General features: G+C 41.4%; 5 protein-coding genes across 6 annotated transcripts; 3 read left to right on the top strand and 2 right to left on the bottom strand.

Annotated features, from left to right (window-relative positions):
- The first annotated feature begins 14,029 nt into the window (after positions 1-14,029).
- LOC124117119 (ATP synthase subunit beta, mitochondrial) lies at positions 14,030-21,036 on the top strand. Its single transcript, XM_046478851.2, has 10 exons — positions 14,030-14,184; positions 15,619-15,804; positions 16,010-16,184; positions 17,013-17,134; positions 17,564-17,748; positions 17,949-18,107; positions 18,574-18,696; positions 19,338-19,550; positions 19,968-20,169; positions 20,733-21,036. The coding sequence occupies exons 1-10, from the start codon at positions 14,070-14,072 to the stop codon at positions 20,828-20,830; spliced, it is 1,578 nt and encodes a 525-aa protein (XP_046334807.1). The 5' UTR covers positions 14,030-14,069; the 3' UTR covers positions 20,831-21,036.
- A 1,499-nt stretch (positions 21,037-22,535) lies between these two features.
- On the bottom strand, positions 22,536-43,991 carry LOC124117118 (coiled-coil domain-containing protein 89-like). Its single transcript, XM_046478850.2, has 7 exons — positions 43,818-43,991; positions 42,484-42,956; positions 37,181-37,311; positions 36,424-36,560; positions 32,529-32,611; positions 31,654-31,747; positions 22,536-24,274 (listed from the first exon to the last, which is right to left on the bottom strand). Exons 1-7 carry the CDS (start codon positions 43,878-43,880, stop codon positions 24,188-24,190), a joined length of 1,068 nt encoding a protein of 355 aa, XP_046334806.2. The 5' UTR covers positions 43,881-43,991; the 3' UTR covers positions 22,536-24,187.
- A 28-nt stretch (positions 43,992-44,019) lies between these two features.
- LOC124117117 (GATOR complex protein MIOS-like) lies at positions 44,020-85,311 on the top strand. The gene is made up of 28 exons (XM_046478849.2): positions 44,020-44,123; positions 44,395-44,526; positions 44,757-44,824; positions 45,684-45,763; positions 46,011-46,051; positions 47,450-47,514; positions 48,635-48,794; positions 50,414-50,521; positions 51,495-51,589; positions 52,792-52,833; positions 54,394-54,449; positions 55,780-55,853; positions 57,761-57,805; positions 59,240-59,358; positions 60,687-60,830; positions 61,807-61,882; positions 63,836-64,019; positions 65,795-65,869; positions 66,457-66,563; positions 67,152-67,321; positions 69,649-69,711; positions 73,512-73,584; positions 74,665-74,803; positions 76,136-76,177; positions 77,700-77,871; positions 79,079-79,187; positions 81,544-81,637; positions 82,653-85,311. Exons 2-28 carry the CDS (start codon positions 44,406-44,408, stop codon positions 82,765-82,767), a joined length of 2,637 nt encoding a protein of 878 aa, XP_046334805.1. The 5' UTR covers positions 44,020-44,123; positions 44,395-44,405; the 3' UTR covers positions 82,768-85,311.
- A 1,069-nt stretch (positions 85,312-86,380) lies between these two features.
- On the bottom strand, positions 86,381-90,681 carry LOC124117116 (replication protein A 14 kDa subunit-like). The gene is made up of 4 exons (XM_046478848.2): positions 90,490-90,681; positions 89,476-89,550; positions 88,900-89,014; positions 86,381-87,100 (listed from the first exon to the last, which is right to left on the bottom strand). The coding sequence occupies exons 1-4, from the start codon at positions 90,580-90,582 to the stop codon at positions 87,024-87,026; spliced, it is 360 nt and encodes a 119-aa protein (XP_046334804.1). The 5' UTR covers positions 90,583-90,681; the 3' UTR covers positions 86,381-87,023.
- Positions 89,493-93,774, top strand: LOC124117115. Of its 2 annotated transcripts, none has more exons than XM_046478846.2 (3): positions 89,493-89,583; positions 92,033-92,276; positions 92,864-93,774. In XM_046478846.2, coding segments are annotated over exons 1-3 (519 nt in total). In that variant the 5' UTR covers positions 89,493-89,581; the 3' UTR covers positions 93,137-93,774. The 2 variants fall into 2 exon arrangements, with proteins under 2 accessions (XP_046334802.2, XP_048244700.1); XM_048388743.1 differs by lacking the exon at positions 89,493-89,583 and adding an exon at positions 90,903-91,094.
- Positions 93,775-102,644: the final 8,870 nt, after the last annotated feature.

The following is a 102,644-nucleotide window of genomic DNA, read 5'->3' as shown; positions in this document are numbered from 1 at the left end:
GAACAAATAATAGTTTGGCTTTATATTCTATATCATGTTTAATCTGATGTCAATTTGAAATAACTTAATATATTGAACAAAATTACTCAGATGAGAATTTTTAAGATTTTATCCACAAACTTTGTGCATGGCTTAAAAAATAGCAAATAAACAACTTGCTATTTTACGTTTTTATATTTGCTTGATAGCCTTGCTAAGAAAACATTGGACTCTAAATGATTAAATGTTTAAGAATATGAGGTCATACCTTATCATACTGGTCTGTTTACAAAGGGAGGTCACCCATGACATTTAAAGGGAAGTCACCCATGACATTCTGTTTCCTGTTGCCGGAATTATCTCCCTTCTCTTTCAACAGCAGCAAGCTCCTCACAGCGATAGTACGTTCCCGGAGCTCTCTATACTATCGCTGCCACCAGTCAAAACTCCCCACTGTGAATAGGTGGCCACAACCATGCTTGGAGTTGAACTCGCAACCGAATGACCGTTTTGTTTACAAACAAGTGACGACTGTCGTGACGCCGAATACACTTATAGCTGCTAAATTACTTTCTTCGTTTGTCAATTTGAATTTCTGTTTCATTACAACTTTCGTGTTATTGATATAGTAAGAATGTAAGGGAGAAGTTGGTTGATTTTCCGTTAGTCTGCAATCTCGAACCAATCTGATTATCAAAACAACAAAGTAAATTCATCTGGAAAACATGGTCAGTCGCAAACCTTTTCAAATTGAAATATGATGGCATTCCCAAAGACATAAACAAAAGTATAAACGTTACTACATTTGGGGTTAGAGGGCAAATTTCAAGATTCTTGTAATGGCTGCGCCCACACTGGTGGCAGCGATGTTACCGAGAGTGTAACGAAGGTGTCACGCGCTGGGAAGGAGCTTGTCAACAGCAGCATGTGACATACAGTTGTCCTGACAACTAAACACAGAAGTGTACATACATGTGGGGCGTTGTTGTCATCATTGCAGTTGTATGATGTAGAGCTACATGAACAAGTTGTGTTTGGATGTTTTATATTGTTGAAAGTTATCATGTTATATATATTGTATTATATACATAATGTCTTTGTGTATGTTGGTTTCTGGACTACTAAACAGTGTTTACTTATAAAGTAGATCAGCTTTTTTACATTAACTGAACTTTCACACAAGATCTTCACTGAAAATTTAATTCATATTTCAGTATAAATAATTCTTTACTTATTTTTTTCTTTCATAATTTTCATTTATCAAGTTTGTCATCTTAATGAGAAGAAAGCAATAATCTGTTTGTGTAATGTGTAAATAAATGTTGAAGTGGTCTTTCTGTTCTTTTGTTTTGATTTTAAATAGATACTTTTAAAATAGTCAAGAAAGAACCTTTCCGAAATTGAATTTATTCTGAAAAATATAATTCCAAGAAGAAACAAATTCTTCATTGTAAGTAATGTCATTTATTTTATTTATTATTTTTTATTCCTTCAGCAAAGTACCAGGGTGTGTGGATGTGTGTAGGGGGGGGCGACATTTCCCCTGTTGTACAAAGTGTTAATCTTTCATTGTTTAAATGATTACTTCAGACACATCATTGCCTTGTGCATGTTATCTTGCCACATATGATAAAAGGCACTTCGAGTGGGGTCTTTTGTGGATTTTATTTAGTAGCAAATAAATATTTTTAAAAAACATACAAGCTCAACCCCACCCTACCTTACCCCATCCCAACCCCACCCTACCTCATCTCAAACCCACCCTCCCCCATCTCACCCCCACCTACACCTTACCCCATCTCAAACCAAACCTGCCTTACCCCATCCCAACCCCACCCTCCCCCATCTCACCCCCGCCTCAACCCCACCCTACCTTGCCCCATCTCAACCCCACCCGACCCCATCTTAACCCCATCCTACCTTACCCCATCTCAATCCAACCCTACCCCATCTCAACCCCACCCCAGCCTATCTCAACCCCACCCCACCCTACCTTGCCCCATCACAACCCAATCTCAACCCCACCCCGACCCATCTCAACCCCACCCTACCTAACCCATCTGAACCCTACCACAACCCCATCTCACCCCCACCCCGTCTCATCCCCCACCCGTCACACCCCCACCCCACCCCCATCTCACCCCCCATCTCACCCCCACCCCCACCTCATCCCCGACCCATCTCACCCCCACCCCGTCTCACCCCACCCATCTCACCCCCACCCCATCTCACTCCCACCCTGTCTCACCCCCACCCTGTCTCAACTCTACCCTGACCCCATCTCAATGCAACTCAAACAGACACTACCTTGCGCCCTCTCAAAATAACCCAAACCCCACCCCACTCAACCGCACCACAACCCCACCTTACAATTATCACGGGTGAATCAGTGAATGTTGATATGCTTCTGATGAGTGTATCTCAGATTGATTGTGGAATGTCCCATGTGAAAATACCTTATATGGAAGAAACATAACCTTGAACTCATCCAGTGATTGGTTAATTACACTGAAAGAGCTCTGAAGCATGACATTCACTGTATGGAGCTTGGTCCATATTTCTATATGTATTACAATTACTTGCTGTTAAATACCTAATTGCTAAACTTCCTGTACCCAGTGTCCTACCAGTCAGTAAGGTTCAACAGAGACATATTAGACTTTGACTACCAAGCGAGTGAAGTATAACCCAGTTAACCTATATCTCTCACTGTTACACACATGTTATGCTTCTGCACCCCCGACTATCTCAAGTAGAGATCTCACTGCGAATGTTGTGATGTACTTAGATATTTTGTAATAAAACAGGATTCACCATATGACCTTGTCTTTCTGATTTTATGGTCGTGAATGAGCACAGGGAGAATATGCAAGCTCAAAATAAGATCACTGTCGAATTTGTGTATATGGACGGTAGTAATCTTGTCTGGACCAGCCAATCCAGTGATTGAATGTTTTGAGCAACGATCCACGCCATCAGTGTGATGACGTGTTCAACCAAGTCACCGTGTGTGTGTGTGTGTGTGTGTGTGTGTCGCTGTGCAGAGTTGCGACCCTTGGGAACGCCAGAAACTTATGATTGTGGGTTCGAATCCCGGTTCGCCTCGATTATGTTTCTAGATTTGTGAGCACCATACCCGTGCTCTGGGTTTCACCGAAGTTGTAAACATCCGAGACCTGCATCATTTCGGGCTTTCTTCCCACATTAAACTGACACCCGTGATATAACTGGAATACTGTTAAAAGCAGTGTTGGAATCGGCGTGAAACCCAACTCACTCACTCAATCAGTCACAACCACGTTATATCTGGCGTCACCTGCTGCTTGAAAACATTTTACTGGGTAGGAGATGGGGAGCTGAACAATGTTTAAACTCTCCCGGCTTAGTTATAACAGCCGTTTGGTGGTGTTAATAATAGTAAGTGCATTTATACTGCGCCAGATTCCATTCACCAAGCGCTACACTATTATTGTATTGTTGTGGGGATACGGGTATCTCGCATGAGAATCTAACAAGTGTAAGCTTCCAACAATACTAAACTAACTATCGCAGTATATGACACACCCAAATTATAGTTACTTTTAACATGTGTGACACATGCACAGAGCTAAGTTCGATCTATATTTTATGAATGCTTCACTCACTTCTGCACCGTTTTCTGCGAGCAGGCTCTTTCTAACAATATTTCAAAGAGCGTCACACTACTCATTCTCAGGTAGGGTTGCGACGGGTACTCGAGTACCCGATAACGGGTCGGGTAGCTTAGGACTCGAGTCCAATTTTCAGGACTCGAGTACCCGTAACGAAATACTGAAATAGTGCAATGTTACAAATTACAATACAAGCCTAGATCACTCAGACACATTTATTACCCATGTCACGACTCACGTGTCAGGCAGTCATGTGATCTTGCCGTTTCCAGTGCTCAATGACTGGCGCAAGTTTACTTTGATATTCCGCGTCACTTGTGGTTTTAGGTAAGCCATGCAGGCATTTAATAAAAAACATAATACCTTAGAATAGATCAATAGATGTTTGATGACCTTTTATTCGCAAAAGCATTACAAACAATTGGGACAACATTGAACTACGGGTACTCGAGTCCGGTTCGGGTATTGTCTGCCGGGTACTCGAGTTCAGTTTTCGTACCCGGTCGCAACCCTATTCTCAGGGGCCACTTGTACAAAGCGCTTTGAGTGAGTGAGTGAGTGAGTATGGTTTAACGCCGCTATTAGCAATATTCAGGAATGTCATGGCGGGGGACACCAGAAAATGGTCTTCCCACATTGTACCTATGTGTGGAATCGAACCCGGTCTCCGGCGTGACGAGCGAGAGCTTAAACCACTAGGCAACCCCAACGCCCCCTTAGCGTTTTGACGATCGTAAGTCTATGTTAAAGTATAAGAGTTACGATCGTCGTAGCGCTACGGTCGCTTTGTACAAGTGGACCCAGGAGATGTTAGATCAAGGTTAAAATAGCCAAGGCCTCGGTGAAGCTTACGGTTATCTTGTGGAGGATAATTCCAAATTTGACGCATCAGTGACAAAAAGGGTGTCCGATGCAATTCCTTATTTTGACTTGTGCCATATGTCCCCGTGTTTTTTTTCGGGTGAACAATTTACTTGCCTTTGCATGTGTTTGTGACAGATTCCACCGGTGGGGCAGGATACACTCACTTTGTCGCGAACACCTGGTATCATCACTGCTTGATGTGATCCATAAACAAATGTTCATGATTTAGTTGGAATCGTAAAATCGGCTCTACTTTTGAGATTTATCCTGAATAGTGAAAGGGTTTTGTCGCTTTTTTTCTAATCGCGTTCTCCCGTGGATGGCTTCAACATTTCTATGGAGTAAGCATCAGCGGTATTATTTCATTTTCAAGCGCCCTCAAAAGACTTAATGTGAACACCTTACATTATTCTATTTTCTTCTCACGCTTTCATCATGTCTATTTATATTAGCTGTACTTGTCAACTAAAAGTACTCAATATGGTTGAATAAATTACAGTCTGCATGTCTACACGGCGATACTCCTAAACCACTTACATTTTAAAGTGGACAAGACTTTATTTTGGGCCAAAGAGAATATGTGTGTGTGTGTGTGTGTGTCCGTGAGTGCGTGCGTGTGAGAATAAACCATGAGGGGTGGAGCCCCAAGTGGTTTGTTCTCCCTGCAGGTTTTTATTGTACGGTAAACAACTACCACTCGTTCACTCGGGCACTTATCTAAAGCAATTCCCCGGGGCTGGGTGTTGTTATTTCCCCGTACCCGGATGATATAGCAGAAATATAGACTAGTTTGCGACCTGTGCTGCGCAATTCGTAAGCGCATTTGTCACTTTTATTGATAGTATAAGGGCGTGTGCTCACATTGATCAACAAAATGAAATACAGTTTTGGAAATAATAAGGAAATGTAGGTATCTTTGTGGGTAGCATCGGAAATGGTGACGAAGTTTTGATAAGTCACTTGCTTAGTAATTGTGCGATTTTCGTTTACACTATTTTGTCTTGCAACACAAAGTAAATGTTTCACCTGAGCAATGCTTATTTTAACGTGTTTACATTTTTACGGCCAAAATGTGCAAAAGTTTCACTTAGGAAATTTATTAAACGTCTAAATATTCAGTTCTTTTAGACTGACTGAAAAATCAATCTCATAAAAATCAGATACAAAGCGATAGCCAGAACTAAGATCTGATTTTAATGAGATTGGCAGGAAGCAGAACCAGCCTGAGTGAAGAATTTTCAAAATTCGTGCCATATTCGGGAGGGAATTTCAAATTAACCAAGCTTTGTAAGAATGCCGTTCGAATAATGCGCTTCGAACTTGCCTCAAATGATTCTTGCACATTCCGTGTGTATTAGCTCTCGAATGCAGCTCACCGCCTCCGTGGTCTAGAGGTAGAGCGTCCGCCCGGAGAGCGGAAGGTCCGGGGTTTGATCCCCGACCGCGTCATACCAAAAGACGTTAAAAGATGGTACTTGTTGTTACCCTGTCTGGCGCTCGGCATTAAGGGGCTAAAACAAGGACTGGTCGGCTCGGAGTCAGTATACTGTGTCTGAGTGGGGTATTGATGTTAAACTGCGGCATGGTATCTCAGTGAGCTAGCACTATAAATCGGCATCAGTCCGGACTAGTACAAGCAGCCACACAAACACACACACGTACATACACGTCGCTATATAAGTGCAATAATCTTGGACGCGACGTTAAACCCCATTTCACCTCACCTTATTATACCTCAAAGTGAGATTGACCAATCAGAGAGCAGACCTTTATTAGTCTGTCAGTAAAATTCCAAGATGGTTGTTACTGACCTAATATGAAATATTCAGTTATTTTAGACTGACTGAAAAATCAATCTAATAAAAATCAGATCTAAGTTATCGCTGCCGCTAAACAAAGTGATAGCGAGAACTAAGATCTGATTTTAATGAGATTTGTAGGAAGCAGAACCAGCCTGAATGAAGAATTTTCAAAATTCGTGCCACATTCGGGAGGGAATTTCAAATTAACCAAGCTTTGTAAGAATGCCGTTCGAATAATGCGCTTCGAACTCGCCTCAAATGATTCTTGCACATTCCGTGTGTATTAGCTCTCGAATGCAGCTGGAATGTAGTTGCAACACAGTAGGAATATTTAGAATGCTGTTAGAATGCAGTCATAATATGTAGAATGCCATACGAGTGCGGTTCGATTGCTGCCCGAATACCGCCCGAAGTATGGTTTGAAGGTGCCTTGAATGCTGTACGAATTTACTTCGAATACAGTCAGAACGCTTCCGGAATGGGCGCCGAATATGGTTCGAACGTCCAAGTATTCAAACAGAATGCAGCTCGAATATTTAGAATGTACTTAGAATCTAGCTAACACGAATGGCCCGGGCGTATCAAGAATGCCACCAGAATGGTCCCCGATTGGGGTATAAATACTGTCGAATCTAGCAGTTTCATCAGTCTCAACCCAACCATCATGGAGTATGGAACTCCTGGACCATGTTACTTTGCTTCAGATTGCTGTCCTCCAGAAAGACCTGCTTGAAAGAGATGTGGAGGAGGCCAGGCGAGAACAGGAGGAGAAGACCCAGAAGATATCAGACCCGACCATGGCTGGCAGAGGAGAGGAGAAGGCCCAGAAGACCCATGGCTGGCAGAGGAGAGGAGAAGGCCCAGAAGACCCATGGCTGGCAGAGGAGAGGAGAAGGCCCAGAAGACCCATGGCTGGCAGAAGAGAGGAGAAGGCCCAGAAGACCCATGGCTGGCAGAAGAGAGGAGAAGGCTGTATGGCCAGACGGATGGAGGAGCTCAGAGTAGAAGCCTCTACAGCACTCCTTCAACTACCTCAGGATGGAGCCTGCCACGTTTGATGAGTTGGTGTAGAGTGTGGGGCCAAGGATAGAGAAGCAGGATATCAAGATGAAGAAGGCGCTACCTCCATCACTGTGAGGTTCCTGGCTTCGGGTGACAACTACCCCAGCCTCATGTACAGCTTCCATGTGGCAAGGAACACCATCAGCCTCATCATCCCTGAAGTCTGCCAAGCCATTGTGGAGGAATACAAGGATGGGGTCATCACCTGCCTCACCACTCCAGACGAATGGACACCTATTGGGGAGGTCTTCAGAAACAGGTGGAATGTTCCTCATGCTGTGGGAGCTCTAGATGGCAGGCATGTGGCCATCAGGAAACTTGGCAAGAGCTTCTTCTCTGTGGTCATGGCCCCTGTGGGTGGAGACTACACGTTCCTGTTGGTGGACATAAGTGCATATGGAAGTGTGTCTGATGCTCAGATTTTCTACGAGCTCAAGGAATGCCTTGAAGACGTGAGCATAGGATTTCCTGAGACATCCTCCATACCCCAAGATGACGAGCCTATGCCATACTTTATCGTGGGAGATGATTCCTTTGAAATATGGACCTTCTTGGTGAAGCCATATGGTCACATGAATATCCAGGGGCCGACGTGTGGTGGAGACTACATTTGGAATCCTGGCAAGTCCTCCTCACCATCGTGCAGCCAAGGCCTTCCACTGTGCAGGACATCGTTGGATGCTGTGTCTGCCAGCACAACTTGATGAGGATCCGTTATCCTGCTCTCCACAATGGTATGGTGGATGAGGAAGATGACAAGCACAACGTGGTGCTAGGAGCCTGGAGACAACTTGCTCAGCTTGAAGATGTGCAGCGTGTTGCAGGAGGAAACAGACACCTAGGCTGGAAAGAGGCAGCGGGAGATTCTCAAGCATTACTTCAACAACCCAGTAGGAGCCGTGCCATGGCAGATTCCGGGGTAGAATAGGTCTTCAGCAACCCATGCTTGCCGTAAAAGGCGACTATGCTTGTCGATAAAGGCGACTAACGGGATCGGGTGGTCAGGCTCGCTGACTTGGTTGAAGCATGTCATTGATCCCAATTGCGTGGATCGATGCTCATGATATCAATCACTGGATTGTCTGGTCCAGACTCGATTATTTACAGACCGCCGTCATATAGCTGGAATATTGCTGAGTGCGGCGTTAAACAACAAACCAACAAACAAACAAACCATTCGAGGCGCATTCGGGACATTCTGGCAGGATTTGAAGTGGCTTGGCTTTTCGATTCTCCATCGAATGCGATCAGAATGTTTCGAATGCTGTTGGGATGCCGTAAGAATATTTAGAATGCGGACAGAGTGCAGTTAGAATACACTTTGAATGCCGTTCGATATTTCTCCACTTCGAATGCACCTCGAATGTTTTGAGCATGAGCAAAACATTTGGAATGCACTCAGAATGCAGTCAGAAGTTTTAGAATGCACTTCGAATATCCAGGAATAAACAAAGAATTATGGTTCCGACGGCATTCCGATACTTTTTAAAAAAATTATTAAACTATAACCATCAGGGGTATTTCCAAATGACGACATCCGATGAGCTTCCGCCGTTCTTTTTGTCTGTTTGTTTAGGCTGAAGAAATTAGTTAACATGCGCCCTTTGTCGATTTTTTTTTATAGATCACGGGTAACCAATCAGTGTTCAAAAATGCGTAAAACAAATATTGCCTCCAAGTTTATTTACGCTGTCCTTACAGACGGTAGCCCAGTCTCTTGCCACGCTCAGTTGCGTTAGCGAGCATATCGACTCACGGCAGCTTGTGAGCCCCAGCGGCCAGTGTCAGACAGACGAGAAGAAGCCAGAGATTAATTCCCCTTTGAATATGCTATCGTCTTAGCGTTTAGCGCTCGCATATTAACTAGTGTACTTAATGGATGACTGATGTGTTTTATAGGCACTGTAATAAGTACCTGTGATGAGATTGTATGGATGGATGATACTTATCAGTTAATGCAATAATCACAATGATGAGACCATGCTGTGTATATGTATGTAGCGTTGATCATTATGCTATACTTGTTACCTATTATGTAATTATGTGTTTCAGGTGCCTTTGAATTCAATGATTACAGCATCCGCACAAAAGATCTCACACCCGTAGCTTTGTTGGCTGTGAAAGACATTCCCTATACATATGCATTACCATCAGGCAAGTGATAAACTGCCGCCTTTTGATGTTCAGGTGGTTTTTTTTAAATTATTAGATTTTGTACTTCTAAGGTTGACGTTTTTAGAAACACGACCACAGATGTGCGGAACACTCACCATCAGCGGTTCTCTCATAATTATTCAATATACAGTAAACTACGGTTAGAACGAACACAAAGGGGCCCGCTCTCCTACCCAGAGTTCCATGCGGCCGGCAGCCAGCTAGCATAGTACCTCTGCCACAGGCCAGCGCCATGTGACGATTCGTCACATCTTTCACAGTCCATTCAAGATATTGTATATACTTTTCATCCGTTTCATGTTTGACAAGTCTACACATTTTCATAAACAAATGTCAAAGAATGGTTAACTTTCATTGAGAAAGTATGCAAATACGTAAAAAATCTACTTGTTTTTGCGTAGTTATCCTATGTTTACATTGGTTGTACGGCTCCACGTGCTGTCATCGAAGCCCAACGGAGAGCTAGCGACACGGTCACTTTGATGCATAAATATATATTGTCATGCAACTCACTGTTGCAGTTGTAGTAGCATATCTATATAGTTATGCAAAACAATATGTAAAGCGCCCCCAAATACTTGCATTAGTCCGTTCTATACTGATTTCTGAAAAAGCGCGTTTGTTTACAAACAAGAGAAAAGTCCGGTCACGTGATATGCAAATTAGCCTGTGGCAGTGGTTTTATGCTGAGTCACCACTGCGACAGAGTGTGAAAGGGGCCACTAATTTTAGTTTGTTATCACCAAAGTCCGTTATCAGTACATAAAAAAACATTTATCATCCAAAACTGGCTCCCACAGGAGATATCGCTTGGATGAGATCAAGCGATATCTACAACGAACACGTCCCATTTTAATTCTGGAAACCCAAAAGTCCAGAAACTCTACGCTCTTTGCCCAGTCTCGGTTAAAGGTATTTACAAAATTAAACATGCCGTTTTCATGGGAACATACCAAGGAAGAAAAAATGAAAAAAAAAATGTTTAAAAACTCAATATTTAGACTATGTCGCCCATGGGCCTGCCCATGGGCGAAGTCTGGCCCATGGGTAGGCCCATGGGCAGGCCCATGGGCGAGAATATGTTCCTTTACTTAAAACTCATGTTTTTGTTTCGCAAATACATTTAATGTATTCATTCAAGTATCATGACACAAAATTTAACTCATTTTAACTTAATTCAACTATTTTATAGCGATATTGAAATATTTCGCCCATGGGCGAGAAAAAGGTTTGGCCCATGGGCGAGAATATGTTCCTTTACTTAAAACTCATGATTTTGTTTCGCAAATACATTAAATGTATTTATTGAAGTATCATGACACAAAATTTAACTCATTTTAACTTAATTCAACGATTTTATAGCGATATTGAAATATTTCGCCCATGGGCGAGAAAAAGGTTTGGCCCATGGGCGAGAATATGTTCCTTTACTTAAAACTCATGATTTTGTTTCGCAAATACATTAAATGTATTTATTGAAGTATCATGACACAAAATTTAACTCATTTTAACTTAATTCAACTATTTTATAGCGATATTGAAATATTTCGCCCATGGGCGAGAAAAAGGTTTGGCCCATGGGTAGGCCCATGGGCAGGCCCATGGGCGAGAATATGTTCCTTTACTTAAAACTCATGTTTCTGTTTCGCAAATAGATTTAATGTATTTATTGAAGTATTACGACACAAAATTTAACTCATTTTAACTGAATTCAACGATTTTATAGCGATATTGAAATATTTCGCCCATGGGCGAGAAAAAGGTTTGGCCCATGGGCGAGAATATGTTCCTTTACTTAAAACTCATGATTTTGTTTCGCAAATACATTAAATGTATTTATTGAAGTATCATGACACAAAATTTAACTCATTTTAACTTAATTCAACTATTTTATAGCGATATTGAAATATTTCGCCCATGGGCGAGAAAAAGGTTTGGCCCATTGAAACATAATTGTACTGGTCAGTTCGACACTGCTTGTAATTAAATAATTATTTCGAGATTTCGTTAGAATGTAAGATATTTAGCCAAAGGTTATGCAATAAAAGACGAATAGTTTTTTTTCATTAAAATACGCGCACGCGTACCTGTATATTGCATACCTAGTGTCACGTAATTGCCCAGTGTGATGTATCAACGGGACAAAAAAAACGGGAAATGAAATAGAAACTAACTAAAATTAAATGTTGTGGAAAATAACTCCAATGAATTGGAGTACACGCACATGAATTCGTATGATAAACTGTCAAAACGTTTTGAGAGGTAAGGCCGGGTTCATTAAAGATCGCTACAAAAACACGAGTTTTGAGTAAAGGAACATGTTCTCGCCCATGGGCCTGCCCATGGGCCAAACCTTTTCTCGCCCATGGGCGAAATATTTCAATATCGCTATAAAATCGTTGAATTAAGTTAAAATGAGTTAAATTTTGTGTCATGGTACTTGAATGAATACATTAAATGTATTTGCGAAACAAAAACATGAGTTTTAAGTAAAGGAACATATTCTCGCCCATGGGCCTGCCCATGGGCCTACCCATGGGCCAAACCTTTTTCTCGCCCATGGGCGAAATATTTCAATATCGCTATAAAATAGTTGAATTAAGTTAAAATGAGTTAAATTTTGTGTCATGATACTTCAATAAATACATTTAATGTATTTGCGAAACAAAATCATGAGTTTTAAGTAAAGGAACATATTCTCGCCCATGGGCCAAACCTTTTTCTCGCCCATGGGCGAAATATTTCAATATCGCTATAAAATCGTTGAATTAAGTTAAAATGAGTTAAATTTTGTGTCGTAATACTTCAATAAATACATTAAATGTATTTGCGAAACAAAATCATGAGTTTTAAGTAAAGGAACATATTCTCGCCCATGGGCCTGCCCATGGGCCTACCCATGGGCCAAACCTTTTCTCGCCCATGGGCGAAATATTTCAATATCGCTATAAAATCGTTGAATTAAGTTAAAATGAGTTAAATTTTGTGTCATGATACTTCAATAAATACATTTAATGTATTTGCGAAACAAAATCATGAGTTTTAAGTAAAGGAACATATTCTCGCCCATGGGCCAAACCTTTTTCTCGCCCATTGGCGAAATATTTCAATATCGCTATAAAATCGTTGAATTAAGTCAAAATGAGTTAAATTTTGTGTCATGATACTTCAATAAATACATTAAATGTATTTGCGAAACAAAAACATGAGTTTTAAGTAAAGGAACATATTCTCGCCCATGGGCCTGCCCATGGGCCTACCCATGGGCCAGACTTCGCCCATGGGCAGGCCCATGGGCGACATAGTCTAAATATTGAGTTTTTAAACAATTTTTTTTTCATTTTTTCTTCCTTGGTATGTTCCCATGAAAACGGCATGTTTAATTTTGTAAATACCTTTAACCGAGACTGGGCAAAGAGCGTAGAGTTTCTGGACTTTTGGGTTTCCAGAATTAAAATGGGACGTGTTAACGTAGATATCGCTGCAATGAAATTACATCACAATGCTTTGCAGACCATTGTGACATCACTGGTTACCATGACGTCACAATCAAATGACATCACTAATAGCTCTGCTACTGAAGCTGTTAGCAGTACTTTTTACACTGAAGACACTGCTAATTAGTGTCTACAAATTGAAAAAGTTGGAAGAATGATGTTGGATGATAAATAAAATCTCACCCTCGTGTCTTTTGACATCAAATATATCAACACTCGTTGATAAAAGTGGCAAAAATCCACGGCAAGCCTCGGAATTTTTCCACTTTTATCAACTCGTGTTGATATATTTGATATCAAAAGACACGAGGATGAGATTCTCTATATATACAGCGAATGGACGGCACCCAAACATCCAGTTCGTTTTATCCGTCAGTCCGTTATGAGCGTGTTTGTTATAAACGTAGTTTACTGTACTGGGTACGAATATTATGTTAAACGAACAACAATATGAACTGCCCTTTTTAGAATAAATACTGATTAACCAGACACTAGACCCGGAATGTTTGTTTGTTTGTTTGTTGTTTAACGCCGCACTCAGCAATATTCCAGCTATAGGACGGCGGTCTGTAAATAATCGAGTCTGGACCAGACAATCCAGTGATTGTCATGAGCATCAATCCACGAAATTGGGATCGATGACATGCATCAACCAAGTCAGCGAGCCTGACCACCTGATCCCGTTAGTCGCCTCTTACGACAAGCATATTCGCCTTTTACGGCAAGAATGGGTTGCTGAAGACCTATTCTACCCCGGATCTTCACGGGCCAGGGGCCCGGAATGGAAGGCCTCGTTGCCTAATAATAATATTTGGCAAGTCTAGATTACTGCAGTATTAGGAAAATGAAGAAAGTCTCTGGGCTCCTTTTTATTATATTTTATAACTATAATTTAACAACTGTTTTCCATGCGGCCGTCTCATGGATCAGATGCATTTACATTCCGGTTATATGAAACCGGTTTGATATACGGATACGTCACTACGTTACCCACAACTCCTTGGTCGTCACGTGACCGGTTCCTCACAAGTGTCGCCATCATGCAAGCAGCAAGGCGAGCGTGTTCGGGGCTGTTGAGGGCCACAAAATGTGCCCTAGCATCACCGGTCGTCCCTCAAACAGCCACAAGAACGTTGCCAGCATACTTCTGCTCACGTATGTTCCAAAACGTTCTCAATATGCATGTTTGATATATAAAACGCACGTTTTTAATGAACATGTCTTTACCGGCTCGCAATCGCCGGCAAAGGACGCACAAGGACTTCTTCGTGGAAGTGTTGGCATGCATTTTGATCAGGTTGATTTGGAAGAACGGAGTATAAACATGGACTGTCGAATGTTTTCTGATGGATTGCTAATTGCATTTGATAATAATCGCCTAATTATCGAACCATAGGGACTTTAGGTCCGAGGTGTTGCAGCCTCGTTTTCAAGTTCAACATGCATGTCTGGGTGATTTGGAGGTCAACAAAAAATATGTGCAGAAAACACTGTATATCACCGAAGATAGTAACTGTGGTTTCATTTAGATTTGATCCCCTTGCCACAGTGAACCTTCTCTGTTGAAAAGTTAAGTTGTCAATAGAAAATTAATGTTCTTGAAGAAATGGCATCGTCCGATCAGGTGAAATGTCAGATTTCTTATGTTATCTATCTACCTTCACAGCTCAATATTAAAACGGTTTAAACGTGTTAAACCTATCTATAGAAAGCATACGCTCAATATTATCATTAATAATGCTTGAGTTTCCTATGGTGTGACAGACTTTGACCCACCAAGTGTTCAGATTTACCCTTGAATGAGGTGAACATGACCATGCTGGTACCACATTGTACCAGAAGTAAGGGGGTGATTCAACTGCAATGACCATTTCAGTTTGCTAAGAAACAGCTTGAAAATGAGCTGCAGTTGTCCCCTCTTCCATTGATCATTTTCATCAGCTGTTTTATTTGACATTAGACAGGGTATTTTCTAAACAAACGGATGAGGGAACTGTGGCTACAACATGACATTCATCCAAGGCGTGAAGAATTGCAATGCTTGTCACTGTAGACGCTGATTTATTCCGCTCAATGTGAAGAAGTGATTTCTTGCAGAGTTGCTCAGCTCCTGTGTACTTGTACTGCTATCAGGTTCTGGACAAAATATTTTTGGTAGGACATTGAGATGGTAGTAGGTGATTTTTGTATCCCGGTAGTTTTGTATCTCTTATGGTATTTCTTAACCAGGAATGTTGCCCTGCTGTAGTTTTAGTAGAATATGCCAAGTGGTTCACATATTAGTAACATTAAACTAGGGCAAAAATTGGAACAATTTCCAGTAATGTATTGGTGGGTACCTTTGGTGACACATTTTACCACTGAACTTGGCTCCAATCTTAATAAATTCTTGTAACTATTTGCGAAGCACAAATATATAGGATACCATATTATATAAGCAATCCTGGTAACGTAACAACCTGAGACATGTGAGAGTTACGAAACTACTGGGATGACCCACTGAGACACTGCACGTGCAGAAATTCAAGAAATGCCACTTCTGGAAAGGAGTCCTGTCTTATCTTGAGCCATATACCTATTGTTTTGCAGGTAGAGGATATGCTGGGGAAGCAGCAAAACCCGCTGCCAAAGGCAAGGTGGCAACTGGCAGAGTGGTGGCAGTCATTGGTGCCGTCGTAGATGTTCAATTCGATGATGACCTCCCACCCATTCTCAACGCCTTAGAAGTACAAAATAGATCACCAAGATTAGTTCTAGAAATTGCACAACATTTAGGTTTGTACAGTTCATTTCACTCCTTTCTCAAGTAAATTAACCTAATAATATAATATAATGCATTTCTTATTTTAACGTTGATAATACTTGCATCTTAAATCCACAATTGAAAATGTTGATAATCTGAGACAAACCTCATATGGACAGGACTAATGATCATAATTTTAATTCAAATTATGCTAACATTCTGAAATTTGTGTTCAAGGTGAAAACACGGTACGAACCATTGCCATGGATGGCACAGAAGGTCTCATCAGAGGCCAGGTGTGTTTAGACACTGGCACCCCCATCAGAATCCCAGTAGGACCAAAAACATTAGGCAGAATTATCAATGTCATCGGTGAGCCTATTGATGAACGTGGTCCTGTAGAAACTGAAAAGTGAGTGATGAAGTACAATCATATTTTTTAAGCGATGTATATGTAATGTCATTTATCAGTGTCTGCTCGTTTTCTAGTAACTTTTCTGTTGGGCTGCATGACATTTTCCTTCACCTGCCCGACTGTCTGGCAGATAATTTTTTAAGACTACTTACGTATTCAGTTCTATTATGACTCCTTGTAGATTCTCAAGTAATTGTTTGTATTATTTCAACTGAATCAAGATGCGGTTAGACAAACCGCATCTTGATTCAGTTGAAATAATGCAAACATCGTTTTTGCAATTTTGCAATATTTATAATGTCTGAATGCGGTCAGCATGGTCAGGTAAGTTGGAAGATGGGCAGCAACAATTATGGGTCACCTGCCCGACTGTCTTATTGGGTTTTATATTTTTGTCAAACACTGTTTTATGTATTTACATTTTTAAGTGTAAAATGTGTTACCTTTATGGATAAGTCCAGCTGCCTATCAAAAGGATTAAGTGAGGAGTTAACAGGAGGCAGTAGACCTAGATGTAACATAGTCTACTATAATATGTGAGCAGAATTTTGAATGAAGCATCAGTGATGTTCATATTTGAAAGATGAGTTTTTATTTGTAATTGGATATTGTTATTTTAAAATAGTGAAACAATTCATTGATGTCTCTGAAACATTTAAAATGTGTAAACATCGATATTATTAGTAAGATCTGCTTCTGTACATTGGACACTTACTTTCTTGGTTGTAATTGTTTTTAAGAAGAGTTGCATACTTCAACATTTATTCAAACCGTTAAGGTGTAAAGTATCCTTGGAGTAATGTTGCTGATCGAACAATTTTTCAGTTTTGCTGCAATCCATGCAGAAGCCCCTGAGTTTGTCGACATGAACGTACAACAGGAGATCTTGGAAACTGGCATCAAGGTTGTAGATCTTCTCGCCCCCTATGCTAAGGGTGGTAAAATTGGTGAGTGAATACAGCTCTCAGAAGGGAACCCTCAAATGGGATATTGTGTTGTTGGATAAGCTAATTATTTGGGGAGAGCTGGCAAAAAGATTCTAGAGATTGTCAATGCCTGGCAAAACATTAGTTTATTTGGAGTGGTTACTTTGCAAACTGTCAAGTAATAAATCAGCACTAGAAACTAACATTTTTGGTCCACTATTCTTTATGATGATAATATATAGCAAAACCCTACAAGCCGCTATGATACCTTAACTATTGGGCAGTTTGGCAAGGACTAGGGGACTAGTGCCAATATCTAACCCTGTAAATTCACACATTTATCTGTAGACTTGCTTATTTCTTTCATAATCCTTTCTTAAATAGCAGCCATGTATTTTGGGACATTTTTTATTTAACCTTGTTTGAATTGCACGATCACATTGGTTCCAGGTCTTTTCGGTGGAGCTGGTGTGGGTAAGACCGTACTTATCATGGAACTGATCAACAACGTGGCCAAGGCTCATGGTGGTTACTCTGTATTTGCTGGTGTTGGAGAGAGAACCCGTGAGGGCAATGACTTGTACCATGAGATGATCACATCCAAAGTCATCAGTCTCACAGATGATACCTCCAAGGTTAGTACCAAGTCCTATTTCTTGAAGAATCACACACTAGAAGCCAGCTTATAAATAAATAAATAAAATAATAAATAAAAAAATAAATAAATAAATAAATAAATAAATAAATAAATAAATAAATGAATAAATAAATGCCTGCTATTACTAATGAAATGAAGGGTATTATCATGATTATCACTGTCTTTTTCCAACTTCAGGTATCTCTAGTATACGGTCAGATGAATGAGCCCCCAGGCGCCCGTGCCCGTGTTGCCTTGACTGGTTTGACTGTTGCCGAGTATTTCCGTGACATGGAGGGACAGGATGTGCTGCTCTTTATTGACAACATCTTCAGATTCACACAGGCTGGCTCAGAGGTAAACCTGCTGATTGTGCAAGTCTTGGTGGCAGTTTTTGATACAGGGGGTGGTTGGGTAGCCTAGTGGTTAAAGTGTCACGCCGAAAACCAGAGTTCGATCCCCGACATGAATACAATGTGTAAAGCCCATTTCTAGTGTCCCTCGCAATGATATTGCTGGAATATTGCTATAAGCGACGTAAAACCATACTCACTTGCTCAAATTTGATACAGCTCTCTAAATTGCCAGTATTAATTAACATGTTTTTCAAAACCTATTTGAAATTTATTTAAAGGACTTTGGTACATGAAGGTTTTGTCGCCTAGATCTAAGCCCTCTGTGTTCTGTAAAAGTCAATTACTGATTTATTCATAAATATCCCGTTTGTTCTGATTCAATTTAATTTCTTGAATAATGCTCATCTGTGAAGTTTTGGTTGAGATTAGCTATTTGGAGAAGTGAAGTTAGTATGATTTGTTGTCAGGTATCTGCCTTGTTGGGCCGTATCCCCTCTGCTGTAGGCTACCAGCCAACCCTGGCCACAGACATGGGTACCATGCAGGAGAGAATCACAACAACCAAGAAGGGATCCATCACATCAGTACAGGTGGGTTGTGTGTGGAGGCTTGTACAGTCTTGTTAAAGTCTGATCTTCGATACGAATCCTCTGCCTGAATGTCTTAAGACGTCTCCATAGGAGGAGCAATCTTTGACTGCCCAATCGAAAAGAAGCATGCATTCCTGAGCCAATCAGATATGAGTTTTCTCGATCAGAATGTATAAACAATTCCCCAACATTGTGATAGTGCTGCTATTTTGTTTTCGCTTATGCAACTCCTAGACTATGTTCGTGTTCAAGATACAGAGAGGCGGTGGGGAAGCCTAGTGGTTAAGCGTTCACTCGTGGCGTTGAAGACCCAGGTTTGAATCCCGACATGGGTACAATGTGTGCAGCCCATTTCTGGTGTTCCCCACCGTGGTATTGCTAAAAGCGGCGTAAAACCATACTTACTCACTCACTCAATATACAGAAGTAAGATGTTTGAGTGAATACCTTGCTCACTCATACGGTCATACCGAGAATTTAGAAGCCTTGGTGCTGATTGGAAAGTTCACCTGATGCAAAACTATGGAGGTGTCAGATTTTCATGCAGAGAGGTAATTAATGAAATAATAACAATGTCAACACAAATTTTAGTGGCGGTCGTTTTGGAATGTCTTTTGAAATTGTTTGTAAATTTGTTCAAGGCCATCTATGTGCCAGCTGATGACTTGACAGATCCTGCTCCTGCCACCACTTTCGCCCATTTGGACGCCACCACTGTGTTGTCCAGAGGTATTGCTGAGCTGGGTATCTACCCCGCTGTAGATCCTCTTGATTCCACATCGCGTATCCTCGACCCCAACGTTGTAGGAGATGAGCACTATGGCATCGCTCGTGGTGTGCAGAAAATCCTCCAGGTGAGTTGGAACTTTCTTACACATTTGCATTTTTGTCGTTAACTAGAAGCTGTGAAAATCATGTACATGGCTTTCCCATACAGGCATATTGTGTGAAGCCATTTGTGTGTTCCCCTGCTGAATTTTGAGGGGACATCTTGTTAACATTGTCTATAACTGTCATTCAGCCAATAAATTGACATAATAAATCATGCTTGTACAATCTGTTGATTCTATTCTAACATTGCATTGGCTTGATGTTCAGTTGTACTAAAACTTGTAGATTCAGCATCGTCCAGAAGTCAAGTCTGTCGAAAATCTGTCATTTATGAAATCGTATGTGATGTTCTTTCTAATGCTTTGTATGTTGGTCTGTAGTGGTGTTCTGTCTCTGAATTAATTCTCTGCCTTGGTTCAAGTTGGTGAAATATGTTGTAGGACTACAAGTCCCTGCAGGACATCATCGCTATCCTGGGTATGGACGAGTTGTCTGAGGAAGATAAGATGACAGTTGCCCGTGCCAGGAAGATTCAACGTTTCCTGTCACAGCCCTTCCAGGTTGCCGAGGTTTTCACTGGCTCCGAGGGAAAATATGTTGCTCTCAAGGATACCATCAGAGGATTCCAACAGATTCTCAAGGGTAAGCTGCATTGTCTGCTTTATGATGTTTATCATCTACCTTGTCATTATGATTGTTTTGATACTTGGCTGATCATTTTCATAACCATTCAGCCTCACATTTTGTTGTTGCTTGGTGTACGGATCAGACGACTTCAAAAATAGAAACTTCACCAAAAAATAATCCGAATGACAAGGGTTTATTTTAGATTGCTTTGACATAATCCATGGCCTTTTTATATGACTGAAACACTTTTTTCCAATGATAAAGTCATTACAAATCAGATTTTAGTTTTTTAATTTTAATAAGGATCAAAACCAGAACAATATTATCATTTTTTATGACCTAGTAAGATAATTAAAAATATCCAGTACAATGCAATTTATTTTATTACCTTTTTTGACCAACTGATCAAGTTTTTCACTCTCAAAATCCATAAACCAAAAACAGTTAATCTCACATTAATCTGCAGCTGTGACTAACACATATACTTGTATAATTAATGGTAAGTCGTTTGCAAAATCTTTGAACCTGAATATTAACTGGTTGTATGCATCCTTCAATGAGTGATTGTCTTGTTCCAGGTGAGTTGGACCACCTTCCCGAAATCGCCTTCTACATGGTTGGAGGAGTCGAGGAAGTTGTCCAGAAGGCTGAGAAACTAGCAGAGGAACAGAGTTGAACTGATTCATAGTAGTTTTAGGAACAATCTCTGCAAGAAGGCATTGTAAATTATTCGCGATGTGCTACTACAGTTTGAAAGGACGTGTTGACCAGTTATTTTGTAGATATTACAATCATTACTATTGTTTGTCAAAAACTAAAAACTGTAAACAAGAAACAGTGACTGTGCTACTACTGTGGATGAATAAACCTTGTCCACAACAACTGTTGCTTGTGGTCTTTGTACAGGGTTAGCTACAGGTGGAAAGCATGGACTAGTCTTCTAGAAGAAACCTGGTTGTGTTCAAGAAACTACTGGTCCTAAATGAGCTGTGGACTAGTTGGCCATAAAACTGTCTTACGCTGTTGTCAACAAGTTCTTTCTTGATGAGCACAGGATGCTACTTTGTTTTTTGTTTCTACTTAAAAAACTAAGTCAGTAGCCACTCCTTGTTCACTACTACACTGCCCAGATCAAACATCTGGAACTGAGATGGCTTGGCGAGTTGACCATTCCTCATAAACTTTTGCATTTTTGACATCTGTGAAACTTGAGGCATCAAGGAGCTGAAACTTTGCATGAATGATCCCAGCTATCATGTCTAGAAAATTTGCTCACAGAATTCTCATCTAGTTTTAAACATGGCAACCTTTTTATGTAGGAGATATGAGAAACAAGTAACACTGGGCCTAAACTGTCCATGGATGGCAGGCCAGCATTTTTTTCCAATTTATCTACTAGTGTGTCAGTTCCCCTTGGCTGCTCTAAGCCAAAACAGCCATTGCTTCGACCATTAAGGCAAGGGCTAGGGACCTTCAAAGAGGGTTCTTTCTGTGATAGACTACTTCAATAGTAGACCGCCTCCATGGTGTAGTGGATAGGTTGGAAGGTTGTGGGTTCAGTCACAGTCCGCTTCATACCAAAAGACGTTAAAAGATGGTACTTGTTGTTACCCTGCTTGGCACTCGGCATTAACTGGATAAACAGGGACTGGACGGCTCAGTCAGTATGTGTCTGAGTGGGGTATTCATGTTAAACTGTGGCATGGTATCCAAGTGAGCTAGCACTATAAAGTCTCTCTCCGTTGTATTTTTAAATTTTGAAAGTGTAAGCCTGCATGACTGACCTGAGGATAGCTTTTGCAGTTAAAAGTGCGAACTTGTCTCTCAGCATCATTCTAAGTCAATATTAATGTTATTGGCTGGTTTGGTCTCACTTTGATGTGGAATGTTGCTGGCTATTACAGGCTGCTGTGATGTAGCTGGAATATTGCTGACTGCGGCATAAAGCAACATTATATATATGTTGCACTCAGCAATATTCCAGCTATATGACAGAGGTCTGTAAATAATCAAATCTGCACCAGACATCTTGAGCATCCATCACAATGTGGGAGGATCCACTTTCAAAGCATGAAAGTCCAGGTCCTTGTTATATCCCTAATGATAAGTTAGTCTGAGGGCCCCCAGATCCACACACTACAGTAGCCAATCTCAGGAAGCCCTTTAATTGAAACACTGGATCAGACTACTATTGATATTGCAGGCAGTCATAGGATGACGAAAATGTTGACTAGCATATAATTCTGTATACTTTCACTGCAGTGTCGCACCAAACATTCATTTCCCACATTAATTGTGAATGTCATGCTGCATAAGCCTAGAATACATATGTTGTAAAGGTTTTCAAACCTCATGTTCTGAACAGCAATAATAAGGAAGAATTGTGTAATACAAAGCTTTAATTCATCATTTGGAATGGAGACGAATAGGCTTGGATGTTGACTCCAGCATAACCTCGATAAATAAAGCTATTCTAAATGTAACACTGCCTTAAATGGTTCTCTCCACACAACTTGTAGACACAAAACACTTCAATTCAAGGCCATACATACATTTCTTAATAGTAGAAACATGTTTTGGCAAGAACGAACAGTAAGACAAGCTTGGTACAAATTGATGTTCAATGAGCAGAGTTATAATACTAATCAGCAGTACTGATAAGGAGGAGTACAAATCGTGCCTGTTTGTATTTTCTGAAATGTCAGACCTACATGACAATGACAGACAACAGCTTTGGCATCAGTTGGGAAGACTACACCATGGACGGATTGGTTCAAATACGGTAATTCCTCTTGTAAACTGATAAAATTGGTAAAATACAAGCATAAGATAAAACAATTGATCACAGTAAGGACATCTGCCAAGAGAGCAGGCACTGGTACATAACTGGAATATATTAAAAACAACTTGGTACTCGTAAGACTTCAGTGGAATTCTTGTCACTTTGGAAGCAACTGGGCTTCATATCATCTTGATTAAAAAATAATGAAAATCTATCATTTCGACTTCTAAACGATGGACGGACTCAATGGAACTTCTATCAAATAGATGTCCTAACATGTTGAAGTCCATGCATATGGAATTACAATGTATTGAATTATTCCTTCACAATAACCAGATCACCTCTTGGAGTGAGTGAGTGAGTGAGTTGGGTTTAATGCCGCTTTTAACAGTATTCCAGTTATATCGCGGCGTGTCAGCTTAATGTGGGAGGAAAGCCCGAAGTGATACAGTTGTCAGATGTTTACCACTTTGGTGAAACCCACGAGCACGGGTATGGTGCTGACAAACCTAGAAACATTATAGGGGTGAACCGGGATTCGAACCCACAATCATAGGTTTCTGGCACGCCCAAGGGACACAACTCTGCACAGCGAATCACGGCACCTCAGACTGGGCCACCCGTGCCCCCTAGATCACCTTTGGGTCATATTAACTAAAACAACATGAGTGATACTGTATATGGAGTAACTGAATACAAATAATATCTTTAAATAGAGTCTAGCCTTTAGTCTTGGGCCCCACGACACAAAGCGATCTTTGCGCGTAGAGGTTCAAGACTCCCAATTTAACATACTTATGGCGGGTATGCAATAGGATCGCATTGTGGAACGAGGCAGAGGTCAAAATGTTTTACCTCCTGCCCTCTGTGAAACGGAGATCTTGTCTTAATGTAATCAGGTTAATTATTAACTGTATTATATAATTTGAGTTGACAGAAAAGTGGCATTTGAACAACTTGCAAACAAAACGAAGGATTTTGCCAATGCCTAGTTTCCCTCTAAAATGGATTTTCAAGTTGCAAATGCCAAGGAATGACACTCTTTATCAATAAGTCTGCTGTAAAAAGAGCAGAGTTTCTCCGAATAAATACTGATGGTATTATATTGGGGACAAATACTGAGGATAGCATTTGTTTGACCTGACATCCTGTGTGCTCTTGCTATATTGACCTTGACCTCGGAGGATTCAGCGAATTAGATGCAATGTTTTCAGCCTGTTTCTGAAGTGGCCAATCACTGACTGTGTAACATCAGCCAACCAGATGTCTCAGCCTTTCATTGAGTTCCCGTTCTTTCTGCAGCAGATTGTTGGAGTGTTTCTTGAAGGCATCAAATTCCTGCACAGAAAAGAAGCAATTCCAACATCAAAATATTTTGAGTTGGTTACCACATTGGATGTGCTCGATTCCAATTTAATTTTATTTGCACTTAAACCAAGAATGAAATATTGGGGACCTTTTCTGTCCCGAGAGAAACTACTCACATGGGATATTAAGAATAGTTATTATATTTGTTTGTTTAATGCCACACTCAGCAATATTCCAGCTATATGACGGCGGTCTGTAAATAATCGAGTCTGGACCAGACAATCCAGTAACTGACATCATGAGCATCGATCCACGCAATTGGAATACTATGACATGCATCAACCAAGTCAGCGAGCCCAACCACCAGATACCGTTAGTCGCCTCTTACAACAAGCATAGTCGCCTTTTAATTATTTAATTAGGAGTATTTTTTTCTTTCCTTTTCTTCAGCAATATTCAAGCTATGTGACATCCGACTGTAATTCAATCGGGACCAGACAAAGCAGTGATTGATATTATGAGCAACAACTGGGTAACGACATGCAATCAACCAAGGCACAGATGTGACAATACAATCTATAGTTTTCTCTTCCAACAATCGTAGGTTGCTAACCCAGAATCCCCCAGGGGAATCATATGTGTATATTATTATTTGTGATAACATAATATATATGACCAACCATGAGATAAGGGACCTTATGGGAGGAAAATCACATTTTAACTTATTATAATTTACAACCACAGATACTTAGGACCACAAAAATACAATTCATTTATATTACAGAGATACATTGGATCTAACATCTGGACTCATTTTCTGCAAAGTCCCATGTTCAGACTTATACCGTATTCGACGTAATAAGCGCCCCGCTCTAATAAGCGCCCACGGCGATATTTGCTATTATATTGGCTAGGGAACAATCCCAATCAGCACCCCTTCCGATTGATCAATGTACACAAGACTTATTTATTCGTGTATAATACGCACTCGTGTGTTATATCACCCTTTATTATGGGCAATTAAATTCTTGGAAAATATATCTGTCGTATGTAAGCATTTCAGGCTGTTAGCATAAACCACGAAATTTACGATCTTTCAACTCAAAATGATATTCTAATAAGCGCCCCCTATTTCTAATTTTGAGAGCGCCCTGGGCGCTTATTACATTGAATACGGTAACTGTTTATGTAATGATTGCAGTTTTTAGATATAATGTCTGATTAACTGAAAGTAGATATATATGCTAAAATGTTTTGAAACAATGTTTTTTATTATATTACGAACTAAAGAAAGATTTTTTTCACGGAAGTAAGATGACGTCAAACGTCTTTATGTCATCATAGCACAATTGTATCCTAGCACACATAAGGTCCCTTTTCTCCTGGTAGGTCATATACTGGTATATGAATGCAGTCAACTTTTTGGACTCAACCATTTTGAGATAAATTGTGAATTCTACTCTGTTCTGTACATGAAGTTTGAGTACACCATGTACTAGGGCTGGGACGAGTCCAAATGTACAACCTGGGTACTCGACCCCCTATTACACAGCCCTACCCAGGTACCCACTGTAGGTCTCAAGAGTTTGGAACAAAATGTCTGTTTGGTAATTGTTTTACCCCAGCCCCGGCCATAACTATTTAGATTCATGTATCAGATCATGTGTCCACTGAAATTGACTGAATACACTGAATACGCCTACAGATGAGTACACATTGTACACCCTGACTGGAATGTCATCCTGCACATGGGCGCAAGATGGAGCCAGGAGTTAACAATGCCTGTGATTGGTTGATTGCCTCACTCAACCAGGGCCATTAGTCACATGGAGAAAGATCTGCCATGATGACACTGGTTTGTCTCATTGCATCAAGTCACCAGTGTTGTAGATAGTATGAGGAATGGATTGAACTAGGGCTCGGATGAGTCCAATGTACTACCTGGGTACCCAACCCCTAATACCCGACTCTACCCGGGTACCCACTGTAGGTCTCAAGAGTTGGGAACAAAATGTCTGATTGGAAACTGTTTTACCGAATCCCTGGCAAAAACTATTTAGATACATATATTTAACGATCAGATCATGCGTACACTGAAGTTGACTGAAGCTGAATCTTTACTCAAAACATATACGAGTCAAAAGGAATGTGTGCATCGTCAGAAAGAAATGCGAACATTAGCAACTTGTCGTGTAACCCACTGAGCTATAGTGAGTTTTTTTCATTAAACAATATATCGCATGACTTACCATAGGTCCGGGTAGTCCTGTGGGTACCCGGGTCCTACTCAGGACCCACCCAACCCGAGTTACCCGTCCAAGCGCTACCATGTATTGTTTACATTTTACATCACAACAGATTACACCTAATTAACTAGAAAATTAATAACCTCACAGACATGCACCTTGATCATGTTCATCAGTGTTTCAAAGCAAGGCTGCTAATGTGAGAGGAATGCCTAAAGTGACTCAGGTCAAAGTTTTGCAAAAATGTGAATGGGTATGGTGCGGACCATCTTCCCGAGGCAAGACTATAAAAGTCCAGTTTCCACCTTTGCCGAACTAGGCTGGTATTATGGAGTTACATTTTGGCTGTACTAACGAGTCTATGCATAGTCCAATCACAATCGTGCAACGAAATCAAAATCCGGTTCATAAACTGTAATGCAGATTTTGGTCGATTTCAGGATTTGCAAAGGATGTGAACCGCCAACTTGTTGTCAACAGATATTTTCAAAATCTTTTTATGTTTGTAATCAAGGTGCTCACGTGATTTGATGCTCTTTGCGATGTAAGACCTGTTTTATCACAATATAGATCTTGATTATCGGTCAGATCGTCTTGAATGGGCACCGCCATTTTGTTTGAAGCAAATGGAAGTGATATGAGAGGTGAAATCAGATTGGTCCACAAGAGATGCTAAGAAGGGACATAACTGGTAATAACCACTGGTGGCACTACGATCGAGCCCAGGAAATCCAGCCTAGTTCAGCAAGGGTGGAAACTGGACTTTAAAAGTCAGTTAACTCTCTTGCCTCAAGAAGATGGGTGCTGACAGATTAAGGATAAAAATTTGTGACTAATCTGAGATTTTGATCCCAGAAACAACTGCACAGCAAGATCAGGCACCAAAGTCCCATGACCCTCACCAGTTAGGATGTAATACAACTGCACATATCAATACGGTACAATACAGAGAGACATCTTGGATTGATTTCGGGACTTCAAATTTGTACACAATTTGACAGACATGGAACCCAAATACATACAATGTGAAAGTGAACGATGAATCATTCATAGAGACACGGTGCCATGCATTGTGAATGTAGATTGAGTGAATATGGTTTTATGCCACTTCCAGCACTATTGGCACAATACCAAGAATGGGTTAGACATCATTCCTTTATGGTGAGTGAGTGAGTGTTTTAGGCCGTTTTAAGCAATATCACGACGGGGAACACTAGAAATGAGCTCACACATTGTACCCATGTCGGGAATCAAACCTGGGTCTTTGGAATCACGAGCGAATGCTTTAACCACAGGACTACCCCTTCTCCCAATGTGTGAGTGGTGACGTGAACTACATGAAATGCTGTGACACCAATTTCTACTGGTCATACCTCAATCTGATCCCGCAGGAAGAACAGAGAATGTCATACATGAAGGGAAACAAAATTAATTCATCGTCAAAACATATTCAGTTGAAGATTTGTATACAGGTGTGAGGCAAGTAGTATCTGTATACAGGTGTTACACAAGTGGTATCTGTATACAGGTGTGAGGCAAGTAGTATCTGTATACAGGTGTGACACAAGTAGCATCGTGATACAGGTGTGAGGCAAGTAGTATCTGTATACAGGTGTGAGACAAATAGCATCTGTATACAGGTGTGAGGCAAGTAGTATCTGTATACAGGTGTGACACAAGTAGTATACGTATACAGGTGTGAGGCAAGTGGTATCTGTATACAGGTGTGAGGCAAGTAGTATCTGTATACAGGTGTGAGGCAAGTGGTATATGTATACAGGTGTAAGGCAAGTGGTATATGTATACAGGTTTGAGGCAAGTAGTATCTGTATACAGGTGTGAGGCAAGTAGTATCTGGATACAGGTGTGAGGCAAGTAGTATCTGTGTACAGGTGTGAGGCAAGTGATATCTGTATACAGGTGTGAGGCAAGTAGTATCTTGATACAGGTGTGAGGCAAGTAGTATCTGTATACAGGCATGAGGCAAGTAGCATCTGTATAAAGGTGTGAGGCAAGTGGTATCTGTATACAGGTGTGAGGCAAGTAGTATCTTGATACAGCTGTGAGGCAAGTAGTATCTGTATACAGGTGTGAGGCAAGTAGTATCTGTATACAGGTGTTACACATGTGGTATCTGTATACAGGTGTGAGGCAAGAAGTATCTGTATACAGGTGTGAGACAAATAGCATCTGTATACAGGTGTGAGGCAAGTAGTATCTGTATACAGGTGTGACACAAGTAGTATACGTATACAGGTGTGAGGCAAGTGGTATCTGTATACAGGTGTGAGGCAAGTAGTATCTGTATACAGGTGTGAGGCAAGTGGTATATGTATACAGGTGTAAGGCAAGTGGTATATGTATACAGGTTTGAGGCAAGTAGTATCTGTATACAGGTGTGAGGCAAGTAGTATCTGGATACAGGTGTGAGGCAAGTAGTATCTGTGTACAGGTGTGAGGCAAGTGATATCTGTATACAGGTGTGAGGCAAGTAGTATCTTGATACAGGTGTGAGGCAAGTAGTATCTGTATACAGGCGTGAGGCAAGTAGCATCTGTATAAAGGTGTGAGGCAAGTGGTATCTGTATACAGGTGTGAGGCAAGTAGTATCTTGATACAGGTGTGAGGCAAGTAGTATCTGTATACAGGTGTGAGGCAAGTAGTATCTGTATACAGGTGTTACACAAGTGGTATCTGTATACAGGTGTGAGGCAAGAAGTATCTGTATACAGGTGTGACACAAGTAGTATATGTATACAGGTGTGAGGCAAGTGGTATCTGTATACAGGTGTGAGGCAAGTAGTATCTGTATACAGGTGTGAGGCAAGTGGTATATGTATACAGGTGTAAGGCAAGTGGTATATGTATACAGGTTTGAGGCAAGTAGTATATTTATACAGGTGTGAGGCAAGTAGTATCTGGATACAGGTGTGAGGCAAGTAGTATCTGTGTACAGGTGTGAGGCAAGTGATATCTGTATACAGGTGTGAGGCAAGTAGTATCTTGATACAGGTGTGAGGCAAGTAGTATCTGTATACAGGTGTGAAGCAAGTAGTATCTGTATACAGGTGTGAGGCAAGTAGTATCTGGATACAGGTGTGAGGCAAGTAGTATATGTATACAGGTGTGAGGCAAGTAGTATATGTATACAGGTGTGAGGCAAGTGGTATCTGTATACAGGTGTGAGGCAAGTAGTATCTGGGTACAGGTGAGGCAAGTAGTATCTGTATACAGGTGTGAGGCAAGTAGTATATGTATACAGGTGTGAGGCAAGTAGTATCTTTATACAGGTGTGAGGCAAGTAGTTTCTGTATACAGGTGTGAAGCAAGTAGTATCTGTATACAGGTGTGAGGCAAGTAGTATATGTATACAGGTGTGAAGCAAGTAGTATATGTATACAGGTGTGAGGCAAGTAGTTTATGTTTACAGGTGAGGCAAGTAGTATCTGTATACAGGTGTGAGGCAAGTAGTATCTGGATACAGGTGTGAGGCAAGTAGTATCTGTAAACAGGTGTGAGGCAAGTAGTATCTGGGTACAGGTGTGAGGCAAGTAGTGTGTATACAGGTGTGAGGCAAGTAGTATCTGTATACAGGTGTGAGGCAAGTAGTATCTGTATACAGGTGTGAGGCAAGTAGTATATGTATACAGGTGTGAGGCAAGTAGTATCTGTATACAGGTGTGAGGCAAGTAGTATCTGTATATAGGTGTGAGGCAAATAGTATCTGTATACAGGTGTGACACAAGTAGTATATGTATACAGGTGTGAGGCAAGTAGTATCTGGGTACAGGTGTGAGGCAAGTAGTGTCTATACAGGTGTGAGGCAAGTAGTATCTGTATACAGGTGTGAGGCAAGTAGTATCTGTATACAGGTGTGAGGCAAGTAGTATCTGTATATAGGTGTGAGGCAAGTAGTATCTGTATACAGGTGTGAGGCAAGTAGTATCTGTATACAGGTGTGACATAAGTAGTATCTGTATACAGGTGTGAGGCAAGTAGTATCTGTATACAGGTGTGAGGCAAGTAGTATATGTATACAGGTGTGAAGCAAGTAGTATCTGTATACAGGTGTGAGGCAAGTAGTATCTGTATACAGGTGTGACATAAGTAGTATCTGTATACAGGTGTGAGGCAAGTAGTATCTGTATACAGGTGTGAGGCAAGTAGTATATGTATACAGGTGTGAAGCAAGTAGTATCTGTATACAGGAGTGAGGCAAGTAGTATCTGTATACAGGTGTGAGGCAAGTAGTATCAATACATGGGCGGATACAGCTTTTTTTAAAAGGGGGGGTGCACAATTAAGATCTATTTATTGTCTTTGGTGGTAATTTATCCAGAAATAAAGATTTTTTTCGAAATAAAAAGGGGGGGTGCGCACCCCCACATCCCCCCTCTGTATCCGCCCATGCAATATACAGGTGTGCGGCAAGTAGTATCTGTATACAGGTGTGACACAAGTAGTATCTGTATACAGTTGTGAGGCTAGTAGTATCTGTATACGTTTGTCACATTTGTAATATCTGTATACAGGTGTGAGGCAAGTAGTATCTGTATACAGGTGTGAGGCAAGTAGTATCTGTATACAGGTGTGACATAAGTAGTATCTGTATACAGGTGTGAGGCAAGTAGTATCTGTATACAGGTGTGAGGCAAGTAGTATATGTATACAGGTGTGAAGCAAGTAGTATCTGTATACAGGAGTGAGGCAAGTAGTATCTGTATACAGGTGTGAGGCAAGTAGTATCAATACATGGGCGGATACAGCTTTTTTTAAAAGGGGGGGTGCACAATTAAGATCTATTTATTGTCTTTGGTGGTAATTTATCCAGAAATAAAGATTTTTTTCGAAATAAAAAGGGGGGGTGCGCACCCCCACATCCCCCCTCTGTATCCGCCCATGCAATATACAGGTGTGCGGCAAGTAGTATCTGTATACAGGTGTGACACAAGTAGTATCTGTATACAGTTGTGAGGCTAGTAGTATCTGTATACGTTTGTCACATTTGTAATATCTGTATACAGGTGTGAGGCAAGTAGTATCTGTATACAGGTGTGACACATGTAGTATCTGTATACAGGTGTGAGGCAAGTAGTATCTGTATACAGGTGTGACACATGTAGTATCCGTATACAGGTGTGAGGCAAGTAGTATCTGTGTCACCTTGAGAACTTCTTTTTGTCTTATGTTGGCTTCCGATAAGTCTTCACGTAACTTCCGCACTTGGATGTTGGCATTGACCGATGATGCCTCAGATCTGAAAATGGAGCACAATGATTTATTATAAAAACGACATATCAACAGTTAGCAAAGCGAACTCATATGTACACAAGCTGACTGTAAACATCCTTACTCCTTACACGCTGGTCATTGTATTCACTTATTTGCAATACTGCTGAAGACTTGGAGTGAGAGTGATTTGGGGTGAATGGTCACATTTTCAGCCTAGGTGAAGACATTTATCCCATCCATCCATCTCACCTTGTCACCTTTACAGGGGTAGAAACTAACATTTTTAACCCACTAGTCCTTATAATGATAACATATAGCAAAACCCTTAAAAATGGCAAATTTCTTATGATACCTTAACCATTGGGCAGTTTGGCATGGACTATAGGACTAGTGCCAATTTCTAACACTGCTTTATGATTCAACCCAGGGCTCCTGCAGCCCACTGAGTTGTTGGTTTCATAAAATGTTAAAAGTTAGTTTGTAAATATATAATGCGATCTTGCTAGAGCGAGACTCCCTTCAAGATGGCGCCACCCAGCGAGTGATTGTGTTCAATGTCGTCCGGGTAACTTGTTACTGGTAAGTAATGTTCTATGTGATGGTTGACGTGACGTAAGTGAGGCAGGTCGGTGAGGAATGGCAATAAGACGTTAGTCTGGTTCAGAGTGCTGCTGCGTGCACACATACATGTCTGTTCTTGAATATAACCGAATAAACAGCATTGACTCAAGACATTGTTGTGTCATCACTGCATCATTCCGATATAACAGTTCGTTTGTAGACCCTGACTATTTTTTTAAACCTACTGAAATTTCTCCTCCATCTTCCGGACAGACTTCTCCATCTCCTCCACTTTCCTCTGCAGAATCTTGTTGTCTGTCTGTTCCTTCTACAACAGAAACCCCAGATTCCTGGTTAGAATGGTTTCCAGATTCCATCAATGTTTATACAGTAAATTGATTGATGGACACAGAGTGCTGACTCTGTGTCCATTAGACAATTCACTGGCTTCCAATCATCCCAATCAGCTTCCGTGGTTGCTTACCCTGTCCCATTGTAAACCACTGGCTTCCTATTATCTTAATCAGCTCTCTGTGTCCATCAATCAATTTACTGTATAAACATTGATGTTAATAAGTATATATATACCTATGTTGTTTAGCACTATCAAACTACCTAAATGAACACCAAATTAAAAATCTTAAACAAAACTGCAAACAATCAAATATCTTCACCCCTAAACTTAAAATACCCAAAATAGACACAACACTAGCTAGCGAAATAAATAAACAAACCGACCCAAACATAGCTAAAACTACCACACTAGCATACATACACGAAAATTGGCCAAATTGGTGTCACATTCACACGGACGGATCCTCAGATCCGACCTCCAAACACACAGGTTTCTGAGTCAATACCACACAACCAACTAAAACCACACAATCCTTCCGACTCCCAAACAACCAATCAATATTCACGGCAGAACTAATGGGCATGGCCTCAGCCCTCCATAATCAAGAATAAAAAAAAAATAAAAAAAATCCTAATACTTACCGACTCCCTAAGTGGACTGCAAGCCCTCCAAAACAAAAATACCAAAAACCGACCTAAATTAATAAATTAAATACTTAAAAGCTCCAACGACCTAACTAAGGCAGGCAAACAAATAACCTTCTTGTGGATACCCGCCCACATAGGAATATACGGTAATGAAAACACCGATAGAGCAGCTAAACTATCCCTCAAAATCCCAGAAATAAGCTTAAACTTACCCATCTCAAAATCAGAAATTAAAAGTGTAAACAAGCAAAAAATCACAAAAAAATGGCATAACCTATATCTAAACTCAAATAGCCAAATCAAAATAGTGCTCAGCAAACCACTAACCAAACCAAAATTTCTCCATCCATCCCAAAAAATCGACAGAGTAATCACTAAACTCCAAACAGGACACACCAACCTAAATAACCACCTAAAATTTTTTAAAAAACACACTACAGGTAACTGCCCACACTGCAAACAACCAGAAACCCTAGAACACGCACTCATCCACTGCACACACTACCTAACACATCGAACCGCATAACAAACCACCCTCAATCTAAACAAGGCTCTAACTCTAGAAGCAATACTAAACCCACAAAATAAACTAGAAAACTTCAAGGCCTTAGGCGTATTCTTAATAAAAACGGAACTAATAAAACGCATCTAAAAACACAATAACCTACCAAATCAAAATCACATAAACAAACAAACATCCACCATACCCAGCTCCCTTAGTTCTCCTCCCCAATCCCATCGGCATCTATTCCAAATCTCAAAATTCCCAAATTCTATATAAGCAACCCCTAAAACCCCCCTCTTGGGTTGCACAGACCACTTTCGCCCCTTTCGGAAACACATTAAATGGCCTGGCCGGGCCCGTGTGCGAAATACGCATCAGTCGGAAAGCGCACGTTAAATCTCCAAAGTAAGTAAGTAAGTAAATAAGTAAGCACTATCAGGTTTCGGAGTCCACATCGCACAACCAACCAAAAACACCCAATCTTACCGACTCCCAAACAACCAATCCATATTCACGGCCGAACTCATGGGCATGGCCTCAGCACAATCAGCAATCTAAAAAACACCAAAAAATCCTCATCCTAACCGACTCCCTCAGTGGACTACAAGCCCTCAAAAATAAAAACACGAAAAACCGCCCCAAACTTATAAATCAAATACTCAAAAGCTCAAACAACTTAACTTAGACAGGTAAACATATAGAGTTCATTTGGATCCCCGCCCACATAGGAATCTTTGGAAATGTAAATGCATATTAAGCAGCAAAATTATCCCTTAAACTCCCAGAAATAAGCTTAAACTTACCAAGCTCAAAATCAGAAATAAAAGTGTCACTAAACAAAAAATCAACAAAAAATGGCAAAATATATACCAAAACTCAAATAGCCAAATCAGGAAAGTACTAAAAAAAAACCTAACTAAACCAAAAATACTACACCCATCCAAAATAATCGACAGAATAATTACTTGACTACAAACAGGCCACACCAAACTAAATAATCACCGTTAAATAGCTAATCTACACACAAGAAGAAAAACCAGAACACGTACTCATTCACTGCACACACTACCAAACACAGCGAACAACACTACAGACCACCCTAAATCTTAAAACCGCACTTACACTAGAATCAATCCTAAATCCACAAAATAAATTAGAAAAATTCAAAGCCTTAGGCATATACCTAATTAAAACAGGACTAATTAGTCGCATTTAAACCCCAAATAAAATATTAAAACCAAAACTACCTAATCTAACAACCACCCAACACACACAGCTCCCTTAGTTCGTCCTTCAGGCACTCTTGGCATTCATTCCAAATCTCAAAATTTCAAAATTACTATATAAGCAACCCCTAAAGCCCCCCTCCTGGGTTGCACAAACTCACTTTTCCCCTTTTTGGAAACACATTAAATGGCCTGGCCGGGCCTGTGTGCGACATACGCTTGCAGTCGGAAAGCGCACGTTAAATCTCCAATATAATTAAGTAAGTAAGCACTATCCATCACTTGCTTGATAAAGGTGTTAGGATCTACACCGAAACGTCGCACAAATTGTAATAAAGAAGTTGTTCATCCACAGAACTTGTCTTAATACTGTCTGTATGTTGTTATATTGACCTGTCTGTATATTGCTATATTGACCTTCTGTCTGTATATTGCTATATTGACCTACTGTCTGTATGTTGCTATATTGACCTTCTGTCTGTATATTGCTATATTGACCTACTGTCTGTATGTTGCTATATTGACCTACTGTCTGTATGTTGCTATATTGACCTACTGTCTGTATATTGCTATATTGACCTACTGTCTGTATATTGCTATATTGACCTACTGTCTGTATATTGCTATATTGACCTACTGTCTGTATGTTGCTATATTGACCTACTGTCTGTATGTTGCTATATTGACCTACTGTCTGTATATTGCTATATCGACCTACTGTCTGTATGTTGCTTTATTGACCTACTGTCTGAATGTTGCTATATTGACCTGTCTGTATATTGCTATATTGACCTTCTGTCTGTATATTGCTACATTGACCTACTGTCTGTATGTTGCTTTATTGACCTACTGTCTGTATATTGCTATATTGACCTACTGTCTGTATATTGCTATATCGACCTACTGTCTGTACATTGCTATATTGACCTACTGTCTGTATATTGCTATATTGACTTACTGTCTGTATATTGCTATATTGACCTACTGTCTGTATGTTGCTATACTGACCTACTGTCTGTATGTTGCTATATTGACCTACTGTCTGTATGTTGCTTTATTGACCTACTGTCTGTATATTGCTATATTGACCTACTGTCTGTATGTTGCTATATTGACCTGTCTGTATATTGCTATATCGACCTACCGTCTGTATATTGCTATATTGACCTACTGTCTGTATGTTGCTATACTGACCTACTGTCTGTATGTTGCTATATTGACCTACTGTCTGTATGTTGCTATATTGACCTACTGTCTGTATGTTGCTATATTGACCTACTGTCTGTATGTTGCTATACTGACCTACTGTCTGTATGTTGCTTTATTGACCTACTGTCTGTATGTTGCTATATTGACCTACTGTCTGTATATTGCTATGTTGAACTACTGTAGTATGTTGGTATTTACCGTGATGAGCTTCCCCCTCTGCATGGCAAGGTCAAGGAGCTCGTCCTTCTCCCGGGACAGCTGGGCGATCTTACAGCTGGCCTCGGAACTGGCGGACTGCTTGCTGTCAATCTGCAGCTGGAGCTTGTGTGTGGCTCCTGAACCAAAAACACTTGTTAGAAGTTAGGATGGGAGAATGTGTACAGTTCTATCTCGCCCATGAGATTGAAATTAACAACCAATCAAAATCATGCCTCATCTGAACGAGAGTTCGGCATAGATCTACATAGAAATTCACAGCCAGATCTGAGTGAACCCTTAATGTAATTAAACGAATCACAAATTTATTATAAATGATATTTTAGCTGTTTAAGATGTTTCACAGAATTCTAAGACAGCTGAGGGAAGTCCTTACGCTACAAGACGTTCCAATAATAACGATAACGATACTGCCATAACACTGCCAGAGAATGCTGAATACATCTGTCACCGTAGGTGTTGAACTTATAGGGAGGTACTAAAAGGAAGAACTTGTCAGCTGAACGAAGACTTCTCAAAGATTGATACACAGTAGTGAGAGTTTGAAGATATGGAAGGGGTTCTATTACTACTGCTGCTGCTGCTGCTGCTGCTGCTACTACTACTACTACTACTACTACTACTACTACTACTACTACTACTACTACTACTACTACTACTACTACTACTATACAACAATAATAATAAGACACTTGCTGACATGCAAGAGATATTCCCCAAACACATGCCTGGCTCGTACCTTTCAACCTCTCCTCCGTATCCTGTAGTTTGTGTTTTAGTGCGGACATCTCGCTGCGGTGTGTATCATGCATATTCTGATTCTCAGACTTGTACATTTCTTCTTTCTGCTTAAATTCGGACTGCATTTGCCTGAAATGTTATTATGCCAATCAGGAAGTGACAGAGCAAAACTGGCATTGATTTTTACTCATATGACATTAAACATGTTCAAGGTAATAAAACTGATTTGAATTTGTTCACTGACAGAGAGGGAAATATTTGTTCACACTAAATGTATCTTCAACGTTAGGTGAAAAAGGTAACCTAACTTCAATAATTAACAGACCTGTGAAGATCCGGGGTAGAATAGTTCTTCAGCAACCCATGCTTAACATAAAAGGTGACTATGCTTGTCGTAAGAGGCGACAAACGGGATTGGGTGATCAGACTCGATGACGCGGTTGATGCATGTAATCGTATCCCAATTGCTTAGATCGATGCTCATGAGGTCAATCACTGGACTGTCCGGTCCAGACTCGATTATTTACAGACATAAAGCTGGAGTATTGCTGACTGTGGGATTAAACAACAAACAAACAATAATTAACAAAACTAGACACCACTGGTCAGGGTAAGAAACTAACAGTTTTTGTCCAGCTTGGTAAGGACTACAGGACTAGTGCCAATTTCTAATGCTGCTGGTTTGTACTAACACATCTTGGCCGTGTTAAAGTGCAACGCTGCATCAAAGCCCTTCATGTGTCCACTGTTCCTGCCTCCCATTTATGTTGTGTACAGACAGATTCTATGTGCGATCTTTTTCAATTAATCTCAATTGGGGATTGCCTAGAGCTAATCACGCAATGTCTTCACAACTGGGCTGGATTTTACTTTCTCCATGCCAAACACTAAATAGAAGCTGAATTTAAATAGAAGTTGAAAATTTACAATAAATTGTATACAGTGGTCCCTCGCTACAACGCTACCAATGGGGTCCAAATAATTGGTGGGCGTTATAGACGATGAGCCGTTTAACCGAGGCGGAGGCGGGGGAGCGCGCTCGGCCAATCTCACAATCTTCGCCTTGTCTCGCACATTGCAATGATACAAGTTGTTTACCGTTCATAGTGTAAAAATATATATCCATTATGTTTTCGACGTTTGTTATTATTTACAAGCCCTAACTGTCACATTAATAGAGGTTATCACGCGAGTGTGTTTGGGGATGGTAAATATCCTGCATTAGGAATAAACATTGTATTTAGCGAGCCTTGGCGAGCTAAATACATAGTGTTTATTCCTAATACAGGATATTTACCATCCCCAAACACACAAGCGTGATAACCTCTTTATCATATAATGTCATGCTTTAATTCTGTGCTTTAAAATCGCTATCCCTCTCTCACAAACATTACCGAAACATTGCAAGTTTTCCTGGAATGCGCACATTAATATTTATCACGTCAACGGGGTAAGTGATGTGTCAGTCGGACAGTGACAGTAGCCAATATAGTTCCAACTGAAATCTCTTTCTTATACAGTGGCGAAGCAACATATACGCAAAACAACAGTTGTTTTTAATTGTCTTTCGCGGCAATCCATCGGTCTGTCCGCTAGAGTAACTGCCCTTTGTCAAAGGGAAGCTACTCTAACCCTAGTCTATGAGACGTCACGGGCACGGTCAGACGTTGTTGACAGTCGGTCTGTCCTGTCATAACAGTCAGATGTACACACAGCGACAAAACCAAATAAGGTAACAATTCAAACATATTTCGGCCAAATCCAACTATTTTAATTTGTGGAGAAGGTTTCAAGTCGCAGAGGTCTACAAGCACAGATATTGCTACTGATCCCGCTTGGCTAGGCCTCGCGCCCTCGCAAAACTGTTTCGAAATTATACCTCCAAAGTAGCCAAAACTTATAAAATGCCTTAGCTACGTCACAGTTAGACACTGATTTTCAGTATATTAGACTGTTCTTTTGATAATGATAGCAATTATCCCTGTTGTTTATCCAGATTCCCGATGGTTAATTTTGACTCGATCGCCGAATGACGAGGACGACGCCATGTTTGTTTATAAACAGTGAAAGTAGTCCTACTTGACCTTTGATATTTGCATCTCTATCCGCATATGACCCCAACGGATATCGTTTTTATCCGTTGGCTTTATCCTGCCGAGAAACCTACCCATTATATGATAAAATGTGATCCCTCACATTATATTTATATACTTATCCTATCTCACACTATGCATTTGTCCCTCTTTCGATCCCAGTGTGGAAACGCCCAAGAACAAAGTTTCCAGCTGCAAAGAAACATTTCACCCAAACACATCCCAGCATCACCATGGTCACAACCTTAACAAATGAGTCACACACTGTAATCCTGTGCATAGCGAACTTTGACGACCTGATCACCTGCCATAACCTGCCACATCATTCTCTTTCTTACAGGACAGGCTTGTGTAACTGTGATGCGGGGATGGCCGGATGGGCATATGGCATGTGAAATAGGATAAGTATATTAATATAAAATTTGTTGTAAAATTTTAAAACTTATCCTATCTCACACTATGCATTTTATCCCACGGATACCCTGTATTAGACTACAACCGTGAGATGTACCCGAGGAAGCTGGTGCTGAACAATGCTTCAACCACATGACCGTTTCACAGTTCAGTGTTCAACGACAAGACTTCGTGAATGGGTAAACACTAGAAATACCCTCAAAATTAGTAGGACTTATAAACCTACTGGCTGTTTGTGTAACTCGATATGGAGTTTTTAAAATTGTGGTAACACCTCGCAGGAGGTATTACAACAATTGTAACACCTCGCAGGAGGGCTTACAATCATTGTAAACCCTTGATATAACAAAAACTATGAACAGCCTACGAGACGCACATGCAGATTTCGTGCCATTGCGAGACGCACGTGCAGATTTCGCACCCTTGCGACACCCACATGCTGAGGTCACCGGTTCCATTGAACCGAGTTCACGACTGCAGGCGATATTTCATCTCCAATACAGCTTATACATTTGAGAGTTTTTATTACAGTTATTTAATTAAAAACTTGTCTATGCGATGAGTCGGTTTATAAGTTGGACAAACCATGTCTCCTCGAGATTACAAACCCTCATGTGAGGGTTTACAATCTCTAATAATCCCTCGGAGACATGGTTTCTCCTACACATAAACCTCATGACATCAGGCAGTACATGTGTTATGTGTCTTCATGTAGCACATCGTTTCAAGAACGACTGCATAGCTTTGAAGTAGGAAGCCTATTCAGCTACGACTTGTAACCAATTTGGATGGGGTCTCCAATCAATTAGTTCTACAAGACGGACCACACATGCTATCTCCTACGGACAATAGGGTGAGCCAGCTTGGCATCTCTTTTGACGCTTTGTCAAAGCTGTCAATCATGCCCGCAGGATTGAAGCAAGCCATAGGTGAAGTGAGGTGAAATGGGGTTTAATGTCTCGTCCAAGATTATTACACTTACATAGCGATGTGATTCATGTGTGTGTGTATGGCTGATTGTACCAGTTCAGACTGATGCCGATTCATAGTTCTAGCCCACTGAGATACCGTGCGCAGTTTAACATGAATACCCCATTCAGACACAGTTTACTGACTCTGAGCCAACCAGTCCTTGCTTTAGCCCCTTAATGCCGAGCGTCAGACAGGGTAACAACAAGTACCATCTTTTAACATCTTAAGGTATAACACAGACCTTCCATTCCCAGGGTGGACACTCTTAACACTAGACCACGGAGGCGGTCTCTCTCAAACCAGAGTCTGGTGAGTCAATAGCATGGATTTCACTAACTGTGGACGCGAAGAGGAAAACCTCCTTCAGGGGGCCATCCTCAAAATCCTTCTCTTCTAGGGGTTCATAGATTTCCAAAGTTAGATGTGGTAAAATGACATTATGGTCCTAAGAAGGTGGACGAAAATGGGACGATTGGTCTGCAAGTTTGTGAGGGGCCTGCAGCTCCGAAACCATAGATCCCCGAGTCTGTAGTACAGTAGCACACGGATATAACGAACACGGATATAGCGAACAAATGGATACAACGAACTGTTAAAAAATCCCCGATTTATCTCCTATATAATATCCTATAAAATTTACGTATATAACAAACTCTCAGTTTAGACACGAAAATTGAGAATTATTAATGCTGTTGATGCTGGCATAAAAACCAAGAAAGACATTGCAATGAATTTAATGTTATTAAATGAATGTTATGAATTGTTATCAATTGAATGATCACTGCAATCACAGAAGTGATTCAAGTTAAGTACTGAGTGTAGCGATATACTACATTTGCTTACATGTCGATGTCAGGCATGCCTAGCTTGGTGTAGACAGCATCGGAGGTTCAGAAGACAAGACTGGGTTTACAGATGAGTCCCGGTTTCATCTGGACAGCTGTGATGGTCATGCAAGGGTCTACACATTTAAGTAACGCTTGCTTTACTCACATCGTCAATTTTGGGGTTGAAGTGTAGTGGTATGGGCTGGCATCACAACTCATGAGAGAACACAACTCATCACTATTAATGGCAATTTAAGTGGCATACGCTCCCGGGACGATATCTTCCAAGATTGTGTTCTATATATGTGCTAATGCAGGGATATAACGTCATGTTGTAGCAGGATAATGCCTGCTCACACGTTGCAGACTTTTTAAGGCAACATAACATTACTGTACTTCCATTTGCCAGCTGTTTTTCGAGACCTCTCCCACAGGACATGCCTGGAATGAGATGGAACGACACCTACGACAGGACCAGAACCAGCCGGTAATGCTAACTCGGTTGGGCTAATGTTTGAAACTTCTAGAATCTGGAACAACATCCAGGCTGTTTTCAATCATCTGGTGTCTTCAATGTGCCGTCACTGGATCGCCTGTATCAACGAAAATGGTGGTCACACCCGATACTGACATTGTTTGTTGTTTATGCCGCACTCCGCAATATTCAAGCTATATGATGGTGGTTTGACAATAATCAAGTGTGGACCCAACAATCCTGTGATTGACATCATGAGCATCGATCAACGCAATTGGGATACGATGATATCAACCAAGTCAGCGAGCCTTACCACCCAATCCCGTTAGTCGCCTCTTACGACAAGCATAGTCGCCTTTTACGTGTGTCTGAGTCGGAGTGCGTAACTGTCGGGTTAACAGGTCTAAATAGCACCGATTTAATCGGTTCAGATCATTAGTGTCGGATAAAGCCGATCATCAGATTAACGAGACTTGACTGTACATGATGCATGTAGGTGTTATGTATGATGGAGACTTACCTGCATCTCTGTTCTATAACAGTGTATTGTGACTTTATCTCTGAACATTTCTTATCAAGCTCTTCTATCTGTTGATCTCTCTCTGCAATAGCTTGTGAGAACAGTTTAGCATTGTCTTCTCTCAATTTGGCATTCTCAGCTCTCAGCCCTTGATTGACTCTCTTGTACTCATCTTTGTACTTGATCATTTCCTCATGATTTGATGCCAAGTCATTAAACCTGGAATCTAAAATATTGAATTTACGTATCTCATGCTGCAACTGCTCATTGGCATTGTCTCGAAATTCCATCAATTCTTTATTTATAGCATCAAGAGTTTGAGTCCGAATCACAGCCTCGTCAGCTCGCTGTTTGAGGATCATAATAAGCTGGGACTGTTCATCAATGCGAGATCTCAGCATCCCAGCTTCTGTTTTATCATCTTCTGACAGTGCACGGAGCTTGGATAGAGTCTGCTCCATATCAGTCATGTCCTGAAATTACAAAACTCTCAACATCATCATGATTAGGCTTTATGTTTTGGCTTACTGTTTTATGTGTGAAAAGTCCTCGTCAGAAGGTGGGAAACAATAAAACAAAAAACATATTTCAGATTTATTATTGTTTGTTTTTCAAAAATTACCTACTGAAAAGGACTATGTTGATCAATGTAACTTCAGCTCGTTTGTCATCAGTTTAACCCATTATGTATGTTCATTTTCTTGTGGAGAACAAGCAGCTTTAGATTTGGCAATAACAAATATAGTGTTTCTCAGGTTTTATTAGTTTCCACTCTTTGTTGAATTAGGATCAGCAGAATCAGTAAAACCAATTAAACACAATAAGACAAAATCATGAATATCCCCTGCCACAACGTATCTAGTTCTGATTACAAACGTGATGTCAGAAATCCCAAACAGAGAATGAACTGACAGACCGCTAATCTGATGATTGGTGCAGGCAAATACATGAATTCAACAAGGAAAGTTTGGGACATGCAAAAGTGAATGTCCTTCGCCGCCTCTTCCGACAAGCATGGGTTGCTGAAGACCAATTTTAACCAGTATCCTCATGAGGCCACTGAGGGAGGTATGTTATTTCTGTTGAAAATGTATTTACACAAATAACACACAATTCATCAAAATCAAAAGATGATTTTTGCTCTTACACTAATTTAGACAAAAATAAATTAATAAATATAAATTCTTTTTGAAAATATTATATTATATTTAAATTGCTACTTCAAAATCTTCAGTAGAAGATTTAAATAATTCCTGGACTTATTGATATTTCCGTAACACGATTGTAATCACTGATGATAAATTGACATGATCAGCTGATGAACATGCCACTACCTTCTTGCTATCCCTGACAACTTGATGCACATTCCTTGACGATTGTTGATTGACGGACGACATCTTTAACCGTCTATCGGCTTCACCCTATCTTGAAGTGGTATGGTTCAAAGATAAGTATTAGTGAAGTTAAAACTTTCTCAAACGCTCTGTTGCGAACCAAAACAATTTAGCCGGAAGCGGAAGCAAAACAAATCGGAACAAGAGTGACCTCCCCTTTGTAGGAGAAGCAAGTTTTTGATGTTGTTCATAACACGATGTTTGTGGCGTTTATATCAATGCTCTCAACCGGAAAGTAATTGACAGGTACGTTTCTTTCGAAATGAACAAGTAGAAATGCTTGAAAACTTTGCTGATAGCTCATGTGGCTGAAAAACCTACAGTGGTGGTCTGTCAGTTGAATATGTTTCATACTTGTGGAATAGTGTTTACAAACAGAAATAATCTACAAACGTTTTTAGACCTGAGACCTTATATTACCATTTTCTTTCATTATTGTCCGTTGTGCCCACTGCCTATTTACTGCTATTATTACGTTTTGTAATTTTCTCATGTTTAGATATGTTTTCTGCTTCAGCCACAGCAGACATGAGCAGCACCAAGTTTGACGTATTGTGGTCTCCGAGTGCGGCTGACCAGTTTATAAAGTACGGAACCTCTCTCGATCTCTACCAGGTGGAGAAGCGGCGCCCTGGACACACCTACAGAGGTGGGGAACCTTACACCTCAGTCAGTATACTGTGTCTGACTGGGGTATATCTGTTAAGCTGGTACCTCGGTATCTCAACATGCAAACTTGGATTTCCAAAAATCATATTTATTCCACTTAAGTGAGGGTCTGGTCTGTGGATCCATTAACTGAATGGTAAATTAAAAAATTAAAATGCCTATGTGTCTTATGTGTATGTTTTGTGTGTCAATCATTGTTGGTGCATACAGGTACAGCAATCTCTGATGACTTCTGTGCCGTCCATGTGGCAACCAACTCAGAAATCAACCTCATTAAGGTAAGATATGTGTACTGTAGCGTTATTGCTGATCAGGGCAAAAACCCAGTCTAGGCTAGTTAGAGTTAGCTCCCCTATGTTTGCGTATTAAGTCATGAGAGGACGTCATGATTTGTGTGGGGACTCGAGTGGATGCCATGCTGGCTGTCGCATGTAACTCCGGTAAATAAATCGTACTCAAACGAACCATTGTCTTAGTGTCAACGTAACACAACATGTACATGTACAGTGTACGAGATGTGACTGTATACCTCTACAATGTAACAATGTGTGTACATCTACAACGCAAGATATGTGTCTTTTTACCTCTACAGTGTAAGAGATGCGTCTGTGTACTTTTATAGAAGAGACCTCTGTGGTCTAGTCGCAGAGCATCTACCCAGAAAGTGGAAGGTTGGGGGTTCGATATCTGGCCATGTCATACCAAAAGATATTAAGAGATGGTACCTGTTGTTACCCTACCTGGCGCTTGGCATTAGGGGACTAAGAAAAGGACTAGTCGGTATACTGTGTCTGAGTGTATGAGTCTAAGCTAGCACTATAAAATCGGCATTAGTTTGGACTAGTACAAGCAGCCACACACAGATACAAATGTGCATGGACATCGGTATATAAGTGCAATAATCTTGAACGTGACCTTAAACCCATTACACCTCACCTCACTTCAATAGAAGAAGAAGGAGTGAAACCAAACTGGTCAAAATCTCATTTATTGTGGGTTTATTCATTTATTCCCAGACTTCACCAATTGTATTACGGTCACATCTTTGTAATCTCTTTGTAAAATGCACATTATAATCTGTTTTCAATAGACTTTCATTTGTTCTGTTGATACAAAATGTTCCTGTATTTTGTTCAGTGTGTAGCATGGTACCCACGACCGGAACCACGGAACCTGCTGGCGGTGGGCCACACAAACGGCAAAGTCGTCCTTACAAGGTGGGTCCATCGGGACAACACCTCCCAACACTGATGGTTGCTAAAATCACAATCTTCAAAAATAAATTGTTTGAAAGTTTATTTAAGGTGAAAATAACATTTATGGTTCTGTATTACAAATCAAGAAAAATTCCACTAATGAGGAAGTAAATTGTTTGTTTGTTTGTTTATGTTTTGTGATGTATTTGGTATATATTGTTTAGTAAATCAAGTAAATGTTAACTTTTGAAGCACTCTGTATTTTCAGCTTTGGAAACAATGAAGATGAACTTATTGGAAAGGAATTTTGTAAGTATCAACTATCATTCATCGATATTGTTGTTCATGAAATCATTAAAATTTTCATCTCTTGTAACCATGGTAACACATTGTCCGCAACTAACATTTGTGAGTGGTGAACTGGCAATTAATTTTTACAAATACATCATGTAGGCAACTAGTTCCAATTAACTAGCAACCAATTCATGGTTTTCATGATGCATATGTAATTTATATCAATTTTAAATATACAGTCGAACACGGATATAACGATAGAGCGATCAAGTGGATACAGCGAACTGTCATAAAATTCCCGATTTATCTCCTATATATAATCATGAAAATATTACGTACATAACAAACTCTCTACAACGAACTAACGTATATAGCAAACTTATATCTGATCCCCAACAAGCCCATCTACCACTAATTAATAACGTGTATAGCGAACTGAGAAATCTCACTCAGTGTCAAGTGTCTCTGACAATTGGCTACGTGCAATCAGCGGCGAATCAACACAATCAGCGGTGACGACTCCACCTTGTTAAAGTTGCTTTATGTTAATCTTACCTGTACATGTAATTGGACTAATCTTGTCTGTGAAACATGGTGAATGCTATGAAATGATTATTGCTAATACGAGTCAATGCTGCAATTATGTGTATTGTGTTTTGTTTTATCCGAGCGAAAATGTATATATTGAACAATGTATATAACAAACTGATTTCTCCGGTCCCTTGTAGTTTGTTATATCCATGTTCTACTGTACAGTTAAACATATGTTTCATCTGCAGCCATGTTCCTATCTTCTATCATGGTTTTCCTTTCCATCGGACTGCCTCCGTGGTCTAGTGGTAGACCGTCCGCCCGGAGAGCGGAAGGTCCGGGGTTTGATCCCCAGCCGCGTCATACCAAAAGACCTTAAAAGATGGTACTTGTTGTTACCCTGTCTGGCACTTGGCATTAAGGGGCTAAAACAAGGACTGGTCGGCTCGGAGTCAGTATACTGTGTCTGAGTGGGGTATTCATGTTTAACTGCGGCATGGTATCTCAGTGTGCTAGCACTATAAATTGGCATCAGTCCGGACTAGTACAAGCAGCCACACACATACACGTGCATGCACGTCGCTATATAAGTGCAATAATCTTGGACGCGACGTTAAACCCCATTTCACCTCACCTTTCCTCCCCATAGGTTATCATGACATCACAGTCAAATTACATCACTTATCTCTCTGCCACTGAAGTTGGTTACCTGTACTTTTCACACTCAGGGCACTTGTTACTGTTTACAGACTGAAAACATAGGAAGAATGATTTTAGATGATGAATAGAATCTCACCTTTGTGCCTTTTGATATGAAATCCCTAAAAACTCATCAATAAGAGTGGACTGAGTATTTTACAGCTGTTGCTGTTCTTGTTGCAGTACACAACGCCAAACACAGTCGGCAGTGCAGCTACTTGGCATGGAACCCTGAGGAAACACATCTTGTAGGTTGCCTTGGTTACTTACAGTCTGTGATCCATGAAGATCTGGTTAGAATAGATCTTCATGCTTGCCGTATAAAGGCGACTATGCTTGTCGTAAGAGGCGACTAACAGGATCGGGTGGTCAGGCTTGCTGACTTGGTTGATGCATGTCATCGTATCCCAATTGCCTTGATCGATGCTCATGATGTCAATCACGAGATTGTCTGTCCAGACTCGATTATTTACAAATTTCCGTCCTATAGCTGGAATATTACTGAATGCGGCGTTAAACAACAAACAAACAAACAAACTAACAGTCGGTCATCCTTAATTGTTAATCAGAGACAAATGGAGATTAAGGATCTGTTTTGGAAACTGTTATTTATTATAAATAATAAAAAGGAATTATCATAAATAAGAAAATATAATTATTTTGTTTCTTGTCATGAATGAGAATTTCACTGTAAATATCCAGGGAAAATTCTCAAGCTCTGTATTGTTTATTTGCTCGTGTAACTGAATTAATGATCTTACACAATCTCGTATCATATTGGTTGTAGTTCCGAGGTATATTCATGTTTATCAAAACCTCAACATATTTCTCACCATACCTGTGCTCGTTGGTTTCACCAAAGTGGTTAACGTCTTAGCATGCTTAGACTTGCATTACCTTGCGTTTTTCACCCACATCAAGCTGACACACTGTGGTGCCGCCTCCATGGTCTTGTGGTAGAGTGTCCGCCCGGAGAGCGGAAGGTCCGGGGTTCGATCCCCGGCCGCGTCATACCAAAAGACGTTAAAAGATGGTACTTGTTGTTACTCTGTCTGGCACTCGACATTAAGGGGCTAAAACAAGGACTGGTCGGCTCGGAGTCAGTATACTGTGTCTGAGTTGGGTATTCATGTTAAGCTGCGGCATGGTATCTCAGTGAGCTAGCACTATAAATCGGCATCAGTCCGGACTAGTACAAGCAGCCACACACACACACATGCATGCACGTCGCTATATAAGTGCAATAATCTTGGACGCGACGTTAAACCCAATTGCACCTCACCTCACCTGACACACTGTGATATAACTGGAATACTGTTCAAAGCAGCATTAAACCCAATTGACTGACTCACTTCAACATATTTTCAGCTGGCTGAAGGGTTCAGTGAGCGTTACCGCAATGACCCATGTATTGTCATCTGGGATGTCTTTGCATCAGCTGGTACAGACATGTCAACTTCCACGGAGAGGTCTCGTATCAGCACCAACAGCGAGTGGGGGGTCGTATCAAAACCACTTTTTGAAATAGGTAGGTATCAGTTTTGAGGGCTGTACTGGGGCTAGGACAGGTCATACACAGCTCTGTGTCTTGATAACACTGGGGAAGAACTTGAATCAATGGTAGTGTCTTGATAACACTGGGGAAGAACTTGGATCCATGGTAGTGTCTTGATAACACTGGGGTAGAACTTGGATCCATGGTAGTGTCTTGATAACACTGGGGTAGAACTTGGATCCATGGTAGTGTCTGGATAACACTGGGGTAGAACTTAGATTCATGGTAGTGTCTTGATAACACTGGGGTAGAACTTGGATCCATGGTAGTGTCTTGATAACACTGGGGAAGAACTTGGATCCATGGTAGTGTCTTGATAACACTGGGGAAGAACTTGGATCCATGGTAGTGTCTTGATAACACTGGGGTAGAACTTGGATCCATGGTAGTGTCTTGATAACACTGGGGTAGAACTTGGATCCATGGTAGTGTCTTGATAACACTGGGGAAGAACTTGGATCCATGGTAGTGTCTTGATAACACTGGGGAAGAACTTGGATCCATGGTAGTGTCTTGATAACACTGGGGTAGAACTTGGATCCATGGTAGTGTCTTGATAACACTGGGGTAGAACTTGGATCCAGGGTAGTCCTGTTGCATATTTGTATGTACGGTAGGTCATGCTAAGACATGTAAAGAATATGAACAGGTTGTTGCGGCAAGAAACACAGAATGATACTCTCACCAAAAGTTTTTTGTTTTCACAAAAACAAATGTCCTTGTAACATTGCAGCGTTAGTGTTAGCAAAATACATACGTTGTAGGGTTGAATGATGATGAGGTTCAGAAAAGCCACAAAGAGAAACAAAACACTTGCTAAGTTTTCAACACAAACCTGAACCATTCAAAGTATACAAAAACCCAAAAATTCAAATTCCGAGTTGCATAATAATAATTTCTTAAGTCGAATGTGTTCTGTTTAGATCATTTGTACAAAAAGACATTAGGTAAGGAAACAAAAGTCACATCTGCGAACCCTCTTGCAAACATGGAGACCTTCTGCCTTACACCATGTACTCCTGATCATGTGATCAAAAGCCAGGATGTAGATTTAATATTAAAGCTGCAAAAGTTTAGGCAACTGGCTGGGTTTGAACCCTGAACCTCAGTATTTCCAAATGCTTAAATTATCAGTCCAAGTGATTTACTCATTAAACCAAGGACAACATGTGATGTAGATATTTTAACATATTATAAATAACTGATACTTTTAATAATTTGAAACGTTAGACTAAGTGTTCTGTGCATACACAGGTTCTAAACATATTTAAAACTACACGGGTTAAATATGCCCTAGTTTGTCAATTTTCCAAGCACCTAAGCTGCTTGTGAAAACACATTTCAGTACTTCTATATTTGATACCCTGAATAGACTTGAATACAAGACACATTTTATGGATAATAACTTCTTATATTTTTTGTCACGACGTTTCAGAGCTAAAAAATGAAGGGGCAAGAAGTAGCCCTGAAACGTTGTGACAAAAAATAAAAGAAGTTACTTTCCATAAAATGTGTCATGTATTAATGCTCTCGCAACTTCTAAATGGCTGTCAAAGATTTCACTGAACATACTCATCTTGTGTTTTCTTCAGGATCAGGGAGTGGAGACACAAGCACGTCATTTTGTTGGTTTGTCAGTGAATCAAAGACCTTCGTGACCGGGGTCAACAATAGACACATGCGAGTCTACGATCTGAGAGGTGGGTACGCTCTTTTGTAGTTGTATACAGGGATGTGGAATCTCCGCGGAAACTCGGAAAATCGTGTTTTTAAAAAAAGTAGTTCTTGGAAAAAATCATCTTCCGCGTAGAAATATAATCAATGATTTGGAAAAGAAACACGCCGAAAAATATGATCGAAAACCGGACAACCTTCGCGGATTGTCCTGTTTTCGATCAGAGCTTTCAGCAGCATAGGTTTTCGGACATCATACGTTTTCTATCACGAATACTTGCACAATGACGTGGGGTGTTGTGTCACACAGAAATTGTAAATACTCAGAGTCAGATGATAGCTTGTTTTTAAGATAATCTTGTCTTTTAGCCAAGTATATGATACTATTATTTCTGGCCATTTATATCAGTATCGTTTTGTTTTGTGAAGGAGTTTTTATTCCACATTAGGATTTCTCAGTAAATAGCATCCTATCACATGAAGGTCGTACCCAGCCCCCTATTACCCGACCCTACCCAGGTACCCAGCCCCCTACTACCTGACCCTACCCAGGTACCCAGCCCCCTATTACCCGACCCTACCCAGGTACTCAGCCCCCTACTACCCGACCCTACCCGGGTACTCAGCCCTCTACTACCCGACCCAGCCCCCAACTACCCGACCCTACCCAGGTACCCAGTCCCCTATTACCCGACCCTACCCGGGTACCCAGCCCCCTACTGCCCGACCCTACCCAGGTACTCAGCCCCCTACTACCTGAACCTACCCGGGTACTCCGCCCCCTATTACCCGACCCTACCCGGGTACCCAGCCCCCTATTATCTGACCGTACCCGGGTACCCAGCCCCCTATTACCAGACCCTACCCGGGTACCCACTGTAGGTCTCAAGAGTTGGGAACAAAATGTCTGATGGGGAATTGTTTTACCGCAGTCCTGGCAAAAATCATCTAAAATAGTCATAAGAAACGCTGGCTAAACATCCACATGTTAATCCTCAGATTTAACGAGACCTCACCTTCAGAATCAACACAAGGGTGTCCTCGGGCTGTGTGTGGACCCGCTGTCCGATAAACAGTTGGCATCGTTTGGGGAAGTAAGTTGAACACAGTGTTTGTTTACTTGCAAGGTTAGTTGATGTTGTTTAGATTTTGGTGATACTACATTCTAGGACAGATTCTTCATGTTACCATGGTAACAGGGCCAAGATGAAGATGTAGTGATTTTTGAAAAAAATATTTTTCAAGTTACCTTGGCAACAACTGTGACATGGGCTGGAAATAGTGGTTGTGCTCGTTTTCGGAGCAGATCTTAAAAACATTACAATATACATGATATAAAGATTTTGAATTTGTAAGTCAACCCTGTGTTCATTGTTATGAACTTCTACAAATAAGAGGACAAAGTCATTAATATCCTTCACAACGGTAAATACTTGTTGTGAATAAATATTTGAAACTTGTTGGCATGGAAACTCAAAAAATATTTATTTAAAAAATCCCAAACCATCAAAAGGCACCAGTTCACAACCCGACTTATGTATATGCCCAGTTTGGTAAAGAAATATTCTTTCAACGAAACGTTTCACTTGCATATTGTCCATCAATCATGACCGCTGTCTCTTGATCATTGATTCATTCCCAGCTCTAAAGTAATTATCTAAACATACAGAACACTACACCACTTCATTACTTTACAGGACCCTCATATTGCCTGCAAGGACCCTTAAAAGTAATTATTGGGGGTTCCCTGGACCCCCACTTTTGTAAGTCCAGGTATAGCCCTGGCTGGGTCCAAATTAGGGCTGGGATGGGTCCAGATTCACTACCCAGGTACCCAACTGCCTACCTGGATACCCACTGAGTGAGTGAGTGAGTGAGTTGGGTTTAACGCCGCTTTTAACAGTATTCCAGTTATATCGCAGTGTGTCAGCTTAATGTGGGAGGAAAGCCCGAAAAGATACTTGCACCAGTACAAAACACAGCATTAAAAGATAAAGAAACTGAAATCCATAATTCATCTACAGCTTCTAAAGTCATACATGGTTTCTTAATTTCGGGTACTTCAGTAAATAAAAACATGTCTTTAACATTGATTATTGTAAAAATATATTTATAGATCAGGACATGTTTAGCCTTGATTGTGTCCATGTCAGGGCAAGAGAGTATGTATCATGCCCATGGCTGGCTCAAATTGTATTTTTTTATTCTGATATTTGATATTTCTATGACACGCACTAGGTTCATATTCTCCTTGTTATATATTTAGTACAGAATTACTTTGTCTTCTTGTTTTCAGAATCAGGTTTCTGTATGGGATCTTCGAAGCTTTGAGAAACCTGTATCCTTTCATGGCCTTCCACTCTGTCTGGCATATAGATATACTACTTAAAAGAGGTTAAGGAACACCCAATTTTTTCATATGACTGTAGTTAATCTTTTACGGCATAGCAGCCATTTGGGAGTGGGCAGGGTTTTAGGCAATGCAAAATGTGCGTCCAGTACGCTCAAATGTAGAGAACCCAAAAAAATATGCTGCATCCCAAAGGATGCACAATAATATACATTATACCTACAGCACATCAATAGCAGTTATGGGTGTCTGTTATTTCGTCCATCAGTCATGACCACTGTCTCTTGATCATTGATTCAATTATATACATTGTACCTACAGCGCATCAATAGCATTATGGGTGTCTTATATATTGTCCATCAATCATGACCGCTGTCTCTTGATCATTGATTCATGCCAAGCTCTAAAGTAATTATCTAAACATACAGAACACTACACCACTTCATTACTTTACAGGGCCCTCATATTGCCTGCAAGGACCCTTCAAAGTAATTATTGGGGGTTCCCTGGACCCCCACTTTTGTAAGTCCAGGTAAAGCCATGGTTGGGTTCAAATTAGGGCTGGGATGTGTCCAAATTCACTACCCAGGTACCCAACTGCCTACCTGGATACCCACTGAGTGAGTGAGTGAGTGAGTGAGTGAGTGAGTTGGGTTTAATGCCGCTTTTAACAGTATTCCAGTTATATCGCAGTGTGTCAGCTTAATGTGGGAGGAAAGCCCGCAGTGATGCAGGTCTCAGACGTTTACCACTTCGATGAAACCCACGAGCACGGGTATGGTGCTGACAAACCTAGAAACAAAATTGGGGCGACCCGGGATTCGAACCCACAATCATAGGTTGCTGGCATGCCCAAGGGACGCAACTCTGTACAGCGAATCGTGGCGCCTCAGACGACTGGGCCACCTGTGCCCCCACTGTTGGCCTGAAGAGTTGGGTACTAAGTGTCAGAATGGGAATTGTTTGACTGGAGCCCTGGCCAAAGTATTTAGATACACATATAAAACAATTTGGTCATGCCTACACTGAAGTTGACTGAAGCTTTATCTTTATTCAAACACATAAAAGTCAGAAAGAAATGCAAACATTAGTGACCTGTAGTGTAACCATGTAGTTATAGTGAATTTTTGTCATTAAACAATATATCATGTGATTAAACACAGGTCAAGGTAGTCATGGGTAATTGGTTCCTACTCAGTACCCACTGACCAGAGTGTCAAGTTACCATACTAGCCCTAATACAAACCCGTGAAGTATTGACCAGAAATGAACGCTACAACCACTGTCACAGTACAATGACGTTTGTCAATTTGTTCCTGGAATTTATCTAAAAGCAGCCTAATCCTTCACTCACTATTGTCTGGAAATAGGTGTTGGGAATATTTTGGATCTTTGTGTTGAAAGGGAGATAAGTGTGGTAGGTTTGATGGAGACAACCACTAGAAACAGAAACTTGTGTCAGTTGTTGTATTCTGCATGTTGTTGGTAACTTGTGAGCAGCAAGTTGTACACCACAGATACTGCATTAGAGTTCCTTAACAGCTGAAGGTTCTGACTCTCCCAGAGAACAAGTCGGTCGTCAAAATCAGCTGGTGCCCAACCAGGTCAGTAGATCAGAGTCTCCCATGAAGAGATCCGCGTCAGTTGAGGATCAATAATGCCATTTCCTGGAACTAAGAATCTGTAAAGATAAACGTGTATGGGTTCTTCTGTTATACTGTTTGAGAGAAATAAGAGACTTGAGGGCTTCTTAATACTTGAGGAATCTGTATAGAATTATTTGATGTGACAAGATGTCCAACTGTGTATGAGAAATGGAAAGTTTGTAGAGGGAGAGGTGGTCGTGGAAAAGTTTGTTGAGGGAGTGGTGGTAGAGGGAGAGGTGGTCATGTGAGAGGTTGACGAGGGAGAGGTGGTCATGTGAGAGGTTGTCGAGGGAGAGGTGGTCGTGGGAAAGTTTGTCGAGGGAGGGGTGGTAGAGGGAGAGGTGGTCGTGTGAGAGGTTGTCGAGGAAGAGGTGGTTGAGGGAGAGGTGGTCGTGGGAAAGTTTGCAGAGGGAGAGGTGGTAGAGGGAGAGGTGGTCATGTGAGAGGTGGTCGTGGGAAAGTTTGTAGAGGAAGAGGTGGTCGAGGGAGAGGTGGTCAAGGGAGAGGTTGTCGAGGGAGGGATGGTAGAGGGAAAGGTGGTCATGTGAGAGGTTGTCGAGGAAGAGGTGGTCGAGGGAGAGGTGGTCGTGGGAAAGTTTGTCGGGGGAGGGGTGGTTGTGTGAGAGGTGGTCGAGGGAGAGGTGGTTGTAAGAAAGGAGGTCATGGGAAAGTTTGTCAAGGGAGAGGTAGTCGAGGGAGAGGTGGTCGTGTGAGAGGTGGTAGAGGGAGAGGTGGTCGTGTGAGAGGTGGTAGAGGGAGAGGTGGTCGTGTGAGAGGTGGTCTAGGAGAGGTGATCGTGTGAGAGGTGGTAGAGGGAGAGGTGGTCGTGTGAGAGGTGGTCTAGGAGAGGTGATCGTGTGAGAGGTGGTAGAGGGAGAGGTGGTCGTGTGAGAGGTGGTAGAGGGAGAGGTGGTTGTAAGAAAGGAGGTCATGGGAAAGTTTGTCAAGGGAGAGGTAGTCGAGGGAGAGGTGGTCGTGTGAGAGGTGGTAGAGGGAGAGGTGGTCGTGTGAGAGGTGGTAGAGGGAGAGGTGGTCGTGTGAGAGGTGGTAGAGGGAGAGGTGGTCGTGTGAGAGGTGGTCTAGGAGAGGTGATCGTGTGAGAGGTGGTCTAGGGAGAGATGGTCAAAGGAGAGGTGGAAGAGGGAAAGGGGTGGTCGAGGGAGAGGTGGTAGAGGTAGAGGTGGTCTAGGGAGAGATGGTTGAGGGAGAGGTGGTCTAGGAGAGGTGATCGTGTGAGAGGTGGTCTAGGGAGAGGTGGTCGAGGGTAATGGTGTTGATGCTGTTGCAGGTCGGGGATGTTGTCGGTGCTGTGTAAGGACAACAATGTGGTCCAGCTGTACGACATCAGACACTCCGTGTTTGGTAAGTAGTAGAAGATGAGGAGAAATGAGATTGAACATCGCGTTCAACATGATTGCACTTACATAGCGAAGTGGATGTGTGTGTGTGCTTGTACTAGTCAGGACTGATGCCGGTTTTATAGTGCTAGCCCACTGAGATACCATACCACAGTTTAACATGAATACCTCACTCAGACACAGCATATTAACTCCGAGCCGGCCAGTCCATGTTTTAGCCCCTTAATGTTGAGCACAACAAGTACCATCTTTTAGCATATTTTGTATGACACGGCTTCGGATCAAACCACCATGCTATATAAGTGCAATAATCCTCAACATGTTAAACCCCATTTCACCCCACCTCACCCAACACACCTAATGGGGATCATCTGCCAACTCCAGCTGGTGACAACCTGGATATACACAGGGGACAGTTCCTTAGAGGGATCCTAGCACCACGACTCTCCTAGGTCTGTTATAAGGGTAACGCTATTTTTCAGGGCATTATCATTTGCCCGAGGGCTTCTGCAAATGATAATGCCCTGAAAAATAGCGTTACCCTTATAACATAGTCGGGCAGTTAATGGAAGACCTCGGGCTTCTGCAAATGATAATGCCCTGAAAAATAGCGTTACCCTTATAACATAGACCTCGGTCTTTTCAACTGCCCTCCTTCGTCGGCAGTTAATGGAAGACCTCAGGCTTCTGCAAATGATAATGCCCTGAAAAATAGCGTTACCGTTATTATAGCTAAAATGGATGGAATTTTTATCAAATAAAAAGAAACAACAATATCGGGTTTGAAACATTTACTGCAATCAACACGAATGTCACTGACCCACTTTTACAAATATAGAAAAATCAGAACAAATCAGATGACGTCACTATTGAACGTTACGTCACCTATCCTATCCTATGACATCACCTAACAACGGGCGGGATAATGGCCCATCGTCAAGCAATATGAGGGCATTATCAAGTTACAGTGGCCCGCTCATTTCTGATAACATGCGGGTAGTTTACTGGTAATTCTATCCATTTTAGCTATAATATGGTATAGGAGTTGCGACAATAGTAGCGCTAACACATCTTCAGGTGCCCTGGTGAATAACTGTATGATAACAGTAAATATATAATGGTATTTTAATGTGTTGAAGTGAGGAGTTACGGGGAATATTCCCCCACTGGATGTTCCTCTACAAGCCATGTCCAGCAGAAGTTGAGGGCTTCCCCTAAACACAAATACAGTGCCAGGTTGTATGGCCCACAGAAGTGGCTGTGAGAAGGACACAAGTTGCCATTCAGCTTATCTCACCAATGAATATTGTCACAGTCGTATTCGCCAGTTTAATCGCCCTGCCACTGTTAGTTTCCCCCGACCAATATCTAGACCAATTTGTAAAAAATAATCTTTTTTAGCGGCCCTTAAAATGTATCTGACAGTTCATATTTTCTTAGGGCAATGGGGTAGCCCAGTGGTTAAAGTGTTCCCTCGTCACGCCAAAGACCCGGGTTCGATTCCCGACATGGGTACAATGTGTGAAGCCCATTTCTGGTGTCCCCCATCGAGATATTGCTAGAATATTGCTAAAAGTGGTGGAAGACAATACTCACAGATCACCCCATATTTTCTTGTGTATGTTTCAAAACCAATAAGCTCAGAAGGGGCGTATAATTGCCTGGGAACTATTATGAAAAAGGTTCTAGCTTCATCAACATTTACCCCTGCCCAGACTCTGAAATTTTTTGTTGTTGTGTATAGTTTTAACAAGCGGCCCCACCTGTTTTTTCCCTGTCATGTTTTCCTGTAAATAATCAAGTCTGGACATTGTGGGTAGCATGAACATCGTGAGTTTGGTTGGCTCTTGATGCGGTGCTAGGGACCTTGAGGACTGACTGTTGGACATCATCTGATACTTCTTGTTTCAGGAGCTGATGTTATGGAGCCAGCTCTGGTGGAGAGAAACATCCAACGTAAGTAGCAGCCTGTTCTCATATATAAGAGGGCGGTCGGGTAGCCTAGTGGTTAAAGCATTGGCTCGTCACGCCGAAGACCCGGGTTCGATTCCCAACATGGGTAAAATGTTGAAGCCCATTTCTGGTGTTCCCCGCCGTGATATTGCTGGAATATTGCTAAAAGCTGCGTAATACCATACTTACTCACTCACTCACTCACTCACTCACTCACTCACTCACTCACTCACTCACTCACTCACTCACTCACTCATATTTAAGAACCATCTTCTTTTTTTCTTTTGCGTTTATGGCAGTATAAATGTAAAAACTGGTGTTCTCACTGTCTAAATCTGCAATGACAAAAGGTAGGTTTTCGCATATCGACTTCAAGAAGAAATGGTTTGAGCATTATTAGGAGAGGCTGTCAGTAGGAGCTTCAGTTTCTTTTGATACAGTAAAACAGTTTCAAGGAGGAAGAGAATATATGGATGTCAACTTCTATGAGGAACACAACATTTCGGAGTATATGCTTACTCCATCATAATAAAGAAGTTGACATATTCTCTTCCTTATGTGAATCACTTCTAAAGACCCAGTTTCAAGGAGGCCTAAACTGTCCACGGACGATGGGCCAGCATTTTTGACAATTTGACTCGTTACTCTCAAGGTTGTTCAAGGCTCAGTGGTAAATGTCTGAGACCTGCATCACTTCGGGCTTTCCTCCCACATTAAGCTGACACGCCGCGATATAACTGGAATACTGTTAAAAGCGGCGTTAAACCCAACTCACTCACTCACTCACTGTAAACGATGTTGCAAAGATACTTTGTTTCTTCTTTTACCTAAAGTCTCTGGCTCCTATTGTTATTCAATCATTCTTAATATCTACCCATAAATCTACCTCATTTTCAAAACATTGTTTAGATACTGGGCCCTTGTGAATAGGTCCCCAGCAACCAATGCTGGGCGGTAGAGGTGACCAAATAGATCGGGTAGTCAGGCTCAGTGACTTGGTTGATGCATGTCATCGGACTCTGACGGCATGGATTGTCGTTCACAATATCGACCACTGGATTGACTGGTCCAAACTTGATTATTTACAGGCCACCGTCACATTGTTGGAATATTGCTGAGTGTGGCGTTAATCAACAAACAAACAAACAAACAAACAAATCAGATACTAGGATTCACCAAAGACAATCTGCCAGTGTTAAAGTTGTATATAAGGGGCGGTCGGGTAGCCTAGTGGTTAAAGTGTTCCCTCGTCACGCCGAAGACCTGGGTTCGATTCCCGACATGGGTACAATGTGTGAAGCCCATTTCTGGTGTCCCCCGCCGTGATATTGCTGGAATATTGCTAAAAGCTGCGTAAAACCATACTCACTCACTAAAGTTGTATATATATGCGGAACTTTGTCATGTGTCATGTGACGGTATGTTTGTTTTCCACAGCTTGTAAAGATTCTGTGATATCTTCCTTCACCTGGCATCCGACTCATGAGAACCGCCTCCTGTCTGTGACTTCATCTGGAGAGGTGCGGGACACTGTCATCTTGGAGAGAATTCCTATGGTGAGTGAGTGAGTGAGTGCGTGAGTGCGTGAGTGCGTGATCTTGGGTACACGGCTGTTGTGAAAGTATAGCAGACATACCGCGATGTGTGTGCACATCTAACTCTGTAGTGAAACCCACAGATTGGTGGAGTAGACAGACTAAATGTCATTATCTGTTTTGGTCTGGGATTCGTATACATCTGTATACAACTGGGTTTAGGCCGATTTTTATATACCCAGCTTGTTTTATATACCTTGGTTTATCATCCAATATGTATCCTGGCCCATCTGTATCCTGGTATAGGCCCATCTGTATATACCCGGGTATAGGCGCATCTGTACATACCCGGGTATAGGCCCATCTGTACATACCCGGGTATAGGCCCATCTGTATATACCCAGGTATAGGCCCATCTGTATATACCCGGATATAGGCCCCTCTGTATATATCTGGATAAAGGCCCTTCTGTATATTTACGGGTATAGGCCCTTCTGTATATATACGGGTATAGGTCCTTCTGTATATATCCGGGTATAGGCCCATGTGTATATACCAGGATACAGGCCCATCTGCAAGCACTAGCCCGTCTCCTATTTTGTATGATGGTGTAAATTTGGCCATGTCATGGTTCAAAGCCCAACCCTCAGGTTTGCATAAACATCTCACGTCTCACGTCTCACGTCTCACGTCTCAAGTGTCATGTCTCACCCAGCACCAAACTGACCAGAAACAGTTGTCATCAACTAGACAGTTAGCATCTCATTTGATTGTTATTCTTGTTTACTGGACTTCACACATGGTCCCTGTTTAGGAATTGAACCTGGGCCTTCCGCATGATGAGCATGTGGTTAGCCCAATACCCCACCACGCCTACATATCACAAGAAGAGGTACGAGTTATGCCAACTACTTAGTCAGACACATCAGCATGATTGATGTGACAGTCACTGTTATAGCAGAATGTTTGTTTGTTTGTTTGTTCGTTGTTTAATGCCGCACTCAGCAATATTCCAGCTATATGACGGCGGTCTGTAAATAATCGAATCTGGACCAGACAATCCAGTGATTGACATCCTGAGCATTAATCCACTCAATTAGAATATGATGACATTCATCAACCAAGTCAGTCAGCCTGACCACCCAATCCCGTTAGTCGCCTCTTAACACAAGCATTGTCGCCTTTAACGGCAAGCATGGGTTCCCGAAGACCTATTCTACCCCGGATCTTCACGGGTCTCATAACAGAATGAGATAAGCCTACAGTTGTCTGTGTTGTAGATGTGGTCACCGTCCTTCCACCTGACAACATAACAGAATAAGATATGCCTACAGTAGTCTGTGTTGTAGATGTGGTCACCGTCCTTCCACCTGACGTGGGCGTGTGGGAAGAAGACGGTCGACTGTGTCCAGACTGACCTGTCCAGACAGCATGTGGACATCTCCACAAGAATGTACAACCGGGTCAAGATGGGATACGGGCTGGACTCGGAGGTAACGGTCGAACCCTTTCTTAAAGTTCAAACGCATAGAATTTTAGTCTGTCTTAAAGAAATCTTACAATATCAAAAATGCCCCACAGAGGACATGTATTTGGCAACCATATTTATGTAAAGTAAGAATGTCTTAATAGATTTGTTTGGAAGCACACTTAGGTGTTTCAATTACAGTTGAAGCCTGTTATCTCAAACCTAGTGGGACCGTGTTGTAACTTCAAGATATCTGGACTTTAGAGATAACGAGGCATGAACTTATTTATAGCACCGGAGAATTGGTTCGAGATATCAGTACATTCGAGATTTAAAAAGGCGCTCGAGATAAAGAGGTTTGACTATAGTTTTGAAAAATGTGAACATTGCCTTGGAAAGCCTTCAAGCATTTGGTGGCTCAAGTTTTGTATGAAGTTTTGATTGGCAATGTACCTGGTCGATCTTATCTGAATTTATGAATGATGATGACAGTTTATACAATTGACTGTTTGATTGATGATTGACTGTTTGACTGGTTGAATGGTTGACTGTCTGAATGATGATTGACAGTTTGAATGGTTAAATGGTTGACTGTTTGAATGATGAATGACAGTTTGAATGGTTGACTGTTTGAATGATTGTTTTGAATGGTTGCATGGTTGACTGTTTGATTGATGATTGACACTTTGAAAGGTTGACTGTTTGAATGGTGATTGACAGTTTGAATGTTTGAATGATGATTGACAGTTTGAATGGTTGACAGTTTGAATGATGATTGACAGTTTGAATGGTTGAACAGTTGACTGTTTGAATGATGATTGACAGTTTGAAAGGTTGATTGTTTGAATGGTGATTGACAGTTTGAATGTTTGAATGATGATTGACAGTTTGAATGATGATTGACAGTTTGAATGGTTGACAGTTTGAATGATGATTGACAGTTTGAATGGTTGAACGGTTGACTGTTTGAATGATGATTGACTCATGTTTCACGGTTTCAGATGTCCAGCCTGGACAGTGTTGGGCCTGCAATAGACTACGAGTCTCACCTACACGGACTGTGGAAGTGGTTGTTCTGTATCCTGGCAACACAATTCAACATGGAAAGGAACATTTTTTATTGTTAGCTCACCTGGCCTGAAGGACCATGTCAGCTCATGTCCGCTTTCATCATTCATTGTCTGTCATCATCCATAAACATTTTCCAATTTTTACTTCATCTCCAAAATGGCTTGATGGATTCAGCTGAAATTTGGTATGGAAGTTTGTTACAAAAAGGAAGTTTCGGCTAGTTCAGGGCATCAAAATTGGCAATTCAATGTGGCCATTAGGAAACAAATTGAAAACTCTTCTCCTAAACTTAAAAGGCCAGAAGCCTGGAACTTCTGTAGTTCCATGTTTGTCTGGGGAATCTTGATCACAAATCAAACATCTACTCTGTAGGGGGCCAGTTGGTCTGTCCCAGAGTCGACTTTTTCAGACAACCATCAGACAGCTGGAATATTCCTAAGTGCAGCGTTAAACAACAAACAAAACAAAATATCATTCTACCTATGATAACATTAGAAAATAATAGACAGCCCCCTGTGAGAAACAGTCACAACAACTGACCTGATCGAGAAAAGTTAAAATATGAACTTATTAAAGAAGTGGGTCGGGGGATATTGGAACGGAGTTCCTCCATGAGTCCGTCTGTACTCTTCTGAAAGGGGAATTTTTTTTTGAAAAACTATTCAGAGAAATAAAATTTTACACACTGATTGTACTGGTCACGACCTCAAATGAGTTCGAAAATTGGTGTCATAAATTCATTTTTTACGGAGTTATGGCCCTTCCATGCCATTTAACTTAGTGCATACTGTGTTCAATGGGGACGTGTCTTCTCAGAAACTACTGAAGTTACATGAAAGAAGGTTTGCATGCTTATGTAAGAGATACGTGTCAAGACTGAGTTCGAAAATTGGTGCCGTACATTATTTGTTTTGCAGAGTTATAGTCCTTGGTCCGTGCTTTTCAACTTAGTGCATAGTGTCTGCAATGGGGACAACTTTTCTCAGAGACTACTGACATTACATCAATGAAACTTTGCAAGCTTATCTAAGAGATACTTGTCAAGACTGAGTTCGAAAATTTGTCCCCTGATTAATTCTTTTAGAGAGTTATGGCCCTTGCTCCATGCATTTCATCTAAGTGCATATTGTGTGCAATTGGGATTGTTTTCACCCAAATCACTGAGGATACTTGAATGATAGTTGAATGCTCATCTAAGAGATACTTGTCAAGACTGAGTTCAATAATTCCTATAAATTATTTGTTTACAGAGTTACGGCCCTTGATCCATGTTATTTTACTTGGTGCATAGTGTGTGCAATGGGGGACAAGTTTTCTTAGAAACTACTGAAGTTAGCTTTTGTAAGAGATACTTATCAAGATCAAGTTATTTTTTCTAGAGAAGGGGCCATTTATGTGTATTAATTTCACATTTAATCAATTTTTCTGATGACATAAAAGCAGTCTTCGGGCTATCTTTTTTTAATGTTTTATATGAATTTTTTTTATAGTTTATGGTTTATATTCACTACTGTATGAACAAACAAAATTCTTATGTGCACCATGGCGGGGGTTATTGATAAAGCTGTATGAACAAACAAAATTCTAATGTGCACCATGGCGGGGGTTATTGATAAAGCTGTTTTCATCTTCTCTATATTACTCACTGACATTTAAGAAATAAAATGTATGAAATTTCAACCCTACAGAGAAACTTTGCTGAAGGCAGCCTATTGTTCAGATGAATCCATGTCATTAATTTGTTACATCATGAACAATGGATGATATCATACCATATTGTTCTCAACAATGAAGCACTGTCATGTCATATGGCTTCAATTGACCAATCAGCATTGAGAATCACCAAAACACGTGCGCAATATCGGAAAGTTATAACACACATCATTCTACCCTAATGGGTACTATTGCATATTTATACCCTGAAAGTGTTACAATTTGGGAAGCCTTAACCTGTATCAGCCATCAAAGATTACCTGAACGAGAGTGAGCCGTCCTCCATCTTGAAGAACTCGGGCATTGGTATCCGGGGCATCCTCCAAGTTGAAGACAGCGAGGCCAGCAAAAACGTGTTCAAGTCCTGGATTGGTGTGGACAGCATGGTGAACCAGGGCAGAAACGTCAACCAGTTCGTGAGTCGAGAGAGGTGAGAGTGTGTAGTAGAACCAAGTAAACTGAGGATTTGGTGGTTAAGATGTCTGTTTGATAGTTTGTCAAGTGCGGGATGGTTCAGTACAGTAAACATGCTTATAATGAACTGACAGAACAAGGAAAGCTCCGACGTTCATACAGTTTGGCCCTCACTCTATAAAGGTTCATACTCCAATGAACTCACACAAAGTGAAAGTCAATTCTTAACTCACTTTGCATCTTCCCGAGGCAAGAGAGTAAACTGGCTATAAAAGTCCAGTTCCCACCCTTGCCGAAATAGGCTGGTATTATGGAGTTACATTTTGGCTGGACTAACGAGTCTATGCATAGTCCAATCAAAATCGCACACCGAAATTGAAATCTGGTTCGTAAACTGTCGTGCAGATTTCGGTCGATTGCAGGATTTGCAAAGCATGTGCACCACCAACTCGTTGTCAGCAGATATTTTTCCAAATCTTCTCATGTTTTTAGTCAAGGTTCTCTCGTGATTTGATGCATTTCGCGATGTAAGACCCGTTTTATCGCAATATAGATATTGATTACGATCAGATCATCCTGACCGGGCGCAACCATTTTGTGTGAAGCAAACGCAAGTGATATGAGAGGTGGAATCTGATTGGTCCTTAGGAGAGGCTTAGAAGGGACACAATTGGTAATAGCCACTGGTGGCGCTACGATCGAGCCCAGTAATTCCAGCCTAGTTCGGCAAGGGTGGAAACTGGACTTTTAAAGTCAGTTAACTCTCTTGCCTCAGGAAGATGCTCATTTTGTGTTCCCATGTGTTCTCTGTGACTGATAATGTTGATGTTTATAATGAACTGTATTCATTCGGCTATTCAAAACGGAAATAGTGAGTGAGTATGATTTTACGCCGCTTTTAGCAATATTCCAGCAATATCATGGCAGGGGACACCAGAAATGGGCTTCACACATTGTACCCATGTTGGGAATCAAACCCGGGTCTTCGGCGTGACGAGCGAATGCTCTAACCACTAGACTATCCGACCGGCCCCCAAAACAGCAATAAACAATTGAATGCTAGTGATTGACTGGATTAAGTCCTGACACCTTGTCCTCATTTTGCATCCTCAATTAACAATCGACTCTTGAGTCTGTATGTCAGTGAACTATCAATAATATATTTATAACATGTATTTACTTACGTGATGTATTTTATGTCATTTATTGGATGTCTGCCAGTTGAAATAAACAAACTATGGCTAAAACGAACGAAAATTAGTGGTCCCTTTGAGTTCGCTATAGCCTACTTTACTGTATTTAATAAAGTGTCATTGCTTTGAAAATGTCCCTCAGTTCATACAAGCGCAATATATTGTTGTTGTTGTTATTGTGGTTAGACCGCCTCCGTGGTCTAGTGGTAGAGCGTCTGCCCGGAGAGCGGAAGGCCCGGGGTTCGATCCCCCGCCGCGTCATACCAAAAGACGTTAAAAGATGGAACTTGTTGTTACCCTGTCTGGCGCTTGGCATTAAGGGGTTAAAGCAAGGACTGGTCGGTTCGGAGTCAGTATACTGTGTCTGAGTGGGGTATTCATGTTAAACTGCGGCATGGTATCTCAGTGTGCTAGCACTATAAATCGGCATCTGTCCGGACTAGTACAAGCAGCCACACACACACACGTGCATGCACGTTGCTATATAAGTGCAATAATCTTGGACGCGACGTTAAACCCAATTTCACCTCACCTGTTATTATTGTTATAATTGTTATTATTATTGGTTGTTATGGTGATGTATTCTTGGATGTTCAAGGTCGGTGGTGCTGCAGTTGTGTGGCTGGGGCAGGGAAGATGACAAGTTCGGATCTCTCAAATCTCTACTAGAAAAGTAAGTTGCTCAATTGATTTGGTTGTTTGCATGTCCTTGTACCCGAAAGCATGTACCGGTGCTCTTAATATCAATCACTGGTTTGTCTGGTCCAGACTCGATTATTTCAGGCTGCTGTCATATAGCTGGAATATGTTCGAGTTTTGCGTTAAACAGCATGTAAGACAATGTTGAGATGGTATTTCTGTCTATAGTTGATACTCTATATTATTATCAGAACTGGTATCTATGTCTGCTGCGGTAACATTGCCACAGACCCCAAGGTATGCTATGTTCCTTCTGTTTCTGGGGGCACGAGTGGCCCAGTTGTCTAAGGCACCACGATTCTCTGTGCAGAGTTGTGTCCCTTGGGCACGCCAGAAACCTATGATTGTGGGTTCGAATCCCGGAATCCCAATTATGTTTCTAGGTTTGTCAGCACCATACCCGTGCTAATGGGTTTCACCGAAGTGGTAAACATCTGAGACCTGCATCACTTCGGGCTTTCCTCCCACATTAAACTGACACGCCGCGAAATAACTGGAATAATGTTAAAAGCGGCGTTAAACCCAACTCACTCACTCACTCCTTCTGTTTCTATATTACAGTTTACAGGAGAAAGGATTCTACGAGAAGGCAGCGGCTCTGGCACTCTTCAACCTCCGTCTGAAGCAGTCCCTGGAAATACTCAGTCACGGAGCCAGCCGATCGCAAGGTAACGGTTGACTGGCAAAGCATCACCAATCCAAGAATTGTACTTTTTTACCCATAACTGAATTGTCAGTTTTCTTTTGTGTTTTACTGCCTTGGATAGCCTGTTGTTAGATACTCAATCTTCTTGTGCCACACACGGCCACACACACAAACACAAACACGGACACACACACAAACACAAACACAAACACACACAACCACACACACCCACAAACACACATGCATGGAGGTGCGCTCGCGCATGCGCGCATGCACGCACACAGACACATGGAGGACACACACACACACACATGTAAGTGCACTAATCTTGAACATGAAGTCAAGCCCTACTCCCCTCCCCTCCCCCCCCCAGCTGAACAAGATATTGCTCCTGCTTACAATCACTGGCTTGTCTGGTCCAGACTGAATTATTTTCAGGCTGCCATGATTGACTGGAATATTGCTGAGTGAGCATAAAACAACAACCAAATAAGGGCTTTAAGTTTCATTTCCAGATATATTTATTCGCTTAAAAACATTTAATCTGTCATCAGAACCCATTGAATTGTTGTATGTTGAAATGTCAAACCACCTGTTGACGTCTCCCCAGATCACGCCAACCTGAACGCTGTTGCCATGGCGCTGGCGGGGTACTCGGACCAGAAATCGACGCTGTGGCAGAAGACGTGCAGCAGCCTGCGCGACCAGCTGGAGGACCCGTACCTCCGGGCCATGTTCGCCTTCCTGACTGGCGACCGACAGAACTACAAGGACGTGCTGGTCAGTACCTGGTGGTCCAGTGGCTGAAGTGTTCACCTTGCCAGCCACCCAGGTTCAGAGCCCAATACCATGAAGACTACCGTATTTTCTTGAGTATAGTGCGCACCCATGTATAATGCGCACCCCCCTCTAGCGGATTCAGTATTTTGGAGAAAAAAAATTTGAATGTCAAGTCCTGGTGTCTGATATTCATATTGTGGGGATTTCACAAAGTGTGGCATCACATCCTATTTGATTTCCCTGCTTCATTTCCAGGATATTCTCGGAGAGTCGTTATGCCATTAACCTAGGTTTAGATCCATGCTCAGAATATTCTCAGTTGGAGGCAAAGGTGGCCCAGTCATCTAAGGTGCACCAAGTCGCTATGCAGACTTGAATTCCTAGGCGAGCCAGAAACCTAAGAAATACATTTTTACCATTTGTTGAACAGGAATATGTGACATTTTGATTATTTCACACCATTGTAAGGGGAGATAATGCTTTTGTGTATTGGCCAACTGGGCAGATGACCATGTTGTGTTTTGTTCATCAGGGCAGATAACCATGTTGTGATATATCCACAAGCTCCTCACAGCGATAGTACGTTCCCGGAGCTCTCTATACTATTGCTGCCACCAGTCAAAACTCCCCACTGTGAATAGGTGGCCACAACCATGCTTGGAGTTGAACTCGCAACCGAATGACCGTTATGTTTACAAACAAGTGACGACTGTCGTGATGCCGAATACACTTATCGCTGCTAAATTACTTTCTTCGTTTGTCAATCTGAATTTTTGTTTCATTAAAACTATCGTATTATTGATATAGTAAGAATGTAAGGGAGAAGTTGGTTGATTTTCAGTTAGTCTGCAATCTCGAACCAATCTGAATATCAAAACAACAAAGTAAATTCATCTGGAAAATATGGTCAGTCGTAAACCTTTTCAAATTGAAATATGATGGCATTCCCAAAGACATAAAAAGATGTATCAACGTTACTACATATGGGGTGGGAGGGCAAATTTCAAGATTCTTGTAATGGCCGCGCCCACACTGGTGGCAGCAATGTTACCGAGAGTGTAACGAAGGTGTCACGCGCTGGGAAGGAGCTTGATATATCCATTGTAAGGGGAGATAACCATTTTGTGTATTGGCCATTTGGGCAGATAACCATGATGTGTTTTGTTCATCAGGGCAGATAACCATGTTGTGATATGTCCATTGTAAGGGGAGATAACTCTTTTGTGTATTGGCCATTAGGGCAGATAACCATGATGTGTTTTGTTCATCAGGGCAGATACCATGTTGTGATATATCCATTGTAAGGGGAGATAACTCTTTTGTGTATTGGCCATTAGGGCAGATAACCATGATGTGTTTTGTTCATCAGGGCAGATAACATGTTGTGATATATCCATTGTAAGGGGAGATAACTCTTTTGTGTATTGGCCATTAGGGCAGATAACCATGATGTGTTTTGTTCATCAGGGCAGATACCATGTTGTGATATATCCACAAGCTGCCCACAGCGATAGCCCGTTCGCAGAGCTCTCTATACTATCGCTGCCACCAGTCAAAACTCCAAACTGTGATAGGTGGCCACAACCATGCTTGGAGTTGAACTCGCAACCGAATGACCGTTATATTTACAAACAAGTGACGACTGTCATGACGCCGAATACACTTACCGCTGATAAATTACTTTCATCGTTATTCAATTTGAATTTCTATTTCATTAAAATGTAATTGATATAATAAGAATGTAAAGGAGAAGTTGGTTGATTTTCAGTTAGTCGGCAATCTCGAACCAATCTGATTATACAAACAACAAAGTAAATTCTTCTGGAAAACATGGTCAGTCGTAAACCTTTTCAAATTGAAATATGATGGCATTCCCAAAGACATAAAAAGATGTATCAACGTTACTACATATGGGGTGGGAGGGCAAATTTCAAGATTCTTGTAATGGCCGCGCCCACACTGGTGGCAGCAATGTTACCGAGAGTGTAACGAAGGTGTCACGCGCTGGGAAGGAGCTTGATATATCCATTGTAAGGGGAGATAACCATTTTGTGTATTGGCCATTTGGGCAGATAACCATGATGTGTTTTGTTCATCAGGGCAGATACCATCTTGTGATATATCCATTGTAAGGGGAGATAACTCTTTTGTGTATTGGCCATTAGGGCAGATATCCATGTTGTGTTTTGTTCATCAGGACAGATACCATGTTGTGATATATCCATTGTAAGGGGAGATAACCATTTTGTGTATTGGTCATCAGGGCAGATTACCATGTTGTGTTTTGTTCATCAGGGCAGATAATCATCTTGTGTTTTGTTCACCAGGAATCGGACATGGCTGTAGAGGACTTGGTAGCCTTTGCCTGCATCTACCTGCCTGACCCCCGGGTGAGTGACCAGTACATAGTGACCACTTCCATGTTATGTCTTAGATTATACACACAGCATTTGCCCATGAGGGATTCCAGGGTAGAAAAGTACCCAGTACCTAAACTTGGAAGGGTCAACTAAAACGGAAGGGAGACATATTGTTTTTTTCTCTGTTGGCGTTGGCATTGGCGTTCCCATCCTATTCCGAGCCATAAATTGAAAACTGTTCAGCTTTTTTGAACGAAACTTGCCATATGCATTGCTCATCCATTTAACTGGTGCCTTTTGCTATTTTGAAATTTTTCAGAATTTTATTTTTATATGTTTCCATGGAAACAATTTTAAGGGCAGGGTTCATTTCCAGACCATGACTTGAGAACCATTCAACATTGTTCTACAGAACTGCACATTTGCATTGGTCACTAACTGGTGCCTTTGCTATTTTAAGATTTGTCAAAATTTCATTTTCTTGTTAACTGGTGCCTTTGCTATTTTAAGATTTGTCAAAACTTCATTTTCTTGTTCTATGAAAACAATTTCGACTTAATCTCAGACGAGGGTAGGGTTTGTTTCTCGGCAACAACTTGAAAATCTTTTAACATATTTCAGTGAAGCTTGGGATACGTATTGCTCATCAGCTTCGCTGGTGCCTTTTGCTATTTTTTTCTAAATTTTATTATTGTATGTTTCTATGGAAACAATTTTGACTTAGTCTCAAACGAAAGGTAGGGTTTGTTTCCCGGCCATAACTTGAAAACCTTTCATCATTTTTCAGCGAAACTTAGTGCCTTTTGCTATTTTTCTAAATTTTATTTTGTTATGTTTACATGGAAACAATTTGTACTTAACCTCAAATTGCATTAGGCTTCATTTCACAGCCATAACTCTCATATTAGTGAATATCTTTGCATGAAACTTATACATGTGCAATGACCAAATGCTCAACTATTTCCTTTTCATATTTTCAATTTTTCAATTTCTTGTGTTTCCGTGGAAACAATTTGGACTAAGTCTTAAACAAGTAGAGTTTGTTTCCTGCCAAACATGGGCGATCGGGTAGCCTAGTGGGTAAAGCGTTCGCTCATCACGCCGAAGACCCGGGTTCGATTCCCGACATGGGTACAATTTGTGAAGCCCATTTCTGGTGTTCCCCGCTGTGATATTGCTGGAATATTTCTAAAATCGGTGTAAACATACTCACACTCCCAAACTCTTCAGCTAATGAATATTTCTGCATGAAACCATAATCTTTCCAGGCTATCATTTGCTGTTATTGATTTTGGGCCAACTTAAACTAATGTGTCAAAAGAAAGGAGGGGGAGACATATGTTTTTGTGTGAAAACACACTCTAATTGAGGATTGTGTGTGTTTTTTACGGGTATTGGTACACTGATGGTATGAATCGTTGCTCATGCTATCAACCCTTATCAGGCCAAATTTGGTGAGTCACTGTTATTTTGAAATATTGCACTCAACCACTCACTCACTCACTCACTCACTCACTCACTCACTCACTCACTCACTCACTCACTCACTCACTCACTCACTCACTCACTCACTCACCCACCCACCCACCCACCCACCCACCCACTCACTCACTCACTCACCCAATGAACCAAGTCTGGTCCACATTTTGATGGACAAGCTGACCTTGGCCCCATGAATACAACTTAGCTTTACAACTCTCGTAAATACTTTACCTGACACATACAATAGTCTTTGTGCTGTGTGACTGGGATCCTGTAGGCTATGCATTCTTTAAGCAAACACTTGGACAACCAGTCCAGCGAATGTCAGAGCGGGAAGGCAGAAGTAGGATTTGTTCCTAGTAGGTGTATGTTCACACAGATAAGTAGGACTTATTTCTAGTTTGTATATCTTACACAGATAAGTAGGACTTGTTTCTAGTCAGTACATCTTCACACAGATAAGTAGGACTTATTTCTAGTCAGTATATCTTCACACAGATAAGTAGGACATATTTCTAGTTCGTATATCTTCACACAGATAAGTAGGACTTATTTCTAGTTCGTATATATCTTCACACAGATAAGTAGGACTTGTTTCTAGTCGGTATATCTTCACACAGATAAGTGGGACTTATTTCTCGTTCGTATATCTTCACACAGATAAGTAGGACTTGTTCCTAGTAGGTGTATGTTCACACAGATAAGTAGGACTTATTTCTAGTTCGTAGATGTTCACACAGATAAGTAGGACTTATTTCTAGTTCGCATATCTTCACACAGATAAGTAGGACTTATTTCTCGTTTGTATATCTTCACACAGATAAGTAGGACTTGTTCCTAGTAGGTGTATGTTCACACAGATAAGTAGGACTTATTTCTAGTTCGTAGATGTTCACACAGATAAGTAGGACTTATTTCTAGTTCGCATATCTTCACACAGATAAGTAGGACTTATTTCTAGTCAGTATATCTTCACATAGATAAGTAGGACTTATTTCTAGTTCGTATATCTTCACACAGATAAGTAGGACTTATTTCTAGTTGGTATATCTTCACACAGATAAGTAGGACTTATTTCTAGTCAGTATATCTTCACACAGATAAGTAGGACTTATTTCTAGTTCGTAGATGTTCACACAGATAAGTAGGACTTATTTCTAGTCAGTATATCTTCACACAAATAGGTAGGACTTGTTTCTAGTCAGTATATCTTCACACAGATAAGTAGGACTTATTTCTAGTCGGTATATCTTCACACAGATAAGAAGGACTTGTTACTAGTCAGTATATCTTCACACAGATAAGTAGGACTTATCTCTAGTAAGTATATCTTCACACAGATAAGTAGGACTTATTTCTAGTTCGTAGATGTTCACACAGATAAGTAGGACTTATTTCTAGTCGGTATATCTTCACACAGATAGGTAGGACTTATTTCTAGTCGGTATATCTTCACACAGATAAGTAGGACTTATTTCTAGTTCGTAGATGTTCACACATATAAGTAGGACTTATTTCTAGTTCGTATATCTTCACACAGATAGGTAGGACTTGTTTCTAGTCAGTATATCTTTACACAGATAAGTAGGACTTGTTTCTAGTCAGTATATCTTCACACAGATAAGTAGGACTTATTTCTAGTTCGTAGATGTTCACACAGATAAGTAGGACTTATTTCTAGTTCGCATATCTTCACACAGATAAGTAGGACTTATTTCTAGTCAGTATATCTTCACATAGATAAGTAGGACTTATTTCTAGTTCGTATATCTTCACACAGATAAGTAGGACTTATTTCTAGTCGGTATATCTTCACACAGATAGGTAGGACTTATTTCTAGTCAGTATATCTTCACACAGATAAGTAGGACTTATTTCTAGTCGGTATATCTTCACACAGATAAGAAGGACTTGTTACTAGTCAGTATATCTTCACACAGATAAGTAGGACTTATCTCTAGTCAGTATATCTTCACACAGATAAGTAGGACTTATTTCTAGTCAGTATATCTTCACACAGATAAGTAGGACTTGTTCCTAGTAGGTGTATGTTCACACAGATAAGTAGGACTTATTTCTAGTCGGTATATCTTCACACAGATAAGTAGGACTTGTTTCTAGTCAGTACATCTTCACACATATAAGTAGGACTTATTTCTAGTTCGTAGATGTTCACACAGATAAGTAGGACTTATTTCTAGTTAGTATATCTTCACACAGATAGGTAGGACTTGTTTCTAGTCAGTATATCTTCACACAGATAAGTAGGACTTGTTTCTAGTCAGTATATCTTCACACAGACTTTTTTATGACTTTATTACCTACTCATTTTCTCTTCATCTCTTCAGCTTATGTACTTCATCGACAAACTGACCAATGATCTCAAGTCTGCTGGGAATCTGGATGGCATCATGCTCACTGGTAAGTTCTGATCCTCTAGCTGGTCGAGGTCAGATAATGTCACAGGTCAACATCCATCCATCCATCCATCTGTAGGTACTATAGAGCAATAAAAAGATGTGAGGCTGTGTGTTTGATAGTGAGGCAGGCGGGGATGAAAATACTGTTTATCGCTGTGTATAAGGCGAGTTTTTTTGTACCAAGAATTAGGGGGCCTTTCAAGGGGGAGTTGTATACACAGGGTTGAAGAGTTTTGATGTTTTTTCCTCCAATACAAAGACAGTACCGCGAGTACGTAACACCGGAAATGCCATCTCAACAAAACTGTACTGAAGTACGCAAATTGATCATGGAATTACATGTCTGGTTATAAAAAGTGTTCATTGTATATCAGGACTTATGTTTGTGATCTATTTTATTAAATTTTATTCAAAATTACATTCAATATTGTTTGCATTCATCTCGGCGAAATTGTGTGTGGAGTGATCAGTAGCTCGCGCAACTCAACGTTATTTACAGCAAACATTACCTCTTTTGATGCCACTATTGACGCCGCTATTGGTGGTTGAATAATTTATAAATGAATAAATTTGGCCTCAAATTGCCTCACATTTTTTTACTGCCTTCGTCATCTAGTGGTAAAGCGTCTGCCCTGGGTGCGGAAGGTCAGGGGTTGGATCCCCAGCCATATCATACCAAAAGATGTTAAAAGATGGTACTTGTTGTTGTCGTGCCTGGCGCTTGTCATTACAGGGCTAAAACAAGGACTTGTCAGCTCGGAGTCAGTATACTGTGTCTGAGTGGAGTATTCATGTTCAACTGCAGCATGGTATCTCAGTCGGCTAGCACTATTAAATCGGCATCAGTCCGGACTAGTACAAGCAGCACCACACACACGCATGCATCCACGTTGCTATATAAGCGCAATCGCCTTGAACATGACGTTAAACCCCATTTCACCTCACCATATACTCATTTGACTATGCTGAGTGCACAAATATGAATCTTATGTTTTTCAGTGAAACATTTTCCTACTTATGAGTATTAATTGCGTCTTTCTGTGTCTGAGTTGTCTAAGTTTCTGTCCCTGTACCATGGCAGGCATGACGGCGGAGGGCCTCGACCTTCTGGAGAACTACATTGATGCAACCAGTGATGTCCAGACGGCGGCCCTGGCTCTCGTGTGCTCCTTCCCCCATGCCATCGCACAGGACGAGCGGATACAGACGTGGATAGATAGGTGGGTCGACTCAGCAAGGATTTATACTGTGTGAATTCTGGGGCTGCCAACCCATGTTTGTATGAATTGAAGTGGATTTGGTGGACAGCATGGATTTCTGCTCTCACTCACTCACTCACTCACTCACTCACTCACTCACTCACTCACTCACTCACTCTCTCTCAGCTCTCTCACTCACTCACTCGACCACTCACTCAACCACTCACTCAACAACTCACTCATCCACTCACTCAACAACTCACTCATCCACTCACTCACTCAACCACTCACTCAACCACTTAACCACCCACTCACTGATCCAACAACTCACTCACTCAACCACTCACTCACTCACTCAACCACCTACTCACTGATCAAACCATCCACTCACTAACTCACTCACTCACTCAACCACCTACTGACTGATCCAACCATCCACTCACTCACTCACTCACTCAACCACCTACTCACTGATCCAACCATCCACTCACTCACTCACTCAACCACCTTCTCACTGATCCAACCATCCACTCACTCACTCACTCACTCAACCACCTACTCACTGATCCAACCATCCAATCATCCAATCACTCACTCACTCACTCAACCACTCAACCACTCACTCAACAACTCACCCATCCACTCACTCAACAACTCACTCATCCACTCACTCACTCAACACATCACTCAACCACTCACTCAACCACTTAACCACCCACTCACTGATCCAACAACTCACTCACTCAACCACTCACTCAACCACTCACTCAACCACTCAACCACACACTCACTCAACCACTCACTCACTCACTCAACCACCTACTCACTGATCCAACCATCCACTCACTAACTCACTCACTCACTCACTCACTCAACCACCTACTCACTGATCCAACCATCCACTCACTCACTCACTCACTCAATCAACCACCACCTCACTGATCCAACCATCCACTCACTCACTCACTCACTCACTCACTCACTCACTCAACCACCTACTCACTGATCCAACCATCCACTCACTCACTCACTCACTCAACCACCTACTCACTCACTCAACCACCTACTCACTGATCCAACCATCCACTCACTCACTCACTCACTCAACCACCTACTCACTGATCCAACCATCCACTCACTCACTCACTCACTCACTCACTCACTCACGCACTCACGCACTCACTCACTCACTCACTCACTCAACCACCTACTCACTGATCCAGCCAGCCACTCACTCACTCACTCAACCACTCACTCAGACATCCACCCTTCCAATTGCACTCACTCACTCACTCGAGTTCTAGCTGCAAATGATTTTTGTTAAACAGGCATCTTTGTTTTTTTTTGTTTCAGTTACCGCAAACTGCTGGACCGGTGGAGACTCTGGCATCACAGGTACACCTCCATACTAGTTATCTCTTCTTTCATTCAACAGGAAGGCACAGCTGCACCCCTTAAGTTCCAGGATTCACTGTCATGGGCATGAATCCCCCATTTAACCCTATTGTGATCCTGGGCATCTTCCAAAGGCAAGGGAGTTAACTGACTATAAAAGTCCAGTTTCCACCCATGCCAAATTAGGCTGGAATCATTGAGTTATGTTTTGGCCAGACTAACGAGTTTATGCTTAGTCCAGTCATAATCACGTAACGAAATCGATCGATTGCAGGATTTGTACATGTGTACCATCAACATGCTGTCAACAGAAATTTTCAAAGTCTTTTCTTGTTTTTAGTCAAGGTGCTCACATGATTTGATGCACTTTGCAAAGTAAGACACGTTTTATAAGAAAAGAGATCTTGATTATTGATTGTCGTCACGAGGCGCCTCCATTTAATTTGAAGCAAACGCAAGTGACAATCGATCCCAGAAATTCCAGCCTAGTTTGGCAAGGGTGGAAACTGGACTTTCACAGTCAGTAACTCCCTTGCCTCAGGAAGATGGATTCTGGGTATGTAACGTACATATGGCTGTCAGACCTGCATCACTGAAGGCTTTCCTCCCACATCAATCTGACCACACTGACATACTGTTCCACTCAATCAACTATACTTCTGTTGGTGAATAGGCCCAGAATAGGTACCTGATGTTTGTCTGAGAAGAAACAGATCATCAGATTACATTTCACTTACAAGTTTGTAATATCTGTTAAAGATATATATACATTTCTGTTTCTTTCCATCTGTTACGCAGTGGAAGGTGACGTTCACGTGTTCTGCCTTCTGTCCTTCTAAGGACCACGATACTTGTACACGTTATATATATAAGGACTGTGATATTGGTACACATTAAATCTATAAGGACAATGAATATTGCTACTCGTTACATCTATATAAGGACCATGAATATTGGTACACGTTACATCTATAAGGACCATGAATACTGGTACACGTTACATCTATAAGGACCACGAATATTGGTACACATTGTATCTATAAGGACCACGAATATTGGTCTACAACAATGAAAACCAAAGTGTGTGTTGCTCCATCAGATGAAATGCCTACACTGACTATTTCAATGCATTAAGTGTAGTTCAGCAACCCATGCTTGCCATAAAAGGTGACTATGCTTGTCGTAAGAGGCGACTAACGGGATTTTGTGGTCGGACTCGCTGACTTGGTTGATGCATGTCATTGAACTCAATTGCATGGATCGATGCTCATGATATCAATCACTGGATTGTCTGGTCCAGACTCAATTATTTACAGACCGCCGTTATATAGCTGGAATATTGCTGAGTGCGGCGTTAAACAACAAACAAGCAAACAAACAAAAATCAAGTGTAGAATCCAGTTGCAGCATGTGCAACGAATGCCACGATCTGTTTTCCGCGAGGTGTGTGGCCTTTTTGTGAATTGTTCACATGAACCGAAACAATGTTGATTTTTCATTTCGTCTCCTAAACACCATCCAGGGCCAAGTTTGACATCCTGTACCACAAGAGCGACCCAGGCCAGCGCATCCCGAGCCAGGTGTTCGTGGGCTGCAACTTCTGTGGGAAGTCCATCACCAGCACGTCCACCATGATCGCCCGCTCTACGGGTTACCGCACGCATGTGGGCAGAGCAGCGGCCTACAAACCCAGGGTGCGTAACAGGGCTATCGTATCCTCTGTCAATTAAGTACAGTAGAACACGGATATAACAAACTACAAGGGACCAGAGAAATCAGTTCGTTATATCCGTTGTTCGTTATACACGTTTTCGCTCGGACATTCGCCATCTTGGATAAGACAAACACACAATACACATAATTGCAGCATTGACTTGTAATCTTGTCTGTAAAACAAACATTAAACATATACATGTACAGGTAAGATTAACACAATGCAAATTTAACAAGGTTGATCCGTTACCGCTGATTGTATTGATTCGCCGCCATTGTGTTGATTCGCCGCTGATTGCGTACAGCAATTGTCAGTGACACTGAGTGAGAATCTCAGTTCGCTGTACACGTCACTAATTAGTGATAGATGGGCTTGTCAGTGATCAGATATCAGTTCGCTGTATCCGTTAGTTCGCTGTAGAGAGTTTGTTATATACGTAAGTTTTATATGATATTATATGGGAGACAAATGGGGGATTTTTTTACAGTTCGTTGTATCCGTTTGTTCGCTATATCCGTGTTCCTTATATCGTGTTCTACTGTATGTTGTATAGGCTCAACTGATTGAAAGCTAGTTTATGCAGTGTTTTGTCTGCTGTTGGGCTTCTGTATTGTGTATAACCCTTGGGGATTCCGGGTTAAAATATGTCCCCAGCGACCCAGCTTGTTGTAAGAGGCGACTTAATTCATTGGGTCATCAGGTTCATGACTTGGTTGATTGCATGTCATTGTAGCCCTTCGGCTTGGATCGTTGCTCATAGCGTCAGTCACTGCATTGCTTGGTCCAGACTCGATTATTTACAGGTAGCTTGAATATAGTGGGTTATTAAACTACAAACAAACAACCTGTGTCATGTCACAAGAGCCTGAAGAGACCAAAATAAACGACTAATTGCCCAGAATGGATTTTTCAATATGGCCGCTGTAGCATGTAAACAGATAACTTACACCTTCATCAGCAGAGCTGTCAGTGACGCAAGAATATCAATAGTATCAATATATTACAATGTTATACTAATGTGCCTAACTGGAGTTTTCAATATGGCCGCAGATCTCCCTTGCTCAAGGCCAGCAGTACAGACGAATCAGTTTAAAACAATACAACAGTACTAAACTGTACCACATATCTTCTGACAAGTACAACAGGCATGACAAGTATTGCTGACACAACTTTATTTCAATGTTCAGGTTACCTGCTGTCCAAGTTGTCGCAAGTCTCTCCCTCGCTGTGCCCTCTGTCTCACCAATCTGGGCACAGCCTCGGGGACAGGGGTTGGCGAACTCAAAGGGCACCCAAGTAAGTACCCAGGGCACAGAAATCAAGGGACACCCACACAGATTAACAGGACATTTTGTCTTATAATTAATATTCAATATTGTCAAGAAATTGTCATGTTATCAGCATCATTACTATTTAAAGTAAGATTAAGGACATATTTTCTTAAGCCGTTAGTTTCTTAACAGGAGATTATATCTAAATATCCCTGTGATAAGTTGAATAGTATAGCATCTCAATATCCCTGTGAAAGGTTGAGTAGGATAGTATCTAGATGTCCCTGTGATATGTTTAATATAGTATCTCAATATCCCTGTGAAAGGCTCAGTTGTATATCTCAATATCCCTGTGATATGTTGAGTAGTATAGTATCTCAATATCCCTGTGAAAGGCTCAGTTGTATATCTCAATATCCCTGTGATATGTTGAGTAGTATAGTATCTCAATATCCCTGTGAAAGGTTCAGTTGTATATCTCAATATCCCTGTGATATGTTGAGTAGTATAGTATCTCAATATCCCTGTGAAAGGCTCAGTTGTATATCTCAATATCCCTGTGATATGTTGAGTAGTATAGTATCTCAGTATCCCTGTGAAAGGCTCAGTTGTATATCTCAATATCCCTGTGATATGTTGAGTAGTATAGTATCTCAATATCCCTGTGAAAGGTTCAGTTGTATATCTCAATATCCCTGTGATATGTTGAGTAGTATAGTATCTCAATATCCCTGTGAAAGGTTCAGTTGTATATCTCAATATCCCTGTGATATGTTGAGTAGTATAGTATCTCAGTATCCCTGTGAAAGGCTCAGTTGTATATCTCAATATCCCTGTGATATGTTGAGTAGTATAGTATCTCAATATCCCTGTGAAAGGTTCAGTTGTATATCTCAATATCCCTGTGATATGTTGAGTAGTATAGTATCTCAATATCCCTGTGGAAGGTTGAGTAGTATAGTATCTCCATATTCCTGTGATATGTTTGATATAGTATCTCAATATCCCTGTGAAAGGTTCAGTTGTATATCTCAATATCCCTGCGATATGTTGAGTAGTATAGTATCTCAATATCCCTGTGGAAGGTTGAGTAGTATAGTATCTCCATATTCCTGTGATATGTTTAGTATAGTATCTCAATATCTCTGTGAAAGGTTCAGTAGGATAGTATTTCAATATCCCTGTGATATGTTGAGTAGTATAGTTTCTCGATGTCCCTGTGATATGTTGAGTAGTATAGTATCTCAATGTCTGTGATATATTGAGTAGTATAGTATCTTTATCCCTGTGATATGTTGAGTAGTATAGTATCTCAATGTCTGTGATATATTGAGTCGTATAGTATCTTTATCCCTGCGATATGTTGAGCAGTATAGTATCTCAATATCCCTGTGGAAGGTTGAGTAGTATAGTATCTCCATATTCCTGTGATATGTTTAGTATAGTATCTCAATATCTCTGTGAAAGGTTCAGTAGGATAGTATTTCAATATCCCTGTGATATGTTGAGTAGTATAGTTTCTCGATGTCCCTGTGATATGTTGAGTAGTATAGTATCTCAATGTCTGATATATTGAGTCGTATAGTATCTTTATCCCTGTGATATGTTGAGTAGTATAGTATCTCAATGCCCCTGTGATATGTTGATTTGTATAGTATCCCTGTGATATGTTGAGTAGTATAGTATCTCGATGTCCCTGTGATATGTTGAGTAGTATAGTATCTCAATATCCCTGTGAAAGGTTGAGTAGTATAGTATCCCTGTGATATGTTGAGTAGTATAGTTTCTCGATGTCCCTGTGATATGTTGAGTAGTATAGTATCTCAATGTCTGATATATTGAGTCGTATAGTATCTTTATCCCTGTGATATGTTGAGTAGTATAGTATCTCAATGCCCCTGTGATATGTTGATTTGTATAGTATCCCTGTGATATGTTGAGTAGTATAGTATCTCGATGTCCCTGTGATATGTTGAGTAGTATATCTCAATGTCCCTGTGAAAGGTTGAATACCATAGTATCTCAATATCCCTGTGATATGTTGAGTAGTATAGTATCTCAATATCCCTGTGAAAGGTTGAGTAGTATAGTATCCCTGTGATATGTTGAGTAGTATAGTATCTCAATATCCCTGTGAAAGGTTGAGTAGTATAGTATCCATGTGATATGTTGAGTAGTATAGTATCTCAATATCCCTGTGAAAGGTTGAGTAGTATAGTATCCCTGTGATATGTTGAGTAGTATAGTATCTCAATATCCCTGTGAAAGGTTGAGTAGTATAGTATCCCTGTGATATGTTGAGTGGTATAGTATCCTCCCGTCCCATGTTGGGGATGGACAGCGAGGTCCTGGCTGTGGATTCAATGTGAGTCTGTTTGCAGGCACTGTGAAGATGTCCATGTTTGACGACTGGTTCACCTGGTGTCAGTCCTGTCGACACGGCGGCCATTCCTCTCATATACAGAATTGGTTCAAGTGAGTTCAATGTATCATGTTTGTGTTTGGAATGAGGAGTTTATAAAAAAGTAATTCATACATTTCCCATTGCCCTTATTTTTTACTTAACCTGCATTACTCCTTAAACAACGAGCAATGTGGAAGGAAAAGACGTATTATTACACAAATGTGAGCAAAATTATAAGTTTTGTTTGTTGGTTGTTTTGCTTTGCTTCCACGTTAAATTTCGTCTGCGACCTTATCTTATTATAAGATATTGAAGATCAGGGGTAGAATAGGTCTTCAGCAACTCATGCTTGCTGTATGAGGCAACTATGCCTTGGGTTGTCAGGCTCGCTGACTTGATTGATGCATGTCATCATATCCCAATTGCGTGGATCAATGTTCATGATGTCAATCACTGGACCGCCGTCATATAGCTGGAATATTGCTGAGTGCGGCATTAAACAACAAACAAACAACAGCATCAACTTTGAAGGTTTCTACAGTGGGTCGCTTTATTGGCGATGTTGCGCTGTAGATGGCGATAAATATGGAATGTAATATGCGCAGGAATCAAATGTTCTCACTCGATTATAATATTTTATGGGTTCTTATACTGTCAAACACCCCTTTTGACATATCATAAGGCACCTACCCTTGTAACACATGTGGTGTCTCCTTGGGCAAGTGACTTTGTTCGAAATGTGCCTCTGTTCACCCAGCAGTAAATGGGTACCCGGTAGGATGAGATGGCAATGTGGCTTGGGTTGTATACTCCCCAGGGAGCTGAGAATGATTCTTGAGTGCACATTGATCCACTGACTGGGGTAGTAATAGCGCATTGAGCATTGCCCTGAGTGTTGTGGAAATATGAGCAATATAAATAGCCTATTATTATTATTATTTTATTTATTATTTGTTGTTGTTGTTTTTATTATTATTATCATTATAGACCATTATGAGCTAATGTTGGAAATATTACTGAAACATTCAGCTGAGCTACAGAACCTTATTCTTTGATTCCAACCACATGCTGACTGTTTGTTGTCAGAGACCACTCAGAGTGTCCCGTGACCGACTGCAGCTGCAAGTGTATGAAGATCGACTCGCTGGGCCGTGTGATGGGGAGAGAGAGTACGGCAATGGTGCTCGTGCCAGCCACGTGACATCAAAAGATACCTATATTTAAACTTACATATTATGACTGAAAACTTCATTCTCAGTCTCGTATCTACAGCTTTTGATGACATAGGAAATTGTGATTATTTTTTAAAACATTGTTTGAACTTCATGATAACTTATCTGAAACTTTTGTTGAAATGAAAATTGTGATTTGGAGAAAAATAATAACAGCCATACGCTAATTGTTTTGTTTTGATCATAGCTTGAATAAGCAAATGCATGATGATGAAGTTGAATTAAATTTCTGATAATAATGACATCTGTTTGAGGAATGATGTTGTCAGTCATAAGATCATATATACTGAGGAACCATACCTGTCTATTGAGGGGAGTATTCTCACAGAGTTATCTCCCTTTGACAGGCTGCATGTTTGAATGTTCAAAATACATTTCCCAGACAATACAACTGATTTGTATGAGGAATACGCTTGAAGCTTCAATAAGCTTCAACATTAATTAAACCTATGATTGAGGGATTAAGACCTTTCTTTATGTGCTGGACATGCTCAGGTGCTCTTCTCCCTTTGACCAGCTGCACGTTTGATTTATACTTCGAACATTGAATTATGTCACACGAAATTGAGTTATTTATATCAGAAATGTGATTGACCTTCAGGATGTGTCTATATCCAGACAAGCAATACACTTCACAGAGGACCCTGTCCATCACTGATTTCTTATCATTATAACCTACATTCACATACATCGCCAATCTCATTATATCAGATCTTAGTTCTCGTTAGTGCTCAAAAAAGATCTGAGGACATCCCATAAGGGGTCATGTCAGAACGACCTTTCAAATTCATCCAACCAATCTCAGCGTCACTTACTAGATCATGAAAGTGGTGGTTGGAATGTGTTTTCTAATCATGCAACCTTGAAAAAGTTAACATGGGGTATTCCAATCTAAGTTCTGTCATAATCATCATCTTTCTCTCAGTGGGATATACATTTGAACGGAAGAGATCTTCCATTGCCCTTGGGAAGTACTGCTATACTATCTCAGCCATCTATTCCAGATTTTTGTTTTGTTCATTTTCAAATTTTGAATAAAGAACTGTCAAAATATTTTTCAAAGCAGTCTTGAATGGAAGTCACCAGTTTGAAACAATTGCTGTAAAACTCGATAAGCTGCTTTCTAATTGGCTAGTGTCAACTTCTTGTTAGCAAATTCATTGGTTGGTAAAAGTTCGCAAAAAGTCATTCTTGACATGACCTGAAATGGGATGTCCTCAGATCATTCTATCGGTAGTGAGCACTAAGATCTGATTCTAAATAAGATTGCATGCATCAGCTGTTCTGTGTGACGCTGTTAAACTGCCCTTAGACAATTAAGCAATATGCATTCTCACATTATATCAGCATGATTTGGAAAAATGTGGAAGTTAGAAATGTAAAATAATATTTGTTCTTCGATGCTTGATAGTAGGGTTGCTTGTCATAAGAGGCGACTAACAGGGTCAGGTTTGCTGACTACTGTCATCGCATCCCATTTGCATAGATCAATGCTCATGATGTCAATCACTGGATTGACTGTTCCAGGCTTGGATTACTTACAGACTGTGGTTATATAGCTGGAATTTTGTTGAGTATGAGTTAAACAACAAACACATTGCCGTCAGGTTAGTCTTCCAGGACAAAGGATATGCGATCCTACAAGTATTGGTATGATTGAGTCGTATTTATTGTAAAACTCTATTCACTTCCTTTTCGAGATGGGTTTGAATCCCAGTTCGCCCTGATTATGTGTCTAGGTTTGTCAGCACCATACCTGTGCTCGAGGTTTCAAGGAAGTGGTAAACGTCTAAGACCTCCATCACTTCTGGCTTTCGTCCACACCAAGCCGATACACCGTGATATAACTGATTTTAGCTTTAAACCCAACTCGCTCGCTCATACTGAGACAGTCAATGACAGAATAAGGTTAGAATGCTTGGCATGAATGTTCCCCAAAGAGTATCCCATAGCAACTATGGACAACACATGGCCTTCCATCCTTGTCAGGGGCAGTCAGGTAGCCTAGTGGTTAAAGCGTTCACTCGTCACGCCGAAGACCCGGGTTCGATTCCCGACAATGTGTGAAGCCCATTTCTGGTGTTCCCAGCCGTGATATTGCTGGAATATTGCCAAAAGCGGCGTAAAACCATAATCACTCACTCACTCCAGGCCTTGGATCACATCTCACAGCTTCAAACCAGGGTTACAAGGATCCAGTCTTTTGTGCTGCAAATTGCTGTGCAGAGTTGTGGCCCTTAGCTTTGCCAGGATCCACTAGCTGTGCATTTGAATCCAGGTATTGTTCCATTTATGATCCTTGGTCAGCACAATACCATGGGTTTCACGAGTAGTGTGATTGTATGCCAATACAGTTCAGGGTCAAACCCCACCCACTCACTCACCCTATACGGTCTTCAGAACATGAAAGTGATGAATGAGAGTTATTGTATCATCTGGACAGTGCAATCATTGTGAATATATGAAACCCAAAGCTTGTATTGTATCTTGTATATAATAAACAATCTATTGTATTCCTGCGTGTCATGTTCATGTTACAGTATTGGGGTGTTGATGAAGTCTCAGTGGCCATACTATGCTGTGTGTGCCAACCCCCATTTTGTATGCCAGATGCCAAGCCTTGTTAAGTGGTATTTTGGAAGTCTTAATGCTGGAAGCCATGAAATGTTTATCTGGTATACGGACACCAATATTTCAACGTTGAAACATATTTTTTTCTTGCAAAGAGTGACAAATCAGCCAAATAGCCCTAAACTTTTGTGCATGCATGGTCATGCATTGTATGTGAAAATCCCAGTCTAATGTACTTGTGGGGGCACAGGTGGCCCAGATGTCTAAGGTGCCACGATTCACTGTGCAGAGTTGCGTCCCTTGCGCATGCCAGAAACCTATGATTGTGGGTTCGAATCCGGGTTCGCCCTGATTATGTTTCTAGGTTTGTCACCACCATACCCATCCTCGTGGGTTTCACCGAATGGTAAACGTCTGAGACCTGCATCACTTCGGGCTTTCCTACCACATTAAGCTGACACGCCGTGATATGACTGGAATACTGTTAAAAGCGGCGTGAAACCCAACTCACTCACTCATTCAATAATTTACTCGCAACAGATATGTACACAAACAAGACTCAATATTTCTTAACCTGGATACCTCAATGGTAGAGGTTGGCACCCAGTACCGAGTTGTTGTGAATGTCGGCAGAGATACAAGGCTCTCTACAGTATAACAGCTGAGATATTGCTCACTCCTTCAGTATTCAGAGCTTTACAACCGCATCAGATAAGCTCTATTTTGCTCTTGCTCACTTCAGCTGCTACAGTAAAACAGACAAGATGTGCCTCCCTTAAGACTGTTCTCTGTAGTAACAGCTGAGACATATTGTCATGCAAGCATTTTCCTCAACACACAAGTGTATCCACACCAGACCTGAAAATTTGGCACCACGATGGGAGTTGGAATAATGCTGTTTGCAGCAGTATACAAATTCACTTGCTTATGCCACATACTTTCAAAGGGACAATCATGACGATTGTCTCGCAAACATTGCTAAGCATTAGAAAAAACCACAAGAACAGAAAAGATGTTGCATATACACTTTTAATCATTATTCACAAGATGTCGGGTACATCACTTTGACAATGTATCTAATTAATCTGACTTTGAAAATAATGAATTGTTTGCTAGGCATTACTCAGAAGTTGACAGATGACAAAGTAGACACAATTTATGGATAACAAGGCGACTTTTCGGTGTAGATCCTTATACTGTTGTCAAGCAAGGATCTATTCCGAAACGTTGCCTTAAAAGTATTAAAGAAGTTGTTATCCATAAATTGTGTCTACTTTGTTGAAAATAATGCTAAGAAAATAATCATGATAACTGCCACCTATGGATAAAACGTGTGAATACCTATTCCTTGACCATAAATATACAAGTGGCTAACCTGATTTTTAACAGCCATATTTGCAAGACTACAAGAAAGAATACATAACTTTGTATCGGGATTTTTGAAAATCAGATGCTGATATTTACAGGCATACACCAACCATCACGGAGACAAAACACTGTTCAGTACCGATGCATATCGGCAGCTGGCTCCCCAGCTCGTCACAACTTGATCTGGCACATCTGGTACAGGTCAGCGAGTCTTGGCCACTCCACCATGTCCACACACACACATATTAGTCCATAGCTACTTAACACAGAGACTCCTCTCTGCTTCTCATTGCTTGACCCCAATCTGGTAGTGGTCAGGCAGTCTGGTCATCAATTCCACTGCCTGGTTGTACATCTGCATATCTAGTAGGGAAGGAAATAAAGTTGTCAGATATATTTTTGTTTACTGATGAGTTTGTTTGTTTGTTGTTTTACGTCGCACTCAGCAATATTCCAGCTATACGACGGTGGTCTGTAAATAATCGAGTCTGGGTCAGATAATCCAGTGATTGACATCATGGGCATCGATCTATGCAATTGGGGTCGATGACATGCATCAACTAAGTCAGCGAGCCTGACCGCCCGATCCCATCTTCCCTGACTATAAAAATCCAGTTTCCACCCTTGCCTAACTAGGCTGGTATTATGGAGTTACATTTTGGCTGGACTAACGAGTCTATGCATAGTCCAATCAAAGTTGCGCACCGAAATCAAAATCCGGTTCGTAAACTGTCGTGCAGATTTCGGTCGATTGAACGATTTGCAAAGCATGTGCATCGCTAACTCGTTGTCAGCAGATATTTTCCAAATCTTTTTATGTTTTTAATCAAGGTGCTCATGTGATTGATGCATATCGCGATGTAAGACCTGTTTAATCACAATATAGATCTTGATTATCGAGCAGATCGTCCTGACTCGGTGCCACCATTTAGTGTGAAGCAAACGCAAATGATACGAGAGGTGGAATCTGATCGGTCCATAGGAGAGGCTTAGAAGGGACATAACTGGTAATAGCCACTGGTGGCGCTACGATCGAGCCCAGTAATTCCAGCCTAGTTCGGCAAGGGTGGAAACTGGACTTTTAAAGTCAGTTAATGCTCTTGCCTCGGGAAGATGGCCCGATCCCGGTAGTTGTCTCTTCCAACAAGCATTGTCGCTTTCACGGCAAGCATGGGTTGCTAAAGACCTATTCTACCCCAGATCAGTAGGGTTTGACTTTGCTTTCAACTGTATTTCAGTTATTTCCTGTGGGAGCAAAGTTTGTATCACTTTGGTGAAAAACATGAGCATGGACAAGATGCTGACAAACCAAGAAACATAATCAAGGTTCCTGGCATACCTAAGGGACACAACTGTGCACACCAAAAAGGGATGCCTTCAGATTGTGACCCTGATTTAGTCCTGCACAAGGTATAAAAATAAACAACTTAAACATATTGGGCTTGATTGATTATGTGTCTACTAAGCACACCATACTTGTTTGTATTCATACATTGATATATATTTTATGAGCATTTTTCCGATTATGTTTATACATGATACATATACATATATCAGACCACCTCCGTGGTCTAGTGGTAGAGCGTCTCCCCAGAGAGAGGAAGGTCCAGGTTTCGATCCCTGGCCTCATCATACCAAAAGAGGTTAAAAGATGGTACTTGTTACCCTGTCTGGAGCTCTGGGGCTAGAACAAGGACTGGTCGGCTTGGGGTCAGTATACTGTGGCCGAGTGGTGTATTTATGTTAAACTGTGGTATGGTATCTCAGTTACCTTGCACTATAAATCAGCATCAGTCTGGACAAAAAGCATCAAAACTCTTTATGGAGTGTATAATGTGCACCCCCTTCTACCCAGCTGTGTTTTTTGGAAAAAAAGTGTGCACTATACTCAAGAAAATACGGTGGTATAAGCAGCTCCCTCCCACCCTCCCACACACATGCATGCACGCACGTCGCTATATAAGTGCAACAATCTTGGACGCAATGTTAAACCCAATTTCACCTCGCCTATGAGCATTTTCTAGAAAGTATATCATCCAACCCAAATTTGTATTGATTTGGCCACCCACATTTTGGTATAGCATATAATGCATATCACGTCGGGGAAGCATAGGAGAGCAAGTTACATGATAACCACATAGCACAACCAGCAGCTGACCTACCAAAAGTATTCGATGCTTGTTCAGGAAACAGAACATAGTGGTCACACACGATGCCGGAGCCTCGCTCATCAACCTTGCCGTGGATCTCTGTCAACCCTGCCACGTACTCTGTCAGCTGAAACACGATCATTTACAATGAGTGAGTGAGTTTGGTTTTACTCAGCTTTTAGCAATATTCCAGCAATATCACAGCGGCGGACACCAGAAATGGGCTTCACACATTGCACCCATGGTGGGAATCGAACCCAGGTCTTCGGCATGACGAACTAACGCTTTAACCACTAGGCTACCCGACTGCCCCGTAATGAGGAAGAAAATCCCGAAGTTCTACATGATTACCTACCACTTTAGCATGTTTAGTGAAACCCACTAGCATGGTGCAGACAGACCAAGGATTCAAACCCACAATCATTGGATCCTGGCAGGCCCAAGGGCCACAACTGTGCACAGCAAATTGTGGTATCACAGACGACTGGGCCACCAGTTCACCTCAAATGTGATTAAAGAAACCATTGTTTAAGCTGAAGTATGCAAGGTAGGACTGCCAGATAATGGCTGATTCCCATGTGCACTTACAGGTTCCTGCATGGTGATTTTAATTTCCTTTCCGTCTCCAGTAGCCAGTGTCAGGCCAAGGCCGCTGCTGTCCACCTGCAACAACGAAATAAACTGTCCACTATGAATGTGAGCATGTTTTACAATGTTTCCTTAAGAAATAAACGACAAGTGGGGTTTGTTTATTTCTTCAATGAAATATCAACATTACATGCAGCCTCTTTAAGGATGTTAGTAAAAAGTACAAGCTTTAGAAATATTTACCCATATTTAAATAATGATGACTCCCTGAATAGAATCTGACCCACGGCAATGTCGGACAAGTCCAGCGGTCGCGCTATAGCGCAGTAATTGAGTGAGTATTGTTTTAAGATGCTTTTAGCAATATTCCAGCAACAGCCCAGAAATGGGCTTCATACATTGTACCCAGGGTACCCGGGTACCCATCAAACCCGGGTCTTTGGCGTGACGACCGAACACTTTAACCAATAGGCTACCCCACCGCCCCTCTTGGCAACTGAGCTGATGGTAGCACTCAGGCTGCGCCCGGTAAACTGCATTGTTGCCAGGGAGTAATGCACTCTACCTGGCGCACTTTTTCAGATCCAGTTAGCGCTGCGGGGACTCAAATGCGGTTCGCCAGATCACCATCTTGGCTAATTAATGTGCTATAGCAGGGTAATTGAGCGGATGATACTGGTAGTGCTCGGGCTGTGCCTGGTCTACTGCATTGTTGCCCTTGCATTTGCTGCAGGATTTAGATCATGTTATATCATGATGTTTATATAGACCTAAATCTAAATTGCTATTTTCGATTTGGATTACGAAATTTCACATTTGAGGAATTTGTTTACGAACTCGTTTGGGTTACGAAATTACCGCAGCCCCTGTTCAACAATCATTTTCAATACAACTCAACCCTAGCGACTAACGTTTAATTATCATTAGTGAATTACTGACAAAACGTTTTCATACACATGCATAGGGCCTACAGAGTGACTTATTCAGCCTATTTCTGGCTCTGGCGCTACTTACATTTTTGGCCATTCCTAGGGCGCACACCTGTCTTCCTGAGTAAGAAGACAAGAGCGATGCATTTACTCTTGGGCGAGAAAATTCGTTGTCCATGTCTGTTTTATAAAAGTAAGACGTTCCCACGAACACAACAATCTGCAAACTTCGCGGGAAATTCTTCAGCGGAAGCTGCTGATTTCACTTCCGGCTCCATCATAGTATATTCAGAATAACATATCTCAAGATTCGGTTCAGTACATAAAGAGGTTTGCCAATCAAATTCATTTTTAATCTTACTCAGTACATAATACAAAATACGAGGAAAATTAATAAAAAAAACCGAAATACTATATGGCGTTAGATATGAATGTTCAGTTAAATTTATATACATCCAAATTTACTTTAGAATTTGTTTTATGGATGATAGTATATACAAGTACCTGTCATCCCCCTTGTGTTGTATTTCGAGGTATAAGCACTACAACATGATTCATATTACATGGTAGACGCCGATTGAGTCAGCTTCTTATTCTGCCAGTTGCCCAACATCGTTCAGACATTTAATAGTGACATATTTGCAAGAAAAGACTTAATCTGCGTGTGTCAGCCCATCTTCGAAACAGAAAGTAAGTTTGAATATCAAAAACATTAACGTCATACGTCAACCAGCTTGTCAGATCATTGATACTACATACGGTATGTTAGGTTAGGTTAGGTCCATGGTTAGATTTAAAAAACGAACGAACATATGGATGTAATGAAACAAGTGTGTAAACTGGTAATACATGTAGAACGCTGGCAGCAATCTATGTTATGTCAATAAATGCTCCTGATATTTAGGCCTACATATCAAGAATTCTCTTAATTCTTTATCTTAATTCATAAATTATTTTGTGACCCCAAAAGGCTGTTTTGTAATGTAAACATTTACCTTTGTCATTTTTGTGGATGACAGAAAATGATTTATTAATGGCTAATGGCAGTCCCAACAGTTGAATGTCAATTTATAGTGAATGTCAGGTGTCATGAAAATTATATTTTTTAAAAAGACATGTTCGCGCTAAAAAGACTAGACAGAGCCAGTGACTGAGGGAGAGAGTGAAGACAGGTTCCAGATGTTTACCACTTTCAGTGAATTAAATGGATCATGGTATTCATAATTATGGTAAAATGGAGAATTAAATGGATCAATGGTATTCATAATTATGGTAGAATGGAGAATTAAATGGATCAGTGGTATTCATAATTATGGTAGAATGGAGATATGATACACTGCAGGATGATATGGGTTGTCAAACTTTATTTTGGTTTTGATGAGAAAGATGATGAGCCCCTAACTGTTGTTTGGAATACCCTGTTATAACCTTTTCGAGGTTGCATGGTTAGAAAAAACCCATTCCGACTGTCACTTTCCCGATGCTCTGAACTAAGATCTGATATTAATGAGATTGCCTCCCACATTAACATGATCAAGCTGACATCCTGTGTTATTACTGAAATACTGTTATAAGTGGCGTTAAACCAAACTCACTCTCCTATCATTGATTGTCTGCTTCTGCTACAGGTACCTGGTGCTAGATGTGAGCCACACAGAGGAGTCAATGTTGCAGTCAGTGTTCAGCAGGTTAAAGTTGCTACCCCAAAGTCAGACTAAGGATGTTACCCGTTATCCCCCTGATGGTAACCATGACGATCGTGAAGAAGATGGGTTCTTGATGATTGGTGAAACTGCTAGTGATCGTACTACCGTCACTCATCAACAGTATGTTGATCAGCACAGAATGCATTCACCTCCAGACTACGCACAGGTAGGATATAGCTTTATCGGGTTGAGAAATATTATGACAGAAATTGCCCCTGGATATTTTCAAAACCATTGCTTTAAGAGGGATGGTATTATAACATTTACTGTAATATAAGTTTTAGACATGTTTAGAATTTGTTTGATTATGAACTCAAAGGTAACCTTGGTAACACTTTTTATGAAACTGATTCCTTTGTCATCATGTTTGTATACATGAAAAATGAGGCCAATAAAAAGTCAATACCAAAGTCACCGATGTTTTTGTTTTGCTGAATGCACGCTTCTTTGTCCTGTGTATCCTAGAAAATCAGGTTACCGTAATTAATGTTCATTAAAAAAGAGAGAAGAAAATGCGACCTGACAACATCTAGAACATCCTTTTCCACATGTTTTTTTGTCAAAAACATGAAAGTGTATAAGCGAAGGGTTCTTGTCATATAAACAACAAAAAATTAAAACAATATTTCTAAGTTTTCCCCAATTTGAAATTTAGTATTTCATTCCTTGATCAGTTTAAGATTGCAAATGTATAGTTTAAGGCCTAAGGACCAATTATTTAATGGTCTGTTTAAATGACTACTTTTTTTTCAGACCCAAATGGAGCAACCTCCCGGCTACCAAGGTGCAATGACAACAGGCGTAGTGGGAATGAACATGCAGTTGTCTCCCCTTGATATGTTTTCCAACAACAACCACATGTTGCCTCTGGCTGACATCCCGTTCCAACTGGCACCACATCTGTCTTTATTGCAGAGACTGGACTCACTGGACAACCGGCTTGGGTTACAGACGTCCACATTAGATTTGTCCAAATATGATTATGACTTTAGCTATGAGTTGAAATACTTGCAGGAATTTGGGTAGTGGTATTTTTTGAGTGAAGGCAAAGAGAATCAATCCAGTCTGAGATTACTGCGACAATAATGACAGAGTTACTCCCCTTTGTTCAAGGATTTATATGAGAGGTGCATGTGACAGTGTGGGTTCAAATACTATTTGTCGCAAGTCTCGTACCCCAGTGCAATATTTCAAGGGAGACAAGTATTTGACACATTGTACACTCAGGATGAATAGATAGACCCAATGGTTAGGCACTTACAAATACTCCATCTTAACTAGTTTTGTAGAGACAAGAGTCTCCGTTGTATATGGTGCTGCAATTTGCTGTGCAGAGTTGCATTCCTTAGGCGTGCCAGAAACCTATGATTGTGGTTTAATATCCCAGATTCTCCCTAATAATGGTTCTTCGTTTGTCAGCACTTAGTATATATTCAGAATATATTTGAATATCAGTGCTGATCAGTGTTTGAAATAAATATAAAACCCAACAAGACAGCCTGGCAGGTTGCTCATAATTGTTGCCTGCCCATCTTCCAAGTTACCTGCCCGCATTCAGACATTTTTTTATTTTGTTAAATCAAAAAAAAATGTTGATACAAATCACATCTTGATTAAGTTGAAACAATGCAAAACAATCACTTTAGAATCTACGAGAAGTTAAGATAAAACTGAATACATAAGTACTGGTAGTCTTAAAATTATCTGCCAGAACTTCGGGCAGGTTTCAGGAAAATGTCATGCAGCCCGACAGAAAAGTTACCAGCAATGTTCACTGGACACTGACAAGCAAACTCACTCACTTACCATCGGGCAGGTTTCAGGAAAATGTCATGCAGCCCGACAGAAAAGTTACCAACAATGGTCACTGGATGCTGACAAGCAAACTCACTCACTCACCATCGGGCAGGTTTCAGGACAATGTCATGCAGCCCGACAGAAAAGTTACCAACAATGGTCACTGGACGCTGACAAGCAAACTCACTCACTCACCATCGGGCAGGTTTCAGGACAATGTCATGCAGCCCGACAGAAAAGTTACCAACAATGGTCACTGGACGCTGACAAGCAAACTCACTCACTCACCATCGGGCAGGTTTCAGGACAATGTCATGCAGCCCGACAGAAAAGTTACCAACAATGGTCACTGGACGCTGACAAGCAAACTCACTCACTCACCATCGGGCAGGTTTCAGGACAATGTCATGCAGCCCGACAGAAAAGTTACCAACAATGGTCACTGGATGCTGACAAGCAAACTCACTCACTCACCATCGGGCAGGTTTCAGGACAATGTCATGCAGCCCGACAGAAAAGTTACCAACAATGGTCACTGGACGCTGACAAGCAAACTCACTCACTCACCATCGGGCAGGTTTCAGGACAATGTCATGCAGCCCGACAGAAAAGTTACCAACAATGGTCACTGGACGCTGACAAGCAAACTCACTCACTCACCATCGGGCAGGTTTCAGGACAATGTCATGCAGCCCGACAGAAAAGTTACCAACAATGGTCACTGGACGCTGACAAGCAAACTCACTCACTCACCATCGGGCAGGTTTCAGGACAATGTCATGCAGCCCGACAGAAAAGTTACCAACAATGGACACAGGACGCTGACAAGCAAACTCACTCACTCACCGTCGGGCAAGTTTCAGGACAATGTCATGCAGCCCGACAGAAAAGTTACCAACAATGGTCACTGGACGCTGACAAGCAAACTCACTCACTCACCATCGGGCAGGTTAAAGGAAAATGTCATTCAGCCCGACAGAAAAGCTACCAACAATGGTCACTGGACGCTGACAAGCAAACTCACTCACTCACCATCGGGCAGGTTTCAGGACAATGTCATGCAGCCCGACAGAAAAGTTACCAACAATGGTCACAGGACGCTGACAAGCAAACTCACTCACTCACCATCGGGCAGGTTTCAGGACAATGTCATGCAGCCCGACAGAAAAGTTACCAACAATGGACACTGGACGCTGACAAGCAAACTCACTCACTCACCATCGGGCAGGTTTCAGGACAATGTCATGCAGCCCGACAGAAAAGTTACCAACAATGGACACAGGACGCTGACAAGCAAACTCACTCACTCACCGTCGGGCAAGTTTCAGGACAATGTCATGCAGCCCGACAGAAAAGTTACCAACAATGGTCACTGGACGCTGACAAGCAAACTCACTCACTCACCATCGGGCAGGTTAAAGGAAAATGTCATTCAGCCCGACAGAAAAGCTACCAACAATGGTCACTGGACGCTGACAAGCAAACTCACTCACTCACCATCGGGCAGGTTTCAGGACAATGTCATGCAGCCCGACAGAAAAGTTACCAACAATGGTCACTGGACGCTGACAAGCAAACTCACTCACTCACCATCGGGCAGGTTAAAGGAAAATGTCATTCAGCCCGACAGAAAAGCTACCAACAATGGTCACTGGACGCTGACAAGCAAACTCACTCACTCACCGTCGGGCAAGTTTCAGGAAAATGTCATGCAGCCCGACAGAAAAGTTACCAACAATGGGCAGGCGGGCTGGCAGTTATTTCGGACACTGACAAGCAAACTCACTAACAATGAGGTGTCAGACACTGATGCTGATAGCAACTTTTGTTAAGTGACGGTCTTTGTTGAAAGTTTAACTGTTGACTATTTATGAAGGAGAGCTACAGTGCATGTTCTGAAGTATGCTTATCATTCTGTTACAGCTACGTAACATGTGACCCTCTCAAACATGTTTTAACCACAGGAATAAACAAACACTACGCTATGGCATGTATTTTCAGACTTTGACATTACTTCCTTCGTGTGATAGTCAGACATTGTTTCTGTCCAGTTTCCACCCTTGTAGTCAGTTAGCTCCCTTGCCTCGGAAAGATGGTGGAATGGGAGTTCTGGTTTAGTTTAGTTTGAGTCTGATATATGTCATGAAACTACAAGGTAACCATTGAGGGCCAGCCAGCGGTTGGAAGACTTGAAGTATCATGTGACCTAAATACATCACATTCTGCACTTGCCAAAAGTGTAATAACTACCATTTTCGATTGATGAGTAGAAAAAAACCTGTGGAACATAAAAAGCATGAAGATGTAAGCCTTGTTTTGGGATTAAGCAGTGTTTGGAATGAGCACTTGATGACTTGCTTTAAGTTAGCAGAATAAAGTATATGTGTTATGAATGGTTTATTGATTGGACTGCCCAGGTTTTACAGTCGACACATGCAGTGAAGCATTTCTTTGCAATGGCTGTTTTGTGGTGCAAATGTTACAAGGATTTATTTGAAATGCTGCCAGGATATATTCATCTATTGCTGTTTATTATATCGATATGGATTACATATGTTTTCATAACAGTAAACTGTTGATGGTAGGTTAGAATCCTAGATTTGCCCCAAATATAATCCTTGACTTGATCTTGGAGGCTTCTCCAACGTGGTCAGTTTCTACAACTGTGTCACTAAGCTCACACGACAGACACACCCATTGTTATGTAACTGAAATCTGTTCAAAACAGCATCTAATTCACTCTCTCATACAGCATGTACCCATTACAGAATGTCAGTTAATTACCGTATATCGCTGTGTATAAGGCGAGTTTTTCGTACCTAAAATAAGGGGGCTAAGAAGGGGGGTCGTCTTATACACGGAGTCGAAGATCTCACATTTTTTTCCCACTGGCGATGTCAACCGGCGTCCGATAGCCAGCCCAGCATTTGACAATAAAACTTCGCATTTCGTCCTCAATAACTGTTCCAATAAATATTTCCATACATAAACATGATTTGTATCTCTTTTCCTTGAATAAAGTTTAATAATTTCTGCAAATAAAGTTGAAATGACCCTCGCCTCGATGCAGATTGACACGGTAAAACAATCAACATCCGCGAGTAGAGAGCCGGAAGTACCGGTAAGCATTTGCATATTGCACATGTGACCTAACATGTGATAACCGGTGAAGCTGAAATCAATTCCCGCTGTTTTTACAGTTGTATTAACAGGTGTTGGAGACGGTGTGTACAAGTGATTGTGGAATAAACACGCTGAATGTGAAGCAAACATAAGTCTAGTTAGTTACAACATAGTTAATTGGCGATTAAATTACTCTTGAGGGTAGTCTTGAGGGTTATAGGGCAACACATCCGTTTAATAGGTTAATCAGAACACTGTTACTATCATGTACTTTCAAAGTGCTTTGAAAAACATTTTGTCTGCTTTGTGACCATGCTTGTAGAAAGAGGCAACTAATGGGATCGGATGGTCAGGTTCGCTGACTTGGTTGGATGTCATTGTATCCCAATTGCATAGATCGATGCTCATGATGTCAATCATTGGATTTAAGTGAAGATGCGGTGTCACTAAAAAATGCCAGGTTGTGAACAGTATCCATAACAATATATAGCAAAGCCTTTTACAGGTGTAGACATTTCATATCAAACTAATGTGCAGCTCATTTTGGACTAGTGGGTTTTGAAACTAGATTTTGGCATAAAACATCTAGTCCCGCTAAATTTTGACTAGCCTCGGACTATGAGACTAGTGTCTATGTCTATCCCTGTTTATTATTTTGCATTTCGAACCCCTGGTTAGGTCCATTTCTAAGTTGCAGAATACAGATTTGTGAATGTTTTGCTGACTTGTACCAAGAATTTAGAAGCCTACTAGCGGATTGGCTGATTAGAAAGATCATGTGACACAAGGGTGTTGTGAGAACTTCATGCAGGGATGCATTTTAATGAGATTGTTGTTTGAGTTTGCTTAAGTTTTTACCATGAGTATATGTATTATTTCACCAAACATTAAGATGACTGAAGTCTCTTGAAGTCAATGGAATACAATACTATATTATTGTGTAGTGTCTAAACAGCCCTTTCATGTGTTGTGGTTTGCTACATACATGTATTGTTTTTATAAACATATTAAAGTTTTAATAAAACTGCTTCGTCTTTCTTTTTTTTATCTCAGATTAACCGTAATTTTGTGAAATGGACTGGCGGAGTACTTGTCTTTTCAGTATTCTGAGTTGGTCAAGAAAGCCTTGTTGTTAAAGTGGTCACTTGTGACGCCTAACATCTGGGTTTGATTCCCCTCATGGATACAGTGTGTAGAGGCCTGGCATTTTCAGACCCTGTACTTCTTCCTACACATCTTTATATGTCCAGGGGGCACGGGTGGCCCAGTCGTCTAAAGCGCCGCCATTCGCTGTGTAGAGTTGCGTCCCTTGGACACGCCAGAAACCTATGATTGTGGGTTCGAATCCCGGTCCACCCCGATTATGTTTCTAGGTTTGTCAGCACCATACCCGTGCTCGTGGGTTTCACCGAAGTGGTAAACGTCTGAGACCTGCATCACTTCGGGCTTTCCTCCCACAATAAGCTGACACGCCGTGATATAACTGGAATACTGTTAAAAAGATGGCGTTAAACCCAACTCACTCACTCACTTATATGTCCATCTCGCCCCACAGTCTTGTGTACAGTAAACTATGGTTATAACAAACTCAAAGGGACCACTAACTTTTGGTCATTATATCCATTGTTCGTTATAAGCATTCAGACCATCAGACTCGATAAATAACAAAATTGTGCACTGTACATGTACAGAATATATCCACTTCAATCACTGTGTTACTATTGTTAATTGAGGGTGTAATTTGAGTAGAAGGTGTCAGTACTTAAGAGTAAATCAATTACCTTCAATTGTTAATTGACGCTTTGAGCAGCAGCACTTGGTCGCAGATGTTTTGATAGGCAGATTGTTGACATGTGAAGGGCTCAGCTCAGGGATTAACCGTTCATTATACACTTAAACACAGGTACGAGTACACACGGGACCACAAGGTGAGTTCGCTATATCCGTTATTTCATTATGAGCGTGTTTGTTATTTTCCATCAACTTTAGATGATAAAATATATGAAAAATGACCGGGACCAAAAGAACAGTTCGTTATATCCGTCATTATAAGCGTGTTTGTTATAAACGTAGTTAAATGTATGTCCATCTCACCCCACGGTCTGGTTCACGTCCATCTCACCCCAAAGTCTAGTACACATCCATCTCACCCCAAAGTCTAGTACACATCCATCTCACCCCACGGTCTGGTTCACGTCCATCTCACCCCAAAGTCTAGTACACATCCATCTCACCCCAAAGTCTAGTACACGTCCATCTCACCCCACAGCCTGGTACACGTCCATCTCACCCCACAGTCTGGTACAAGTCCATCTCACCCCACAGCCTGGTACACGTCCATCTCACCCCACAGTCTGGTACATGTCCATCTCACCCCACAGTCTGACATATGACCATCTCATCCCACAGTCTGGCATATGTCCATCTCACCCCACAGTCTGGCATATGTCCATCTCACCCCACAGTCTGGTACATGTCCATCTCACCCCACAGTCTGGTACATGTCCATCTCACCCCACAGTCTGGCATACGTCCATCTCACCCCACAGTCTGGTATATGTCCATCTAACCCCACAGTCTGACATATGTCCATCTCACCCCGAAGTCTGGCATACTTCCATCTCACCCCACAGTCTGCCATATGTCCATCTCACCCCACAGTCTGGCATATGTCCATCTCACCCCACAGTCTGGTACATGTCCATCTCACCCAACAGTCTGACATATGACCATCTCATCCCACAGTCTGGCATATGTCCATCTCACCCCACAGTCTGGCATATGTCCATCTCACCCCACACTCTGGTACATGTCCATCTCACCCCACAGTCTGGTACATGTCCATCTCACCCCACAGTCTGGCATACGTCCATCTCACCCCACAGTCTGGTATATGTCCATCTAACCCCACAGTCTGACATATGTCCATCTCACCCTACAGTCTGGCAAACGTCCATCTCACCACACAGTCTTGCATATGTCCATCTCACCACACAGTCTGGCATACGTCCATCTCACCCCGAAGTCTGGCATACTTCCATCTCACCCCACAGTCTTGCATATGTCCATCTCACCGTACAGTCTGGCATACGTCCATCTCACCACACAGTCTTGCATATGTCCATCTCACCCTACAGTCTGGCATACGTCCATCTCACCACACAGTCTTGCATATGTCCATCTCACCCTACAGTCTGGCATACTTCCACTTCACCCTACAGTCTGGTACATGTCCATCTCACCGTACAGTCTGGCATATGTCCATCTCACCACACAGTCTGGCATACTTCCACTTCACCCGACAGTCTGGCATATGTCAATCTCACCCTACAGTCTGGCATACGTCCATCTCACCACACAGTCTGGCATACTTCCACTTCACCCGACAGTCTGGCATATGTCAATCTCACCCTACAGTCTGGCATACGTCCATCTCACCACACAGTCTGGCATACTTCCACTTCACCCGACAGTCTGGCATATGTCAATCTCACCCTACAGTCTGGCATACGTCCATCTCACCCCACAGTCTGGTACACGTCCATTTCACCCCACAGTCTGGTATATGTCCATCTTACCCCACAGTCTGGCATACTTCCATCTCACCCCACAGTCTGGTACACGTCCATTTCACCCCACAGTCTGGTATATGTCCTTCTCACCCCACAGTCTGGTATATGTCCTTCTCACCCCACAGTCTGGCATACGTCCATCTCACCCCACAGTCTGGCATACGTCCATCTCACCCCACAGGCTGGCATATGTCAATCTCACCCTACAGTCTGGCATATGTCCATCTCACCCCCGAGTCTGGCATATGTCCATCTCACCCCACAGTCTGGCTTATGTCAATCTCACCCTACAGTCTGGCATATGTCCAGCTCACCCTACAGTCTGGCATATGTCAATCTCACCCTACAGTCTGGCATATGTCCAGCTCACCCCACAGTCTGGTACACGTCCATCTCACCCCACAGTCTGGCTTATGTCAATCTCACCCCACAGTCTGGTATATGTCCATCTCACCCCACAGTCTGGCATATGTCCTTCTCACCCCACAGTCTGGTACATGTCCTTCTCACCCCACAGTCTGGTATATGTCCATCTCACCCCACAGTCTGGCATATGTCCTTCTCACCCCACAGTCTGGCATATGTCAATCTCACCCCACAGTCTGGTACATGTCCTTCTCACCCCACAGTCTGGTATATGTCCATCTCACCCCACTGTCTGGTATATGTCCATCTCACCCCACAGTCTGGTACATGTCCTTCTCACCCCACAGTCTGGTATATGTCAATCTCACCCCACAGTCTGGTACACGTCCATTTCACCCCACAGTCTGGTATATGTCCTTCTCACCCCACAGTCTGGCTTATGTCAATCTCACCCCACAGTCTGGCATACGTCCATCTCACCACAGTCTGGTATATGTCCTTCTCACCCCACAGTCTGGTATATGTGTATATCGCGCTCGTGGAAGACTCTGTGAGAGTATAAAAGAAGACATCAGCCCATATATGAATAGGAAGCTGATAATGACAGCGAGTACATCGGGTAGATGTGAAAACACTGGTCGCGTTGACAGAACACGGGTGATCTTGCTACCCGCTACAACACCCACCCACGCACCCGCCCACCTTCACTCCCGGAAGATTTGACACGTCTTGAGACACAAAACACTGAATGTGCAGACCGTCTCCGTCTCCACACACAGCTCCCTGAGTTCGTCCTCCACCCACTCTTGGCATTCATTCCAAATCTCAAAATTACTATATAAGCAACCCCTAAAGCCCCCCTCCTGGGTTGCACAAACTCACTTTTCCCCTTTTCGGAAACACATTAAATGGCCTGGCCGGGCCCGTGTGCGACATATGCTTGCAGTCGGAAAGCGCACGTTAAATCTCCAATATAAGTAAGTAAGTAAGTAAGACCGTCTCCGTGGTGCAGAGGCTAGGGCGCCTGCACGGAGAGCGAAAGGTCGGTGCATCGATCCTCGGGCCACGTCATCCCAACCAAAAGACGTTAAAATATCGTATTATGTTTTTACCCTGCCTTTCGTACTCTCTGATAAACAAAAATAACTGGCTGGCTCGGAGTCAGTGTAATGTGTCTGAGTTGGAAATCATTTTTAAATAGCGGCAATGTTTGTCGGCAGGCTAGCATAATAAAGCCGACATTAGTCCGTACTATTGCAAGCAGCCGCACACCTGCACCTCGCTATAAAAGTGCAATAATCTTGACTTGAGGTGTTCCAAAAGCTGCAAATATGCATGTGTATGATTGATATGATACTTTATCGAATGCATATGTTATAGAAGATGCGTTGAGTAAAAGGCGACTTCGCTTGTCGTAAGAGGCGACTAACGGGATCGGTTGGTCAGGCTCGCTGACTTGGTTGATGCATGTCATCGATCCCAATTGTGTGGATCGATGCTCATGATGTCAATCCCTGAATTATCTGGCCCAGACTCGAATATTTACAGACCGCCGTCATATAGCTGGAATATTGCTGAGTGCGGCGTTAAACAACACGCAAACAAACAAGTACACGTGTAAATAAATGTGCATTCGATTTAATATCAAAATACGTGCATGCCAAACAAAAAAATCA

Source organism: Haliotis rufescens, unplaced genomic scaffold (assembly GCF_023055435.1).
Source record: "Haliotis rufescens isolate VD_foot unplaced genomic scaffold, xgHalRufe1.0.p SCAF_10, whole genome shotgun sequence".
Lineage (NCBI taxonomy): Eukaryota > Metazoa > Mollusca > Gastropoda > Lepetellida > Haliotidae > Haliotis > Haliotis rufescens.
The sequence above is the reverse complement of the archived record's forward strand: the minus strand, read 5'-3'. Positions and strand labels throughout refer to the sequence as shown.

Bases quoted from the DNA above. Each gene is read 5' to 3' on its own strand.
- LOC124117119 (XM_046478851.2), top strand. From the start codon at position 14,070: ATGCAAGCAGCAAGGCGAGCGTGTTCGGGGCTGTTGAGGGCCACAAAA. The intron at 17,749-17,948 runs GTTAGTACCAAG...TTCCAACTTCAG, and splicing joins TCACAGATGATACCTCCAAG to GTATCTCTAGTATACGGTCA. The intron at 19,551-19,967 runs GTGAGTTGGAAC...AATATGTTGTAG, and splicing joins GTGTGCAGAAAATCCTCCAG to GACTACAAGTCCCTGCAGGA.
- LOC124117118 (XM_046478850.2), bottom strand. From the start codon at position 43,880: ATGTCGTCCGTCAATCAACAATCGTCAAGGAATGTGCATCAAGTTGTC. The intron at 42,957-43,817 runs GTAGTGGCATGT...TTGTAATTTCAG, and splicing joins TTGTCAGGGATAGCAAGAAG to GACATGACTGATATGGAGCA. The intron at 36,561-37,180 runs GTACGAGCCAGG...TTTTTGGTTCAG, and splicing joins TACGGAGGAGAGGTTGAAAG to GAGCCACACACAAGCTCCAG.
- LOC124117117 (XM_046478849.2), top strand. From the start codon at position 44,406: ATGAGCAGCACCAAGTTTGACGTATTGTGGTCTCCGAGTGCGGCTGAC. The intron at 64,020-65,794 runs GTGAGAGTGTGT...TGGATGTTCAAG, and splicing joins CAGTTCGTGAGTCGAGAGAG to GTCGGTGGTGCTGCAGTTGT. The intron at 66,564-67,151 runs GTAACGGTTGAC...ACGTCTCCCCAG, and splicing joins CGGAGCCAGCCGATCGCAAG to ATCACGCCAACCTGAACGCT.
- LOC124117115 (XM_046478846.2), top strand. The intron at 92,277-92,863 runs GTAGGATATAGC...CTTTTTTTTCAG, and splicing joins CACCTCCAGACTACGCACAG to ACCCAAATGGAGCAACCTCC.
- LOC124117116 (XM_046478848.2), bottom strand. From the start codon at position 90,582: ATGGACAACGAATTTTCTCGCCCAAGAGTAAATGCATCGCTCTTGTCT. The intron at 89,551-90,489 runs GTAAGTAGCGCC...TCGTTGTTGCAG, and splicing joins CCCTAGGAATGGCCAAAAAT to GTGGACAGCAGCGGCCTTGG. The intron at 89,015-89,475 runs GTAAGTGCACAT...ATCGTGTTTCAG, and splicing joins AAATCACCATGCAGGAACCT to CTGACAGAGTACGTGGCAGG.